Raw genomic sequence first — 144179 nt, 5'->3', positions numbered from 1 at the left:
AAATTCCAACGGTTTCTGAAAGCTGAGACGTAGCACTTTACAGGCAGGTTTACAGCCTCAAAATGTCCGCCTGGACTTTTTTTGCTTATTTTGACTGAGAGGTGCGAGTGAAATTAAGGGTTAATATTTCAACAACTGTGGAATGGGTTGCCGCAAAATTTTATTCATGACATTCCCATGTGCCTCAGTTGTACTTTGAGTTTAGTGCTGATTAGCATATGGTACTGTAGCATGCTAACACACTGAACTAAGGTGGTGAACATGGTATACCTGCCATGTTAGCATTAGCATTTAGCTCAAAGCACCTCTGTGCCTACGTACAGCCTCACAGAGCCGTTAGCATGGCCAAAAGATCTGGAAAGAATTTGATTTTGGTCATGCTTAACAAGTTGTGTTTAACTAACTCATAAAAGCCCTGAGCTAGTATTTTCTATACTTAATTATTCATGTTTGTACTCTGAAAGTGAAAATGTTGTTGCAGATTTAATTTACTCTACAATAATTCACATGAATACAGATCTTTTTCATTAAAATGTTTAACTATTGACGCAGTGACAGGGTGAATCAAGAGCTCATTTGAGGATGTAAACATGTCTGTATGGTGTTTTGCTTTTGATTTGAGTATTTGTGTGTTTCTATTTGGGCTATACCTTTGTTTACGTTGGATTTGAACGTTCGCCATGTGCCCATGTCTGCTTCCTTTAACACTGACAAGCAAAACAACTGTCCTATAGAGTTTAGAGAATCTGTGTTTTAAAAGAAAACAGTAGGAAAGAAAAGAAAGAATGTGAGCGCAGCTCCTAATGACGTCAGACACGTCCTCTCACAGTGCAAACACAAGCAACCTTATTAACATTAAAAAGACAGGATTTGCTCCATCCATGTAGCTCTAGTTTTAAGCGCACAAAGACTAAACTAGAGTAAGAATATTCTTGTTGTTTGCAGTTACATACTATTTAACACCTTTTGTGAAAGTACTGTAACACCTTTCAAGCTCCTGCAACTATTGACGCACTGGTGTTCACTGCGGTTTTTATCTGTGCACCTTGCCTTTTATTTTATTGTTACTAAAAATGATGTTCTTGCAGCAGAGGGGAGTGGAGAAAAAAAGACCCTGACTGCATGAAGGTAATTCATATGTATTATTCATCTCTGCCTCTTCCATTTATACTTACAGTTAGCTGCAGTTGTATACGATAAAAAAGCAAGTGTACACACTGAATGAGAGGCTGCTTGCTGCACTCTTATGTTGTTATTCAAAGTTTTCATTCCCATATTACCAGTGCTTGCACTGATAACAATGATGATTATGCTTTATGTTTTGCGGGTTTTATTTGACATTCAAAGGAATTAATAAGATTTCACAAGACAGATACATTATATTCCTTTCTATTAAAATGAGGACTCTGTGGTCATAATATTGGATGATTAAAAAGGTGAAAAGGAAATATTCTGCTGTAAGAAGAGAACACATCCATCAACAGGCAAATGTAAAGTGTTACATGACATGCATCTTCCTTGATGCTGTTCCTATGGTGGGTACCCTCTCTGCTTTGAGCACAATGTGGTGTAAATGAGTCATTATTGTAGTTATGAAACAGCAGCAGAACATGTCCACTTGTCCTCACAGATCTACAGAGAAAAAGGTTGAAATGTTGCTCCGTGGTCTCTAAGCCTGTCATGGAGGAAGTCATTTTTCTGCAGCACCATTGCTTTCAGATGTGGTCAAACGGCATGGTCTCCTGATGCAAAAAAAGAGCACACATTTTCTGAAAATGAAGTGTTTTGAGAGAAATGAGTTGTGGGGGGAGAGTCCCTTCGTGGAGACAAGTAATATAAACTCACAGAGAGAAAGCAGTGTGGGAGACAAGAACCAGTTTCATAAAGTTTGAAGTTTTCCATCAGCAAGGACCACCGAACACAGAGCTGACAAAGGACCAGTCAGATAGTATGTGCATATACAGCACACTGTAGTACTACACTGTAGCAAAGTATATTACTCATTAAAATTGCATTGTATCTAAACATCTGCTCAGCCTAAAATATTTCACTGAAATAATGTCATTAGACTGAAAGTAAAGTATTAATACTTGTTTTGTGTATTTGTAGCCTTATATATGCTCATGTTTAAACAGTTGGCTTTGTGAACAATATGATCAACAGAACAGCGGGTTTTTTCAAGCCTCAAAGAGCAGCCTCTTAAGTAATAATGAGAGTGAGAAATGCAGTGCATTTAAGTGAAAACCCTGATTAATTATGTATGATTAGAGGACTCTTAAAAGCTTTGAGGAGAGAAAAGAAAGAAACTACATAAACAGAACACGAAGGCCAGAATGGCTGGATGGATACCAGACGTGAAATTGTAAATGAACCTTAAGTATACAGGTGACTGCAGAATGATGAGAGATATTGCTTCTGCATGGCTGGACACTGGCTGACCGTTTGTGCACAGGTCATGTCACACTTTGTACTCAGGTACTGTCCATTGTTTGCAATTTTTAAATCACTTCTGTGTTTTATATTTGGAATTTACAGAATATAAAAGTCAGCTTTTGCTCCCCGTGCCGAATAAACATTTTAATAAATTATTTTTTAATTCAGATCTGTGATTATGATGCATGCAGAGAGTCTGCCAATGTCTTTCATTTCATTTAAATATATATTTTGTTTGACTTCTGTTGATATCCAACCGATATAAGTGGTGCAGTGTAAATACAAGAGAAGATAACACTGTTTAACCGGTATATTCTTGGAAGCAACATGCATGTTTTATCAAAGAATGAGTCACTGAGCAGAGGTCATTTGGAAATATCATTTCAGCTGGAAATACATTCAGACATGCAGGTCGTGCTATACGATCCAGATAACTTCCACAGATCTGTCTTGTTCCTCCTCTTTTATTCTTTCTTTCTTCTCCCCACTCTTCCTCCCTGTCAGTGGCATCATGCATGTTTTCACCTCTAAAGTGATTGTACCTGATTTATATGACAGGCCTTTAACCCTGCGTGTGCTTGTCCATCAGCATCAGACAGAAAACACCCAAGGGCATATGTGAGCAGGACCAAATCTGGCTCTCTGTCATTCAGTGGCTGTAACCTCCAACTAGAATGCACTCCAACAAATCACATTTATTCCTGCACTGTTAGGATGTGAGTCAATCACAAGGTGAGAAGTGCTGCAGGTTGTATACATTCAAAAATATACCCCTACCTTACAGCAGCAATCCTAGTGAATTGGTTATTTTTGACACAGTAGGTACATATCTATGGGTATATAAATCATGGCAATAGAAAGTACTCTGAGAGTACAATGATTGGCAGTTTGAACAAAGCCAAACCATTTGGATCCAACTCTTAGCCTTAGATAATCAGTAATCAAGCAGAAACATAAGCTCAAGATCAAAGAGTACACTTGCATGCCTGAAAACATGAATTTCTAAGATATTGTAATGAAGTCAGAGACTACACGGAAGGAAACAAAAGTGCACGTTGTCTCCACCTCCAGTCAGTAGATGGCAACAGAAGTGAATGCATTAATGTTGTAATGGCCCCACTTACTGGTCATAAATAGTAATACAGGCTAAAGTGGGCGGGGAAAGGAGCTTGTGAAGGGTCCTGGCTGCAGTTTTCCCACATTTACAGATGATGAATGTCAACAAATATCCCCAAGAGATCAAGGCCCACATCTATCAGGCATGTGGTTTACGGGAAACAAATACAGCTTCCAAATAATACTCAGTACTACTTTATAGATAAGGTCTATTTACTTCAAAATTACAATTTACCATCTCCTTATCAAAAATTACGCAGTGGCCACAGCATCATTATAAAACTCCACCACTCTTAACATCTGAGAGTTTAAGGATTAAAAGCTTTCTTAAACTATCTATCGTTAATAGTATTATTATGTTGGCCCTCTTCTCTGTTTCATATGATTATATATTGAATATCTTTTGGATTTAGACTGTTGGTCGCACAACAAGCAATTTGAAGGCACATTAGCCTCTGAAAAGACTATGATAGGCATTTTTAGTATTTTCAAAGATTTTACGAACGAAATGATTACTTGATTAATCAAAAAATAAATAAATAAATAATCTATATAGTTGTTAGCTGGAGCCCTAATATTAAGAGGAGCAGTGGAGGAAGTACTCAGACCTCTTTAGCAATAACAAAATCTAACAGCTACCATCATTTTGTGTGAGTAAAAGTACAAAAGTATATATACAGTAAATCTTCTATAATGGGTCCCTATGCAAATGATATTATTCTTCAGTTTTATATTTATTTTTATTTTTTTACTCTAAAGCCAGATATACACTTTGATTTATGTTACACTCGACAGCAACCCGTTTGTATGAAGACGATTATTTCTGTTGTTGTTAATATTTCGTTTAGTTTAGATGACGAGTAAACAGTTAACAGTATTCGTGTGCCGAAATATGAATATATTTTTGTTCTGCTGTCTCCGGAAATTGAGAATTTTTGTAGAGATTTCAAAATAGAAGTCATTTTACTGCGTGATCACGTGACTCCTCTGTTTACAGGCATCCGGAGAAACATGGAGGACACCGCTGGCAGTAATCCCCAATCTCTCGGATTTACAGAGAAATTAAAGTCTTGGCTCTCTTGGTCATGGACTTACGTGTGCTTCATTTGGTTCGGCATGGTGCTGATCATGATATACGTCCTATGGAGCCCGCTGAAACTGCAGGAAACTCTTACCTCAGGTGAATTCATGCAAATGCTAGCTAGCTATTGTTAGCCTTCGGGTTTAGCTGCAAGCGGGAGCTGTTGGTTTGACAGTTCGTTGTCTCACTGATTCAAGCACAAACAGAGGCGACTTTCTGGTTACATTCAAGTCGACTTTTTGAATATCTGCTGCCAGCTCCTTGTTATATTATTTTCTAACAGCAGCGTGAATTTCATGTTGTCAGACTTCAGTAGTTTATTGTTGTGATACCAAGTATGCTACTATGCTTTAGTGCATGTTTTTTTATTATTCCATGGACACAACAGAGGACACTAACTTATCACAGTTCTGGTTGCAGTGTGGCATTAAACTGACTGTCTCCTCTTTCTTCTTTCAGCCTCAGTGTTTCTGAATACACTGACCCCCAAATTCTATGTGGCTCTCACTGGAACCTCCTCCCTCATCTCTGGGCTCATCCTTGTGAGTTATCACCATAGTTATTTCTCGCACAGCAGAATACACATTAATAAGTCACCCTTTGTTGAATGGTTTTTGCTCTTAGGCCACTTGTTAGACACAATAACCTCGTCCTAAATTCTCAATTCATATTCAGGAATACATAGTTAGACACATGGGTGGAAGCCTAGTTTTAGAGGAGCATCTATTAAATGCAAGGCTGAAATGAAAAATATTTCTAGTACACCCAGAAACAGCAATACCAGCCCTTTGTCTAGTGCAGTGGTTGCTAAACTGGGGGCGTAAAGCCATTACAACAAACAAAAGTTGAATTAATTTAAACCTTTCGGGAGCAATAAACAACCAAGAGTGCTCTGGCAAGGCAATCTAGATTCATGTTAGCAAGACTTATGCAGACAGAGAAATTGCTTATAATGTGCAAGATGGACACATGTTTTACAGGGAAGAAAAGAAGAAAGATGGTACTCACCAAACAAAAACGTCAACCTATTTGACTCTGGTTATATCGACAGGGCCTTGTGTCTTATGTGTTTTTTTGTGCAATTTCTGCAGTTTAAATGTAAGTTACACCAATTTCTTGCAGCTTCTAAAGGTGGACATGACAGAAAAAGCTTGGGAAGCGCTGGTCTAGTGATGATAGTAATTGCAGATATAGCACAACTGAGTGATTCTTGTCTTATCATGTACTTTTTGTAAAGCATGATGTCACCATATGTGTTCTCACCACAGATATTTGAGTGGTGGTATTTTCGTAAATATGGGACCTCGTTCATTGAACAAGTGTCAGTGAGCCACTTGCGTCCTCTTCTGGGTGGCGTGGAGAGCAGCTCCACGACTGGTCTGTTCGCATCAGTTAATGGAGAGGCAGAGCCTAGGCCCAGTGTTTCAGGTAAATATGTACATAATACAATCTTTAACAGCAATCCTACTCATAACATTACTAGTACTAATAACAATATCTTCTCTTTGATAGAATGTAAGGTCTGGAGGAACCCTTTGAATCTGTTCAGAGGAGCAGAATACAACAGGTATGTGTGGGTTTTAGAGGTGTAATTCAGATTTAGCTGTGTAGAATGCATCCACTTAAAATGGATGGTTCATAATGTGAATTACTTATAAAGATGCATACCTTCTTAAGCATATTGTGTCTTTGGTGCAAGAAAGTTAATTCAATTTCATTTGATTCACTGTGGATCATAAAACTGTAGCAGTTAATATTTTACTCTGCACTACAGGTACACCTGGGTAACAGGGAAGGAACCCTTAACATACTATGATATGAACCTGTCTGCCCAAGACCATCAGACCTTCTTCACAGGAGACACTCCACAGTTAAGGCCAGAAGATGCTGGTGAGTTTTAATCATATACAAACAAAATCCCCTGTTTAGAAAAAAAAGCAGAAAACAGGGATGTGATATTTATTTGTTTTTACAAACACACAAGCAAAAGTCTGCTAGCATATTTCCTTGGACAATATTTCTCTGGTTCTTTGTAAATGTTCAGACGGAACTGCTTTTTGTTTTTTTGTTGTGGAGCTTTTGACTACAATTAAATATGTCAGGACTTTAAGGTCACATCTATAATAAGCTCGAGTTCATCATCTCATTACAGTGATGCAGAAAGCCTGGAGAGAGAGAAATCCTCAAGCCAGGATCAGAGCAGCTTACCAGGCCATAGAAATGAACCATGAGTGAGTCCTACTCTTTACACAGTTACACATCATCTCCTCAAATACTATATCTATAAACGTAAATCTGCTACTGTTGTGATGCTGTTAAAATGGGAGTATTCAAAGTAAGTTTCTTTGACTGTGCTTGCTTCAGTTAAGTATAAATACATTAATATAATCATATTATGGGCGCTTTCGTACTCAAATAATTGCCTTGATTATGTTTTGATGAGCATGCAAACACAACTGTTGTCTTGACAAAGGGAAATATATTGAGGATGAGCCGTTGAAAATCTGTCCCTTTGTGTGTGTGCATGTGTGCAGATGTGCTGCAGCCTACGTGCTCCTAGCGGAGGAAGAAGCCACAACCATCACAGAAGCTGAGCGCCTCTTCAAAAAAGCACTAAGTATCGGTAAGAATGGATTTGATTTGATTTATACATTAAGTACTCATCCATTGTAAACCCTGAGGCACAGTAGCAGGAAGATAGCTAATTAGTTAAGGAGTAACTACACCCACTTTTAATCCTGCTTTTGCGACATAACTCTGACACACCCTGTGCAGTGCAGCACTTCATAGTGCACTATTGTGCAAACTCCACATCACAGGTAAGTGTGGTTATAAATAGAACAGACCACATCTGTCTACACCCACCTCACAAGGGCAATATTCCATTGATGCATAAATGCTTTTCCTCTACGTAAGACCACAATATGTAGTGTGAAGTTGCTCTTTAGGTCAGAGGCCTAATTATAATTCTATCCATGTTATTCATGTTTCTATAGTCTGATAAGTGTTTTGTTTATTAAATGTCTCATATTGTCTGTTTGCCATCCACAGCTGGAAAAGATATCAACTTACTGGTGTACATTAAACGCAGACTGGCAATGTGTGCACGCAAACTGGGACGGATTAAAGAAGCAGTAAAAATGATGAGAGATGTGAGTTTCAAAAACTTGACTGTTTCAGAGTAGCGCCTCCATAGTGCTTACTGCGTTAGTGTTCGATTTGTTGAATTAGTAACTTAGGCAACATTTACTGTATTTAAAACAATGGAAGTACAGTAATACTAAGCTGATGTGTGATGTTTTATTTCTTTACAGTTAATGAAGGAGTTCCCACTGCTGGGAATGTTAAATATACACGAAAACCTCTTGGAAGCACTTCTAGAGCTTCAGGCATATGCTGATGTCCAAGCAGTCCTCGCCAAATATGATGGTAAGACTGAACCCAACAAAAAATGTCACTTTTCAGAAGTCATCATACTACATTTGGACAGATGTTAGCTCAGTGCCATTGAATCAGTATTTAAAATGTATAAATTGTGTTACATGACCCCAATTTCTTCTGCCATTGTAGACATCAGCTTGCCAAAATCAGCCACTATATGTTACACATCTGCACTGTTGAAAGCACGGGCTGTATCAGATAAGTATGTTTCCTTTTGGTTCATATTGTTTTAAATATCTTTTGAACCTTGCGTACCTTTCAACATCAGTATCTCTTAAAACTGAACCTGTTTAAATGGCTGCACTATCAACAGCATTTGATATTTGTGAGCAGTAACAGTGTGTCACACGATGTGTTTCGTCTCAGGTTCTCTCCAGAGGCCGCCTCAAGGCGAGGGCTAAGCACAGCAGAGATGAATGCTGTGGAGGCCATACACAGAGCTGTTGAGTTCAATCCACACGTGCCAAAGGTCAGTCATTAGACTAGTGTTACATAGACTCTGATGGTTGTTGTGGGCCACAAAAACCCATTGATCACTTCATGATGATGTGATGTTGTGCTATAAAATTGAATAACACTTGATGGTGAGTCAATCATCCTGAAAACCCTATTTTACATGTGGCATTAAAATGTTTGTCTGTATTAAATCTCCACATACATTATTAGCTAAATAATCTCCATTAGAGTGTCTCCTATCTGAAATTTACATTTTTTGAAATTACACCTCCCTTTTCATGTCCACACGTATATCACTCCCTCTGGTGATTATAGGTATTTTATAAAATTGACAGTTAAGGTTTCACATCTTTCTCCTGTTCCGCTATTGTCCACATTATTTTTGATTCAGGTCATTCTCTGGGCTGCATGCATTCTGCTTGAATTAATGAAGCACAGTACTCTTAATGGAGTTTATGCATTAAAGTACATTTTCATCCATGCACCTGCTATGCTGCAAGTAGTTTGGGAAGATTTTTTTAACCACATTATTTCTATATTTAGTCTGATCAGGTGTCACATGACTGCCATGCGTAAAGGTCACAAGCAGAACAAACAGGAAAAGCAGGCAGACAGGTGAACAACAAGTCAGACAATCAAATATGAGTTATGTCAACAGTAACAGGTGGTGCAACTGTACAAATAGAGCAGTCATTATTCCAGACATGGTATTCACTGGCTCACCTGCAGGTGTCAGTGGAGGTCTAAATACAGTTGCTCTTTATTTGTTTTTATCACACCTGCAGTGTCAGCTTTAGGGATAAACTTGGTTTGAATGCCTATTCTTCTCTATATATGTGATTTGTGATTATTGTATACATTTTTTACCAAGTCGTTACAACTAAATGGGACACTTTTGTATATTTGATGGGCGTAGTTGCCCTAATCATCAACTACTGTTACAAGATAATACATTATTTTTAAAATCATACATGATGTGTTTTTACAGGTAGTTTAGTTTGAATATCACATTTGGGTCCCAGGTAAAACTGTAAATTTATAACAGATTGGTCACAATTTTGCTTAATAGAGAGCAGCTATATACAGGTGAACCAGGGAGAACAGACTACAACTGGATATCTCTCTGGCCTTTCACATCAGTTCCCACAGGATTAGATGTCACACATGCACACACAAGAGTCATACACAACTAGTTGCAGCAGAGTTTTGTCTCAGTTTAGCCTTTGTAGTGTGGTGTTGTTTCATCTCATGGACTCCTTTTCTGAGAGAGAGAAAGAGAATCAGTGTGTTTGTGTGTGTGGTAGGTGGGGTGACAGCCAGCACTTTGATCCAGCCTTTGATTTTAAAGTGAGGGCCCTCATCTTCAATGTCTTTCCAACTGCTCCCTCCCCACTGTGCCCAGAGGCAGCCGTCCTGTGTCCTCTCATCACTTACCCTCATCCTGTTTCTTATCCTCTCATGTTCCCTGATCCCCTGTTTGAGCTAAACAGAGAGTCTGATGTTGGCCTCCACTGCCAACTTTATCAAAATGACTTCTGTGAGTTTAGGTGATGCTGAATGGTATTATGAAATTTGTAACACACCTTTCACTGAGGATTACTGGTAGGCTCATCTTTCAGTATTTGACTGGTATCTGTGGGGACGGAGGGGGCTTGTTGCTTTGTGTTGTCTGGCATGTCTGAATGATGAGTGCACCTGTGACTGTGGCCTTTTTAGACAGGGGCTGGCCTGTTGCCCCCTAAAGTAGGATCTGTAAAGGGCTTTTTCCCAAAAGTTCCCTAGAGCCTAATTCTGTACTCTTGTGTAGATATGACTGTAGTTTCTTAAGTAGTGTAGAAACTTGCACGTTTTTTACACTACTTTCTAAAGTGGCTTGTTTAAGACATGTATTTTACTTGTAGATGAGAAATTACAACTAGGCTAGATATTAATGAATAAACTGTATATCTGTAAGCCGGCGATGTGTCAAAGGGGACTCAGTAACAAAGCTTATGTGTGCTTGTGTTGCTATAGAGAAGCCATACCAGATACCAGTGTTGCACTGAACTGGAGCAAGAAGAGTGGAGCAGTTTTGGCAAATCTGAGTCTGTGTGGATTTTTGTTAATTTCTCAACCATCATTGTGAATATGTGTGTTTCTGTGTGAGTGTGAACAGGGCATTTTTTTAACATCAAGTAAAGCTTGAAAAAAAACAACAACAACCCAGTTGGACAAGTGGAGTAATGAAGGGACAAGGTTAGGTCAAGCATTAAGTGTGTGGGTGTGTTATCAAGCATGCCAAGGAGATTATGCATGAATATCATGCTAGGCTACATCACATGAGTTTATTCAAACTGTTCAAATAGCTCTACACACACTAAACCCACATCCACACACACAAGTGCACACCACCCTCCTCCTACATGACCCCTTTCCCTCACCAGCTCTCCATCTTGCTCCCTTTTACCTCCTCCCCTATGCTCCCTTTTATTTTCCTCTCCTCCTCATCTTCTTGTCTTTCTCTACTTATCCTCCTCCTCCTCCTCCTTCTCCACCCTTTTCTCCATTTGTCTGTCCATTCCAATCAACTTCTCTACCAGCCAGCGGTTAAGAAACTGACAGTTTGCCGGATGCTTGGATAGCTGATCAAGTGTTCCTGCTATCTGAATCTGCTGTGCATTTACGTTTAGTACCACTTTGGTCCATACATGTTCATTTCTCAAGCAGTCTGGGTGACCCGATCCCATCTACCTTGCTAGTTTACTCCACTTTGGAAGGCAGTTTCTCATCTCACCTCATTCTGGTTGACATGTTCTCATCTAGATCGCCTGTCAAGCCTCAGAAATGCGGACCTTTGCTTAGTTTACCTCAGAAATTGGCTTTTTGGTTTGTAAATTGAGACAGAGCAGCAGTCCTGGGTTTGTTCTGAATTAAGATGGATGAGGTTTGATTCAGACAAGGAAAGGGGGGTAGTTAGAATTCGCCTCATCCGCCCATATTGGAATAAATGCGTTTTCTGCCACTCTCCACTTCCTCAGTAGAGGTTGGAGTAGCTGCTAGCGGTGTTTACGGACTGTACGAAATTCTTAGTCTTTGTTTGTGTTTCTAACCCCAACACCTGTTTGTCTTTATGTTCTTTAACTGTACACATGCATGTTTGGTCTGACCCTTATAGAGCAACTACAAGGCTGATGTCATTGTTGCCTGTGTGTCCCATTGTGATACGCAAAGTGCTGCAGATTAGAATCAGAAGGCAGCTTATGAGTTATGCTCTGGGCTTATGACTGCCCAGGGATAAAAGGAGAACACATGAAACTCAATCCCTTCATCAAAGAGGCGACAGGGAGTGGAGAAGCAGACCAAAGAACTGGAGGTGGGGGGGGGTTAGGCCAGCACAGAGGACTGAGGTGTCACCAGGTCTAATGCTGTGGCATGCAAGGAAGGACAGCTGAGCAGCCAGCCTCTCTAAATGGTTAATCTAAAAACAAAGAAGACCCAGACCTACATGGGTGTCTTATTATCAGTAACAGACCAATATGGACGTAGAAATATGTGTTAAATTGTAAAATATTTACTGTTACCTGTAAAATGTCCAGGTTTAATCAAATTAACTTGGCTCACTTAAGTTTAAGGTTGCTCACCTTCCTCGTCATGTAGGCCCTTCATGCAAGTGTTGTATAAAATGAATGTATGTTATCAGTTTTGGAAGTTGTGTTGTGTGCTACAACAGAGAAATGGTAGGTTTCCTCCTGAGCTGGCTGGCTGCCTCAACACTGGTGCCGGGGGAGTGGAGGATGGTGAAAGGTTTGTGCCTAGAAGAAAGGAGACTGAAATGGTGAGGAAGATGAAGGCGGACAGTCAAATGTCTTGGCTGGAGCAGAGAGAGCTGATTTAAGTAAGTCAGACAGGATAAGTGAGAAGGGCAAACAAGCAGCCTCTGGTTGTCTCTAGCTGCCGATCCTTGTCATGACTACAGAGGATGTTAGGGTGGAAAGAGAGGCTAGAAGATGGGGCAGTCTACTGGAATGGTTGAGTGAAGAGGAGAAGGATGGGTGAAGTGGAGTGTTTACACCTGTTGGGTGCTTGCATGCTCGATTGAGCCTTTACCCATGAGGGTGAGCGGTTCAGGAGGTGGCGAGTGAGGAATGGACGACAGGCAAACTGTCTGCACAGACTATAATATTCAGAAATATTTTATGAATATGGCTATAGTACAGCAATGAGGTATAGAAAGAAGAGTGATAGTTTGAGCCTGTGATGATGAGGACAGTGTAGAGGATGGATGGACTCTCAGGAGCAATGGATGGTAAATTGGCTAATTGTCCTGACAAGCTAAAGTTGTTGACCATTATCCAATTGGCTTGAATGTGCACCAGGATGAGGCAGTGAAGAGAGAGGAAGTTGTAGGTGAGTAATTGCAGGTTGGCAGTGAAGTAGGTTTGTTCAGACAGTAGGGTGTGAAGTAGAGGAAGGGACAGTTAGAAACAAGAGCAAGAGCCTGAGACCACGCAAGCAGCTCTGTGAGGTTGTATGTAGGCACAGCATGCTAACATGCTCTAAATGACAATACTAATGTGCTGATGCTATATAATGTTTACCATGTTCACCATCTTGGTTTAGCTTGTTTAGCATGCTAACATTTGATAATTAACACAAAACACAGTAGTACAGCTGTTGATAGTTTTGCAGGTGTTTGGCTATAAAGTCTGTAGTTATTGGACAAAGTCTATAAGTACTGGACAAATTGAAAATTTGAGTTGATGATGGCGCTAGAGGAAAGGTCAAGTGATCATCAAAGTTATTACAATTTATCCTGAGGAGAGCATGAATGTGTGTACCAAATTTCATGGCAATCCGTTCAGTAATTGTTGAGAAATATAACTCAAAACCAAAAATGTCAACCTCATGGTGGTGCTGGAGGAAAAGTCAGTGGGATTCGTCTCCTGACACCATTCATTCAATTTCCTGGCAATCCATCAAATAGTTGTAGAGATATTTCAGTCTGGACCAAAGTGGTGGACGGACGGACGGACGGACTGACGAATAAGTGAGGCAGATAACCAGCTTGAGTCCTGGGACCCAGGCTCATGTCCTGCAAGCTAAAGGATCATGAATGAGGGTTGGAGAAAGACAGGGATGAGCCAGGTTGAAGAGCCTGGGCAGGCTGTGATCGTGAGGGTGAGAGTGGAGAAAGAGGGTAAGGCTGGGGGGAGACGGGTGAAGCAGTATGGTCCGGCTGGTTAGATGGATGGATGGCTGGCTGGCTGGCTGACTGAGCCTGTGACCATGGAAGGGATTAGACAGGATTAGCTGTGGGGTAACCTTCCCAAAGTGTCAGTCTGAGATCCAGAGCGCTGTGAAGCTGGCCGCCTGGGAATCCAGCCCAGGGGGCCCCTGCCCCGCACATGGGTTTTGTTTAACACAGACCGCAGCCACACTGGGCACCACAGACATGAAGTACATAGAGTGGCAGGCTCATCAAACTTAATATACACTCATTAGTGATTTATCTATAGACAGAGCTAAGCCTTAATTTGAAATATAAATCGCAGAAAGAAGTAGACAATATATGCATGTTGTTATTTCTAGATGCTTGTTCCCTGTTATTTCAGAAAGCATACCTGTTCTATAGGTTGTAACTCTGGGATGTGGGCTTTTGTCAGCACAGTGAACCAACTGACTTGCTGGGACAAACTTACACAGTAGGGAAAGAGAGGAGGGGTGAGCGGGGGATGTTATACATTCATGGAATGAATGTACTGTACTGTAACAATAACACACACTCAGAGAGCTTCGGGAAAGCTTTTCCCTCCCACCTTGAACAATTGCAAAATAAGGCTGTCAACAAATACCTCACATGAAGAAAATATGTTTTCAGTCTGCATGGAGTCGGCCGGAGGGAATTACACAATAGAATAGAACAAGTCAAGTGCTGACCGAGAAACGGGGAAGATGTGAATACAACCATTAAAGCTGCATGAATTGATTTTTGATCACAAGGGGGCAGATTTTTGAAACCAAACTTACATCAGTGGAATTTAGGCTAACAGTTGCACAAACAAAGCAACATCCCATCTGAGTTGCCTCTTTCTCACCAACTGTTGAACGTAACAATGTAAATATTCACAAGTATTTTAGTTGTTGTTGGGTTAGGTAAGTGCCTGAGAAAAACATTTGGATCTCCTTTGCTTACTAAATGTTTTACTTTTTGCAGCATTTTGCATTTATGCAATAAAAGACAAGGAACGTTACAATTACATGGTATCCATCTTAGCCACCCAAGGTGTTCAGATGTTTTCAGCAACTATTTTTTACATCTGCTCACCTCTATTTTGCCTGAAACGCAGCATACAATTGGCCTCAAGTGGCGTGAACACCTGTCTAAGATTGGCAAGAGCCACTGGGGCTCAACCATATACAACTAAACTGAACCAAATACAGCAGTATAAAGTGCACCTGTACTAGGTACGTGTGCTATTCTCAATCAAGTTCAGGAGCCGGAAAGTGTCAAGGTACTGTTGTGTATACTCAAAATATATATATTATATTTCTTCCTCTTCCTGTCTGTAGTACTTATTGGAGATGAAGAGCCTGATCCTGCCTCCAGAACACATCTTGAAGAGGGGAGACAGTGAGGCAGTGGCATATGCTTTCTTCCACCTGCAGCACTGGAAGAGGGCAGAGGGAGCCTTAAACCTACTACACTGCACCTGGGAGGGCAGTATGTAACACTATTACTTCTTCTATTGAATACCACTGCTCTGCATATGATGGTCTCTTTTTGTTTTATTGAATGTAAATGATTTGTTCTCATTCCCGTTGTGCTGGACTCACTAACTTAAAAGTGAAAGTGAACACACCTCACCCTTTGTATGTTCAGAAGTGGCAATTATACAGTACTTTAGCAGAGCCGTGCCATCACAGACCCAAAGGATCTTCCTTGTGTGCTGCTCTTCATTTTTAAATTGCTGTCATGGGTCATGTATGCACAGCACACCCACAAATTCTCTACTTGTGATTATACAGGGATGAGATCATCGCTCACACGAAGCACAGGAAGAATGTTATTGTTATATTTTATTAGGATGTTAGTATCTTGTCTGTCTGTATAATATTTTGCTACTTAAATGATTTACTACATATTGTGTTAGCTGTGTTAAACGGCGTCTTCAAGCCATAGTTTATAACACCAGTTATGTTGTTTTAAAACATTTTTTTCCATTGTACTGTTGACCCATACTTTGCGTGGTGTTCAGCCTAATTCAATTTCCTTTTTACGCCTTGGTCTGTCTTTACAGCCTTCCGGATAATTCCCTACCCTCTGGAGAAGGGTCACCTGTTTTACCCCTACCCAGGATGCACAGAAACAGCAGACAGGGAACTACTTCCCTGTAAGTACAATAGCCAAAGCCTACGTGCAGTCCATGAATGGACTAGTTGCTCCCAATTTGTGTAATTACTCATCGTCTCACTATTTGAACCCCATGTTTTTTCAAAATGCTTTATTTTTTTCTTGTTTTTCTGCACTGGTTATGCCATTTTCTAACTCTATTTTTTTTCTTTGCCCCAGCTTTCCATGAGGTATCTGTGTACCCAAAGAAAGAGCTTCCCTTCTTCATCCTCTTCACAGCAGGCCTTTGCTCCTTCACTGCCATGCTGGCCATGCTCACACATCAGTTCCCTGAGCTCATGGGTGTCTTTGCCAAAGCAGTAAGTACGACACATCTCAGAAGTTGCTGTTTTAAAATGCATGGATGTTGATTCAGATAGTCCACTTAGAAATTTAGCTCAGACTTGTATGTAAGTTGGCTGACCGGTTACATCTTAGGTTTATCTGTGATTGGGATTTTCTTCTTTGTGTTTTAAGTACATGTTGTTTGTAACCTGAACCTTTTAACCCCAATGGCAATTGCCTGACTTTCATCACTGTCAGTAACACTGGAGGCTCATGGGAGTCGTAGGCCTGTAAAGTCTGTGTTTCCCGCCAATACAAGCTGTAGTCCAACCTAAGCTATCAGTGACCACAGCTGAATAATGCAAGTTTATCAGCACGGCTTATAGCCGTAAAGATTTAGAAACTTTAAATGCGTGCATGACTTCCTTTTACTGTTTATTTATGATAAAAGTGTTGTGTTATCTGTTTTTAGCCAGTTTGGCAAACTCCTTACTTTGGCTAATCCTTTGTTTATGATCAGCCTGTTTATTAGGGCCTGCCTTTGCATAGACTCAGACTTGTAGCAAAAACAAGGCCACAGAGAACATCTAGTGCTCTTCCTTTTGTTATGGGAAAGATTGAGTGCAGATAGGATTTTTACAGCAGCCCTGGCAGGCCTGGTTTGTGTAATGTTCAGATGGAGTGCATGAAAACCATTGAGGGAGGAACACAGAGGTCCTCACTGCCTTCTGAGGAGAAACAGATTTCTCTGAATCTGCTGCTCTTGAACAGAAGATCCTAGCAAGGCGAGAGAGTGGTGGTGGTGGCCGTCGGCCTTTCCTTTATTTATGGATCCCAGACATATATAGCATAGTAGTTGAATATGTTTCATATATTAAATGGGATTAGAGGAGTACTTGATTTGCACCTGTCTGGCCAGGCTGATACGTCCACTTATGAGACTATTAAAGTGTCAAGTGTATCAAGCACACCTCAAGTAGTTTCAGAGAGAAACCATATTGTAATATTTTAGAGGACATTTCACCGTTAAATCACTAACATGTGCATTTTAAATGCTCTATTATACACATACCTAATATACTGTATATGCTAGATCTTAATCTTAGATCTAAGTGGATATATGCCCCGCTGGTAATCATAAAAACAAGTGGATGAGTTGCTCCTTCATGGTTATAAGTATGAGGAGTATTTGTCAGATTTGTTACAGTGTTTCAAAATATTTATTTCTCCTATTTTATAACTAACAGTTAAAATACATTTAGTTTACTTGATTTATAATCAGTGTTACAGCAATCTAATCTGTTGGATTGAGGTTTTTTTCCCCAATATAGCCCTGTTAGGCTATAGTTAGCCTAAAGTTAGCCTAAGTTAATGGTATGTGTAATGGCTGCATTGTAGTTACATTCACTTCCCTAGAGAGATCATGATAATGGTATTGGTGTGAATGCCACAGCATTGAGTTATCCCATTGGTTTATGTACTTGCACACCTGCTATTGTCATAGTTTTGCTATTTGCTTAGGGAGAATGTGTGTGATAAAGATACGCAAATAAGGTTAATTATTTGTGATGGTCATGTTATCGTATTACTACAGAAGCACATACAATATATTTTTCAGGATTATCCTGCAGGGGTCTTTGCACTTGTTGTTGATTCATACAGCATAGATCAGTTTTAAAGGATGATGATCATTCCGGTTTTGAAGTCTTGCTTGCCTTTTGCCGAATTTGTCTATGAATAAGTTGTGACAAAAGTAAAAAATTAGGTACAGTTTATTTCCTTTCCCTTCATTTATTTGTCACTATTTAGAGACCGAAATAGAAAGAATGAACATGATTGATGTGATGTATAAAAGTGTGTTGACATGTAAATCATGGATAATATAAAGTTTATCCCCAAATCGGATAAGTATATTCAACTGTCAGCACTGTTTCTACAAACATAATGTTTAAAATGATAATACTTGGATAATGTTGGTTTGGCTTTCTCTTCTCTGTACTGAGGGGAAGCTTGTGGATTACATGTATAAATATGTTCAGCTGTGGACTGCCCTGCTGCTACTCGAATGCATACTGTAAATCGCACTTCGCATCTAAACTGCATCCTGTCACCTGAAAAAAAAACCTTGCTCCTCGCCTACAAATGTTTCTTTTACATTTTGATTTTATCTCAGGCTGTGAGACAGAATATATAAGTTGTACATAAGGTTTTTGCTTAAACATTATCTGAGAATGGGTGGGAAGAGGTTTAACTGACATCCAACTGACATTCTGCTTTGTCTCCCTTCAGTTCTTCAGCACACTCTTTGCACCCTTGGGTTTCTTCGCAGACAAGATGGAAAGCTTCATGCCGTCCAGTTTTTGGCACCAGCTGACTCGAATCTGACCCCATCCCACACACACACACACACACACGACACACACAGAGACGCGCATATACACACCGATACCACTCTAAACCCTCAGACAAAAAGTGTTTGCTCTCCTGTCTTCAGCGTTACTGTCCACTTGCTGCATTGTTACTGATTATGTTGGCTGAGGTTGTATCAACACGGCAATACCACTTTTAAGATGCTCTCCCACACTGTTCCAGCAGCCAGAGTTTTTCCAAGACCACATTTAGTGAATAGCATTTTCACACTGTCATTCATTTGTCATTATGTTAGCACTGGACTATTCTAAGTTTTTAAGTATCCCACAAAGCCTGGATACAGATTTTTTTCAAAACATCAAATTAGGAATTTGTCAGAGGTTACTCCTCTGTTCCACCACAGTAGTAACTTCAATCATGAAAAAAGCTAAAACTGCATGTTTTTGATGCTCCTGTAACTACTGACTGGTCAGATGAGTTTATTTTAACCTCTGTGTTACTGACACCAGGAAATGTACATGAAGGATGTCACTTGTAGAATGTGTTTACCAATATGATCCCATTCCTCTCTTTTCCCTGCTCAATTATTTATGTGTATCAAAAAGATCCCTTTGGGTATTTAGGATGGGAACCTATGTGTCCTATATCAACCCTCAGTGCCCCGCAGGCATCCAGTTGGGCAGATTTAAAAGTCTGCAAGGCCTCCTAAAAACAGAGCTGTGATTTACAGCCTCGAAGTGCCTGCAGTGTATACAACGCCTCTGCAGTTCAACAGTTGTTACCATGGCATGACTCTCAGCACTATATCACTGGGGCAACCGCCGCCCCCGCAACATCGAGATGTAAATGGGATCATCACTGGTCACAGTTAGGCCTCTCGTGGCGTAACTCATTTCTGCTGATTGCACTACAGAATGTTATAAGTCAGGGCCAAACAAAAATGAAAGAGGCACGCATCGCAGTAGTCGCACTGAGAATCAACTGCCACAGGAAATGTGACTATAGCTGTAATACAGTAGTTCTAAATGCACTGTATTGGAGGTCTTCGATGACGTTAACCCTGACGTGTCCTCAAGTATTTGGAGATAGGGGGCAAAATTAACAGACATGCACAGACATATTGTACAAAGTAAGAATTATTTTACTTTGTATGCACAAAATCTTTTGCTCTGCCTTTGACTGTGTCTATTAGTTTTGCCAGAAATGGTTCGTGTAACTTTAGTTCTGTCATTTGTTTCCCTCTGTGAAAGATTGGCTTATCTTTGTTTTATCAAACTAAACAGGCTGAGATGCCAGTGACACTTTGTTGTAACGTATAATGGCTGATAATGTAATAACCTGTCAGAAACAAATGTGTGTGGTTGAAATTTGTAGTAAAGCCTGTAAATGTAATATATATTCCTATTATCCATGAAAACTGTAATGATTGAAGTTTGTTAATAGAACATTTTTATTACAGTAACAGGTTTATTACATTTTAAACCACTGAAGGCTGACATGTTTACTATACTTTGTCAAGTTATGTTACTTGATAGTTATTGCATTATTGGCAGCTACAACAATGTAGAGTTCATGCCCCAGGATGTAGTATAAGTGACATTATACTGACAACTCTTCACTCCACATGTATAAAAAAAGAAAAAAAAGAAAAAAAAGTGCCTTTTAGTACATCACAAGTAAACACACCCGTTTGGCATTTACTGCTCCAGCAATATTGATGTCAAGTTTAGTAGCAAGTCTGTTCCATTTTTATGAATTCAATTTGATGAATAGATGCCTTCAAAATTTGTATTTATTACAGAATGGTTGATTGCCCAGTGATTAGCATTACTAGATATAGCAGCCAAGTAACAATGGCAAACCCAAAAGTAGACGATGGCAAGGTGGTTATGGTGTAATGGCACATAAATGTATTTTATAACAGTATGTTGGAAATTTGGATTACATTTTGAATAACCCTGATCTACTTTAAACTACAGAGGTTCTGTTTCACGTTTCACTCTGGCCTGTAATATTTGTCTGTTTTAAATTTGTGACACTTGAAATGTCTGATTTTATAGTGTGCAGCCGAAATGTAAGAGTACATGCTGAAGACAGGAGAATGTGATCTACCCTTGGACGAGTTTGAAAGCAAAACTCAGAATAAATTACTTTCAGTGCAATCTCCTTTTGTGATGTTTTGTTTTGCTCCTCCGTTGTATTGTTTTAAAAATGCTGTGTTGGTATTTTCTAAATCCATGTGTAGATACTGAATACTTCAGTTTTAAGTACCTGTGTTCAAACTTGACAACAATTTCTACATGTACGGATAGTCAGGTGATCTCTAAAGCAAACTATTTTCAACATAAAGTGGGAGACATATTTAAACACTTTCCTTTTGTATAGTGGATGTCATTTCCCTTCATCCTGTAAAACCACTTCTGTATTGAAAGGGAGTTGGTATCTTGTTCAAGGACAAACGACTCACTGCCACCCTGCTGCTGCTCCTGGACTATATAAAGCCAAGAGCCATCATGCCCATCTTTATGATTACACCACTTCAGCACCATCAGCAGATGCTTTTATGTGGCCTGTACCCAGTTGAACCACTGGTGCCATAATCATACTCTATACACTCATGCTCAAGTGGCGAGCAGCGGTAATGAAAATCGCTGTGGAGGACTGTTGACGGGTGCTCAAGTGTTTGCTCTCAGTGCCAGAGCGCGGTTTCATGCTGCATGTTAAAACATGAATTGCTCATTGACCTCTGTAGCATCAAAGTCAGTGTAACTGAGCAAAAAAGAAAGAACACAGACCGTACAACAGTAAATAAGACTTCCCGTTTATCTCCTTGTGCTGTTTATGATAAGAGATGTTAGACACATTTACAACATTTATGGCCAAAGCCAGCAGGGCTAGTAAGACAAATGAAATACTAAAAAGATGATTTAGGGCATGTACTTGTGGGAAAGCCATACAGGTGGTAAAGGATGTCCTGCACAAACACTTAAAATCTCCAGTGAAAAGACGCAGTCCCACTAAATAAGAGGTTTTATGTGTTAATACCCTCCTGCCAGCCCAGTAAGCTCACCAGCACCATGAATTAATGAAGTCTTGTGGCCTGGGATCTTTGCCAAGTGTGTCCCAGAAGGTCGCATGCGGTGTGAAATAATAAAAATCTGCCTCTGGTATCAGAAGAACATACTGCTCACAAAGGTGTGTTATGTCTGTCCTTGGGTCTGTTTCAGTGTGTACCAATGGATGGTGATGACCACCCAGTGAGTTAATAATCAGCTAACAGGCAACATTAGACTACGAAGACTGGATCATTTAAACTGCTGCCCTTTTTTCTCTCTCCCACACATTAAATGTCCATCATGTCTGACACACTAAAAGTCAAAAAGCAGCTCATAAATCTCGAGCACTCAGTTGGGTTGGTGTGTCCAAGATGTTGACAAATTGTAATAATCAAAAGCCATCATCAGCGCACGGTGAGGTGACCCCATTTGTGAAGCCATCCCCCAGATGGAGAGAAGCTAGTTCAGGCAGAGAAGTCCTGTCATGTGACATATTCTACTGACCAGAACACAAATCTAACGCACCCTCTGTGATGGGGCGGGCTATATAAACTGTCAGTGCCCTGCCCAGTGATTAGCTCTATTAGCCTGCTGGTACACTGCTCCTTTGCTAACAACACTCACCACTGCTGCCAATGAAGCATTTCACACTTACCTGCTAACAGTCAAATCCTGAAATCACTCGGCGTTTCAAGCTGGAAGCTGTTTTCCTGTCAGGGTGTCATCTATGGGACCGTGGCAACCCTTACCAAAGATTTTGTACTTCACTAAGGCTGCTTCACCTCACCAAGGTAAGTGCTGTGCTGCCTGCGCTATCATGCATCTTTAGTGGTGTCTTGGCTCCGACTCTTTCTGTGCTTGATGCTTGGCAACATTGACAGTTTATGGTCCTGATTGCTTCCCTGCAGATTCCCTGTGTCTTTTTTGCAAATTTCTGCGTTTATGCTGCTTTCAGTTACCTTTGGGCCTATTTTTTGGTTGTTTGGCACACTCAATTATGAGGCTTGTATTCTGTAGTGGTGAAACATGAATACGTGCTTGAGTATTTAGAGTGCTGTGGGATTTTGTGGCATATTTCTCCCCCGGCTTCTTCTTGTTTTGGCACGTTTTTCTATTGTCTCCCTGCAAGGCCTATTGTAGAACATAATATTGTATATTGACTTTAGGAAGATAAACATAACTTTTTACTTGCAGGCAGCCTATTCACATTGTTTCTGTCTAGCTAATATAGGCTTCATGGTAAACTAAATATTATTATTATTATTATTATGGGTCATCACTTTTACATTTTCCCAACATACATCATAATCTGCAAAGCAATAGTAAACTATTTCAAGACAAAGCCATGTGTTGAGGTGACAGCTTGTTTTACTGTATTTCATATTCTTACAGCTCACCTGCTGAGCTCCTGTGCTGTGACTTCTGCTTCAGCTACACTCAACAAACTTTACGCTTTATCCATGTACTGATCGTTTTTTGTCGCTTACATTTCATAAGAGGACATTGTCTGCTCAAGCCGTTAATTATTTGTCAGTTTAACGTGCGTAGGTTCATAATTACCGGCTGCACAGCTGAAGTGTCTAGTTTATCTGCTGCTGCACACATTGGTGGATTTACTCATCTCAGTTGACAAACTGGTATATTACCTGTGGTGCCCAGCCATAAAGTAGCCACATGGCAGCTGGTGCTTGTGGCCTCTATGAAATAGATTTCTAATGTGGCTTTTAGGGGACGTTTTTATATCACCACTCCCCAGTCTCTGCTGTGCTGATCTTGGTGTGTGGTTGTGGGGAGTGAAGCAGTGTCCAGATGCCAAATATCAGTTCTGTACATACTCTGTATTCACATAATAAATCCGCTGAATGAATTGAAGAAAAATGCCTTCCAATGTGCATCAATGGCTGTGTTCCCTGCTGAAGTATCCTTGAGAAAGACACTGAATCCCAATATTCTCATTTATTCTATGTCACAATGCCTACAATGTAATGATGTTGGTTTATGCAGTAAAAAGATAATTTACATTGTATAATCTTTAGTTTGTGGGAGTCCTTTTCCTTTGCCAATACTATAGAAACATACTGCATGTGAGATTTATGGCTGGATTTTACTGTCTCGCTGTAACAAATGGGTATGATGTCACTTGGCAAGGGCAGTAAATATACTACACTATAGCAGCTATAGAAGCTCTTAATTACTGCTGATAGGGTCGTAAGAGCCATCTTCTCTTCCAAGGAAAACAGTACTGGGACGTTTTGCCAAAGATTTTCAACACTTTTCCTAAATAGTCTAGAGAGCAACAATTTCACAATGTATACATATCAACATATTTCCCATATTGCTGTACTTCATAGATATTCATCATATGATTAGGTGGAGTGCAGTGTTTTGGACTGGAGGACTGGTCAGACAAGTTCAAGGAGAAAATTAAACATGTTTAGTATGAAACTGACACACCACTGAATCGTTTTTGACTCATTACAATTTGTAAGCATGGATTACAACATTTTGCTCTCCCTGAATGTGAAACATCCATGTGGACCACGCTGTTAGTCTCTCTCTCTCCCCCTGGGCCAATTTTAGCTCTGACATGTTGTTAAATTGAGATGCCCGTTTGATATCACTATGATGGCAGAGAATGCCTGCGATGCCACTCCTGTTATTTTTACAGAGTTCAACTGGATCACACATTGTGGGGGACAAAGCGGCACGGATACTATGACAGATTTAAAGATCAGCAAAGTATTATTAATCTAGTCTCTGTGTGTACAGCTTAGCTAATTGCTCCGCTAAAGAAAATCCTCTGATTTTTAAGATTCTTTAAAGATAATGTTATATTTAAACATTGGAGTTTACTTCTATTTAAGCCCACCACCTTACAGTCCAGTTATGTTTCTGGAAAATATACTCTGGAATTCCCTGACATTGAACTGACTGAACTTTTAAACACCAAGACGCTTGGTTGCATTATCTTTATCCTCTCCCTGCCACAACTGAATCAGGGCTAAAACACAGGAGACCATATAAACTGGAAGAGAACGGAAGACCTCTAATAGGAGTGACAGAGGGTGGATCAACAAGGTTTAATATAGAGCCAGTAAGGTATTCTGGGACCTGCATTTCAAAGGTGCAAATACCTCCCTAGACAGTAATACAAACTAGGACACTGTTGCACCAAACGCTGACCGAGGAAAAGGTTGACTTGGACATAAAAATGTGGCATCAGCCTCATCTGAACAGTCAAAAAGTCTTGGTCTCAGTAATGGATAAAAATATTTTTTTTGTTGGCTGAAATGTAATTACAGTACAATTCAAATATTTTAATACTATGTCCGAGTTGTAGACCCAAATGAACTCATGTAACTACAACATTCACCTTCAACCAATTCAAATCCTTAGTACAGATCAGTGCAGGCCCAGTGGTTTCCAATGTGGATTTAGGCATAAAATGTTAAATTTCATAACTGACTGAAATCGTCAGCATTGTGCTTTATTACACTCAGTAGACCTGGGGAATTGAAATATGAATTTTTGAGGGCCAGAGCAGCGCAGGCCCAGGTCGGCCCCCACTGTGTGTGAACAGCTCTCACCTTTTCTAATCTGCAAGAAAAACACAGCCGACATGCTCTTCATTTACATTCAAAACAGGCTCTTTTGTTTGCAATTAACTTTTGACTTGTGAACGTTTGGCATGGCGTGTCATGTGGCCTTGTTCAAAGCACTTTACTTTGGCTCCCCACTTCATTACATGGACTTGAAAAATGCTGTTGACTCTCAGCATCCACAGCTTGTTGTCAGATTCATTTAGATCCATAAACCCCTCTGAGGGTTGTGTCTCCAATGGCCTAACATGATGTCTGGCTGCACTACCAGATGTTGAAAAGTCAAATTCAGGGTCCGCAGCCACTTCACAGCTCTTTCTGCAATGTCTTGGCCCGGTTTCATGAAATACTTCACTTCTCACAAAGAGCCAGTGAATATGTGCACAAAGGACTGAAAGCACAGTTGCATAAGATTGCATTGTAAAAGTGTTCTGTCACAATAAGATGACAGAAGAAACATGCTGTGCTGTGCTTTGCAATGAAGACCAAGCGATGACAATGACTGCAATTCCAACCTTGAGATACAACCCACCACTGAGAAGCATACATTGGAGACAGTGTGTCGGTGTGTATGATAATGACAAATAGCAACAAACCTCATTCAGATTTAAGCACTCATAAACAGAAACTTTGTGTTTTAATATCTTCCTGTATAATTAGGATTTTCAGCTTACAGTACATATCTTGCTGCTCAGTTTTAGTTAGGATCTATGAAACTATAGCAGCACATAAATGTGGTGACACTGTTTTTAAATGTACATTTCAAGGCCTTCTAGTTTGAGGGAAGTAGCGTTACGTTATCAGCAGCGTAAACTGTTGGTGACACACAGCTGTGGCAGTAATGAAGGTGAGGCTCAGGTTAAAAATTAGCTCCATGTACCACCATAAATTACAGACATCATGAACCATGACAACTTAACAGAATGTTTTTTCAGATCAGTAAAGTTTCAGTTCACAAACGGAGACTCTGCAACAACCACGGAAACATTTACCTGAGCTTAAAGCTCGAGGACAGTGATCCAAGGGGAAACACTGGGTCCAATACCATCTTGAAAAGAATTAAATGTGTCTCATCATCAGTAATCCATAGCTTTAAAAGCTAACTTGAACTTGGAACGGCATAAATGCAGAATGTAGGGAAGGGTTTTTTTTACAGCAGCTACTGTACATCTTATAAAGCATTGTAAGATTTTAAAAAGGCCTCTCCATAGCATTTAGGAGTTTACTGCCGTCAAACTAGAGGCATGAGGGGTGGAAGAAACAATTATGACCAGAGAAACTGGAAGTGACTAAATCTTGGCGAACAACAAAGGCTGCAGGCATGTTGTTTAAGGTACAGATGACATATGGGCAGGTTTGAATAATAAATCCATGAGTTTGAAGGCTTATCAGACACCAAATCACTGCACAGCAGTTTGTAATACTATGACACTGGATTTGACAACTTTGGAAAGTCATCACATCGAAAATAATTGTATCTTCCGTCATGACGAGCATCAGGTAAACAGAAGAATTTCAGCATTCACATTAAGTAATCTACATTGAATGTGCACTTGCATGTATTTGATTGGCCTGCACCGTGCCTTGCTAAAAAACTGCATTGTGTTGCAGCAAAACTTGAGCCAGATTCAACATTTTTACGGGACGCTTTTTAGCCTAATTGAAACGAATTAGGGGGCTGCGTTGTTGTTGTTGTTGTTGTTGTTGTTTTGCTGTTGTCTGTCTGAACACGGCCTAAGAACAATTGCTCGAAGCTGTCTGTGTATCACTGAAACAAAAAATGGAAACAAAGACAAAGAGCCAGAGGTAGAAATTATAAAGTTTTCCATAGGGCAACACAGCCAGAATGTGTTCGACCAGGTATGAAAAATGTAACCCTTTCAGACAACAGTCCATATGAAGCTTAATTTTTCCCGTTAGTGTGTCCTTTTTCTCCCGAGGACCTGTCAAAATTCAGCCCTGCAGCCAGTATGCTGCCACTTCAACTGAAAGTCCTTGTTTGTTCTCATGTTTGTGGTTCCTTTGGGTTCACAGTGTGATTGTCCTTATTCGAGTAGGAACTTTTTCATAAGCTCCCTCCAACTTTTTGTTTGTTCGTTAGAGTTGCACTAACTAGCAGCAACTGTCTTTTGTACTTGAAATGATTTGTTGCAGTACCATACAGTGATTTGATATCATTTTAAATGATACAACATCTCAAAAGATCTTTCCATCTTTTCTTTCTTTATGTCTCTCTTCAGGCTTAAAATTGTTATGATGATCAATTTGAGCTATGTCATGTGCTCACATGGTCTTTACATACTGTAAAACAAGCAGACATTACCTATATCTCTCCCTCAACCAAGGGTGCATTTACAACAGAATAATATAATATTCAGCCATTTTGTATCAAAGATTCAAAGTTTGTCATAAAAAAAGCAAATTGTTCTTAGAAACACTCATTAAAGCAGCACACGATCGGTAACTGGGCGTAACTTCCAGTTTAGCATCAAGGTCTGTGAAGTCTGTGTCAATGGATCAAAAGCCAGAGGTAATACAGTAAGGAGATCCCAATTATATATCCCATAATAAAATGCAGTCATTAGCGCGCAGGTTAATGAGTCAGTAGTGACTGTGATTGGTCAAGTCCCCTCGTTAGGTTATGTCCAGCCAATCAGGTCGCTTGTGGGGCTTGCAGGTGTGAACGTCCACCATGTCCTCGCAGTCTTTGCACTCCACAGCGCAGCACCACTTGAACTTGCACTCGCACTTGGTGACTCGTTTGACGCGCATGGTGTCATAGCCCCGCCCACAGCACATGACCTCACAGCCGTCTGTGCCTCTTGAGGACTTGTTGCACACTCTGCCGGCTGTGCCCAAGGAGCCTGTAAAGAAACGTGTATACATTTGTGTTACAGAGAAAATCATAATTTTCTTTTAGCATAACGAAATGTCACATTCGGTTCTGAGGATTCTCAACACAGCAATGTTGTTTTATATCCCCTGCCCTTTACCAGCACACCATAGATGATGACATTTCTGAAAAAATGCATCCTACTCTGAAAATGAATGTCATTCATAGTTATATTTTAAGACAAAAACAATGGAAAAGACCATTTTTAATCTAACCTTAACCACCAAAAAACAAATCTGAAACTAACGAAGCAAACATAAGTAAATATTTAATATATGATGAATAAATAAAGTCAGTGTTTAATTATGTTGCAAAAATTGTAATTCTGTGGGACAGCATACAAATTGCTTTCTCAAAACAGTACAATGGTGATTTTTCACAAACATATTGCCCTCATCTCATGTTGGATTTGGTGAGTAGAATAAATGTCTTTACTGATGGAAATCACATTGAAAAAGAGCATTTTGAAGCAACGCAACGAAAGTCTAAAAAATCTACAGGCTAGATCAGACGGTGACACGTATAGATCAAATTCAAATGGAACTATAATTGGCTTGATGGCTTTTAATTCCTGGTCATAGCTGGAAGTCCTGTTCACATACTCTGGCTCTTTGGCTGCTAAACATTCACCAGCAAGTTGGTAACTTTGTCTGTAGTCAGTAACTCTATAGTCTCTCTTTGTTCTTCAGTGGTTGGTTACTGGTTGTCCTCGTCACATAACAGCTCACCTTAATTCCATTTTGGAAACCCTCCAGTGATGACATCAACCACTAATGTTGGCATTTGCCCACCTCTGTGGATATTTTCATGCTGAAAACTGAAACAATTTTTCCAAAGCAAAATATCCCTTTTCCCACACTCTTCAGCAGAGTATTGGCTTCCAGACTCGCTGACAGAAGAGTCTCAGAGCCAAACACAAAGGTGTCCATGTACTCAGGTGTGAAATCTAGGCCTAAGATCAGATGCCACGTCTAATAACAGAGCATCCCTGAAGTAAAGAGAAAAGGATAAGAGGAGATATTCCCCTCAGGCTCTGGGGAGTGGAGCTTAATACTGACCAAAGGAAGGATTTGAAAAATAAGCCTGCATGTATCCTCAGGCTGTGAATTCCTATACAATGGAGATTAGTGGCAAGGAGGGTCATAAGCTTATTTTAAGATCACCTTTTAACAAGGAAAGACAGCCTTTCCTTTGAGTGAACACGCCTTCATTACCCCTCAGTTGTCAAGCTGCAACCAAGCTAACAGCAGGGCGGAGGGGGAGAGTCTGATAAGTTAGTACCATCATGTCCCCTGCACATGTGCACTATGCTATCTTACCTCACCTATTAACAGTGAGTTAGTGAACTCCTTCACGCTCTATTGAAGGGGCTGGATCGGAGCTTAACACAGCAAAGCAAACACTAGGAGTTAAAAGAGATGTTAAAGGTCAAATCACTGAACTTTAAGCTGTGAAGGAATGCACGCCTTCAGAGACAGATTTTGTAAAACTGACACGGGACCAACCACCTGTTTGACGTGTCTCAACTGTCTTTTAAATGAAAATTGGAAATTTGGTGTTTCAATATTCTTTTGTATTAAAAATCATTAGATTATTTAACACAAGCTCAGAAATGCTTCATTGAATCTCAGAATGTAGATTGATTTTCATATATAAAACGTGAACACTATGTTGTCCACATACTAAGGATGTTTGGAGTCTTTTTAATATTGGGTATCTGATGATACTGAGTCTGATCCGAACTTTTATTCACCTAAATATGTACCTGACTCTGAAATAAAGAGCTGTAGCCTAATAAATCTGACACAATGTATTTTTCACGAGCTTCTTTGATCCAAATGCTGAAAGTCCAGATTCATATTGTTCAAAACTATTACATTGGTAAGCCTGAATATTAATATGATATGAATGAAAGTTGGAGAATGTGACTAGACTAGATGAATCATGATTCAAAAGTGAAAAAGAGCACTGAGTTCAAAATGTGTTGAATGTCATCATGTGAAATTACAGCCACCTTTTCTCTACAGTCTTCATGTCCATTTGTTTATTCTGTGCATCTAACTCACTCTTTGCAAGGAGCTCCTATTTTTCCCCTTTTTTTTGAAAAGACATGATCTTACTTCTCAGTGACAAAACCTAATTCTTCATTCGTTCACTCACCTGCTGTGCGGTCCGTGTGACAGTAATCTGGTGAGTGCTCGACGTACACCAGCTCATTCTTGGTGCTTCCCTTGAAGTCCTTGTCAGCCACCATGAAGCCCGTCCCGTCCTGGTTCATGGTCACCTCGGTGGCTGTGTTGTACTTCTTGCGAAGGTAGTCTCCAGTTCGCCTGAAGTCAGACATCGCCAGCCAGCAGGTTCTCAGAGAACAGGAGCCGCTGACCCCGTGACACTTGCACTCCAGCTTCATAAAGCGCTTCACTGCCTAGAGCAGAGGTCAAAGGTGACAGGGTGTTAAGCCTATGATGGCATGGTGTAGGTGTGATCAGCCCTGCTGGTGGCTGAATATTCTTCACTCTGGATTTTACATCAAGTCATGCTCCTCCAGAGACTTTTAGAAACATCCCAGCCTGTCAGTGTTAAACCTAAAACTAAATCTACTGATTTTCATAATGTATGCTGTTAGATTTGATCCCACTTTGTTGCCTGCTGCCAGGAGTGATGCCTTTATAAAAACCCAGATGGATATTTTAATCATCTCAAACACTTGAGATGATTAAAGGGCTACATGGATAACATTTTCTGCCATATTATATTTGCGTTTATATTGTGATATTCATATTAATATATTTTGTGAAATAGTACATTTTTTGGAAATTCAATTGAGATTGGAGCCTAATAGTCGATTAATTGATTAGTCGAACCCATTTTTCAACCAAACAAGACTTTTAAATACATTTTTGAGAAATTCTAATCAACATTTTTCATTGTTTTCTGAGGTTCATTCATTTAAAAAAAAATAACATTTTCTGTTAAATTGAAATCAGTAAATAATTGACAGTCTATTGTGGTAAAATATGCTCTTGTCTCTCTTACAACAGGATGCCGGCTTACACGTCTAGAAGTCTGGTGCTAAAGCTCAAGCATTAACATCGAAGCTGCTGCTCACCATCCGACCACACCGGTTGTTGTGCAGGTTCATCAGCGCACGAGCGTCTTTCACCATCCTCTCTCTAGCATCTACGAAGGCCTTCGCAAATTTAATGCCGTAGTTGATGTTGTCGCTGCATCCACCCCAGTCGAAATTGCCCCTGTCGTCGCTAGCTCGCCCTCGCTTATGGCTGTCGCAGTTGCAGATCTTTAGCTCCCCCTGACTGCAGGCCCTGGTAATGGCGTAGACCACTCCTGCTGAGGAGATGGCATACACGAACGCTGCCTCTCGGCTGCCTGGGTGCACAAAAAAGAGAGGTGTTGTCACTGTTATTGTCAATACAAAATTGTTTTCACTGCTACTTTTATTTGATACATGACAGTGTTGTAAACATTGTTGGAAACCATGCCACAACTGGTTTAATTGCTTTCTTTGGTAAGTAAGATTCAAGCTGTGCTTTTAGTGCCCGAGTTCACTCTGTTACTGCTCAGTAAAGCAGCCTTTCTCCAGTATATTCCAGACAGAAATCAGTCCATTTATGGTGGATGGTCCAGACAGAGGTAGCAGCATGTCAGCTATAACATCACAGTCCAGCCGACTCTCCTTTCACCTTTTTAATTTGCACAGATGGCAGCTTTCTCAGTCACTGGGCTTTGTTTTCATTTCAGACAAGAGGAGATTTTGAGGGTTATTTGGTCTGGCTTTCCCACCCACCTCCCGTTCTCATTCCTGCGCACGCAATGAAGCAGAACACAGGCGATATGTCAGGGAGTAAAGCTTTGTCTGGCTGCCAGAAACATCTACCCAAATATTTACATCTCCTATTACTGTTTATACATCACCAGTCTGGTGATCTGCTACTTGTTTTCGGAGAACATCCACTTTCCCAATCTTCCCTCATTCCGGAGAAGGTAAAATAAAACACTTTCTCCTTCTGTTTGTGTTCTGGGACAAAGTTGATTTAATAAGACACCTATTAATTATCTGCTTATCTGGTAACAGCGGAGACATTTACGAGGATGATTAACTCGAGTGTCTCTGACATAAACAGCCACTGTCACGCACATACCAAGAACCACACAGATAGAAATCTCCGTCACACGTGCAGACTCACTTCGCAGCATCACCCTGCCAAACACAGTGTGGTCCCGGTCCAGCGTGCTGCAGTTCCAGCGGTGGTGTCTGAACTGGTGCTGGCACTCTTTGATCCACTCTTTGGCTCCCTCACCGATGGACTGCATCAGGTCCGGGTGCCGCTGGCACAGCTGCCGCTGCTTGTTCACCAGGCCGGGAATGTTGTCGCAGATCACCCGAGCACCCAGCGCTCCGATGTACCTGCAGACACAGATCCGACACAGTATTGATACGTTAAAGGTGCACTCCATTGATTTTAAACATGAAGTTTACTCATTATGAGGGACTGCAGCTTTGCCTGTCTAAAATTGTGCAGCATATTGTCTTCTGTGGCTCTGGAGGAGCTTTGCCAAGTCGGGCCAAGAAAATAACCCTTGATGATGTCATAATGATCTCATCAGGGTTATCTCCGCTTGGTCTTGGCGGCATTCATGCAGTGTTGGCAGAATGGAAACAATGGCAAAACCTCTTGTAATTCTGATTTGAGAGCATTCGTGGGAACTTCAAATTACAAGTCAGATGTCAACATGAACTCGGCTGCATGTAATAACGGTCTGAACAGTACGGCATGAACGCAACAAGGCTATGAACAGAAAGTCTGTCTCACAAACTTGGAGTTGAAACTAACAACTCTATAGGGTTGCATTGATCCAACATTTTTGGAGCTTGGTGCGTTCTAAAGACTAAAACTCAGGACATCTCGGCCTCTGGTGCTTCAATTTTCACTTTCATGTGTTAATCTGTCTGCGACAAGTCCTTCGGCTTTATGGAAGAGCAAAACTACACATCTCTTGGTGTCTCTATGGAGACTCTAGTTCCTGTCACATCACTACACATCACTGAAGTACCCTTTAAAGAAAAAGTTCAACATTTTGGGAAATATGCTTATTCTAAAACTCACTAACTAAAACTTTATAACTCATTGGTTTAATCCAAACAAAAACCGAAGTGTAAAGATGACAAATCGCCATTTTAATGTGCTGGACTTTATCTCGGTTGGGACCAGTTGCCCGGCAACCAATGGTCGGGTCGGGCCATAACCCCCTGTAAAACAGCAATTTGTCATTTTTACACTTTGATTTTTGTGCAGACTAAACAAACGAGAGTCGATGCATTATTGAGCTTTAGAAACGATTTTGATATTTTTGGACAGAGCCAGGCTAGCTGTTTTCCCCTGTTTCCAGTCTTTATGCTAAGCTAAGTTAGCTGCCTGCTGTTTCTGGCTTCATATTTAGTGTACAGACAAGAAAGTCAGATCAATCTTCTCATCTAACTCTCGGCAAGAAAGCGAATACGTGGATCTCCCAGAATGTCAAACTTTTCCTTTGAGAATAGATTATTGATTGCATTCCTAGTAACGTGCCTATTTTTCTTTGCATCCACACCCCTTGTCTACTTGAGACTCAGATATTCAGGATGTAGAAGAGATTATTAAATTCCTCACGTTCAGTGAAAAGCACCTCTTTCCCTGTGACAGGCCTTTGCCTCCTGCTCTATTCAGACATAATCCCCGACTTTGTAGCAACTCTTAAAAGGGCGGATCACATGCTGGTGGTATTGTGACACTGGGGGGCCTCTTATCAACAGGACATAAGGACAGTCATCTACAGTGCAAGTGACCGCTCAGGCCTTTCCCTCACTGCCTCACAGATCAACCTTATGCTGGCGCAGCCCCCCCCCCCCCCCTCTTTCTAAGCCTGCACGCTCCACTCTCCATCCGGATATCATTATAGTCCCTAATCGCAGCCACATTTGTGTCGCCTGGCCACCGAGACAGAAACGGACGTAACAGGCAGTTTCCACTCCCGTTATGGCTGTCCCTGTCCCGTTCTATCTGTGACTATCTGCTTGAGCAGTAAAGCAGAGCAGAAGCACTACTTGTGTTTATTGTGTGTTGCACATACTGGCTGTGCCAAAAGACCCCTGACTGTCTCCAAGAGGACACACACATGGAAAGAGAGAGGGAGCAAGACACATGGAGCTCATCAAAATTATCCAGTGGTTAAAAATAGGCCCTAACGATACAGACCAGGATTAAATAAATTTTAATCATCTGGACACAAAGCTTCCAAGCCTCTCTTGCTCTGTCTCTCTCTTTTTCTCTGGACTTTCTAAGCTATTTCATCAGTTTTTCCATAATGTATTTGCACAAAACGGCAAAAGGGATTACACGATTTTTGCTCTCTTGGGAAATTACCATTCATAACATAAATTACAAAAGGTGGATTTTTAATCTAAATCCATCTGTGAAACGGAGTCTAATTGTTGTGGGGTGCAGGGCCATAATTCAAACATAAAGGGAGAAAACATAGAATTAAAACTCCTTCACTCTGGTTAGTTAAATATAAAATACACATCAAATACAATTTCTGTCAACTATTTCAGGTGGGGGGGGGCTTACACCACTGCATATATTTCTTTCCCTCCTCTGAGAGTTTAAAACCTCAAGAGAAATCATCAAGGGGCATTTATTCATGCACCAGCGCCTGCACCTGCCACTTACTCTGGGCAAGATGGATGGATAGGGGAGATTCCCCCCAACGCCATTAATCTTCATAAACTCATGACACACACTGCATCTCACTTTGAATTGATGTTCAAAAAAATTAACATCAGCACAAAAATTCCCATGCAGAGGTGAACTAAGATGAAAGCATATGGGAGATTTTACTTTAAGTATGGACATAAACCAAGTTGATTTTTCAAGTTTTGCTGGGACTCAACAGAATGACTCGATCAAGGTGAAAGTTTTAGATCATGTTTGTCAAATAAGCAGAAGAAACTTATGTATAGATCCCTTTTTGCCTTTTTGACAAGAGACTGTTCCACCTTTTATACCTGACAGAGGAAAACAAAAGAGTAAACTTGAGTGTAAAATTTGCAACGGAACTTACTTTTCTACACTTGCATCTGTACCTTCACCTTCATTAGCTTTACAGATGTTTATCTAATTAACTAATACATCGTGATTGTAATTAAAACTAGATATCAGCAAATGCACCTCAAAGATTTCACTCACCACCAAGATGAATCCACTCTCGGTGTGAAAATGAGCAGGAGCAAAATAAAAATGAAGTATATTTTAGAGATTGGTTTGGAGTGATGTTGGCTTTTTGTCCCATGTCTGATCCCCATAGCCCTGCTGCTGTCTGGTGAGCTCCGAGACTTCATCAGACCAAACATGTTGCGTCCTTTTCATGTGTTGGCAAAAGCTGCACAATCAGGTGTGAAAGTCCTCGACGATTGTGTGCCGTCCATCACTGGGGAACTAAAAGAACTTCAAAAGGAGGGAAACTGTTTTTTAAACTCCATCAGAGAACTGCTGCTAGTTTAATACATACAGATTTTCATTGTACATCCATAATCTTCATTGGCGTCGGAGATTGTAATTAATCGGTCTCTTAATAGCCTTGTAGCCTATGAATTCATTCTCCTCCGCTGTTGCGCACTGAACTCGATGTCACTGAAGCTGCGGGAAGTTAAGTACAAAATCCAATGCTGAAGCGAAAGTGGTAAAAGTCTCTTAAATGAGATACGAGTCGAGTGGAAGAAGTATTTCCGAGGATGGGAGAGGCGTCGTGCGCACCTTTCCTGCTGTAGCCGGGAATGAAGATGCGCACCGCAACGCGCAGCCCTCCGCTGCGGTGCGTCAGCTGTCTGTGACCCCCTCCTCCCCCACCCCTTTGTCAGAAGATCGCAAATAGCAGTATGTAGACCAACAGACAGCAGGAAATGAGATGTATAAATGTATTTTGAATGAAAGTGATCCCTGCCTGTGATGTCTACTGCTTAAAAATCAACGCATCCAACTCTGTTCCGCTTCAGAACAGCCATTAACAATGGTACAACAACAATGATGTTCCTATAATATTCTAATAGTAACGATTCCAGCAGTTTGTACCTGCACTCAGCTGCCATGGTATTGTATATCTAGTAGCATTGTGCAATATTTCCCTGGGGACTTGTTATACCTTGACAGTCAGTTTAATATATAAGAAGGTAGTTCTCTAAAAGTAGAAACATTCTAGAGAAATTTGTCTAAAATTAAATAATTTTTGGTTAATTTCTGCACTAAAATGTCTTTTCATAGTAGAACATTTAAAATCATTGAGTTCAAAACCATTAAGGATTGTTATTACACATTTAATGTTTGGAAGATGTGCAACTGAACCAAAAAGCCTCCTGTGGCAACCGTGTTAAATAAATCATTTATTCACAAAGATGATTAAAAGTATTGATACGAAGGAAAACATTTGGCGCGATGTTACTCTTCGTTTCTTAATATTATTAGACCAAATCGTCAGTTTGTGTCATCAGTGTAGAGGAGAAAGTTTTGCTTGGGAACCTTCAGCTATGAGGGGTCAAGCTTTCATGCTTTGACACATCATTAAACAGGAACTTGGTGTCTCCATAGAGACAGGTAATCTTTCCCAGGGGGCATTTTAGACATTGTTTCATATGCCTGTTGTTCCACTGTGATTGGTCTCTTCCAGAATTAAACACATCAAAACATCTTTGCTGTTGCGTGGAGCCCTCTTAACTTGTGCTGTCTAAGATTTTAACTGGTTGGAGTTCAAGAAACCAATTGAAAGGCAGTTGTAAATATGCACAGACTTCAGGCCAAGCATTAAACTTGTTTCCTGAAAAGCTTTCATCAGGTAGCTGCAGTCAGTCAATTTTGTTTATATAGCCCAAAAGCACAAATCACGAATTTGCCTCAAAGGGGTTTACAATCAGTACAACATATGACAGCACCTGTCCTCAGACCCTCTGTTGTTTTGTTTTGGCAGTTCTGTCTTATCCAAACAGAGGAGAGCTTCATCCACCAGGACAGACAGACATCATGCAATAGATACCGTATGTCCAGAAAAGACAGAAATAATAATAGCGAAATCACACTATGAAGAAACTGAATTACAATATCAGTTAAATAAACTGCTAACATATAAAATACATATCTGGGGAAAAAGTCAAGCAACATCGAGGTTCCACCAAAACTGTCAGGACTTGAATCACAAGACCTCCTCTTGACCATGAAGACCTGGAAAGAGGACTACCCATACACACAAGACGCAAAACTCAAGAATACCATTCACACAGGGGGAGATGAGACGAGAAGTGAGGCTGAGTGTCAAAAAGCAAATATTTGACAACGCATACGTAATTTAAATTTCCTCCAGTTATAGCCGAGGGTGGGAAACGCTGGAGAAAATACTCTGACCTGGTAATTACTTTGACTTCGGTCACTTGTCACCGGTTAAGTAGACACTTTACATTTGCATGGTAGTTGACTTTTGGCTTATATGTGCTGTAATGCCTGCTTCTCCAAGTTTGGTATGGGGCCCGATACAGTCCTCTCCTGTTAGAAAATGATTAATAACTTCAAAAAAGTTGCCTTCCAACCATGCAACTCATGACGGGAGAGTAAATATCTTCCCGCCAGCTCTGAGCACTTGAACCTCTTCTGTAATGCCACCGGAGTGCATGTTTGCAGTTCAGCTCATATCAACAGTCCCGATCCAGAAACAGGTTTGCCTCATCGAGCCAATGTGGAAACATATGACCCACCTCAAGGACATTCCTGGCTCGTATCGCTGCGACTTCAGTGAGTCACTTTGGTGCTGCGTTCGTCTCGTAGGTAGAGAAAGACACTTACGCTATGTGCAATACAGTACGTGTGTATGAGAGTGTGAGGTCATTTGAATTCGTGCAAATGCAGGGGTGTTTGTCAGAGACCTCCATAAAGGTCAATAACAATGCAGCTGCCTGAAAATACCACAGCACAGACCGTGAATATAATAGTGTGTTTGTGAATGTAAACTTTTCCAATTTTCCGATTTTCCAATTTACAAAGGAAATTGTCATTTTTCATATTTCTTTCCCAAAACAACAAATAAATAAATGTCACTGGACACTCTCCCCTCTTATTCCATATCACACACACACAGACAGACTCTCACATAGCCCAGCTGTTCGTCCTTCACTTATGTCATATCTGGATTTGGAGCGACACCCGGATCCTTATTACATGTGACCCTGTCTTTCTTTACCCCAGGACAAGCTATGGATTTTACAGTGACAACTCTATAACAAATTGCTTTACAAGGGAGCAGGTGATGGTGGCGATAACACTCGTCATCCGGCCCTCCCTCTCCTTCTGCCTTCTTCTCTGAGCCAGCTCCAGCTGTGGTCTTTTAAGAGGCTCGGTGTGGGGGGGCCAGAGCTCCTATTCTAGGCCCATCTCATGGCCTGGGCTAATTTTGGACAGAGAAGAGGGGACGAGAGGGAGGAAAGAAAAAAGAGAGCAAGAGGATAAGAAAGAGATTGGAGCACTCCAAGCCGCAGCACAGATGACAGTGATTAGGACATTGTTGTGAGACCAGTGCAGTGACAGAAGCCGTCGCTGATACAGCCAGGAAAATGGAGGGCTAGACAGACAGCTTTCATACAACAGGTCTGAAAGGAGAAGGCCGTAAATTTAGGGTTTAACTCGTGACAGGTTACGTGCTCCCTCCTTGACCTCAGTTTTGTCATCTCATTCACACAACATGACACTGCAGCCATGAGACCACGTGTCTCATTGTATGTCTGCTTTTGTGCACCGCAGTCATAAAGTACAGCACTTACCAGGTCCGCCCAGGAGGGACATGTGGCTGCAGCAATCCTTTTCAAGTTCAAGTTCAAGTTCATTTATTTATATATGTAGTGCTTTATCACAAGCACGTCTCACACAGGCCTTACTGAGAAAAGATCCAACAAATCTACGTTAAGAATTTTCACTTCCACTCCAGGAGAAATGGATTTGCCAACTTTCTGATGTTGGGCACTTGAAAAGAAATGTAATCTACTGCTCTGAGATTTATTCTGAGGGGAAAAAAGTAAATTATTACCCCTCTCGCCATGTGGAATCCTAACAGAAAGAGAGCCAAGATCCAGTGTGGGTCATGACCCATAGCTTGAATAAAAGTTGTTTAAAAAGCATCATTTTTAATCCCAGTCATGTAGCCCAAAGCCTGAAGTCAGAGTTTGAATATTAAGTCAGCGTTTGAATATTAATGCATACAAAGACATTTCAGGTGAACTTAGATGTGTAAGACATCCAAATTTTGAAAGTGAGGCAAAAGAACTACTCAAACAAAGCCAAAGTAGATGGCAAAAAACAGGTTATGTGTACTGTGCAAGCTTTCATTGACATTTATTTTACTAAAAGCCAATGGTTTTAAAACAATCTCACAAGGCTTTACAACATAGACTATTATGTCTTCTGCTCAGTGTTGTGGTTTGACTCCCAGCAGAGGACGACAGTAGAGTACAGTAGAGCAGAGTGAGCCGCCATGCTGGCAGTGAGAGCAGCGAGGACGTGGCCCCTCGCAGCTCATCAACCTGAGCCTGTGTTTATGGAGGCTGAGAAAGATGGGGCTTTGCTGGAGGACCAGGCGTGCCTGTGCTGGATTTGGGATGCGGCCCTTCTGTCCTACACTGGAATGTTAATTAGGTGAGCTGAGCAGGGAAGAGGTGACCCGTCCCGTTAACCAGCCAACCCTTCTCTAACAACCAGGAGGGGGATTTAGTGTGACGGAAAGCCCAGTCAGCTCTGCATGTATCTGCTGGCCATGATGTCAGGCGGTGTGTGTGTGTGTGTGTGTGTGTGTGTGTGTGTGTGTGTGTGTGTGTGTGTGTGTGTGTGTGTGTGTGTGTGTGTGTGTGTGTGTGTGTGTGTGTGTGTGTGTGTGTGTGTGTGTGTGTGTGTGTGTGTGTGTGTGTGTGTGACTATATATATACTGTGACATTATAGATCACAGAGAAGATATTTGTCAAGCATCCTTCTGTATTTTCTGTGCACTTATGAAATTGCAAACTCATCACCACCACCCACTTTCTCTCATCAGTTGCATCACTTAAACAACACACCACTCCAGCACTGTTTACAGTTGAAGCAACGCAGGGCACAAAATAACAAACACTTCAGTCCACTTAAGGGTTTCATAACTTATCTGTGCAACCAAACGGGAGCAAAAGGTGAGATTCTTCTTCACATTCACACAAATACAGAAATATCCAGTGGGTATTAGAATAAAACCACCAATATAGTACTAACTCAATATCTTATGTGCATATATAGCATCTCCTCTGAAATTTACTTTACTTATTTTAAAAACTATTGTTACTATTTAAAAAGATGGTATTGCATGTTAACTCTGCATGAAACTAAATCCACAGTAGAGGATAATATAGTATATAAACATGGATTATTACTTACTTATTGCTGCATATCTACAGCTATCTTTTTATAGTGCCAACAGGTCAAGTACCCATCGATACAATCTATTGAATATTTCGAATGACAAAAAAAACCCCAGATTCATTTATTGTATATATGAAAGAAACTGTGATAGACGTCAAATCTCTGAGGAGTAATAATTCATGTATCTTTGTATTTCCCAGCCTGCAGATAGCTACTTAGTCTTGCTACTTATCAAATACTGACCTCTAGAGGACACTCTTTGGCAGTACAATACTAAAAACACTATCTAGCCGTACTGCAGAATACTGTTCCTTTCTTGGCCAAAACCTTTATCTATTGAATACATGATGTCAGATTTTACTACTTGTTATCAATCTTCTAATGCTTGGAATCTTTGTTGACTGGCTAGGTGTAAGTATGAAATACAATACAGATTCATTATTCACTTGTATTCCACTAAATTACAGCTGCAACAATTAGTTGATTAATCAATGGGTCAATCTACAGAAAATTAATCAGCAACAATCGGCAATTGATTGATAATTTTAATCATTTCTCAAGCAAAAAAGCCAAACTGATTTCCTGGTTTCAGCTTCTCAAATGTGAGTATTTGATTCTATATGAAAGTCAACTGAATATCTTTGGGCCAATAATAAGCTATATGAGAAATTATAGCATTTTTCACTATTTTCTGACATTTTATAGGCCAAATAATCTGCAAAATAAATTGATAATGAAAATAATGGTTAGTTGCAGCTCCACACTGTAAGCAGCTTTCCCTTACTAGATTAGTACTATTGTTGGCATTAATACCTACATCACTGCCTACTGGCAACATATAACTCCTATGAGAGTATAAATAAAGAGATGAATACATGACAATCTTTGGGATTAATTTATTAAACCTGTCACTTTCCAGCATATACAGCACTGTAAAGGATCTGACAAAAGTAACATGGCAACACGGCAGCTGTGTTGTGATATTAACCAAAGCCATAATAGACTATAAAATACTTCTGTGTTTTTATAATGGTGATTTATAAATGACAAAAGGCATTCATCAGAATCACTCATCTTAAACAAGATATTGTACAATGGTGGCTGCATATAATCTGAGCCTATAAGATTATCATAACTATGCAACATTAAAGTAATACATGAACAAAGCTCAGTACCACACTGATTAGATTATCTGTTGTGTAAAACTATCATACATTTATAACTAAGGAACATTTATAAAATGAACTATACATTTTTATAAAAACGACAGCTACGTGGAAGATTACAGTATTTGTTGTAATAACAAGAAACATACTTGAGACAAAGTATAGGGAAAAAATGACACCTCTTCACGTGATGAATTGATTTGTATTCTTTGGAAATATGACACCATAAAAAAGACTTAATAAACAGTAACAGTACGTTGTGCCCAACAAACAGCATTGGCACATTTGAAACTAAAACTATCGGTTGTAAATGTTCATTAGTACCAGCTCCTAATCACTACCTAAAATAATGCCTCAGCGCATATTTAAAACAAAATCTAATAAATATAATTATAACAGTGTTTGAAGGGACCTCTGTTCATAAAAGCATAGGATATAAATCCTGTCATGTACAAAACAATATCTGTGGATTAAACCATCATGTCACACGCAGAGCAGCAGCTGACTGATTTATTAACAAATCAAATAATCAGTTAATTAGAAGAAACCACCATGTCCAGTTCTTTGACTCCCTCCTGGCTCGAGGTGAGGCCACAGCTGCCTGAGAGGGGGCTGTCAGAGAAATGGCTGGCAGATCTTGGCACTGCGGCCGGGGAGGGAGGGGCCTGGGCCAGGCCGGGCTTCTTAGGGGGGATGGGTGGAGGGTTGCCCCTGTCAGCCCTGGGGATGGTAGGTGATCTGATCCCCTGTGGAAGTGCTCCTGCGGCCCTTCCGATGACCGGAGACAAGGGCGCCGCCAGGCTGCGGTAGTCTGTACCGAAGGGTGAATTGTTCTGAGCTGCGAGCTTCGGTGCGGCGCTCTGCTGGACGGTGGTGAAGCGAGACAGGACTTGAGTGACTGTGCTCCGGGCCATCTGCTTGACTGGGCTGGCTTCTAGCGAAGAGCTGCTGGTCACAGGCGAGACGTCCTTTGGCGAGAGGGGAGGCTGAGCGGCCTGGGACTGAGGCTCCGGGTCGATGGTACCCTGGAACTTATGACGAGCAGCGTGGAAGCGCTGGTTGATCCCGGCCTGGTAGGGAGACTGGTAGCCACCTGGGCTCGGGCTTCCTGGTGGGCGTTTGGCAAGGACAGGCGAGGCGCAGGGGGAGGAGGGTGGGAGAGCGGAGGGGGCAGCACTGCAGGAGGAGAAGGATGTCTGGGTCTGATGAATTGGAGAGCTTTCATTCCCATTCTGTAGGCAGATCTTCTCTGAGAGGGCGTTGTTTGGACCATGGTGCCCATTGGTCTCCACCGGACAGTGGTGACCGTTGACTTTTGGCTGCACAGGTTGCTGGTTTCTGTCTTCCTCAATGTCCTCGACCTTTATAGTGTCTACTGCTGTCTTTCCTGGAGGAACCTTTGTGGCCCACTCCTTTCCTCCTGCCTCCACTGGAGCTGTAACTACTTCCCTAACATCTCTCGTCATATTCGCCTCCTCCAGCTTCCTCCTCAGCTCTTCTACCTGATCACAAAATGGGGAGAAAAAAAGATTAGTTTGGAGCAGAAATTTGGCTGTACGATGCAAGCTGATTTTCTTCTCTTGCACTAAGATTAGATGAAATGACTTGAGGTAGTAATAGTATGCAAAATGTGCAATCTACTGCCACCTGCACGATGAATGCGTTCAAGTGTTCCCACCTGTTGTTGTAGCTGGCAACAGTGAGCTTCCTCCTTCTTCAAACGTGAGCGGAGCTGCTCTCGCTCCGTGTCAAACTCGGCCAGCTGCTCCTCCACCCTCGCCTCCATCCTCAGAGCTCTCCTACTCTCGTCCTCCAGCTCCTTTCTCAGGGCCTGACAAGCCTCCTTCTCCTGCGTGAGAAAGAGTCTGTTCACCCATTGTGCAAAACATATAACCAGGTCTAACATTTGTAAGAACACAAGGAAATAAATTGCCTAACTCGGATTGTGCTCTTACCTTGTCAAGTTTACGATTCAGCTCAGTCAGCCTATGACCCTCCTCCAGAGCTCTGGCACTCGCCCACTTGCACTCTTTGGCCAAAGCGCAAGAGAGCTGTTTGTGCTGAGCCCGTTCTTCTTCCAGCTGGTCAGTAATCCGCCGCTGTTCTTTTTCCAACCGCCGAACCTGGCTCCGCTCAAATTCCAGCTGCAAAGACCGAGAAGACCGGGCCGCACAATAACCAAGCTACTCAGAAGTAGTAAACAGTGTATTGATTTAGACAGTGGGGATGGTTACAGTTTACTTCAAAGCTTTTGACACCAGTTGTTTTAACCCAGATTTATCCAGTATATTTTGGACAAATATTTGCAGTGCACTCCATGTCACCATTCATTAGAGGGCACCTGTTGTTGTAAGCGCTCCCTCTCCTTCTCCAGGATGTAAGTGACATCATCTCCCTCCGCTGTGTCCTCGGCATGCCTCCTCTTCTCCTCCTCCAGATCTGCAATGACCTGAAGCAAACACAGCGGGGAGACAGAGAGTCAGGAATGAAAATAGCAGGCCAAGCCAAACTCATGCCAGATCATAAGGCCAATAACGGTTATTTTGGAGCCGTATGATTACTACATTGTAAGCAAAAATGCTGATGGCAGTTAAGCTAAACAACTACATGATGTGGCTCATCGAAATGAGTATCGTGTGCTGCTGCGCCTGCAGATAAAAGCACAGTCTTCTCTGTGTTGTTTGACAAAGCCTAAAATGATGTAGTGTTTTGTGTTTGTTTGTCTTCAACACAAAATGTTTGACTATATTTAAAACTGTTAGGTTTACCTTCTGCTTCATATCCTTCTCTGCAAAACACGTTTTTGCAGTCTCAAAGTTTCAAAATCTACTTCTAGTTACTGATGTGTTTTGTGCAAAACTCGTGATATAAAAATAAAATTACAGGAATTTTGTGATGACACAGATTGGGCATATTGTCCTTTCATATATATTTAAATCAGGACAATATCAGGACACAATGACGTGTTGTGTTTCATCACTGTCTGTAAATAATGTGTGTTCACACTCTAACTTCAAGCTCACATGAAACAAAAGAAAAACTGAAAACGTGACATCAGTGTGCAGGTATTTTATTTTTCTTTGTTCATGTCTGTAACCCTGCAACAGTTACCTCTTGGAAATAGTTCATGCTGAAAACAATGCTGTTTTTAATTTGTTATTCTGCTGTTCTTGAAAAAAAGCCTTTAAGAAACAAAAAGGTTTTAATGAAGAGGGATGATTTAATTATTCAAATTAGTTTTGTGTACCAAGATGTTGTTGCCAGCTGTTTTTATATATTGTATACTTTCAGAAAAAAAATCCCCATTGCACTTAACTGGTTGCCTTCTCCACTCATGTTGTTTTTATATATTTTCCACGATTGAGTCTAGCATTTATCTTTTATGTTTCCCAATTGATTTTTTTTTTTAATCCGCACAAGGAACCAGCTCATTTCTGCCTCTACTAATTAAGAACCACACATCCACACCCACCCTTCTGTGCCTGCTCTCCGCTGCAGCCAGCTGGGCCAACATCTTCTCCTGCATCCTCCTGCAGTGGCTCACCACCAGTTTGAGAACCACCAGAGGGTTGGAGGTGGAGCCCGGGTCCTTGTTCTGGCCCCCGACAGCCTCACTGTCCCTCTGCAAGGCCAGGAAGGGGTCGCTGAGGTTGTACCTGCCATAGCGCTCCTGGATAAACAGCTCTTTACGCTGGGCCTGTGGAGATGGGAAGAGAAGAGTGAGAGGAGGCACTGAGAGGGAGACAGATCGATTAACTGGTTACAGTATGTTTGTGGTCTGCAGGTTATGTGGTATAAATGTTAATGAGTGGAATGGCTTGGCTTATTTATGCTTTTGCACAAATGTTTTTGTAGTGTCTGAGTCTTCTTAGACAAATTTGACAAGCCAGAAAAGCGATCCGAGTCCAAGCTGTTATTGGATGCTGACTCCTGTATATACATTTTCAAAGGGATTTCTAGCCATGTTAGCAACATGGCTTTACGAATGACAATGTCTGTCGGTCGGTCCAACACTTTGGTCCAGACTGAATTATCTCAACAACTATTGAATGCATTGCCATGAAATTTGGTACAGACATTCAGATTCCCCAGAGGTTTAATCCAATTGACTTGATTATGTACGATTTGATTTTGAGTGAAATATCTCAACTATTGGATGGATTGCCATGAAATTTTGTAGACGCGTTCATGTCTGTTCATGTAATACCTTTGGTGATCTTCTGACTTTTCACCTAGCGCCATCATCAGGCAAAATTTTAATTTGTCTAACGCTTCGGTTTTTGACCAAATACCTGCAAAGGTAATGGCATTCCCATCAGCCTCAACTGTACTTTGTGTTTAGTGCCAAATAGCAAATGTTAGCATGCTAACATGCCAAACTAAGCTGATTAAACTGGTAAATATTACTACTTGCTGAACATGAGCATGTTAACATTGTCATTGTGAGCATGTTAGAAATTTATGAATTTAGCTCAAAGCACTTCTGTGTGAAGCCTCAGAGATGCAAACACAGCCCTTTTTTTCTCCACTTAGTCGACCTTCTACCTCGAATTGCAAACTAGGAATAGCACCAGCGTATACATGTTGGTCTTCAAAGTTTCTAGACAATGGATTGGTCACATCTAACCCTAGTTGCAATTAATTTAAGCAGTTTTTAACATTCAGTCAAAAAAAACCACATTTGATAGTTATAATCACTGGCAGTTATGATTTTAGTTAACACATGCTGCTGTAATTTCTCTCCCATTAAACAGGAAATCGAATACTGTGTTCCACACACCATGATCAATATCTCTAGTGGTAAATGAGCTGTAGATGAAAGAAGGGGAAGAGAGGGAGAGGAAATGCATAAAAATACAAGATAGAGAGAGCGTGCTAGCAGGAGGAAGGAGCAACAGATGGTGTGTGTCTGTCTATCTTTAGCAGGACAGCTGCTCTGGACTGGGCTATGGCCAAGACAGACCTGTTCTCTGTTTAAACTCATGACAAAGGAGGGATAATAGCAGCAAGACAGTTCAGGTTCAGCAGATGCCTTTGGGCCTGCCGTGAAAAGGGGCTGAAGTGAGAGAGAGAATGGGGGGGGGCTAGAGCAGAGCTGGCGATGTGTCTTAGTGAGGTTTCAACAAAAGAGGATCAAAAGATTAGAGAGAACAGTATCCTCTCTGGCAGGGTGAGGACAGAGCTCCTGATGACTGATACCAAGATTACTTGAGAAGTTTAAAGTGTAGTCAAGAGTGTGGATGGGCCTGCAGAGCAATATTCAGCCCATTCACTGTTCATGCAGGGCCTGTAAGTGCTGACTGTGTGTGTGTGGGGGTGTTATAGCTGAGCACACAGATATACCATGACCCCTCCCAAACTGCACTATATTAGAGTAGAACTACTGCTATTTTAACTGGGGATAGACCGATCCAACCTTTTGTCTTCCAGCACCGGTTTCAACACCTCAGCTCAGAGTATCAGCCAATACCGAGTACTGATCCAATACCAGTACTTTCTTTTTCCCAAATTTAAAATGGATATACGTTACTGCATGGGCAATTTAATGTAAGTTAACATTAGGAAGAAATTGGATGTAATGTGGATCAGCCACGTCATGGCTTATATGTGGTCTGTTTAATAAGGTGTGTATTGGATAGGGGCATCCCTATTATTATTATCAAGAGAAATTATTTGTGAATAATCTCCTAGGGCTGCATATAATTGATTTAAAAGCTGTAATCGAGGCATTCTGACATGACTGACAATTTCGTACAAAGATAAATTTGTGTTAAGCAACTAGAAGCAGCACTGAGAAAGAAGACAAAACACTTAAAAATACCAAAACCCATAATCGGAGAACAGAACAGGAGAGAACTGAACAGGCCTTATTAAAGCAAATTAATTGTTTTTCCCAGTTAGAGAAACACAGGGAGGGACGATGGATGTCTACAGACAGAGACAGTCCAAGCTGTGTTTCACAACAGATCATAGGCTTCGTGATTGTCATCTTCAACAATATTAGCTCATCTGGTACAGAGAGAGGAGGGCAAGGCTGCGAGGCTCTGCTGCTGTTATTTGATCCAGTCCACTGAGGACGGTGTGAAGGCGGATCAAACAGCATGGAGGAGTGAAACAGGAAAACACGGGGCGCCCAGGAGTATTCAAAAATGCCTCTCAAATGTGGGCGCGATCTAAAGCCCAATGACCACAAAGCACCTCAACAAAAGTCTTGTGTGCGATGTAGAAAATCTTATGAATGTGGCATTTAGTCCTTGTCCTGTTTATACAATACGAGTTTCACATCTAATTAAGTTGAAAAACATCACATCTGTCTGCCAAAGATCTTTTTTTGAATTCACACTTGTGATTTATATAAATACTAAAATAGAACACCATGAGCAAGATTTTATACTATCAAATTTTTTTAGGGTTGATTTTTTTCTAAGGTAGATATCTAGTTTTGAGGAGAAATCTTCAAAGAGAAATCTGTCTACAGACTTGGCCTGCAGCCCATCCCTGTTCCCGTCAATGACTGTCTGCTCTGATGTGTCACTTTACGGTCGGAGATGAAATAAGCTTGGATCAGGTTTTCCGTTCTTGACACCTACGTTGCTCCAGGATATATACTCAGTCTGACTTTTATAACTGCAGTTGTATGCAATACTAACAGAAAAAAAAGTAAGCCATTGCTTAAACAGGAGGAAAACATTCAGAAACGTGCAAAGAAAACACATACTTAATTTAGATTTTTTGCTTTAAGTTTCTCCAAGGAGATTTGTTCCCTTGTTATTTCCTATTTATTCGATCTGCACAATGTTCCATAACTTGATAATTGGCCTAAATTCTAATTTTTTTCCTCATTCACAGGACCCCTATTACAAAAGTTCACTCATAAACACAGACTGTTCTTTTCTCAGCTCCCTCCCCAGCCCTTCAGTGCACATACAGACGTGCACTTCCACAACACAAAGGGAGGCTGTTTTCCTCTGCATCAGTCCTCCACTGCTGTAGAGAGGGTGGAAGACGTGAAAAGAGGGATTACAGGAAACACATTTCTAACGTTACCTAATACTTAACACCCAAATCTACCAGAGCTTATACATTACATCATACTGTACATGTACAATACCAATAAACATTCAGAGCATGTCTGCTATGCATCACACTCTACCTCCATTATTCATGCTTTTGTCTGTTGGCTACAGTTCTTGGCAACCTGTGAGTTTGAGCTTGGGAAGCAGTCTTTGTGCCATTGCTGCACTGGTTCCAATCCAGCTTATCTTTTGCTGACACATGCCTGGACTCTTACAGTCATGCAATGTTGGCGACAAGATCTGTGTAATACTGAGGGAAGGTGAAATATGAACTTGTTACCCCGGAGTCCTATATTTTTCAGAGCTGCTTAGGCAGATTGCTAAATGCCCTGAAATGCTCATGCATGCACGTAATATTCTCTGCAAATGAAATGGATATCTGAAGAATACTGTCCATTATAGTCGCATGGATGAAACACGACGACTGCTACAGTAACTGACACTGAATCCAATCAGTTGATGCACCTCGAAGCTAGAAACAAGGCTATTTTTCTCTACTTCAGTGCTGCCCCACTACCAACGAACACACAAGGTAAACCTGTTTGAAGTATGTCCATTTGGAAGCTCTAGTCAACCACACCATGCAAACTTGACAGTTAATTAAAAGGCTCATTTCCATATTTGAGTCCCCTTTTAACTTAAAGTAAAGACTTATATTATTTTCCCAAAGCAAAGAGACTACTGGATCACAGCAGGGCTTTGTGAGCCAAACACGAGCGTTGCCAGAGACTAACTTCCTTTTGAAAGCCACAGCGTGAGCAGCTGCAGAAGTGAGTCACAAGGGGAAAAATGCAGCGGATAGTTAGAATGCCATTGATAGTTCTGCATAATTGAATATAGAGAACCATAGAAAAACCACATCATTAACCTCACATCCTGCACTTACACTCTATCCAGTAGAAAATCACTGATATGAAAGTTAGATTTCTGAAACACTGAGACTGGAGACTACACATGAAAACTTGCCAGTTCCCATACTTTTCTAACCAGATGAGCAAAGGCATGCAAAGCAAAGAAGTGAAAAGTGGTGTTATTACCATGGTGATTTGTGGTTGAGCTAAACATTTCTCACATGACACTCAGTGTAGCAGTGACACGTCAGTTAAGACCGAGATGAGCAACATGACTAAGTCTACTTCTCTTTTTACTGTCGGTCCATGTGCAGTCTTACAGCTGGAACAACACTCACTCAGTCAATGACCGCGCTAACATGCTGATGTTTAGCAGATTTAATGTTTACCATCTTAATGTTAATATGCAAACATTTGCTAATTACCACTAAACACAAAGTATATCTGAGGCATAAACCAAAGTATTGGACAGAATAAAATGTTAGTAGAATTCATCCTCTGGGGACCATGAACGTCTGTACAAAAGCAATCCATCCAAAAGTTGCTGAGATATTTCCGTCTGGACCAAACTGGTGGACCAACGGAAAAACACTGCCATCCATAGAGCCATGCTGATTTTAGTTAGATTTAGATTTTTTATTTTCATGTGAGGGCAAGACCCAAGATTCCACATCTCCAATTCCTTAACGGTGGAACAGCAGAAAGGTATGACGTAGTGTTTCACCTTTGGAAAGCCATGCATCCTTCAGAGAAGAGATCAGTGCTCACTTACTCCCTGCAATGAATTTCCCACAGGCCGGTGATTATACCCTTAATTAAAGCTGCGTAAGAGTTAACACTGCAGCATTGATCCAATCCCAGACCTGAATGGGTTAACAGTTTGTGCCATGAAAGAAGCACAGCCATATTCCCCTCAAGCTCCAGTTAAGGCCAATGTTTATTTGTTCACTCCTACTCTCGCTCACATTGAGTCATCAGGCACCCAGCGTGCTGTAACTCTTCTTGCCTTAGATGGCCAGATCCCAGGAGAGATGTAGGAATGTGGTCTAGACACAACACATGAACATTCAGCAGTAGGCCCTCTTAGACGGCTGCTCTCTAGTTTGCTGGCTGCCTCTCCAGTTTGTTCTTTCAATGGTGCATTTTACACCAGCAAAGTGAATAGCATGCCGAGAGCACAACAGCTGTAAAGCTCAAATATTAATGGTGAGAATAAAGTCCGCAGTGTTTGTATAAATGTTTCAGAAAGGTACGAGCATCTTTTGCAGAAATGCTGCGTCATGAAGTTGCTTCATCACTGCTTATCTCAGGTTTGTGGTTTATTAACAGCGTCACAGAGACACACTGTTACTGAAGTAAGTTTACGACTGTTTTAATAAATGACAAAACATCCTTAAAGCCATCCATCCATCCAAATAGTCACTGGAAGCTTGAGTATGTAGGTCTGCAGGACACAGCACAGCAGTGTGGGAAAATAGCCTGACAATCCTTTAATTAAAATGCAGCATTAATCCCGCCAAAGTAAGACATCCTAAGGTTGGAAGTAGCTGATCTGTGTCGGACTGTGTGTGTGTGTGTGTGTGTGTGTGTGCGCGTGTGTGTGAGTGAGAGTGTGCTCTACATTGTGGCTACTTCTAATTGAGTTTGTGTTCAAATTCACTGGGATGATACTCATTTAAACTTATGAAAAGGATGACTTATGAGACAAAGCCCCAAGAGATTTACTCCATTCTCCAGAGGCACAGACACTAGTTTGCTGCGAGCAAATTGGATAGATCCAGAGGACTATTAGCTTCATGGACACATGGCTTTGTCGCTTCCATACAGTGAACTTTTTTCACAGGAAATTAATGCTATCAACAGGGTTACTTAGACTAAATCTTAATTGTTTTAGCTGTTTTTTTTTCCTCCTTATTTTGTTGCCAGATCCTGATGTGCTGTGGTATGTTACAGGCATCCACCTATGTAGGTTTGTGCAGGCCCAACTCCTACTGGCTTTAAAAGTTGGTAGTTTTGTTTCTTCACAGAGAGCTGTGGCCGTGATAAGCTTCATGTCAGTTGCAAAGTTCTTACAGCACAAAATCAAAATGTCCACAGAAATGTCCCAAACCACCGCTGCAGCATAATGTTTGTCTGCTTTCCACAATTTTTATTTGTCACATACAGTTTGTTATGAGTGACCAATGTAAGAAGCTCTCTGTGCAAACTACAAAAAGAAGCACGCAGCAATGTGGCAATATGCTACAGCTGTGGTTTGCAAGGTTTCTTCTGACAGTCTGGATACTTTTTCCCTGTTGTGAAAACTTGTCACTATTAAATGGTATCTCAAAACAGCCACTTTTCAAACCAAGAGAGGGTGAGTGTTTTATATTGAAAAGAGTTTTTTTGCACTTTAAGTTATAATTATGTTACCAGCTCCACTGATAGGTACCTTCAGGGCATCGATGACCAGGTCCCGGGCCTCCAGCTCTCCCTCCAGGATGCTGAAAAGCATCAGCAACTCTGGCTTGGTCAAACTCTCCATATTCAGCTGGGACTGTGAGGGCAAAGGATGAAAGAGAAGAACTTGACTTAATTGAATTGGATTGACTGTTTTGATAATGATGCAAATGGACATGTGTGGTACTTGAAATTACTCTTAATCATAAAATGAAATACTTTAACCTGTACTTGATTTATTCTATCAGATCATTATTCAACTCCAAAAGAGGAAACACTGAGAAACTATAAACCAGGAAAACTGTTTTCCCACAATGATTTCTCAATTATTTCATTCCATCTTGAAACAAAGCCCCATGTTTTTCCAATTCCCACAAACCAGACATTCAGACAGACATCTTATCTATCTGATCTAGCCTACTGATTTATGAGCTTTATGTGGACATGTGGTTATTATCTTGGGAGTGTACAAAATATGTAGTAACATTTTTCCCTCAGTATGAGGAGAAACCAGACAGTTTACTTTGGGTGTAGTTCAGAGGTGCACTACATAACAAATCTATTAAAGTTTGCTTAAGCAAAATGTATATTGCGAATATTACGTAAAGATATACACCTATTGTTCTAAAAATAAATGAGTTAGCAGGCGTCCTAAACAACAGCAAAATGTACAACTTCAATAGTACAACTAACTAATATGACAACTAACAAACATGGCAACCATCCAAGTCGGCATGTTCATCATCAGACACGGATACAAGCTGTTCCATCATCTGTGTTAAATACTTGAAGCTGACTAACTGAACTTTTCAAGATCAGTGTTGAAGATAAAATCAAATCGCTTTGTTATGTTTTCCCACTGCGTGTTCCATTCATAATGGGTACTGTGACAGTTATTTTGTGTTGGAAATGTGATGTGGTCTCTTTGTAGTGTCTCTGCACTCTAATCTCACAGCTGTGTTGGTTGTGCTGACAAGCCCTGCGGTGTCCGCACCTCAAACATCCAACCGCACTCTGGCCAAGTGAACGTATGCGGGCCCTTCTTTGAAATGAGATCAAAGCTGTTGATGTTATTACACTAAGCATCCTTTTCAGAAGAGAGTCATCATGTGGGACACGTAGGATGGACGCTGCACTGGCTGACTACTTAATAACAGAAGTACACCCTCGCTTGAATCACAAAAATATTCTTTCTGAAATGTGGCTGAAAAATCTCCCTCACTGCTATTTACTAGACTGTGATCCACACCTGGACCAGCATTCATTCAACAGGCCCGGGCTTGGCTCTGAGCGCTCTGTGGTCACCACAACTTTTCCACATCGTGAAGTCATTCGCAGGGGGGTGAGCTGATCTCTTGGAGCACTGGTTGCATAATGAGAGACAGGAGCCACCGGCCTTTCATATCAGAGCTAGTTGCGACAATATTTCCCAGGCATCCTCAATAACATCAGCAACAGAGGAACCTGAAGACGACTGCTGTGACAGTGTGGCTAATTGAGAAAAATTGTGCGGCAAATGAGCGTATTTTGCAGCATTTAAATGTACTGTGACACGTATGTAGAGGAGTGTGCAGAAGTGAGAAGAAGACGAATGAGCCATGACCCTGGTGAACTGCGCCTACAGCCAAATCCCTACAGCAACGTCCTCTCACAAAGAAGGCACACAGTGTTTTTAGTTCTGCCTCCACCAGCACTCATGCTCTGCGGCTTAACCACAGGGGTAAAATGCTAATTAAACTACAGCATACACACCTCCCCTCGGTTTTGGTTTTACAGGCTTGCTTGCTAATTTCACAGGCCGCTGTAATCACTGTGAGAAGAGTGTGTGCTGTGTTATGAGAAATGTCTGACCCAGCGGGAGCCTACATGTGTCACCACGCTTGTTTAGATCCTCATTATTTTAATATTATTTCACCTAATACCTCCAAGTTAGAATCGGTGTATAAACACCGAGCGATGGCATGGGAAATACAAATATTCCCACACGTTCTCGTAGCTCCACTCCCGATGACGAAAGCCCTGTGTCCATAATCCTTTTTATCCGAGTTTGTTTTAAGCCTGGTTAGCCATGTGCCTCGTCTGCAACACTGTAAACTCATTAAAAACACATAGTAGCAAGCTTTTACTGCAAAAACATATGCCCTGCTCCAGTACAAAGGGGCCCTCGGTTTGTGAGTGGCTGCTTGTATAAGTGGAAAATTAACCTCCTTCACCCAAATCATATCTGAGTCCATAAAAAATCCCCTTTTCTTAGTCTTGAGGACAGTTTCTAAGTCAGCTGCTCATGCTGGATCACTGCAACAGTTACACTAACAATGTGCAATGAGCATGTCCGATTACATGCGAAACTTTTTCAGTGTATGAAACTTTTTCCACATCTTCCCTCACATCATCTTCCAGCTGGTTTTACTGGGAAGGGAGGTGGGGGGGAAATACAATGTCACAGACAGTGAAACCTCTTTGGCCCACAAACCTTATCATGAAATGAGGGTTAACTGAGGGGGAGTGCAGCCTGAGAGGTCTGCTGAATTTCCTTGTTGTGGTAATCAGGTTGGCTGACCAGAAGCAGCATGTCTGGATAGTAAATTGGATTTGGTGGCCAACCTATTTTTTGTGTAGGCCACTTACTCACTCACTCAGCGTGCTACCTACTGGCTTTGATGCATCCTAGTCTTAAAAACGTATTAAAAACATATACATTTAACTGGAGTTGACACAGGCGTTATTTAACAACAGTAGCTATAACACTATGATGAAGATGAAGCGGTCATCGCTTTTCTTCTTTGATGTTTGATAAGAATAGCCCATATCTTTAGTCATAATAAAAGTCATATGTATTTTTGCACGAACAAAACGCATCTTCGTGTCATTTGATCTTGAGAAGATGCAGTCCGAGCGGCTCGGCCTGTAGCCTTCACTACTTTGGCTACATCATTTTTTCTTTTCTTTTGGACCAAAAGTGTAAACACGGTAAAACACCGCAAATTATCGCCTCCTGCTTCACGCCGCCAACACGAACATGTTTTCTGTAGGTCTTCTTACCTTCATGTGTCCCTCTGAGGTCTTTGAAAACTCCAGCATGAACTTTTCTCCTGTCAGAAGATTTGTTTCACTTGATTTCTGTCCTCTGGTCCCGACGCAGCGGAACACTGGACGGCCAAGCGCCCTTCTAACTGACCGCGAAGCCAGCCAATGGACGAGGCAGAGCTCTGGGCGCTGACCAATGAGAGACGAGCTTCTGGGAAAAGGAGGCAGGGACAGTGACGTCCCACCTCTTGGATTTTGGTTGGATTTCTTTGTTTAGTATTTCTGGAGTTTCTGCCTCTTCTGAAAGAGTTTCGTATGGGACGTGAAGACTTTCAACAGCGGTTTAAATGACTTTACAGGTATTTTACTGGATAAAATGTTAAAACAGGACTTGTGGTTTGTTTGTGGTCCGACATTGTAATTTTATTGCACTTTTGTACAGTGTTGTACTGGCCTTGTCATCTCTTGTGATACTAATCCTGAATCTGTAGTGACTATTTGAAATGTTGATTCATTACTATGGTTTACAGTTGGACAGCCTATAGGATGCAGTGGTGAAAGAAGTACTCGCATCTTTACTGAAGTAAAAGGAGTAATACCACAATGGAAAAATAAAAGTTATGCATTCACAATGCACATAAGTACTGATAGTAAAATACACTAAAAGTATTATTTAACATAATAGTACTTTACTATTAATAATACTACCTGTATAATTTACTTTATTTATTTATTTATTTATTATTTCATAAAGTAGTATTTGAATATTATTGATGCATATACACGTTTACTGGTCAAGATGGAGTTAATTTTAACTACCTTATATACTGTTGAATCTAACAATGCATCCAATTTTAGAATTTGATCATGCATTGGGTGTCTTAATCTGAAAACTTACAACTACAGCTGTTGCAAGTATAATATTCGCCTCTGAAATAAAGTACAGTATCAAGTATCAAGCAAATTACCACAAAATTGTACGTAAGTATAGCACTTGAGTTAAGCTACTTATTTTCCTTCCACCCCTGATTTGATTCTGTTGTAAAACAACATACTTGTCCACATATGCACAAACAAACAAAAACAGATTCAATCCAATGAGTCATGACCATGTACAGACTGAAAAAAAAATCAAACAAACTATAAACAAGATGTTATGCATAAAATTGAGGCATGAAAGCATAAAGGTCCTTAGGTCCAAAGGTAATTTCATCTCACTGAAGCAATGAAAGATGCATTAAATGTTATAGATGTCACCATAAAAACCATCTGTTTATCATTTATATGAGTTATTCCAGCATTCATAATTATTCCAGCAAAAGCATCCCTTGCATTGATTCCTGGATTTGTGGGATTACAGTATTATTGACTGCCATCTGGTGGCATAGTCACTGTAAGAGCCAGACTGGCTGGTCTGCAGAGCTCTAAGACTTCTGTGTGTGTTTGTTGGAGGAGGCAGGAGAAATGTCAGTGGGGTTCACCAGGGAAATCAAAAGCTTTAGACTGTAGATGAGCTAATATGACAGCCAGCCTCAAACCCTACAAGCACTGAAAGCTTTCAGAAGAGGAACAGTTGGAGGTATTATGGTGTCTTTCTCTTATTTCAGAGACATACTTCCTGCAACTCCTGTATCTTATTAGCAGCACTCACGAACACCACAAACTCGACTGTGGAGGTCCAACTCTATGGGGGAGGGGGGATACAGCTGTGTTGTTGTTTTTGTTGTTGTTGTCAGCTGTGAGGCACAGAGCTCCAGATGCCATGTGAGAGAAATCAAATGAGGTATTCACTGTGCTGTAGACTTAAACATTTAAGGCTGAGCCATTCCTGTAATACATAATAGCTGCCAGTAGAGTGCAATGCTCACACAACTCAAGCCAAAGTTACTGTAACCAAGTCAAATCTGTTTTATTTATATAGCCCAATATCACAAATCACAATTTGCCTCAGGGGGCTTTACAATTTGTACAGCATACAACACCCTCAGACCCTCGATCCGAATGAGGAAAAACTCCTGAAAAAAAAATTTTACAGGAAAAAATTGGAAGAAACCTCAGAAACAGGAACAGAGGAGGGATCCCTCTCCCAGGACAGACAGACATGCAATATACATTGTTTGTACGGAATAGATTCACAACAGAAAATCACAGTATATACAATTATAATGACAGAATGTAGATTGTAAAACATGAGTGAAGAGGAACCACAGTGGTTTTATCGCCCAGTATACATGCAGGGAACAGTACAGAAAATACAGGCTTGTAGGGGGAGCATCATAGACCATCCAGCACTTTCACTGTTCTCCTGATGCATGATAAGTCACTTGTATGATATGATCATCAGCCAAATACTCAAACTCGGATATAAGATATACAGTCACACTCCAACCTTACTGCTGGAAGAGAGCAAAAACACACTTCGGTGCAGCAATTTGGCTTTAAGTTACAAGACATACCACCTTGTGTCAGCGCTAAATTGGCACAACATGCACAAACGAGCCTCCTATCAATGACTATGCACCATCTTTGTGCTATGTGGTAATTGTGTCCCTTTTTTTCCTCACTCTGCTATCTTGAGGGTGTACAGAGAGCAAAGTCAGACAATTGTCGCTCCTGATAGGCTGCTGGTAAGGGAGCCTCTTCAGCCCTAATAGAGAGTCTCTATTTCAGGCTCTTCAATTAAGCTGCTCTGTTGAGCCTGCTGACTGGCTGCTGTGGAAAATCTGTGTCCTCGGAGTCTTTGTCCTGTGTCCTCGTCTCCCTTGGCCAAACAATTTACAGTGTAAAGTTTTCCATTTACTTTGGTTTAGACCTGGAAAAAAAGTGGGTACAGAGGTCAGTGGCTTAAGATTGTACAATCTAGAAAGATTTTCTCATGATGCACAATAGATTAAACTACCCAGTGGTTTATAAGATATGGTAAATTAGCTCCACCTTGACCAACTACAACAGAAAAATGCCAGTTATTCAAATAATATAGTAATATATCACTCTTAGGGATATTTTTCTATATTATTTGTACTTTTACTTTTGATAAATCAAGTGTTGCTAATAATACATTCATACTTTTACTTAAGTGACATTTTCCATGCAGGACCTTCAGAAAATTGTAATATTGCTGTTTTTACTTAAGTAAATGATCTGTATACTTCCTCCACCACTGGATAAATCTCATCAATTTTCACTGTTCTGTGCATTTCTCATAAATCATTTCCATTGTTAATATTGATAACAGAAACAACTTAATGCTGAAAGCCTGCAGTCCTACGAATCCTGTTCAAAAGTAAGACCTACGAGTCAAGTTTTTGTCGCATCAGCACAACTTCTTTTTTGTTCTTTTGTACTTTTTCACTCCAATCTTCCCCCACACTCTTTCTTATCTCTACTGACATAAACGCTGACTGGGGTGTTTTTTGTCAAGTCCATAGCTGATTTTTTCCAAAGGTGTCCTGGCTTTCAATGAGTTTCTGAATCCAAATCTAAACAGAACATTGACATTTGGCTCAGCACAAAGGGAGCACAATGGAAAAAAAGCACACTTTGACTTTCAAAATAGCTGCTTGAATGATAAATAAATACTTCCTCTAAAGGTTATGGTATGCTCAGATGGAGTCTTCTTCAGCTGTGAAAGCTTCTCCAGGTTCTACCAAAAGAAAAGAGGAAGAAAATGTTTCAAAACTTCCCTTAAAACTGCAAAAGCCATATTTAACCCCCAACATCTGGGGCCCCAATCAAGCTTGAATGAGTATACTACAAAACTTCAATCTCTTACTTCTGCCATATCATTTCCTGCTTAAGTGAAAGTATTCTGGCATTCAAAATGCATATTTCATCTCCATTTCACACCTGGCGCTCCACCGTAGATGCCAGACATAATGTGGAGATGACACACCATAGTGGCACAGACACGATCAGAGGAGGGATGGAGAGAGGGAGCGGTAAATATAGCATCTGAGTCTTGGCAGGAGCCGTCGACAATCTAGGACCTAATCTGAGGCAGTTATCAGCATCTGTTGCCTGGCACCCAGTTCTGTGGGGGTTTTAGTTATTCATCTATTGCTCCATATCTGTCACTTTTTTTTTGCATCTGATTCCCCGTACAGAGGACGCATTCAAGAGAGTGGGAGGATGTAACCTCTCAATACCCCTCAGTGAGTCAGTCTGTCAGTAATATACACATGGCTACCGTGCTCAGCTCACCTGATTGCATGTGGAGCTGTGAAAGAGGTTAAGGTTGGGAAATTGATTTGTTTTGCCACTGGCCATGTTAAATGTAAATTGCCCAAGTGCCTGACCTTGAAGCAGTCCTGATTAATCATTTGCATATCTCCAGAGTGGTAATGTGTCTTCAAGCAGCAGACTGTGTCACTGTTACCGATGTATTTGTTTTCTAATCATGTGGCAGAAGCTGGATGTAGAATCTGATATCCAACGACTGTTTTGTTATTCATGTCTTCACTGTATACGCAGGCAAGTTGCTTACTTACAGTGCTTTGATATAAGGCATTGATTGGATCCTAAAAACTGTGCAAAACTAAACAAGTGTTCCCTTTTATCTCAGTTATCCAAGTGTGTGTCAACTTTAGTTACTAAAAGATGAACATGATCTCTGGAAGGATAAACTGAGAAAGACATAACCAATCTAATTTATGGTTGAGACAACAAGAAATCTCTGTGCTTAGACAAACTGTAGCCCGCTTTAGGCATGAGCTGACAAAAGTGGAGCCTACCACAAATCACCGGCTTACAAGAGTACAGAGACAAATGGAGGTTTGGCGTGTTCGATGTGATTTATCAGCACCCTGGGTGACATTTGAACCAGCTTTTTGACAAAGGTCTTTTCTCCCCAACTAGACCAACAAACCCCATCAATTTGGATGCCCACTGCAGTCTTTGTTATCAAGGCTTGTAAGTTATGAACCAAGAGTGTGTTGATCAGCATAGGGCTTGGAGATTTTTATGACCCTGTCTGAGCTGAATACACCTCAGCTCATTTTCCTGAAGGTGACTCGTACTCGAACTATACAGGGAGAAATGCATCGACTCAGTTTGGCGGCTTCGAGGCACCGTAGGGCCAACAAAGTTTGATTTAATATGCCATTACACTGAGAAATGGTTGTCATCTTAAACTCAAATACCTTGAAATGTGACCGATTGAGTCCTTTGTGATGTATACAAAGAAATGAAAAGGATCATTGCTTTCCTTCATGAAAAACAGCTGAGCTAAAACAAGTTCACAGGACTCAATACTTCACTTCAATACCTGACCCAATCTCCCTGACTCTAAGAAAGGGTCAGAACTTAATGACATTACAAGAAGAATATTTTCTTCTCTGCAGTTGGCAATATGACATGATCAATACCACACATGCAGACATAATAATAAAATCATCAAAGGCATAAACATAAAAGGGCAATGTGACAGTCTGAAGATATCATGTCTCTCCCCTGCTCCCAAATGATACTCCAAAGTACTATCTAAAAACCGCTATTTGAATAAATAATGGCACAATGCAGAACATGCATATCTCTGTTGGAAGAGGCGGCCTGTTTATCCAGGCAACCATCCAGGCTAAAAGCACCAGATAGCAAAATTATGAATGGTAATTTAATCACATAATGGCTCCCACACTCTCCAAAAGTCTAATTCCTTGTGTCTGCTCCTCTGTAACAAGTGTGCAGTGTGAATTTTAATGATGGGTATTAAGGACAATTGTTTTATTCCATTTTAGACAACTCTGTTCATGACTGATGGAAAATGATCTTCAACAGATTCAATATAATAACTCAAAGGAGAGCACATGGATATGCATGCCTGATATGAACACAGTTATAAAACTGAATTAGATTATCTACTTCATAAGAAATATCTAGGCTATAAGAACTCGAGAAAAAGGCCCTTTGTCATTTCTTCTCCTGCTTTACAATGCACTTGTAAGTATTTATCTGCAGAGCTAGTGTATTCAAAGAGACAGTGGATGAGACAGTTGATAAGAGTCAGTTAATAATATTTTACATAAAAAAGAGAGAGGTGACTTTTTAGAAAATATTACGGCTGGTGTTTAATGAGTACATTCAGTTTTTGCTGTTGATTTAAAAGAATTCAGTCCAGAAACTCATCATTTGGCATCTGCCCGCGCAGAAATATAAAATGAACTTTCATATTCAACCCTATCGCAAAGCAAGAAATATTGATATTGGACGATTCTGTGAAAGCCCGGAGTATACGTACAATCAAAATGATTTTTTTTACGTCCAGTACCAACATTTTTAAATTCTCGCTTTTTGCAATATTTGCAATATGGTGACTAAGGACTGTTAAGGTTAAGCAAAGGTCATGGTTACAGTTAATCAAAACGCAAATGTTAATTGCAGCTTTGTGCGTGAAGTGAGCTCCAGTCCCCTGCATAAAAGTCAGACGTGTTACATGCCCATCCACCACACCGACCTCCACACCCTTACTTTCAGCCTCCTTAGCCTGAGGGCACAATAACTGACCGTTTGCTATTGTGATTTCTAGCTGGCGACCATTGATTTTGTTGGTTGAAACTAACTAAGGTAATGAGCTGGTTGAAAATGCTGCTCCGGCTGACTTAAATGTTTAATGTTTTAAACAACTCATTTTAATAGTCCTAAATATGCATATGGTGGCTACATGCATGCTTTTGTGCTAAAAGACAGAGGCTAAAGCTACATGTCCCGGGCAAAAAGTCAAAGCAGCAATCCATGTAGAAGGGTTAGCTGGCTCTATACCGCAATACAAGAACAATGTTCTTGTATTGCGGTATAGAGCCAGCTGGTCCTAGTATTAGGAAAAGTATAATAAGGACAAATGACAAAAAGATCAAACTGTTCTCATATAATCCTGTTTGGCTGCTTAGCTTACAGTCTTGTTCGTATTTTCCAACTGAACTTTTTTGTCCAATGTTGGAAATGAAACCATAAATCCAATAATCCAATAAGAGATAGAGCTGTCACTATTCAGGGTAGGGTTTTACTGACTGGTCAATTCCTGCATTTGCACTGAATGTAAGGTGTGAACAATGTAATATGATTTAATACAGTTACTGTTATGATTTAATACAGTTACTGTAATTACCTGTGAAGTGTCAGTAAGTATTGATTTTGTCAAGCTGTTTCATTCAAGTTCTCTATGACGTAGGTAACAAGACAAACTCTAAAACCAAAATAACTTCTTTATTGTTAATCAGTCACTTTTTAAATATGTTCTATTTAATGTGAATGTTTATCACCCTTTTGAACATAAAATACATTCAGTAGTTCCTTTTCGCTTCCTCCCTCACCGATTTTGGCTGTAACTAATCAATAGTCAAAGGAAAGATTGCTTTTTGAGCAGGTGGAAGTATCCCACAGGACAAAGCATGGCAGGTTGTTATTCAGCTGGTGCGGTTCTGAAAGCCAGGCACTTTTCACTTTTATGTTGAAATGGTGGCACTATCGACTCTGAGACACAAACGGAGAGGGCTTTCAAAGCATCTCTCTGCACCCCCCTCTGTATCAAAGATCTGTTTGAGGGGGTTTTGCGGGTGGATTCCTGTAAGAAAACCAAAATCTGAGCAAATACTCCCAAGATATCAATGAATGATGTGAACCTTTTTTTTCAGTAACTGTTAAGAGGAAGATGAGCAGCAGGTAGAAATCACTGCTTGAGAGAAGACAATCATTTTGTGAGACAGAACGATGTCAGCATGTCCAGATGAAGTGAGTTTGTTTCTCTTGTATCAGTTTCATGACAAGATGTTTTGAGCCTGTCAAAGTCTGTGTGCTGAACGCAATCAAGCCGATCTGTAAAGACCCGAGTAAACACTGTTTGACTTTGCAGGTGAGTAAAGTAATTCTCTGTCTGATGTGAAGGCAGCGACTGCTCATATAGTGCAGTGTTTACCTCCAGCTTTGTCATTATCACTCGCCAGACAGATTGATTCAAAGGCCCAATCAGACCAGCTGAAGGAGCTTGTTTGTACTCCTCTTTGGCTTTGGGTATTCTCGGTGCAATGCCCTCCTTCAGTCTTGGAAATAGGCCACAGTTTCTCACTATGGCAAAGATCCTCAGAGTAAGGCCCATATTCTGTAATTTTCATCAGCAAAAAAAAGAGATCTGGAAACTCTGGGATGACAGACAAATTGTAGAGTGCAGCATTTGGAACAGCTACTTGAAGAGAAACTTGAAAAAAGAAGGGGGAAAGGGTTTTTTTATATAACAGATTTGAACTGAGTTTAAAAGAATTTAAGCATCATAGCAGAGGAGGGATAAGACAAGGATTTAAAAAAATCAATATTTAACAGAAATGCCAAATGGATGTAGGTATTTAGATAAGGTATTTCCCCCGTATCACACACATACCACGCCAGGGAGGAAATTGGACACCAAAAATGTCTGAATTCCGCTGCCCAAAAATTTTAAGTACTCAGTCATACTTCACTCTAATCTAATTGAGTTGGAAATTAAAGCCCCAGAATAAGGTTAGTGACAGAGCTTTTATAAATGAGGTATAATAATAGCCAAAGAGAATTGAATGTAATGATATCATCGAGTCAGTTTTAGGATTACCAAGTTCTATGGAAGGTAAAATACCCCGAGACAGAGTAATGTAAAGTGTGAATATTTTTGGGGGGGTGAGAAATGACAATCAAATGGATGCCGGTTGCACAATATAATGAAACTATGTGCATCCTTTAAAGAATAACTGCACATAAATGTCAGATCAGCAATCTTCTTCACCATTAATGCTGTGGGTCTTTGACAGTACTAAGTCTTTTAAAGATAGTCCTTGAATAAATTACTCCATTAATGACAGACATGTAACAACTACATGTTGAATAGAGGATTATGTCGGAAACCCACGCGGTCCTCATCAAAGTAGCAGATTTAAATTGCTTTTGTGTTTGACTTTTAAAGCCCATCAGGTTCAGAGCATGTATGTAGCTTTCAAGCTAAAATTAACTTTGTCCAAGAAAATATCATCTAAATGTCATCACAACATCACACCTCACTCCTCGATGTGTGTGTATGGCCACTGACCCGTGGCTGGTTGGCCACAGTGTTCCCAGCCTGGTACCTACTGCACCACTTTCTTTGATTTTTATGTTCTTTCATTTTTGAGTCTGTCCATCTCCCTCACACACACACACACACACACACACACACACAACTTTTATTTTGAACCCTCAGCATCCCAGACCTTCTCAAGTGAAGACTTTCTATTAAAAATCATGAAGTCCCCTGCTTAAGAAAGTCAATGTTTGTATGTTTCTGTGCATAATACCTCTCACATTATATCTAATATGTTTTTGTTTACACGTCAGCTGTAGTGGACCCCAAAATATAACATTAAGTTGGCAACTAACAATTATTTTCAGTATCAAGTAAAATTTGTTTTTTGATTAATTGGTTAATCATTTGGTCTATAAAATGTCCAAAAATAGTGTGAAAAAAGTCCATGGACACTTCCCATAGCTCAAGATAACAGTTATCCTTACTGTAAATTTCTAGTTTTGTCTTATCAACACTACAGACAACACTACAACACACTATAACATTTTGGGGGATGTAAAACAGCAGAGAAAATCGGCAATTCATCACACTGGAGAGGCTGGAACCAGAATCAGAGAGTGTTTGGCATCTTAGCTACACGCGGCGTGGCTAAGATGGACCACTTGGCTCACCATTTTGGTCCAGACTTAAATATCTCAACAACTATTAGATGGATTGCTATTAAATGTGGTTGTGATATACACGGTCCCCAGAGGATGAATCCTAATTACTTTACTGATCCCTTTACTTTTCATCCAGCGCCAACATCAACATTTAAATTTTTTCCAGAACTTTGGTTAATGACCTAATTAAAATGAATGACCCACTATCAGCCTCAGTTGCACTTTGTGTTTAGTACTGATTAGCAAATCTTAGCCAAAGCTAAATTAAGGTTGTAAACATGGCAAACATTATACCTGCTAAACATCAGCATTTTAGCATTATCACTGTGAGCATGTTAGCATGCTGATGTTAGCATTTAGCTCAAAGCACCAATGTGCATAAGTACAACCTCACAGAGCTGCTAGCGTGGCTGCTGAGTTGTTGCTTATTTAATGACTTAAACAATCAATCAATTATTAAAATAGTTGCAAATCAAATTTCTGTCATTTGACTAATCAGCTAATCAACACTTCAGCACTATATAATTTATTGAAATATTATTGTGGATTTCCTCAAAATTGTTCAGCCCGCCTCCCTCCCAGGACAATCTAGTGGCTTTCTTGCATCTGCTTAATGCTTTGATGTCTCTGAATAACTGTGTTGCAGATAATGATGCAAACCATTATACAGTAAGTAGGTCAAGGCAGGACCCAGTTGGGCTTTTACATCTTCCTGTTGTCACAATTCCACCTATCAGCACAGCATTGTGTGTGTGTGTGTGTGGGGGGGGGGGGGGTTGCAAGGGCACACATGCAACTGTAAATAATGTAAGTATAAAAACCCTTTTGGCTCCGACATCAGATCCTAATTTGAACCCATTGAGGCTGATGATTTTGTCAGCCAGGACTTCTATAATTGAAAATATTCATTACTGTATGTAATTTATTACTTTGTCATAAATCAGCCGTGGAGTCCTTGGACCATTCACTGCGCTCATTAGGGTTTTAATTAAAACACTGAACTATGATAACGTTGCTATATACAGTACATATAACATAAACAAACAACTTTAATGTGGATGTAAATGAGCCTTTCTGAGAGTGCAGTAACATTACTGCTTTAATATGTGATTGGTTAAATGCCCCATAACTTTAACACACCTGCATTTTCTGGATCCATTTGCTGTTGATAAATGAGTTTTGCCAACTCTGTCATAAAGCTTTTTATTCATGATTTCAGAGAGACTTATGGCGGTGTGTATATATGCTAATTCTTCATTCAACCAGCACCTGATTTGGATGTGTTTTTGTGTGTGCTGTTGGCTGTTATGAATTTCACATATAATTTTGTGTGGTGTTTATTTGCTCTGCTGCTGTGCTGCTTAAGAGGTTCCCAGAGTCAAAATAATTTCTCTCTAAGTGGTGGGCTTCCATGTGCAGCTGTTTTGCACAACAACCAGCCTGATGGTGTTGGTCAACGCCGCAGTCAATCCATCTTATGGCTCTTTGTACATTTCCTCTGCATCTCCACAACAGGCTGGATCAACAGGATTCAGGCACGTTACGATGTAGTGTGGTTTGTGTTTTGGGTAATGAAGCTCAGGGGTTGGATCTCTTTTGTAAATGAGTCACAAGATGACTGCTCAAACACAATCAATGCTGCTGGCTTTCATCTGCACTCATTTATCCACACCCACACTGCCTCTTTGCGTCTATAGTCAGACTGATGGTCTGGCTTACTTTTCTCTCTTTTAAGATACACACTTGTGATTTTTCGTACTCACAATGATTCAGACACCACCGTCTTTCTATTAACTTCTCCCCTTTATTTTCTTGCAGCCTCTCAGGCCCACTGCTTCTCCAGCTGTTCTTGCTCCGTAATTGTTCAGAGGACACCTGTGGCCTGTGTCCACCTCATTACCTTTACTTCCGCTTCGTGACCACCACGTCTCTGTCTCTCTAGATATTATCTGTCTATTTCTCTATCTCTCTATCTATCTATATGATTGTTGTATAATCATAGAATGCCATGCATCCCATTTTAACAAAGAGACATTCGTATTCATGCCCCATTGAATCTCCACTGTATCTATCTTGAGTTACAGTATTATAGCTTATGTTTTACTGATGGGTAATGGATAATGCAGACTGATTCATACCAGATAAAGAAGGACATCAAACCCTCTATATTTACAACATTCCTGCTCATGATAAATATTCAATAGGCTGCAGCTTGGCAGAAAGATTACAGGATACTAAACCATTTGCAATCATCATGGGTCACACACTGAGAGCTGTTTTTATATACAAGTTATGCAGTGTGAGATGATGCAGAGTAAATTATGAAACTATAGGATGTTTTTGGTTTTCATCTTGGCATGAAAGGGGATTTTCAATAATGTGAGAAGAGTTAGTTTAGTGGAGGAAAAATAGTGGTTCACTGTAATGTTAAAATTCACAACTACATTTAGGAAAGAAGATCTAAGGCTTTAAAAGAGTGCTCCACCGATTTAGCATTGTACTCCCATAACATTGTTGGAGTGTTTTTTGAAAAAAGGGATCAAAATCAATGCAGCACAACCAGAGAGTGCGTTTTTTATTCCATATAAAGTTGATATGACAAACATGTTAGCTAACATGGTACCTATTTCCACATCCAGCAGACACAGAACAACATTAGCATTTTGAGTCGTGTTTACCTGATGTAAGTCCATTATCCACTCTCCTTTAGCTCTGTTTTGGTGTCTACCAGCTCTCGCTGTGGGAAAAATCTGGCTCTTTAGCTGTAAAGTGCTCTACTATGTTCACTAGCTAGTCACTAACTTTATCTGTCTGCTTATAGGTGCTAAGCAGGTAGTGTACAGTGTTTTTTTAGAGCTCATTTTATAGCTGAAAACGACACTCATGAGAGTGAACCAGAATAGTGAAGCTGTGAGACGTACAACCAAAACAATTAGCTAAAAGATATTAAAATGTTCTGCAGAGGGAAAATTCTCTGTGGGTTCATCACAGGTGACATTTTTCTCTTTCTGAAAAATATGCAACTACTGAGTGTAAAGTCCAGTCTAATAGTCTAATAATAGATGTCAGTGTCTCATGGAAAATGGCAATTCACAGATACAGAAAAGGTATTTCAGCATCCAGCATAGATAAAGAGGTTTATATTCTGACTCTGAAGTTCATCTTGTAAAAGATCATTGTGAAATCAAGGTACTCTTTCATTGACATTTCTACACATAAACCATCTGTATATGCTTTTAAGTCTTTGCAGACCATGTATATTCCCCGTGGACTGAATGCCAGTGCAGAGAAAAAATGTTGCCATGAAGGATAAGAGGCTGAACATAACCCTGAATAACAGTTTCTGACATAATGATGATCAAACAAAAATTTGATCTTATTGCAGAGATCTAATCTAATTCAAATGCCTCAATCAAAATGAGAAACAGCTCACATAAATGGCAGCAGATGAAGGCTGTATCAGGTTCTGTACTCTCCTGGAGTTGGTCTGCGTGTAGGGGGCTATAATTCATCAAATATGGCTTTCATCCAATCAGAAAGCAGCGACCCCAGATGCAGGACAGCCAGATGAAAAACACCTTGAAATCTCAGCTGTTGCTTTAGATCTGGTCAACAGAAATGATACCCATTACTGTGTAAGATTTAAATACATGATAAACAGTGATTGATATACCTGTGTTTCTTCAAAGATTACATTTAGCATATTTGGATGATAGAACATAAACTGTTTTATTTTTATTATTTGGAGCTAAAGGATTCTCAACAATTATATTTAAAACTATCTGCACAAGAATATATTGTAAATGAGCACCAACCAACGTCTTGTTTTTCCTCACACACAGGAAATACAGTTTGAGATAAAGTTGGCAACTTACTGTAAAAAAGCCCTGATGGATTAGCAGGGATTTAAGAAAATATGCTCCAATGGACCAAACTGCATTACCTCAAAAGACATTGCATTTGAAAAATGGTTGACATAATTATTTGGTTTCCGAAGTTATTTGCATATCAGTTTCCCTCTCTGGAAAGCATTTTGTTCTGTCTCTTTACCTTTTTCGCATTTACTCTCTTAAGATAGCCTCCTTTTTTTAATATTTGAAAGCCTCTGCTGTCACCATCTCATGCAAAGTGCTGTGAAAAATTGCACCTAAGTGTTCTGCTCTAAAGTTCAACTGCCACCCGAGAGGTTTGAACATGTCACAAAAAGGATTAAGAGTGGGAAAAATGATGCACAGCACAGACAGGCATATATATATTGGCAATTGGCAGATTGAGGTGATATGTTTTTTAAAAAATCCCAAAATGAAAGAATGAATCAACTGAGGACAATGGTGGCAATGTCAAAAATTATTATTGGTCCAACTTACTTTTGTTTTAGCTGTATGTGCTAATATTTCTTTAAAATGTGTGTACGCAGGGATGTAACTAAAGACATCGGTATAGTGTGAATTTGTGTCTTCTGAGTTCTTCTTTAATGATGTGGTGTCAGAGTGGGTCCATGCATCAAGTGTGTTCAGTGCTTACAGAAAAAGAAGTGCTTCCACTACAGAGAAAATACACTGTTGTAAAGGAAAAAAGAGAAAAACGTACTTAAAAATACTTTTTTTCTTTGACTCCACAGTGCTATAAGACCAGAGATGAAACAAAAGCAACTCTCTTTTTGTGAGAAACCTTGCAACTTAAAAAATGTTCAAAGACTCAATTCATGAATATTTTACCCGACGTGCCAGAACTTCATCTGAACATCTGAATGTACTGGAGTCCATCAATAGCCTATCTGTCTTAACACCCAGGCCACACAGTGTCACTCTCTCTCTCTCTCTCTCTCACTGTGCCTCCCTCTCTCCTCTAATGGCCACACACAAGGCCATTCATTCAAAGACCCTCCTCATCCAGCCACAGTGTTTCCCTGAGGTGCAGGGAATATGTACAGACCATGCTGCCTGGGATTGAAGTGTGAGATAGGAGGGAGAGCCAGTGGGGCTCATTGCTTCTTCCTCTCTGATGACGAGACTCTATAGGGTTTCCTTTGACGCCCATTCTCCACTTTGCTCATAGTTTGATGATGAAGGCTTGTTTGAGAAAAATGGTGGTGGAGGGATTTTTTTTCGTGCTGGTTTAAGACTAGTATAAGAGACTTTGTGGCTAGATGTTCATACAAATAAAAGCATCTCTTACTAATTGTAATGCTGCAGTACAGCTCAAACTGTGGGACAAGCTGGCATAGATTTATTTTGTTGAGGAGGAGACCGCAACATTCCTCAAATCTATACATGGAACAAACAGAAATGCAACAATTCCGTCTTGTGTTATATATTGTTTTTCACCATTTTGGGTTTGATTCTTTTAATTACGTCATCCTTGGTGAGCCCTCTTCTTCTGCAGTGGTGTAATGGTACCCGACAGGAGAGCTGGCGCCACCTACTGCTTATCTTGATGAACCAACTCTTAAAAGTCATGACATACACTTAGAGACAATAAACTCAGTTTTGACCAACACACCACTGCTATCCATAAATGATGCCAGCAAAGACTCCATGTCCTCTTTGAACTCAGACCACTGTCTGTTGCCTCCCACCTCCTCTTGTTACTTCTTCACCATGCTGACAGTATCAGACAGACAGCCTCCAAAATCATTAGCGGCCCTACACCTAACCTCTAAGATCTCAACAACAGAGCCATCACACTCATAGCACTCACCATAGCGAATGACACTTATCACCCACTCAATCCACACTTCACATTATCTCCCTCTGGCCTCAGATACAGGACTTTTAAATGGAGGAGGGCCTGCTTTGGCAGAATACTATATATTGTATATATATATAATATATTATATATATGTATGTGTATATATATGTGTGTGTATATATAGTTTATATATGTGTTTGTGTATCACAATATGTCCACTTTTGTGTTCATGTTTTTCTTGTGAGACATGGACATGTGCAGATTGCGAAAATACATTTTCTTCCTGGGACAATAAAGACTATTTATTTATCAAGTCTTCTTAACCTTAAAACAATATTTTCTAAGTTAAAAAGTGGAGGTTGTCTTGTCTAATCATGGCCCTCTTATATTCTGTCCAATACGGTTTTCTAGCCTAGAAAATGGGGGGCATGGGGGGTTAACAGGGGCCCGGCAGCTCCTTTTAGCCTGCAGGAAGTTTAATCCGCTCATTTTAAAATCCTTCTGGAAAATGGGAATCATGTTGTAAGAGGGATAAGATGTTTTATCCTTCATTAAGTATTAGTTTACAAGTTTACAAGTTGGGACAGTAATTCTGCAGCCTTTTGTTCACTATATGTATTCAAGTGCTAAATAGTGAGCTTCCCATACTGTAGTATTTATCTCCTGTATCTCTGTCCCTGCCATTACCTTACAGTGGTATTTTCTGCTTTAGTAAGCAATACAGCACCTCGATGGTGAATGTAGCCAAAGTGGCAGGGTGAGTCTGTCACACATGACGGTAAAGTGAGGCAGAGGGAAGGAGGGCTGATGACACCGAGCTGGCACAGTGAGAGAGACGCACATTGTACTTTGCGCTGGAGAAAAGGAAGCGCGCTGCTCCTCTGCATCACATTTCACTTTCCAAACGCTGACGGGGAAACAAAGACAGCCAGGATGTAAATTCCAACCAGGGGACGTCCACAAATCCGGCTGCAGACCGTTTCTTTTCAGTCTCGCGGTCCCATAGACCGGTTCATTCTGCTCCATCAGCCGTGTTTTGGCGCTCTGCTCGGTGCAGGAGTCTGTCGACCGACCGACCGACAGAGAGAGAGAGAGAGAGAGAGAGAGAGAGAGAGAGAGAGGTGCCGCTCGCTGCTTCATCCCGCTGGATGGACCCGAGCTCTTCTTCTCTCTCTTGTATCTGAGGACTCGGTCTTTGCAGAAACTCTGATTCTGTTTGGAAGAGTTGGGATTTTGTCCCCTTCCGCCTCCACTTTCATCGGTGAGTGTGTTCATGTGTTTGTTAACTGATCAAATTCATCCAATTTCTGTCTGAGAATGTGTTGAGATGAGTTTCAAAATCAGCATATGCTGAACAAATGCATTTCGTGTTGAAGTTAGTTCACTACATGCATGGGGTAAAGTATTTTCAGTGTACAAAACAACCAGCTTTTGATTTTTTTTTCTTTTTTAAAGATATGTGTAAATTCACCTCAAATGACAAATGAACTAACCAGGTGATAGAGGTTATTTCTAAAACAATTTCAGGTCATTAATGTTTTTGAACACTGAAAAATGCTGTAATTTCCACGCAGATCAATCTGCAGCAGTTTCCTCCTTATTCCGATTCAACAGGTTTGTTTCAGTCAGCACTTCTCCCTGTCTGCCGATCAGTTAATGGTGCTGCTCAGGACAGACCGTAGTTGTGTCTTTACTAAAGGCGCTGGTGTTGTTAGTTTAACCGATTGGCTGCATTGTATTCACTGTACATCGAACTAATTATTCATATACAGCAAATGTGGGCTCAGGTCCAAAACAAGTCATTTGGTTCACAAATGCAATTCAAGAAATTGGTATCAAGTCATATACAGGCATCAGATATCAATAAATGAAGTATACATTTCATATAAACTTTACATTGAGGTCGTGTGTGAAGACCAGACCAGAACTGAACTGAGACTTCACCTTCACCCATGTGCTGCCTGTCTGGTTGCCGGGCACTTCTGCTTCATCTGTTTTTCCTCAAAATTGGATGACATTTTGGGCCGGTTCTGCTGGATTTGGACTGAAATCAGGGGAGAATGGAGGGAAAAACTCATTTGGAAATCAAAATGTCACGAGCTTCATCAGAATCACAATCAGCTTTATTGGCTGAGTATTTGTACACATACAAGGAATTTGGCAATAAAGAAAGATAGAAAAAAATACATAAAAAAACATAACTATTATATATGTACATAACTATTATATATGTACAAGTAGGTAAAAAGATAGGTGTATATATAAATATATATATATATATATGTATATAAAAAAAAGCAACAATGACCTACCACCTACAATGGCTTATATACAAGTCAAGTGTTTCTGTAAATTGTAATCAAATACATATAATGCAAATAAATAAATATTGAATGGCTATACTTGAAGTAGGTGGTTTTGTACAGTATATGCATGTGTGCATGTCTATATACAGCATGCTTAGATTTATATTTGAATATAAATTCATGTTCCTTCTTTGGTTGGTCATCTAGTGTGCTGCTGTTTTCAGCTTTATGTTTCCTCTTTTGTTGCCTTTTATCCCTCAGATGTCAGTTGATTTTGAGGAAAGTCGACTCTGAAGGTGAGGAGGACTCCTGAACAGACTCTGCTTCACGATGGCGACAGGAGTAGCAGCGTGGCTCCCTTTTGCCAGGGCAGCAGCCATTGGCTGGATGCCTGTTGCCAACTGCCCCATGCCCATTGCACCAAGAGACAACAGTAAGAGACAGGACGAGCTGATCATCCTCAATGTCAGCGGCCGTCGTTTTCAGACCTGGAGAACCACTCTGGACCGCTACCCTGACACCCTGCTGGGCAGCTCTGAGAAAGACTTCTTTTACAATGAGGAAAGCAAGGAGTACTTCTTTGACCGGGACCCTGACGCCTTCAGAAGCATCCTCAACTTCTACCGGACAGGAAAGCTCCACTACCCCCGCCACGAGTGCATCTCAGCCTACGATGAGGAGTTGACCTTCTTCGGCATCATCCCTGAGATCATCGGTGACTGCTGCTATGAAGAGTACAAGGACAGAAAGAGGGAGAATCTAGAGCGGCTGCAGGATGACCAGGAAGAGAACAAGGACCAGAAGCTGCCCAACATGAACTTCAGGGAGACCATGTGGCGGGCCTTTGAGAACCCCCACACCTCCACCATGGCCCTGGTCTTCTACTATGTCACTGGTTTCTTCATCGCCATCTCAGTCATCACTAATGTGGTGGAGACGGTGCCCTGTGGTTCCACCGCCAACCAGAAAGACATGCCGTGTGGTGAACGCTACACGGTGGCCTTCTTCTGCATGGACACCGCCTGCGTCATGATATTCACAGTGGAGTACCTGATGCGCCTGTTTGCCGCGCCCAGCCGCTACCGTTTCATGCGCTCTGTGATGAGCATCATCGATGTGGTGGCCATCTTGCCGTACTACATCGGCCTGGTGATGACCAACAACGAGGACGTGAGTGGCGCCTTCGTGACGCTGCGCGTGTTTCGAGTGTTTCGTATCTTCAAGTTCTCCCGTCACTCGCAGGGCCTGCGGATCCTGGGTTATACACTCAAGAGTTGTGCTTCAGAGCTGGGCTTCCTCCTTTTCTCGCTCACCATGGCCATCATCATCTTCGCCACGGTCATGTTCTACGCAGAGAAGGGCTCCAGCTCCAGCAAGTTCACCAGCATCCCAGCTTCCTTCTGGTACACTATTGTCACCATGACGACGCTGGGGTGAGTAATAGACATATGCACACCCACCTACACACATACACACACACACACACACACACACACACACAGGTAAATACATTCATACACACACACACACACACACACACAATACATTCATAGACATGTACACATTGTAAGCATCCTTTAGCTCATTCACTGTCCTATACTGTATTTGTTACAGAACTGAAACAATCGTTTATGATGTTACCAAATGCACTAGATACCTTTTTGTGGATTTAAAAAAACAATTATTAATTTTTGAAAACCCTTTTGAATTTCAAATTAGCATGAAGACAGCCTGCCCCCATACTCCCGTACGCTACAGCTTGTTTGATGCTGCCAGTGTGAGTAAGGGTGGGCAGTGCAGCATTTATCTACCAGCACAAACACTCGTGGCATTTTGTTTTCCTCTTAGAGCTCGCCAAATAAGGAGACAGTGGTTGAATGCATACAGCATATTTGAGTATTAAAAAGATGCCCAGATGCTACACAGGGTTTTTTCTGCTTTTGAAATAAAACATTTCCCTTTCAATTTTAGCCTTGTGAGTGAAGGATGCACAACATCAAGGCTGTAGCCTGACCCAAAACACAGAGCTTAAGTATTCTGATGAAAGTTATGCTGATGTTGGTTATAATTGATCAGCCTAACCATAACGATCCAATAAACTAACATATCTTTACAATTTTTTCCACCTCTGCACCCTTGTGACATTTAGATGACATGACTCCTTACTGTCTTTGGATGAACTGTGGTTCAGTTGGATTGTTTTACAGAGTTATTATTTCTGTATTTTTTTCTCCTAATTGGGGCCACACCAGAAGCACCATATTTATGGCAGAGGCGTTCAGTGTAGAAATGCCTTGTGAGGAATTAATTTAACTGCATTATAAAGTCAGATCTCTCTGTTGTGTGCCTGGAGGTAAGGTGTCCCATGAGATATCCACTGTCACCTTTATTATGATTCCACTCTGCTCTTAATCTTTCACACAATCTCGCTGCGATTCAGTGCCATGAATGGCAGGGTGAACTTGAAAATGCTCCCAAAGTTTGGCTGAGTGAACTACTTTTTGTTACAAAGGCACAGTGGAAGAATAGTTATGAGTTCCTAAAAATCTATTTTTCTTTCTGGCTCTCTTAAATGTAAATGCGAAAACTGCCTTTTGAAACAAAAAGGCATGACACAAAAATACATTTGGTGGTTTCACTAATTCAAATGAGTTATAAACGTGTATTTCCGAAGATAAATGAGTGTCAGCATGATCAGGCAGAAAAAGTATTAAAGGATAGGTTCACATTTTTTCAAAATGTTAATTATTATTATTAAAAAGCCTTATTGGTCAGTGTAATTCTTCTTCATGTCCATACTGGCTGTGAAAAGATCATGAACATGATTTCAATTTAAGTGATTGGGGACAAAATCCACAGTTCTAGTTTTATGTAAAAATGCATTCTTAAGTTCAGCTGAAGATGAGGCTTTAGCAGTCTGAGTTGTTATTATTAAAGTAAGTGGATATCTTCAAAAGTTGCAGTGTAGAGCTGTAACTAACAAATAATCTGTTTGGTTTTATGATTAATTGTTCGGTGTATAAAATATTAGAAAATATTTGAGAAATGCTCATCTGAAGTTGAAGTCTTCACGTTGCTTGTTTTGTTTGACCGAAAGTCCAAAACTTAAAGATATTCAGTTCACTTTATCAAACAGAGAAGAGCAGCATTTGAAAAACTGGAACCAGTGAATATTAGGGTTTTTTTTCTTGATGAATGACTTAAACAATTAAATCCATTATTGAAATAGTTGATTATATTTCTGTCATACAACTGAAATGACAGTCACTTTGGAAAATATCCACTTGCTGCTTACTCTGAAATTGTTGTAGGAGGGGATCTCTTCAGAGCCACCAGGGACAGTAGGAACAATTATAGCAACCAATAACTCCATGTACATATGGTCATGTTAGTATTATTAAGATTTTCATTAAATCAAGCCCTGTTTTTGATACTATTTTTTCCTCAATAGCCATTCAAAACATTCACATACTGTAATTACATCTCTATATAGTTAGTGGCAGGGTCTGCCATTCACAAACTGGATTTAAAGTCTGAAATCTTAAGGATTATGATTTTAAAATGGACTTAAGATATGAACCCATCCTTTAACTATTAATGAGTATCTACATTGCCAAAGAATATACATCTTTTAAGACACTTATTTACAGACATACCTCTCCAAACAGGACCACAGACTGAGAGCGTTGAGATCTGTTCATATTATGTCAAAAGTGCTCTATTTACTGCAGTGTTCATTATTGAGAGTGATCAGCTCAGAGGATAAAATATACTGGACAGAGAACGTGTGGCTGTCGTGCTGCATCTCATTTGACCCATAGCAAGACACCTAATGATGTGCTTTTTTTCAAGCTAAGTATGTTTAGTTTCCCTGTTGAGGAGTGGCATCTTTATCTGGCAGACCTGAAACTTTCTGTAATTTTTAAGGTGGCATTACAGTAGTTATTTCAGTCAATCATGAACTGTGAAAAACAGTAATTTATTCTTCAGGTTATGGTCAGTGTGTCAACATTTTGTCTTTTCACAAATAAAGAAATGGAAACCAAAGTCAAGCATGGCTCTCCAGACGTTGCTCTATCTAGCGCCTGTAAGGGCTGAAAAGGCTGCATGACCTTACCTGTGCTACAGTATTTGTGTAGATGTGTAGGTGTGTGTGTGTTTGGTCGTCTATTATATTGTAAGTATTATAAGAGGGTCTTTTGTACCAAACATAAAAAGGATAGAAATGCCAAGGGGAAAGCATTATGTAAATTGTGAACCCTGAACAATGAGTTTGAGTGTGCAGCCATTATGTCCAACACACAATAGGCAGCAGCACTGAGAGTCTATCTACAGCTCCGACAACAGAGATCCACATCGCTAACCAAGGACAGTCATTTGCAATCAGGAAAACTATCAACTGATGTATTTTCAAGGCTCAAGCAATCATTGTGTGAGTGTTCAACTCAACATGTTTTCTCTATAAAGCCACACAGGTGTACCTATAGGATTTATTTGAAATGGTTATGGCCAGCAGATATTGTTAGACATATTTTTTTTAACAGATCAAATATCTAAAATCTAAAAGAATGCATACTGTAAGTTCAGACTTTCTGTGAAAATGCTGATAAAAATGAGTAAGCACGATTTCTCAGTGCAGTAACTTGAGATATTTTAAATTGACACTCTTTAAAATAAGAAGTCAAATATTTTTTTATTATCTGATTCTAGGCTTTTTTTCTGTACTGTCCAACATGAATCTGAATATGATCTGCACAGTATTCAGCTGTTTGCAGCATCATGCGCTTTGATCAAAAGATCCAAAACATTTCCCCCCACAAACTTAGAATAAATATGTAAAAAAAAACAAAAACAACAAAAAAAACAGGTACAGTGCACTCTTTGTTCTGTACAACTCCAACCCACTCGAACAAAACAAAAGCAAGTAGGTGAAAATGAAATATGTTGATGCAGGTGCTAGTACTGCAGGTGCTAGTACAGTATGTTCCCCCCCAACCTCCTCCAGTTTCTTTAATGTGCAGTAAGAGAAGATAATCTGTGCATAATCACAACTGCAAGTGAACAGTCAGCAGCCTTTGGTGATGCTCAGTGTTCACCTGCTGAAGGGACATATGCTCAGGTGATGAGGTCACCAATAACCCATCTGTCAATGCACATAAAAAGCCCAGAGGGGGAAATATCTCAAAAAATACAGTACATTAAATGAGGAAAAAAATTACTTACTACTACTTTCTAGTTTCTTGAGCTCTAATTGAGCTTTTCTGCTTGTTTTCTCAAAGTGATCTCTTTTAATCAAGAGCTGCAGGTTGGGCTCCGTGTGTGCATGATTGCCTGTGTATCTGTGTGAGTGTGTGTGTGTGTGTGTGTGTGTGTAATGACTAATTAAAAGCTGCAAGCTTTCATTAGATGGTGTATTGATGTACACAAGATACTTGAAAATGTTTTTGGCTCGTCGAATACTGTAGTTTTTGTATTCATTTTCAGCAAATCCAAAGCATTTGGCAACAAACACACATACATTTACATGAACACCAATTTATTGTACAACACTTGTCATTTCTAACCTCAACCCCACCTGATACATCGCCAAACTTAATCATTACTCTAACCTTTACCTAACCCTACTTAAAGAGGTACTCCACTGATTTATGAGAGATGGATTTAACCCATAAGAACCCATGGTGACACCAGTCTAACACACACTTCAAAGGCCCCAGAATCTTCCTTATACAGCTTTGTGCTTGATCTCAACTCATTAAGTCCATAAGCGACATATACGTAACATCCTGGTGTGGTGGTCATGTCACGGTCATGTGACTGTGACAGGTCGGGACCTTTTCAAAATGGTGGTGTGACATGTAAACACAAGTGAAGGAAGCAACTAATTTCAAAAAGCCTGTATTTTGATACTAAAGGTAAGTTAAAACCCATTTAACGATTCTAATGCTTTAATAGTGTGTCCTGTATACAGTCAACCTGTTTTGACCATATTTCTTGAACAAATTAATATAAAACAATAAAACAAGTAAATTTACCATAAACGCCAAATGTAACGTATATGTACCATTGCAGATCTTTGACATTAAGGGGTAGTATAAAAAAACCCATCAGAAATGTCTTCAATGTGGTCCACTTGGTCTGTGGTGTATTCCCCATAATTTTCCTTTAAAGGGAAATGGGTCTGGGTTCTTATGGGTTAAGAAGAAAAGTCAAAATTCGTGCTGCAGAGGCCGGGATATATGGACTGGAGTCCCCAGGCTGAGTCGTGCTTCAAAAACACTCAATCCTACACTTCCCATAATTCAATTCAATAGCATTTTTTGTTAAACATTCCCTACCTGTCAAACTGAGGTAACTGGTGACATCACTGGAGTTACTTTCTTATTTACTTTGGAAAGTTCCCTCCATTGCCACAAAAGACATACAACTGTTTAAACAGGTTAAATAGTGCTTCCCATGATGAGTACATGTAAAATCAGTGCGCCGTTAAAGTTATAATCCTTAAGCTTTTTTCCTCTCTATATAGTAGTTTTATTGTTTGTGGCAGAGTCCCATTCCTGCGTGCTGGATTTAAATTGCCTTAACATGCACAAGGTATTCACAGGAGAAGATGCAACATGGCATGTAGATGATTTAAGTCACTGCTAATGCAAACCAAACATTTCCTCTGCTGCTGCTTCACATTAAAACCATTCAGCTGGCAAAACACAGAGTGGCTTCTATTGTGAAGCAGTCACAGGAAATGCATTGTATTTGCCAGAATCAGGTTTGAATGTAGCTGGGAGTAATGGACCAAGACGGAGCAGCCACAGTGAGCTGTTAGATGAAGAGTTACAGGCGACATGCTGCACACCTCCAACTCCTCAGCAAGGTAGTTATACAAGCCATCCCCATTGAATGGGTGTGTTGTCCATTATATTTGTGTCGCCTCTGGCAGAAACACACACATTCACAAACAAACAGATCCCCATTAATACCTCCTTAATAACAGACCCAAACGCAACTCACATTGTTCAACAACATGAAAAGTTCTGATGTTGACAGCCTATCAACATTTTGATCAGATGAATATATATTCTCAAAGAGCACATACACACACATTCATCTGCTGATTCATTCCCACACACACACACACACACACACACATACACACATACATAGTTATTGCCTTTGATCTTGTCTCGCCTTTATGACCTGCCTCTCTGCATCCTCTCTGTGTCTGCATGAGCCCAGACAACGCAGCGCAGCAGTTCTGGGTAATGGGCTGGAGCTGAGGGAGATGATGAGGGAGGGGGGGGGACTGACTGGCTGTATAATCAGCCACTTTCACTGTCCAGGAACAGGGGTGTTAAATCAACCTCAGGTGGCTGATAAAAGGATCTGGATTGAATCTCAGCGAGGTCCGCTCCCTGCGGCTGCCTGCCGGCGCTTGCCGCTGTTGGAACTGGCCGGATATGCAGTCATTGGCATCGGTGGGACAGGATCCAAAAGATTGATGAGGAAGGAGAAAGCCCTCTGTGCCCCTTTCTTTTTCTCTAACTTACCCCCCCCCCCTTCCTCCCCACATCCCTCCATGAGTCTCCCAGGGGAACAGCTATTTTGAGAACACAGGCTGTGTGTGTGAAAGGGAGTTATCTGTTTCAACTATAATCTGATACACGACACAGGCACAATGGATGAGAGCGGCCGTTTTTACCTGCATGACAGGTGCACTGGAAGCGAGGGTTCACTGGCACGCCACCGGCTCTCCCAAGTCTCCCACGCCTCTAAAAACATTATTAACCCAATAATGAGAGAAATATTAATGAGGTGTGCATTGGAATCTGACTCTGGTGTTATAATTAGAGTGATTCTCCCAGTTGTAGAGTCCTGGTCCTGGACGGAGGCTTGTTCTGTAGCAGAAAGTGAGAGAAAATGTTGTTATGCATGTAGGTCATGTTCCCATCTCTGCCTTAATCAGTGGCTATATATAATCTGCTTCTTTCTTCAGAGAGACTTTTAGCTCGCTCCCCACTGTGTTCTCTGCTCAACATCTCTATTAGACAATGTGGACTGGGCCTCAGGGCCAAAGGCAGGAAGAGAGAGGTCAGACGAGTCGTGCTTCGGGTTCAGAAGAACTCTGTGGAGCAGGGTTGGGAGAAGGAAGTGGCAGAGAATGGCCAGACTAAACTTACTTTCTTTGACTGTTGCTTCAGTTTTGTTACAGTGTCCATGTTCTTAAACCACGCTGTCATACATGTGCATATGCTGCAACTAATGATTATTTTCATTATCGATTAATCTAGTGCTGAATTTTTCATGAATCCATTAAACTCAAATTACACTTTCCATCTCTGTGTAGCCATGAGGGTCAGCATGATACTGTCCATGTCTGTTACGGCCACACACTGTATGTGTTAACATGTCTGTGTATGCAGACACCCAACAAGAGAGACCGCCCTAAGAAAGACAGCAACATCAGTCATATCAGCAAATGCCCAAAACCGAGATTTGTTTAGGTTCAAGAGACAAGCGGCCTCTGTAATTTTGATGCTTGTCCAGCGGGAGCAAAGTAGGAAGTAATGTGATGTTGTCATAGTAATTTGGAGTTTTGGAAGGGACTGACATATGATGTTGCTGATAGAGGTGTCATTCTCTGTGTCATTCTGGAGGGCAGTCATGTAATGTGGAGGACCTGTTGAACAGAACCCTGTTCGAGTCTGCATTTGGAGTAGTGTGGCCCTTTAATCATTTCATCAATGTTCAAAGATAGTGAAAAATGGCCAACACATTTTCCCAGAGTCTAAGATGACGTCATCCAATTGCTTGTTTTATTCAAATAACAGTCCAAAAGGTATTTAGTTTACAGCAATACAAAAAAAGCAGCAAAACTTTACATTTAACAATCTGGAAACAGCAAATGTTTGGCATTGGTCAAACCATTTCAGCACAACACATGTGCTTACAAGCATTCAAATATAAATCCACAGAGACAGTAAACACATTTGCACACATCTGCATTATTTTTCCATCAGCAACATTGCTGTTGTTTAGCTTGATCTTTTGGAAACTGGCATCTTTCAACAACTGATAAGCTGTGTTTGTCTGTTCTTTGTCTTGAAGTTTGTGTTCCTTGTGAATACTTTAGAACGTGTAAATAAGGTTAATTGTCTAACTTGACCACTTGATCTCCATGGCACTGTGAAACTACAATAAGCAAGTCTGGAGCAGTGAGTCTGGTGACAAGAAAGGACGCAATAATCTCAGGCCCGGTTTCGATGAAAGGTATTCTTAACTGCAGTCTCAGCTCGGCACCCGGCTCTGTGTGAAGGGATAAATTAACACTGGGTGGAACAAAGCTCATGTTGGGAGTTAATCAATAGTCTGTTTGAGTATTTTAGTTCTTACAGCATACATGTAATATTTAAAGTATCCTTTTCCTTTTTTGATCAAAATGTGGTATCTCATCACGTGAGAAAAATTTGATTAGTTTGTGGTTTCTTGCCTTTTGTTTTGCTTGATATATAAATAATTCTATATTTTCCTAGTGTTTGTGTGCTGGATGTATTTTGTTTACAGCAATGAAAACAATGGATAATTGGCAAGAGAAGTGAGGAGTTTGGATGGCCAATTAATTCTGGAATGACATACATTGTTTTGTTAATAATTCAGGATCTTTGCGCTGTGCTGAAGCAGAACTGGGATGTGTGGAGCTGCATAGTTTGTAAGTAGAAATGTTCTTTCACACAAATCATCAGAGGTTACATATTGTAGTGCTTTTCAATGGCTGCTTGCTTTCAGATAGAATTAATGGGCTTTTTTGCTGCCTTCCTGAACCCCTGGGGTCAAAACGAGTGCAGCTTGTAGGAAATTAGAAATATTCCTGCCTTTATCGGGCCAAGATGCTCTTGGAGCCAATTTCCCAACACAAGGCTCTTTAATAGAAACCTTTCTAATGATAGCTGTGGAATTTAATTTAGCTCAACACAGGTTCATTTAACACCTAAACTCGTTTAAAAAGAATTAAACTCGCAAAGGATAGGGGTGTCGGGAAAGCTTAACGACCTCTGTTCTTTCTCGCTATCTCTCTCTCTCACTCTGTCTCTCTCTCGTACTGGTGTGGACCATGTGCTCACACACACACACACACACACACACACACACAATACCGTTAACATACACACATCCACATTCATACGCTGACCTCTAGTTTGACGGCAGTAAATGGGAGAAATCAGCTGATAAGGCTGCAGCGATGTTTCTTCATTTACACTATATTTACAGTAACCAGCATCAGCACCGCCATCATTTTTATTTTGGGTCTAATCATCAAATCAGCTGCTTCTGCATGAACCATGATGAAGGCACTGGAGTAGCCGCCACACACTAGCTAGGATAGCGTCACATAAAAAAATCTCATAATACTTCCTTCCTCTTTTTATGGCAATAAAACACATTTACCCAGGCGTGTAGGGGAGGTGTTTACTCACAATTAAATACCGCTCACACATTTCATTAAAGGAATACAAATGAAGTCAAACCCCACAACATGTTGTGCAGCATTTTTTGTGGACAAAGTTCAAGTATCGATGCCTTAAGGCGCCATTATTCTCCGTCAGGACTGCTTGTCAGCTGGCCAGATAGCTTTGGAAACTCCCTCCCACCGCACTTTCCAGGGGGCGTCTGTCCGACCATTTCTGTAACTTTCTGTCACTATGAGTGCAGCTGGTTTATGTTTATTAGTGCAGCTTTAAAACTACTGTGAATAATTAAGTGAATGTCTCTGCAACTTCACTGGTGCACTAACTGATTTTCCAGTGGATCTTCTTCCTCACCCTCTAAAACAGTTGATGTTCCACACCATCAGCAAAATAACTAATTAAGTTTTAAATTAATTTAGTCAATTATTTTATGTTTAACTTCATCTGAAAACACTGGATAGGAACACTGAACAATCCTTTATCCATCTTCAGAGCGATCCAGCTTGAAAAGGCAGAACTGTCTTTTTCTGCTGTCACTGGACTCCAATTTTTCTTTCTTTCATCTCTTTTTCTCTGTGTAGCCCTAATTGTTTAGGACTCCCTTTGCCAGTAAGGTATAATGATTGCTTTTTGTACTTTTTATTACTTTTATAATTTAATACATTTTATTGAGTTTTACAACATGAATATCCAGCAACAAACAAAAAAGAAAGGAACAGACATTGATATAGAAAAGGCAACTATTTGGTTACAACAATCCGGTGGACATTAGTACATGGCAATAAATACATATGTACTGTACCTGACCATCAGATGTACCCACCAAAGCTGTCCCATTGTTCTTTAATCATATCGTTTTTGTCCCCAAGGATACCCAACCTTGGTGATCTGAGCACGTTCAAACCATTCACCCATATATGCCAGAACATTCCTCCCATTGGACCCATTTTTGGAAAGAATCCTCCCCCATGTTTCTTCATCAAGTGTACAACCCAGGTTTCCCCATATCATCTTAAGGTTTTTACATCCATTGTTATTTAACCAAGGACATAATCATACCCCTTTGATGCTTTATGAAACATTGTCAGTAGTTATAGGTCGTGCTGTATTGGGGTTTTTTCTTGATTGCAGAGAACTTTCCCGGATTGCTTTTCATACTTGACTTGCTATAAACTGAACACACTACAGACCGTACAGTATGTTCTCTTCACAAAGTCTGATCATAGCAGTAAACATGACAGCCTTCAGACGGCGGTACTTGTGCTTTGCTGTATGAAAAAAAAATCACTTAGTGGTCCCTTTTTAATTGAGATTATGTCATGTAAACAAAACTAGTGGCAAGAAGGCCGGCAGCCTCCACATTGTTTTGCAACTGGGTTGGATTTTGTTTCATGTCTGTCACATGTCAGTCTTCAGTCTGTAATCAAGAGCTGTTACCGACCCTCAAACACAGAGAGAGGGCTGCTAGTGTGTGTTTGGCAGGGGATGCCAACTTTTTTTGGACAGGAGGGGCTGACCGCCAACCGCCAACCCTATGATCCGTAGACGACCCCCTGAGCCATAGTCACCCCTGTTGCAATCGGTTAGCAGAGTGGAGCGTTGGCACTAAGACGAGTGTGTGTGTGTGTTTGTGATTGAATGTGACACACAAGGCCAACAAGGTGAGGAGAAATGAACGGAGGTGATGTGAAATGTAGGTTAAGGGAAAGTCGAGGACAACAAAAGTATAGAGGAAGAACAGAAATGATGTTGTGATGTCGGGAGGACATGGGAAGACATAGCGGAGAGAAGGTAAGAATGAAGAAAGGCAAGCGAGTAGTAGGAGGAAAAAGGAAGTGAGTGAACGTCAAATTAAAAAGACAAGCAAGGAAGCCAGCGAGGAAAAGAGAAGACATGATGCTATCTTGTACAGTTTCCGAACATGCTATCGCAAGATGTTTATATCGGAGCACAAAGGAGAACCTTGAATGACACGGCATGCTATGTACCCCGCATGAGTGTATTATTTTTAGATACTTGGCCCTTATCTCCCTACACAGCTGGCACGGGTTTGGCTCAGAGAAAGGTAAAGAAAATGTATACTTATAACCTACAATGTGCTGTGAAGGAGGATACAGAGGAGGAAGCTGTAGTGGAGCTGTTAGCGTTTCTGAGAGGACAGTCAAGGTTAATGGACCGTACAGTAAAAATAAAATGTGGTGCATAAAACATACAGCGAATCAAAGAAACTTTTGATTGTGCCGTTTTCCAAAGTGATATCAAATTACATGTAAGTGTATGTTTCACTGCCTGTGTGTGAGTGTGTCATCTCCCTTGGATAGGTGCATATGCCTATCGGACATTATAAATAATACCAGCATGTTTTATTTATGTTTTCCATTACGGTCTCAAATGCAGCTCTAGGATACAGTCTCATGCCTCCCCTTTTCAACTCAAGTTAAAATATCAATTTATATGCAGAGTCCAGAGTTCAGCAGATGTTAAAAAAATTTAACGTGTAAGTTTTCTTCTTCATTTATTTGAGTCAAGTGTTTGTTTTCCCTCCAATATCAAAACTGAAAGTGATACTGTGGCTGTGCTTCATTCAAACATTCATGAAGCAAGAGATGAGATCCATTAACCAAAATGAACTTTCTGATTGGACGGCAAAAGCAATCAACCTTCGTGAGTTTGATATAATAAAGGCACATGGTGCATTCATATTCAGGTTTATGTGTGTTACATTTATATTGTGTCATCATCAGGGAATTACATACAACAGGAAGGTCACTGTGATTGTTTAACTGACTTGAGCAGACATTTGTAGTGATAACAGTCATAGTAAGTTACCTGCACTTGTTTTTCATTCGGTTTGTGGTTTGATAAATGGAGAAGTTGTTCATCTTCGTACTATCCAAGTCCTTCTTTGATCAGAATCCTTTATTGATCCCTGGGGGGAAATTAGACAGGTTACAGGTGCTCCCATTCAAGAATAGAAAAGTAGCAGAGAGTTAGAAATGAGAAGTCTGTAAAAATATAAGATATTAAAAAAAATGCAAAAATGCACTTATTGGGACGTGCCTCACAACTGGAGAAAATCAAATACAACACATAATATATGTGGCGTTTGCTACAGAGAGCAGCATATCTCTCTCTCCTCCCCGGGCTTGTATAAAGAGAGTAATTTAAATATTTACAAAGGAAGTGATGTGATTTGTTTTTACAGCTGTTGCAAGAGTTTTCTGGAAGTTTGTAGTATAAAGAACAACTTCATCATGAGACAAATGCATTTTGGCTTGTGGCCTTTATCAGTGTTGAAGGAGTTTTGACCCTTTAAGACTATTTTCCTTCTCTATGCTTCTTGGAAGTAGGTGAAGTTGTGCCAGAAATCCCTACTGTGCAACAGTTTTATTAAAATAATCTGATCCGATATAAAGCTTGGTAATTTGCAAATGATAGCCAAAATGGCTGAATGGAAAGACTCAAATTTGATATCATAAGAAAAACTCAGTACCTGTAATGAGTATCTCAAATCAAGGTTTCTAAAGATAAATGATGGAGAGAAATATGTGACCATATAAACAACAAAGTAAATCTTACAGTTGTATGAGTGTTTGTTTGTGTCTGTGGACTGTAGTTACATTACCGCTGCTCTTCTATTAAACAGGACCACATTACAGCTTTTTATTCCATTGCAGCCTTCAACCTTTAAGAGGAGTGTGTGATTGCGGTTTTAAAAAATGTTCATTGATTTTTTTTTTTTTTCAACCAGTATTTCAACTTGAGTTGCAAAGAACCTTCACTTTATTTTATAGTACACTGATTACACTGACAACCAAAACACAGACAAAAACATTTTCTTTTTAAAAATGTAATCTTTTTCATTTCTGTGTTTTTCTGTAATGTCAGAAATGACAAAATACCATCTGCAATGCAAACCCTTTTAATTTTATTCATTTATTTTCTTTCATGATCAGTGGCTCATTTGCATTTTCTCTTCATTTTTCTAATACTAGAAGCCTCTTATGTGGTCTTCACTTTTGGTGAAAACCAGTTAAAACCAAGAAACCATATGTTGGTATGGCTTGGTAAATCAACCTCTGTTTTTACTGAAACATATTTCTTTTCTCTCTATTTCTGAAGCACTTTATAGCCAGAGTTTTAAAAGGTGCTGTATAAATAAAATACATTTACTCACTGCACTTGGCAACAGTGTCACCAGAACTCCACAGCAATAATAAAATTCAAAGCAAGGCTGACCAACCACAAGCATTTCACTCATCACCTTTCAAACAGACTCAAGGCCTCAATGAAAGGCTCCATTCAGGATTATTATCCTCCATCAAACACACATGCAGCTCCATTCTCGACCACGTCAACATGACACATCTCTCTTGAAGTGAATCAACAGCTCTGGATGCCAATTATGTTGACATCGCAAGGCTACGATGACCTCTCTGTGCCTTCGCAGAATAAGAAGCCTCTCCAAGGCTTGTTATCTTCACATGAGCACGGTTACTTTCTTCAGAACTGCTTTAGTGTTTTGAGTTCAGGTGCTGGTGGAGCCAAGTGCACAACCATTGTTACTGAATTGGCGAGAGAAGCCGTCTCTCTAGATGAATGTTTCTGTTTTTATTCCTTTTTACGTTTCATTCACCATAAAGATGTAGAAGGATGTAGTCTGCCAGATTAAAATGGCAAGAAACAGTATTCATCATACTCTTATCTCACTCCTGTTGGTTCACAGACTAATATTTACTTTTAGATATGACATCTAATATGTTTTTTGGGGGGTTTAGTTCTTTGCCTATTTTTCATGATAAATTTACCCCAGAGTTGAACTGCTAAAATGTATTTTCTATACAGTACAGAAGGTGAAAACCTTCACATATCACACAAACATTGCAGAATTTCACAAATATTCCTTTGAATAAAACTCATCCTTCTTTCTTGTAGTCACTTAAATGTTTGAGTCATGTTCAGTCAGTGTTTCTGCTCCCATAAAATACTGCAAAGTTGAAATGTTGAGAAGCTGCTGCTTCACAGAACGTATTCATTGTTATACAAAGGGATACATTTGTTAGGCTCTCATCCTTCAGTCTAGCAGTAAACACCCATACTGACCCTGACACTCAGCATCTGGAGGTTCTTTTACTGGATTTATATGTATCCTCATATCCAGTGATTTTTCCATAATCTTTATGGACTATATTTATAAGCAATGTCTTCATTTTAGCTGGACAGCCTGGTCAAAAAAATGTTAATTTATAGACACACCTGAAAGGAGTAATCACAGCTCCTGTCGTGCGCGTTATGGATGAAAACCGACACTGAGTGCAGCAGGTGACCACATGTTTATTTAGAAGACGATGGCTCACACAACATCATTATGCCAGAACTCAGAGATCATTGCATTGTTCATTATCCTCTGCACATGCTGTATGAATGTTGATTAGAGCAGCCATTAATCTCTCTCTAGGGTATTCAAGACATTGATTATATTCAAATCCAGGGTCAGTTACTTATCGACAAGGATGCTTATGACCAGGGCCTGTGAGGCAGAGTGAGATTATATCTAAACATACCATATTCAGACTAAGGAGCCAAATTGTTGTTCAGCCCCAATCATGCAACATAATCCATGTAAATGCATGTTTATATTGCAATTGATTAAGTTATTGGTACTTGCTTTCTTTTTTTTTCATCTTCTTTGCAGCTAATAAACATTTGACTGTCATGCCTTAAGTTGCTTGTTGTGTTTGTTAGTGTTACACTTGAGAGCGAACCCAGCATACTTTCTCACCTCCGCACAGCTGGCCAATCACGGTGTGAAGTGGGTGTGAATGTCAGTTTCAGAAAGTTAGTCAGTTAATTACTTGAGTTTGTTGTTGGCTCTTGTGATGTCTAGAGATATTATAAAAAACGAACAGAGCTTCTCAGGGGGGGATGAGAAGCGGTGGCCAAATGCTTCAATTCCTCTGGTGATCAAACTTTTGACAAGTATTGATTTCCATCTATTGAATTCAGCCTGGCAACTTTATTAAATCCATTTAGATAGTTTAAAATGTCAAGCTGAAAAGCTGCCAGAGAAAAACTGCAACCAGTGGCATATTAAATCTCCCACAGGCAGTCAGAGTCCTGCTCCTGCACGGACCACAGATGAAACCAAACTGCTCATCTTTACAGCAGCACCACGCGCCTCTGCTTTCAGCACTACGCGTCAGGAAAATGTGTTTTTCCTGCATTGTGAGCCACCATCATTCCTTGTCTGAATTCCCACACTGGGTTGAACTTGTTTATGAATGCCAAAACCTGTAAAAGTGTGAAAAAGGACAGAACTCAGAGAACTGAAATGGAGAACTCAGACAGCGAGTGTTTTCAGCAAATTCTGTGTATTTGAGCGACATTGTTACACAGTTCCATTGAACTGTCAGGCCTGTCAATAAGATTCAGTGGAAATCTAAAAATAATATCCCGTGACAGCTTTTCACTTCCACGTTCTCACGCGTTTCAGCTTTTCTGCTGTTTCTTCTGTTGCATTAAAACCACAGAAAACCACCAATACTCTAAACTTTATTCAGATTGCCTGTCAAAGAAACATTTTTGCATCTGTTTCCATAGGTTGGACTTTGTATTTTCCACCACCATTAATTTTGAAAAAAAAATGAGATGATCCACAGAAATTGAAATATTATATTTAATAATGTATAATCATTCAAATGTAATTGAGCGGTCGACAGGAGATGATGACAGACCCACTGGAGGAGTAAATTGGCCAAGTAAAGATCAACTTTGGATTTCCATTTTCAAGCAGTTCATAATAAATAGCAGATTGGGCCGCCAGATTGGTTCTCCTATGAGCAACAGAACAATCATGTGTCATGACTGTCCAGTACATTAATTTAAATATCAGAAGTCGACAATAAAAACGCAACAGGTTTTTCACACATCACATGACACTGGTGGACTTCTGTTTGGCTGCAGAGAGATGGATCGTGACAGAATGTCTGAAACGCTGCATGATGGCAGTCAATCATTACACAATAAAAGCATCAAGTTTTTATTTTGTATTTACTTTTTATACTTGATAGGTGCTTTATATTGCATTTTGTCTTGAAATTACTCAATATTGGAGCAGTGCCATAATCTTTTGTCTTTATTCAGCAGAAAAACAATCACAACAGTATTCCATTTAACGCAGTGTAAAGATACATATACGGTATATATATATATTATATATTTATAAAGAGAGACAGAATTCAATATCACAGCAATAGAGAAAAGTATTCTCCAAATGATTCAACCCAGAGACCAACAACCAATTATTAATATGTTAATTCTCCAATAATTAGTAATGTTGAACTCAGATTATACCATCTCACCAATATTTACATCTATATACACTGACTGACTGAGTTGTTTTGTTCAGAGACCAGAAAAAAAAGATTTAGATTCAGTGTTAAAGTTGAAAGAATGGCCAGACTAGAGAAATTATATTAAAAGACTTTAATAAAGCGCTGACCAGTTTCGACCTCACAGGGTCTTAAATATTATTGCATCATATAATGAAATACAGAGAAAACAGCTATCACAATGATATTGAAAGATCATACAAATCATATCAGTAACTGAAGTCGCATCAGTAGGTACAATTAAAACAGTTGTTTATAAAAAGGGTTCATAGTCTATCTCTCCATTCAAACCTGAAGATATTGAGGCATCACATTTAAAGATTCAATAGGTTTCCCATTGCAGCAGTTTCTTAGACGGCCCCCCTTCCTGATGGACTGTTGTTTTTTTGTTTTATTGATTCATTCATTACATGAGCAAGTATTATTTGTCCAGAACGTCCCATTTTGTTTTAACATTGTAGTGACATTTTTTGAGCAGTGCGTGCTGCTGTAGAATGTGTTATGCTGTTCTACTTCTGCTTGACTGAGCTGTTTTTGGTGCTGATGATGATGATGCCAGGTCAGTTGTTCATCTTCAGAGGTTGAAATTATAAAGCATTCTCTCGCTTTTATCATATCCCTCAGATAGCTAGTTTTTCTGTTGTCTGAAGTAGTTCTGTGTCTTCCTGTCTTCCTGTCTTCCTGTCCTGGAGTAACTTTAGGTTTCAACGTTGGCTCTTTCTTTTCCACCCTATGCTGATTTTCAGCAGTTTTCACCTCTAAAATCCCACAGTAAAAATAGACTTGACACTATTGAGGTCACAATAAAATGAAACTAGCTTCCTGCTACAGTAATTTCCTATCATTATATACACATATTGTGTTTAACTCATAATGTTCTTGTATTTTTAGATCGCTGATTTTTGAGTGAACCCACCTATCAACCTATTCCACAACTTGCATTGTATAACTGTATTCTCTCCACAGCTGTACACCTCTGTCTCATCTGAATACAGAAGTTCAGCATTTAAGTGGAATTTAGAGGAGACGATACAAGTCCCATATTAGCCTCAGGCTTTTGCTTTCAGGGCCATTAAACTTGTTATTGGTCTCATTATAGTATTGTGCATTCTTGATTTACTTGTTTGGACACCACTGTGGCTCTGAATTTTTCTAAGTGGCCCATAACAAGGCACGAATGTCAGTTGCACTTTGGGCTTAATGTAATGGCACTTCTTAGTGGCAAAGGGTCAAATAGAGAGCACAGAGTGCCCCGCTGCTTCTCATGACATTTTGTGTGTGCAAGCCCATTTTACTTAATTTTTTTTTTTTTTTTTTTTTTTTACAAATTACTGTTTGTCAATTCTTTATAAAACTCTCAGGAGATTGCATAGATTTGTTTTCCACATAGCTCTCACCTCGCATCTAACAGTGATTGCTACTATTGATTTTCTGTGTTTCCAGCCTCAAGAGAGCTCATCTCTGCTTGTTGTATCTGAACCTTTTATGTTTTAATAATAAAAACGGATGTTTACCGAGGAGTAAAAATAGTGGTCTCTGGCAGACGTCACTCAGTCATATGAAAGTATCAAATAAGTTTTGAGTTTTAGAAGTTAGATTTTTTTTTTGTTGTCCTTCACACTAAAGTTAAAATCTTTAAGATTTCAGTCATTTTTGCTCTTCAGTCAACAAGTAAGTCAAACTGAAAATATCTACTTTGCTAAGGAGACCATTGTCGTCATGGTTACAGTAATACACTGTAAGTCTGAAGTTTTGTTGACACATCCATCCCCCCTGACCTCCTTCCTATGTGGACTTTGTCTTTGTATAATGTCGTCACCTTCCTTCCTCCTTTGCTCAGGTCATAAATACTAGGGGGCTTTCTCACTTCTCACATAAACATGTTGTTTTGGGGCACCTGCTGGAACGACTGCCGTCGCTCTTCTTGGTCTCCCCTCAGTCCTTTCCTGTAGCCACTTCCCAATAAAAACCACCCTGTGGTTTGCGAGTTATTCACTATTAATTAGAAAGCACCAGAAGGAAGAAATGTTGTTGGTTTGCGTGAGCAGAAAGTTAATACATGCAACAATAACATAATTTTTTTTTTTTTTTTCTGAGAACATGATACATTTTGTGTTTGAGCTAATTCAGTGTAGCCATCTATATTTTTTGTGGTGCACTCATCATTTGTCTGCCTTCATTGAAACATCTATAGAATACAGAATAAATAAATGTCTCTTTTCCACAACATGCTTCCTTTGACATAGAAGAATTTTTCATCCAAAACTGACCTTTGCTTAATGTGTGAACATTAGTAAATTTGATAGAATATGTAATTAACTGCACTCATGACATCCTCCTCCGTTATTTGTACAAACTTCTCTTCAATGCATAAAGGAAATCTGTGCGCTTCATTGATGGCACACAACATGCGCCCCCGATGTTACGCCAACTGCGCCTCCAGCCTGGTGTGTCTGTTTGATAAAACACAAAAGGGGCAGAACACATCTAAAACAAGGCGCACAAGACTTAGTCAATCTGGCAAATAAGGTTAAACTACTCTCTCAGCTAGAGAGTATAGGATGCTTCACTCCTTTGAGACAGGATAATGATTTTGAGGTGCCATGATGATCTAATCAACCAGTAAACATTGCTCAGATAAGTCGTTATTCATAGGCTAATATTGTGATGTTGAAAATGGCCAATCCCTGAAGAAAACATATTTGCCCAGTTAACACAGCTTATGGTCCTATACAATAAAAACAGCTTCAAATGGTCACCAGTGAGTGGAGGTGGGTAGTAGCCATCACACACTCACTAATTTGTAATTTGTTTTTTAAACATGGATGGGCCAATTCATGTCATGTAGTCAATTAAACACACATGTTAAAACAGAACATTTGGGTGACACGCATCATTTAAAAGGTCCCACCTGTTGAAACAGTGACCTGTGAAGATTTCTTCTTCTGGTTACTAGAAATATCTCCTTCCTCCTTGTCCTATTCTCCTCAGCGGCTTTGCTCCTTCATCCTGGAAATCCTTGACATCCTTTTTATGAGGTTACATGAGAGCTTCACTCACCTCTATATTTAGCTGATGCTATAATGACGAATCTGTTGGGCTGACAGAATTAAATTACATAAACATAGCGTTTACAGCAGCACCATAATCTCCAGAGTGATTTCTCCAGCTGTAGGGACACAAAGCTCTTACTGATAAATAAGACCTCTCAGTGTTGAAAGTACATGACTCTGTAGAGTCTATTTAAAGGATAATATAGCTCTCACTGACTAGTTTGCCCTTTTCTCAACGTACCCCAACTTATGTGCATCCATTGTCCTCTCAGAAACATTAACTTTACTGCATTTGTTACTACATTTAAACCACTCTCCAGTCATTTTTGTGTCCTCACAAATAAAAAAGTCTTAAAAAAATGATAAATGATAATTTAACACACGCTTTATCCCAGTAAGGCACTGGCATGGCAGTGGTAGAACTAAGCACCAGTGAAGTTGTCTCGCTGTGCCAGACTCACTCACTGGTCCATGAGCTGAGTATTATTAGAAATCTTTCACCAGAGCTAAATGCTAACGCTAGCATGGCAGCATGCTCACAATGACAATGCTAACATGCTGATGTGTAATAGGTATAATGTGCACCATGTAGCATAGAATGGAAAATGGAAGTAAAGTACAAATATGTCAAAATTGTACTTAAGTACAGTACTTGAGTGAATGTACTTAGTTACATTCTAACACTGGCTGTCCATGTGCACGTCGTCACAAGAGGTAGGAATAGTAAAGGTGGCCACATGGATGAAGGTATTAACGGCTGCCAGCCCCTTCCTCTTAATCAAGCTGTCCCTGTAGGCTGCTGCTGGCTCTCTTTGGTCTTCTCATAATATCACTGAAACATTTCTCTTGTTAGCAAATGGCTCTCCTCGGACCACAGTAACACGGCAACCAAATGTGTAATTTCCTCCCAAGGTAATTTCATTCAAAGTGTTGTACATGCGGCAAAAAGACCTGCTACACAAGGACCTTACTTTCATCTTGGGAGAGTGCACTGCTTTTAAAGAGAGGAATGCTCACGTCTAATGCTCTGATAATGTGTTCCTCCTATTCGCACAACATTGCTATAAAGAGAGTTGCGAATGTGTATCTGTTGAATCATCAAATGAACGTTTGCCATTTTTTGAAGGTCTTCATCATCTTCAGTTGCAATCACAAACTGCACGGCACCTGATGGTGTTGTGTTTGTCAGAACTGCCACAATCACAAAGAAAAACTTCCCTTGAAACTGCCTTCAACTGCATTCTTTTACAGTCGTCTCTCACATGTTTCTATTCTGAAGTGGTGGTCAAGAATTTATCGCTGTGCAACTTGACTGTACAGTAAGTGCTCACACCTGCTGTGTTTGCAACCATTCTGTCCTGTCGTAAATGTCTCTGGAAATTCTTTCCACAACACTCACAAAACGCAAAGACAGAATCTGTATTGCTATTTCTGCGTACAGTATGTAAAGCATCATAAATACAAACACACTGAGATAATCCCTTCCATGTCTTTAAGTATAATATTAGACAACATAAATAGGATAACTGATCATTTGCGATGATTAATTCCCACACAGATATAAACTGTTTACTTCAATTTATCGCAATCAGTGTGCAAAATACACACACATCTTTCGTAGAATGCTCTGTTTTTTACAGTGCAAAGAGATTAGTTTGATTTGTTGGTATAATTTCAATTTTTAATTTAAAATGCTGATAATTTAGCTTTCTAAAGCCTTACAAGTAAATTGTAATAAGTAATAAATTGGTGTTTTTATAGTTCTGCAGCAGCAGAAATTGTGTCTGATTCTTTCATAGTCAGGTGGAAACAGTGAGAGAGAGAAATGGTTCAATAACGTCAGACTATGAAAACACTTTCCTGACACCAGAGAAGGATATTTCATCAAAGTAAAAGATGCAATATAACATTACTTTACAGTAGCTCTTCGTTTAGCACAACAAAACAAAAGAGCAGCTTGAACAGCTTTCCGTTTCTTTCAGTGGCCCCCTGTTTGTATTTTTCCTGACTTTAACAGCTTAAAGCAGGTTTTTACTAAAAATCTTCCTCCTCATGCATGATGAATACATGCTTTCAATTCCACATTTAAAAGCAGAAAACACATTATTTTACACTCTAGATGAACTGCCTTTGGACTAATTTACATCTGCAGTCTTAGTAAAAACCCTAAAATTGAAAAATTGCGTTGGCAAAACTTTGCACCCCTGACAGTAATTTGCGTCCGGCTTACTAAATATCTCATGGATGGCTATCAACACAAGAAAACAGCACAAAGAGGAGCCTTTTATGTATCCTCCTGGTGTAATTAATGGTGTAATGGTGTGCAGAGAAAAGAAGCCTCATTTTGCTGATCACTCTTGGTGAGGTACTGTCAAAATTATTGACTTTATACATTGACAGGATCAAACCAGAAATCACTAGTTTCTTAAATTGTTAGCCCTGAAGCTGACCGTATTCATTTAGTAAAATATAGACTTAACAAGTTTTGATGAATCACTTGCCGTCAGATTCACCAGATACTTATATTTATATATTGTTTTTGTTAAAAATAGATGAAGTGTGTTTGTTATGGTAACAGTGATACTGTATCCGAGCCAAAGCTCCCACAGCCACAAGGTTTTCCAGGACAAGCACCAAACAAGACAGCCTGTCTATTGTGTTGAGGACAGTAGAGGAACACATCGCTGACAGCTCAAGGGAATGAAGCATTGTGCTGCCGCTTCGTCTGAAGAGACAATGACAGAAGAGAAAAGGCCACAGGAGACAATTTAGACCGAGTCGGTTCGTCTCCATGGTGACTCCTCACTTTGAAGAGCTGCCCCGGCTCTTCCAGTCTGACTTGGAGCTAACAAGATATTTCTAATAAAGTCTAAACATAGACAACGCCTCACAACGATGAGGTGTTATTAGGATCACCATGAGTTATTGGAACTTTAAGTGCAATTGCCCAAGATTAACGGTTTTAAAAGCCTCACACACACCAAGGTGCACCCCCACAGCTTGTTTTATCTGAGTTGACTAAGAGCGTTGTGGGCACATGCAGGCTGTGCTCTGTTTGACATCTCCCTCATTTTTGTTAACTTAAACCTTTGTCACTCTAAATGGTTCATGAATTTTGGTATCTTCATTTAATTGACCATTTACTAATTCTTGCCTCCTTAGTTACTGTTGCTATGCCTGCCAAATTTACCAATCCAGCATTGCTCATATGCAGTTTACAACGGTAACAGTGGCAGATCTACTCTCAAAATTCGTGATAATTTTTGAAACAATAGGTTGTTGATATCAGACAAAAGTAGACAAAAGCAGGCTTCTCATTTTTAATCAATGACCATTGATCTTGCCAGCTGAAATGACACCTGCTGCTGGCAGACTTTACTAATTGTTAATTAACGTGTAATATGAGAATGATATTTCTATCTAACATAACGCTGTTTAGATGTTTGCTATAGAACTTGGATAGACAACACAAAGGTCAGATTTATTCTTTTTTAGTATTTTTAAACAATATGTTTCACTTTTACATGAGAAAATGATTTGAGGTAGTTAGCTTATGATATGCTAAGTTTTAGTGTCTGCGCTTCATCAATTGACCACGAAGTAGTTGGGTCCAGTGAATGAAAAAATTGCAGTCACTATGGATGGTAGCTTAGCTATTTAACAATGCCGGGTTTGTGCAGGATGTCAAGTGACGATTCTCTGACCAATCAGTGGTCTGCAATGTTTTAACTTCACCTTTTAGTATCGCCTCAGTTCAACCGAGGTTATTCCAAAAAAAGTAACTAAAGTAACGATCCACAACTTTTGCCAATGGAAAACCAAAAAAGAAGGTTCCAGTCGAGCTGTGCTGTACCATGCAGTGGAAATCAGGTAATTGAGAGAACTTTGTAGCATCCAGGCCACTTCAGTAGGGCCACATAAATTGTTTGTAGCAGAGTAACACTTTAAACTGTCAGATGCTGTATGTCCCTCATTGTGCTGTCTCATTTGGTACAGTAGAACCCACCTAAAGTATCTGGTGCTTAAATGGTCAAAACAAACCCTCTAGTGTTGTTGATCAGCCCTTTTCTCTGTGTTTCTAAATGCCCCTAATTCACACACTGCAACGTGTCAGCAACCAGAGATGAGAAACAGGGGGACTGTATTGTGTTAACAGTTGAGTGGTTGATGATGATGGCTCAGCCCTTTCATAAGTGAGCCACAAGATGACCACTCGAGCACAATGAATATTCCAGGCTTTCAAATGAACTCATTGAGCCTAACAACTCCAACTCTTCACACATCTTAGTCTTTCTTTCTGTCCGTCTCCCTCCCTTCCACTCCTTCCTCTCCCAATTCTACAATTAAACCCAATTTACTCTCTCAAATAATGCATCGTCTCTTAGGAAATGCATATAACACAATGAGTCAGTGGTGCAACAGACATACAAACCAAAGCATACAGGTGAAGAGATAAAGCAGCTGATATTCGATCTGACATTAAGCCTTTCATGAAACTACAGAGGAACAGTTTCAAACAACAAGCAAACAGCAGTGGTGTTAACTGTTTAAACTCCCAGGACTCGTTGCAGTATTTGTTTCCACACCAGACCTTTTAGTATGTGGTGCAGCGATCAGGCAGAGAGACAATATTCCCTTGGGCCTGAGTATATACTGTGTGTCATGAAATGCTAATGTGATTCTACTTCAGGGAAGAGTTCAACTTAATCCAGAGGAGAGAGAGGAGGACTTTAATGATAATGATTCTGTACGTCAACATCAGTGATGGATGTCTGCCCACATCTAAACAGGTGGCATCCTGCAGGCATAGCTATCACAACCTCATCAACAACATGTTCGCCTGCTGATATTCTGTTTGCATTTCAGGGTGTCTACAGTATGTCTTGAAAACTTCTATACTGTATATGTTCACACAAACCTCATCATAAATCAACAGTGCAGCCCTGAAAATAAGTTTGCAACCAAACAACGTAAACACTAATTAGAACCACAGTCAGGCATTAAGAGGCTCCTGCCACAAACGCTGAGATCCTAAAGAGCATCAGAGGTCGTAAACGCCAACAGAAACAAATTAATTCTGTGACCTTCAGGCAGTTCTGTTGTGTTGCATTCAAAGACTTCTGTAGCCCTATCAGGGCTTAGCTAAATTCTAATAAAATTATATAAAAACTTGATTTATACAGCATTTTTCAAAACAAAGTTACGAAGTGCCTTACATGGTTGAATCAGGATTAAAACATTTCAGGACTGAGGCAAATTAAATCATGCAATTAAAATAATACAGAAATAAAATGGAATAAACAATAAAAAGAAATACTAATTATATTACAGATAAGACATGTTGGCAGTGAAACAGTGTGCTAGAATTAATAAAAGGCTATTTTGAAAAGATACTTTTTGAGAAGTGATTTAAAATATGTCACTGATTCAGCAGGCCTCAGATCCTCGGGCAGGGAGTTCCAGAGATGAGGTGCCTTGACTGCAAAAGTGTGTGTGTGTGTGTGTGTGTGTGTGTGTGTGTGTGTGTGGTTTACTGCTGAATCGGTGTTTCATTTGATTTTAGAGTGAAAATACTTCATTTGATTAATTTGAGGTTTAAGTTAGGAATTAGTTAGGAGTTATTTTGAGCATAAAGTATACAGCAGTGTTCATAGCCTCAGGGTTCACATTTCTCCATAGTCATCAAGGTCCACACATAGGCAAACTTAACACCCGTTCAATTTTATTTCACAAAATAAAATAAAATGAACGGTGCAATTGGGGTTTAAAACCCTAATGAAATAAAACAAGAAATAAAGTGCAATCAGGGCTTAAAACTTAATGACAGTAAAAGCACTGCAACAGCAATTTGAACTAATTCAGTCTTATTCAGGCGTTTTCTTTTTAGCTCAACAAGTTAATAGGCCCAATAATAACAATAACAGGGCAAATACAACAGTTGATTTGCTAGAAAGGATAAAAGTTGATTTCAGGCCAGGCTGGATTGTATACTCCAGCTCTTACAGATGTTGTGGAGTTAGTTAGTCAGAGTGCAGCCAGGCTCCTCACTGCTTCTCCACTTATAATAGACGAAAGTGGACCACTGGTATATAAAGAATACACAACCAATGAAATTACCTGCAAAGCCATTAGAAGAGAGGGATATCCAACAGCAGTCAAACTGAGCAGTCCATAGCACTTGATTTTTATGATTTTTACAGTGTGTGGTGTAAGATGTTCGCTGATTTTATTGTAAGAGCTAAAAATACAGTTGGCCATGTGCCTGCTGTACTTTTAGTGTTCATGTGATAGCAGAACTTGGTGTGTTTTTACCGTTTTTTCCCTCTGCACAGACAGAGAATCGCATATATTTCAAAACTATCATCACATAAAGTGGGCCTTTGTGATAAGGGAAGACGTTGTTATCAAATGCTTGATATGCAGTTTAAAGATGTCTGTAGTAATGTTGAAAATCTAATGCTTTGAACAGAAAATTGAATATCAGTGGCTGGCTGAAGAATGTAGATAAGACTGTTGACAGGTAAAATAGCTGATCTACTTTATTACACATGTTGCAATGAACTGAAATAGAAAAGTCATTATAAACTAATAACAGCTTTCAGTAGATGTGTGGATTTGCAGATGAAATAATCAGCTTAGTAGTTTCCCCTTTGTTCTTTTTTTATGTTTAATTTGTTCAATTTGCAAAAAGCTGACTTTAAATAATTTGTTCACTATAACACAATACACATTGTGGCAAACTGCACAAATTGTTTTGCCTGCAATTTCAGAAACAATGTGATTTTTTTGTGTAAACACAGTTGCTATGATAATAATTGTGATACAAATTAAGCATTGTGTAGCAGATAGTTTGAGTGCTGCACTGATAGGCTTACTGTTAGCTATGCAATTGTTCCTCTGTGCTATTTCCAATAGTAAGAAAGGACATAATAACACAAAATGCCATATGTGCCCTAAATTTCAATATAGAATGACTGTGCAGTTGCAGCCAATCACAACCCATCTTGGATTCCATCAGAGAGAAAAGAGAGAAATACAATCTCAGGGGCCATATTTGGAATCAGCCATAAGCAGCTGCAAAACATATGACAACAAAAGACACAGAAATGGAGTTCATGGAGAACATAAAACTCAATGGAAACTGAAAGCCTCATTGGTATTAATTAAAGTGCTGCAGCCAAATAGGCCATCTGTTAATGTGTGGTTTAACTCTGTGGTGGTGGAGTGTACATGCGCTATCATGGCGTTAACACAAGGCTTCAGGTCCCCTGGGCTGCAGGCAGAGGCTGAGCCAGATGAGTGCCTGATCACACTGCTCAGTGGTCCTCCAGAGACCTCCATGAACACTGAGTTCAATGTGGTCTGAGTTTCAATGTGCAGCCGTCCGTGACTGCTTAGGCAGAGTGCCTCGACTCCAAACTGACTCCAAATTAGGTTTATAATCCTGTGTTTTCAGTCTTGTAGTTAGTATCACAGTACAGCTGCACATGCTTCAGACAATAAAGACAAACGTAACTGATCCTGTGAAATATTTGCACAAGGCTTCTGACTGAAAATGAAAAAAAAGAGATACTATAACAGTCTCAGATATGCTGTGTAATCTTAAACAGAATATACGGTATACTGCAGGCCAGTGGAAGTTGGGCCCAACTTTTTGAATAATAAATATTCCAGGCTGAACTCCAAAGATTAAAATCAGTGTTTCTGCCCCGTGTGTGAGCAGACAGTGAGCTCAGCTGCATAAGTCAAGTTCAAGTGAAAACTGGGCAATTACAATTAGAAGACAATGCAGTTGACCACGTTGGCTGGGGCCAAGCAGAATATTATGTATTTATTTAGCGCAAAAGAACAAATGTCAGGCTAGAAATGCAATAGATGTACATTAGGTATGAGCTGAAATCAAATATTGGAATTGACCAGTGAGGGCATACCTATCATTCAAAGCTTTCGGTCTCGAGAAGGTCTGAATAGGCACCATAGAATATGGTTGCTTGTAATAGTGTAGTGCTAATTAATTAAAGACCTGACCAACACTGGAGAATACAGTAACTCTGTGATGTAGCCGTGCCCGTTGGAATCAAGCCTTAATGATGGCCGTTGTCCAAAGTCCCTAAGACTTGACCCTCTCTACCCCTTATAGGTCAGTACAATAATAAATTTCTTTCATACAGAATTTATTGTCAGTTGCTTTTTAAAATGAGAAAGCTCATGTTTTTTTTCTCTTGGCCTTGTTTTCCATTATTTTGATTATCCTAACCCTATTAGGTTGTCTGTATTTGTTGAATGTAGCAGCATGTGGACCTTTTGCACACATACAGTATACACACTGTAAACACTGGAAAATAGAGATATTGGAGAAAGAACCGTGTCTGAAAGTTAATAATTTTGACCACCAAAGTCCACAGAGGCATGTCTTGTATTAAAAGAAAGAATGAATTGAATTCTGAGAAGAGATAGACAGGTGAAAAAAGTATTTCCCCTATGACTTCTACCTCCTCTGTACAGTGTGTCCTCAGATTCATTTCCTTGTGTGTGCAACAAAAAAATAAGTTATTAATTTCTCATCCTCTCTGCATCCACTAGAGCCTTGATCTCAGTGTGTCGCGTTGCTGCATTTTTCACCTGCCCAATGGAGAGAGAGGTGCAGCTAAAGTGGCTGGATGTAATTTGTGGAATCTGCAGTGCTTCTGCTCGCTCTGTTTGATTGCGGTAAACAAACGTCTCTCTCAGTCACTGACAGCCCCCAGACAGCAAAACAAAGGTGATTTGTAAATTACAAGGCCTTGTTCTAGGTGAATAGCACACAGTAACTGTGAGTGGTGGCAAAGGTTGAGTTATTTGATTTTGGTGGTAGCCGCCTGCCTCTCAATAGAGCATGAGAGAACAAACTTTTAAGTTCAAGTGCTTCTATTGGATGTGATTGCCTGTGTTACAACAATGCTATGCCCTTTGTATTGTGTCACTACCACAGGCTGAAAGGGTCTCTCTGTTTTTGTGTATTGGTAGAAAAACAATTATCCACTTATGAAAGCTTTCATCCAATGGGAACATTTACTGATTGTTCAACCTAAACGGACAATTGGGTTACAGGTAATAGTTGCATTTTTTGCAATGTTAGTGCCGCCGCTCAGTCGGCCCAACTGACTGAAATATCTCAACAACTATTGGATAGATTACCATGAACTTTTGTATCCAGATAAGGAATCCCACTGACTTTGATGATCCCCTGAGTTTCCCTTTAGCACCACCATGAGGTTGAAATGTTAGATTTTTAGTGGAATATTTTGACAACTAATGGATGGATTGTAAAGGTATCGATGATGCCGACAGAATTCATCTAAATGACTTTGTGAACCCCTGACTTTTCCTCGAGGAAATTCCTCCACAAATATCAGATTGATTGAAATTGGGTAAATATATTCATGTTGCCATTAGGATTAGTTGTAATAACTTTGGTGATCCCTCCACATTTCATTTAGTGCCATCATTTGGTCAAAATTTCAATTCGCAAAACTAAGGACATTCCCATCAGCCTCAGCTGTACTTTGTGTTTAATGCTAATTAGCTACTTTTAGCATACTAACAGATGTGTAGACATGGTAAACATTATACCTGCTAGTTGTCAGCGTGTTAACGTTTTATTATGACCATTTTGACATGCTGACATTAACATTTAGCTCAAATCACCACTGGGTTTCAGAGCAGTCTCACAGAGCTGCTAGCGTGGCTGTATATGTAGACATATAGTTTTGTTTAACCTGCCATTGCAGTCAAAATGCAAAGTACATTGTGACTAAGATTGACCTCTTGCTTTCATTGACTGCACTAGAAAATGTTTTAGGGATAGAGGCTTTGGTGAAAATGCAGAGGAATAGGGAGCTGGTCTCCTCGTGCTTTTCTGCTGACTGCTAAAGGTTGAGGTCAGTTTGAAAGGGCACGAGGTGAGGCCTCAAAGCCTGAGTGGGACTCGGGGGTAAGTTGGGCTGTAGACTCTCCTGCTGAGGACCACAGTGGGTGGAGAGCTCTGAAAAGCATGAACATGTTTTGTTCTTTCTAACCAACCCCAGCATCTATGAGATGAAAGCAGGGGGATGATGGAAGAGACGTGGCGTGAGGGGGAGTATGGAGCTTCAGAAGAATCGATAACAGTATGTTTCTGACTGTTGTGCTGAAATGTGTGTGATTTTTTTGTTTCCTTTTGTTTTATTTTTGGCAGTCGGGCAGGGCCCTGCATACACACGTGCAACTTTTTCCCTTTTCCTGTTATACATTAAAATGCGTAGACGTTCCACGTATCTTTTTCCTGGCAGTCATATCATATTGCTTGTCATTTCTATCACATCATCTCCTCATGCCTCCAGCTATTGTGGAACCGATTTTATCAAATCCAATCTTATTCTCACTTTGTCTTTTAGCCCCGTCTCTTCATAAAGCATCACCTGCTTGCCTTCCAGTTCCCAACTTGTCAGAGAGTTAGGATTGATCTCAAGAAACGAGAACGGACATCTTGTTCCCTGTCACACTTCAAAACAGGAGCCTGGCGGGATGCCACCTGGAAGTGTTTTTTTATGTCTCCTCTCAAGTACCTCAGAACAATAGAGCTAGCCTGCAGGCTGTCTTCAAGAAGTTCATCCTATCCATAGTTGAATGACCTATAGCTCTTAACTATAGAACGTGAGGGTTTTCACTCTCAACCCAGACCATTGCTCTGTGAGTACAGAATGCTGTGAATGAAAGTTACTGTAGTTGAATAAATGCAGTTGTTTAACATCATGATCCATGCAGAAATGAGGATGGTGCAGACGTTTTCGCAGCAACGCTGAAAGAAAAATCAACCTACTGTACCACATGTGTAGACCTGGTTTTTAAGGCCCTGAAAACCAACTTTTTTCTATCAGCTTCTTTATATAACCCTTTCATGCATGAATTATGACAGCCTCAGTCAGGATTTTGACGAAGTGTTTTTATTTCTCTTTAGGCATGAAAAAAAAATTTTTACTTAATTTTTTTCAAATGTTCATTTCACACAAAGTTCTTCACATGCATGGACAGCATGCGTTTGAGTTTTCAACTGAAGAAATATGTATTTAACACACCAATGAATAAAATGGAAATTTTAACAATTGTATTACTCCTTAGTTGTTACTTGATGTTACCAAATTTTATTTACCTGCAAGGGTCTCCTACTATAGAAGGATTGGCAAGGTATTCCTGAGCTGCTCAGCGTTTCTGGCCTTCCGTTGGCCATCTTGGTTTTGAGACATTTGTGTTGCGCTTACAATGGCTGGCCAGTGGGTGGCAGTGTATGGGATGACGCACTAGCGTCCACTGTGGTGGTTGATGTGCAACTACACCATTAAAACCCATGCATATACAAGAAAACAGCTTTTGAATAGCTGTCCACTGTAGTGACCACTATGCGTGAAAGGGATAAGGGAAAGAATCCTACATGAACACACTATTATCTGCCAGAGTTAGAACCATACTGATCATTTCACATGAGAGATGTGTGTATCTGTGTTTTGTCAGAGCTCTTTTCTCTTGTTTGAATTGGATGGGGCTTTGTTGGAAAAAGGTGAGGTTGGATATTTTCATGGACAAATCAGCATTTAACATTGGAGCTGCAAAGTGATTTATTTCCAGAAGTAAAGTCCCATTCATTTTCTGCATAGACAATGTGAGGTGACTGACAAGGCTTGGATGGACATGAAACTAATTTTGGTTAGAAAACGTCCAATCACAGAGTTTAAAATTCTGTTACATGTGCTGCTAACAGCAGTTATATGAATGAATGAATGAATGAATGAATAATACAAGCAGCAGCATAAATTAATTCAGTTTAAGATTCAGGGTCAATTTTAGAGGAATTCAGCAACTCCTCTGACTGGCTTCTTCTCCATAGTAATAGCTGCCAAGGCTCATTGGTATTGTAGTATTCAGAGCCATCCGCCATACCAAACTGAAAAAACATGATTTCTTAGAAACATAGCTGAAATAATTAAAACTGCTGACCAAAAGTTTAACCTTGTGGATTGTTACAATATCCAGGAGTGTGTTTCTCTGATGAGATTTTCTCTGATGAGAACATTTAGGCTATTGTTGAAAGAAACATTTGAAAAGGGAATAGAGGATCACAACACTATATAAGAATCAAAAATCCAAATCTGATGAGAGTTGTTTGCTTATATTTCCAGAGAGACGGCATTTTATTTTCTTAACTTCATTAACTTTAACTTTGATTGGTAGTTCTTTGGTCTGTATTTATTATCGTAATACTCATTAAGATTTGACACCAAAGTTTCAGGTGCTTTAATTATAGTTCAGAATTATTTAAATTTAAAGAAAATACTAATATTATTATGGTTCAGAAAAACAGCCATCATTCACAGTAAGACACACCACATAAACAACAAACATAATCATGCTTTAGAACAAACAAGTCTTAGTAGTGACTAATTGAAGTACATTAGCACAGTGGAAGTGTAAATGAACATGTATTTCAATTCATAGCAACCCCAGTAGAAGCAGGTTTTGTCCATCCTCATGCCCTTCATCGTTTATGGATCTCACTCCTATTTTTACCCTTCATCCTGTTTTTATCCACCTCTCCCTGCCCGCATTCCTCCAGGTGTCCAGACCTTAACAGCAGCCTGCAAGCACATCATGATGTGTGACCTCTACATGATGACATTATTGGACGTAATCAGTGTGAGGCTGTGCAAGCATGACAGACGTGTGCACACACTCACACAGTATATCTTCTGCAGGGCTTTAAAGTTACTGAATAGGGAGATAGGTGTAACTTATTTAACAGCCGTAACAGTGTGTTGTACTGTATGATAGAGCTAATTTATCATGTTTAGAGGCATCTCCTGACATGCTCCGTAATGCTGTTTGTCATAATAAGTAAATATATTATGGTATGTCACAGTAAGTGGTTTATCTCAGCTGGGGAATTGTGATGTGGTCTGTTTTGGTCCATTGTGGATTGTCAGTTGTTAAAGTCCAGTGCAATGATGAATTTATGTATTTGTTGTTGTGCTTTATCCGAATGGAATTTGAGATGAAAAGATTCAATTTAGCTCTCTTTTCAAAAGGAAGAGGCAGAGGATGATCCGATCTTATCAACTTGACTAAGATTCACGGTCTGATTTTGATGATGAAGTTCACTCAGACATGATTCAACAATGGCTACATGGACTGTATTGCATAGAGGTACCCAAAAGTAATTTGCCACCCTTGTCGCTGGTGAAATTTCTCAAGCTCATAAGATAAACACACTGTTAGTGTGTTGGTACAAGTGTTTAGCACGTTGGGAGTAAAAGCATATTAGCAAATTATAAACCAATCATAAATCTAGATAGATACATAGATAGATACATGAAGTAAAACCAGAGAGGCAGGAAGCCATCTTTATTCTACACATGTACAGGATCAAATCTAAATCTTCTTTCCTTGTTGGGTAGCTCACATTTCCATGCTATTACATACTACTCACACTTCTGCTTGTACTTGGAGGAACTCATAGGGAGAAAGTGATTGGGAGATGAAGAGAGTGAAATGAAATACAAGGTGAGAGACAAAGTCAAGGGATATGGTGAAAATCGCAGGACTACCAGACTGTATTTGTATTTTGTGTTCATTCATTCACAATAGAGTTGAAAGACGCACACATCACGTATAGCTGAGCAAAAAAGGGAATCAACCAGTATGTAAATAACACAGTGTTTTCCACTGGCGCTGAATCCCTGCATTATCACCCTCATGGAAAATGTCAAATATAATTTATTCTGCGACTGCCAGGTAGCTTGGGGAAGCTTTGCTTCCTAATATTTAAAACCTATCGCAGCTGAGCAGATGTTTGCCCAGGGAAACGGCAGAGTAAATATTGGTTGTTTAAAGGCCTAGTACATGAAGAGACAAGCACAAACAGATGGTAATAGTCTTGGAATTACCTAAATGTACGGCTAAAACTGACATCATAACAAAATCCTTGTCTGGGGTGCAGTTGTTCTGCCTCACATTTAGCTTGCTAATGCCTTTGTTACTAATTTGAAATGTCTGCCGCTATCATTGCCAACTGACCTCATCTGACAGTGAAGGTTCAGCTGAGTTCTTTCATCTGTGCTATTCAAGTACAACATGCACTGTAATCCAGATTTACAAGAGACTGACTTGCTCTGACAAACCAATTGTGTAATGTATAAATGTATTTTGGCCTTATCATATCTGACTCTTCCAAAAAAACAAAATGTTAGTAATTGACAAAGATTTTAATCTATCATTGAAGTATTATACTGCTCCAATAGCCTTAATGGAAATCATTCACGCTGATTTCTTAGTGTTAAGTTACAGTTATTGAATTTCAGATGGTCTAATCTGATACATTTAACTGTTTCATTACGTTAGTCATCTGAGAATATGCTCATGCTTCTGGGAATCCAGCCTTTATGACTGACTGTCCACATTGTTATTTGCAAGTTATCATATCAAATTTCAGGCATGGGACATAATTAATCTACACTTTCCGCATTGATTGCTGTGGCTAGGAAGTAGGCTTTTGTGCATACTTACCCTAGTGATGTGTTTTCTCACTACTGAACAGAAACCGAATGATTCAGACTAAGAAGAATGGAGAAGAATGGACATTTACCATTAATACACATATATCTAGTTTAGTTATAGAACTCCTTCGTTGCACACATTGACATCAGAAACAAAGGAGTGAGGTTGAGCAATATGGGTGAAATCAATATCACAATATTATACGATATGCCAAACATATGCAAAATTACATAAAGGGTATTCAAACGCATGCATTATGCATTACATGCAACCAAACGCCACATATTTGCCAAACACACACTTCAGTAGCTAGTTTTGATAGTTAGTTGTTAGTTTTGTTTAATTACAGCTTGTTTTCAGCATTCAGTTGGACAATTAAAAACTGTAAAATGGTAATATAATATAGTAAGTAGGGTGGACAAAATATTAGAAACACAGTACAACATACAATTCAGCAGCACCACATATACAGTACACACCATATATATATATATATACACATACAAATGTATGCAGACTATAAATATAATGTGGATAAAATATAGGTTGTGAAACTGAAGAGGCATCGATACATTTTTTTCTTTATTCATACCTTATGAGAAAAGAAAAAATCCTGTATTATTATATATATGTGTATAAGTATCATATGTGTGTCAGAGAAGCAATACCTTTATTTCGTAGTTTACTGGTGCTGAATTTGCAACCACTTTTCGTCGTGTTCAAAAAAACTGATGCAAGGAGGTGAGGACGCCCTGTGTTGTTGTTTTGTTTTGTTTTTTCAATTTGGTATGAATTCAATCAGCCGGGGGGCACGGTTTACTGAACCAACAAGGGAAAACAAAGATGCCTTAATTAGGAACATCAGATGAGAGAAAGTCATTGCTGTTGTGAATGAGCTTTATGGAGGCCTGTGGGCGGAGTATACGTCTTTATTAAGCCACAGTGATGAAAAAAATATTTTGTTCCACACTCATCAGACAAGATTGTGTTAATATTCAGGCTAATTATATACATGCATTTCCCAAGTATCCCGCTGTCATTAAACAATAAAAGATACCGATATCTGAGTATCTTTGATCCACTTCTATGTTTCTGATATTACATTCTTTGTGACTCGTTCGGTGGAAAATTAATTGGCAGTCCTTTTTTGTGCCGTTTGAAGTGAATTCGTTTTCTAATATTAAATGAAAAAGCATTGAAATACTGCATATCTTGGAAAGTATGCTCAAGGTTTACTTTATGATGAAATTTCAAGCAACATCTTTTTTAATGCATTTTGACCCATGTGGAAGAAACTCACTTAGTGATATTTTGCAATCATGCCTGATAAAATGATACTTCCTTTTCTTCCCCTTTCTCACTGCATTAGTGAATCCAAAGGCCTTTTTTTTCTTTTCTTTTTCTTTTTATACAAATCTTTCAAGCTAGTTTGTTGCCTTTTAGTTGTATTCAATTCCAGTGGAACGGTGTATAGATAATAATTTCAACAAGTGGGAACAATTCTCTTTTTTTTGTGAAGCCACTATTGTTTGTGCTGTTCAAGCATGATGCTCTCGTTTCTTTGAGTATACGTAGTTCTATTCTCTCATTAGTTTTGTCCCTCATGAAAAAAAAACAACTAATCATTTAAATAGATTCTATCTTTGTCTCTAGATTTTAATTAAGATGTCTTTAAAGGACCTCTTCTCTGTTTTGTTGAAATTTATTTTGGGTGGTTAGTAAAGTGAAATAGAGGCGTCTTAAACAATCCTGTTTATAAGTCTTGGGCTGTTAGCACTTATGTCTTATCTGGATTCATGGTTTTATAAGCTTTTCTCTTAAATGTTAATTTGTTCAAGTGTTTCATTGCTGTCTAATGACACCTTTTCTAAGGCTTAACCTACGCTTGGTCACTCTTAACATTCTTAACAGTTGTCTCTCAACACAAGATGATTGGTCATACCTCACCCCACATTTATAACATAGAGACCAACAGTAGAGAGGCAGAGCAGTGATGAAACAGAGTGATCACACGGTTCCCTCTGTGCTGCTGGACAACATCATTTGTCTGTGCTTGTTTGCTTAAGTTAACACACAAAAACAACTTGGTTAGGTTCAGAGAAAGGTGATGGTTTGGGTTCAAATAAGTACTTTGTTAAGGTTAGAGAAACATTGTGATTTGGGTTGAAATGTCATGACTTTGTTGCCATGGTGACAATAATAAACACGCATTTAAGGTTCAGGAACAATTGTTGTCGAACAACAGTCTCCTGTGTTAAAGTCAGAATTTGTGTTGTCCCATCCATCCACCCTACATGAACTTTGTCCCTCTAATACAGAGTCACCTGACTTCCTCCTTTGCTCCCGACACTATTGCTACGGCCACTAGAGCTCTTTGTCACCTGAACATAAACGTGTCGTTTGTGGCACTTGCTGAAACAATGGATGTTGTGGTTCTTTTTGGAAGGACAGTCTCTTTGTTGCATGTCTTCCTCCCCTATATCTCTCTTTCCACATTTCCTGTCTGTATCTCTTCTATCATTGTCAAATAAAGGCAAAATGGTCTTTGTTTTTAAGATACCCAAAAAGCAGGATACAAGAGATTTATAAGCAATGCCTTCTTTCACTTGTTGGAAGTAACTTAAAGCCATAAAGGCTGACAAAGTTAGTGTCAAAAATAGTTTCTATTTAAGGGTATTGTCCTTAAGAGAGAATGGTTGTATTTTAATTTTAATAAGTGACTGTGATATATGTGAGATATTCCGCTACAAATGGAAAAAAAACAAACACATAATACACGTGTTGGAGGTGTTTGACGTATCATCCATCCACATGTGTACTGTCAAGATGTTTCACCCCACTGTGAATGATCCGTGTGCTTCAGGATACATTTGAGGCCGATTACGCTCTACCTGCTGCGTCACAAATACCACATTTGTATCCGTCTCTTCATGCGGACTCCTGAAGTGGGATGCCACTCCTCTCGAGTGATACAACAGTAGCTCCTTGGGTCTCCTGAGCCTTTCTGGCAGCCTACTTTCTCCTGTAACCTATTTAGGAGGCTTTTTAAAAAGATCCCAAAGAAAGCATTTTCATTTCTGTTCCCATCTCACGCTCTCTAATGGAGTCAGATGGAGAGACAGCTGATTGGAGGGATACACCGTAAGTTAAGATAAGACACGTGGGAAGGTCGTTAGTGGAGGTATGTGATTGGACAGTAGAAATGTAAATGCAAATCAAAGTGGCTCTCTACTAGGAATCTTGTCAGCCAACTAGAGGTCAAATGAGATGTGAGGTAAATAGTGTTTGTCATATTATGTCTCACTATGTATTAAGTGAGAAAGCATTGTGCAGACGCTGCCTCATTTTGCTAACAGTGAGCAATGATAGTTGCACAAATTTGCACCTCTGCACCAAGCCTTCATCAAACTCTTCTTGCTCACTAAACCAGATGTATCATCTTCTGTAAAGCCACTTTCTATCACTAAATCTTGGCTGATTAAAACCCACAATGCTGCAAAAGGGAAACTTCCAACTTCCAAACTGCCAACAGATTGTTTTGCTCCTTTATTGCCTGTCAATGGACAAAGAATATTATAGCTGTTATTTTTTAGTCCTCTGTTTAGATTTGTTGGAACGGCCCTTTAGCGTCCTTGGTTGTGTTTAGAATCTTGTATTTTGAAGATGAAATGTACTTGAGCAGCTGTTTGGTGAGACTTGTCCAGAAGGGTGGCTATAATCCAGTAAACCACTCAGCACACTTCTTACTTGCTAGTGATCAGCTGCGTCTGGTTGACCATCTGTGGTGGATAACAGGTCCCTGCTCTCTGACACACATCATCTAACTTTTTTTACCTTTTTCTGCCAATACTTCTCTACCCTCTGAGTCGTCTGTGTTGTGTTTATCTTGTATTAATGCAACTACAGTGTCTGTCTGGCAGTATTCTGGTAGTGGTACAAAAATAGTATCTTGAAAGAGAAGCTTGATAATTGAAATGCCCTAACAGAGCTTTACTATGAGACCCAAAGACAGTAGATAATAGGATGTTCTTTTGAAGAGTATCACTGCAGTCTGTCTGACAGAATCGAAGAAGGTTGTCATTTTAAATTTAATAAATGGCTCACAAAAGAGTGAAGTGAATGAACCCACATCCCTCTTTTGAGAGGTACTACTGAATGGCCTTCAGCAAGGCACACAACTGTTCTCGAGGAGCTAATCATGTCCAGCAGTACAGGAGCAGCTTCCCTCCAAACATCCCTACTCTTATATACCCAAATAAATAAAACAGATAAATTGGGACACACTTGCTACTCTCCACCATAACAAAGAAACATCTGTTACCATGGAAACCAATAGACGCCTCAGTTGTTCTTATGCATGTTTTTAGCCACACTAGGGATGGAAATGTCAGTCGGTCCGGCACTTTGGTAAAGACTGAAATCTCTCAACAACTGTTGGATGGATTACCATGAAATTTGCTACAGATATCAATGATACTCACAGAATGAATCCTAACGACTTTGGTGATCCCCGGACTTTTTGTCTAGCGTCACCATAACGTTGACTTTTTTTGTTTTTAGTGAAATCTTCCAGCAACTATTGCCATGTCATTTGGAACAGACATTAATTTCCCCCTCTGGATGAATAGCAATAATGTTTGTGAAACTTTTCATTTGTCCAATATTTTGGTTCATTTGGATCAGCCTCAGCTGTACTTTGATACTAATTAGCAAATGTTAGTATGCTAATACGCTAAACTAAGATGGTGAACATAGTAAACATTATACCTGCTGAACATGAGCATGCTAGCTATGTCACTGGGGGCATGTTAGCCTGCTGTTAGCATTTAACCTGCAAGTGCAACTAGCATGGCTGTAAACTCTGTCGTTAATTGGATTTAACTGATGCATACATTGTCAACAAATCAATTAAGTTTGGCTATCAACAAAGTGATGGTTTCTTTTTATTTTCATAGCTCATTCCGGGATTGTAAGCTCACCATGGAAAGTCAGTGTAAGGAAAGTGTAGCAAATGTGTAGGGTTCAGGCAAATGCCCTGTGCAAACACTGTGAACAGAGTTGACTGAGCCTGTGACAGGACTGAATATTGTTTTGCAAATTTGTTCAGTAGAAATGTTTCAATTGCTAATGCAAAATACTTCCATATCAAAGTAATTTTCAGGACAGTGGGTTCGCATCCAGCTGTCCTTTGATATTATGTCAATTCAATCTGGTTCCTGCACAGTCAGTGCAGAGTTTGTTATTGCTCTGGTGATACAGCTCAATCACAGAATTACCAGATTGGTCCATTAGCGAGGGAATAACAGGACAGCACTTGCTGCTTATTAATTGCCACATTTTCATTGCTTTGCCCCTGATACGACAAAGGAGGCAAGTTCCCCAGATCCATCGCTAATTGTGAGGCGTTCCATCACACCATGGTAGAGAAAAGTACCATAGATCAAGAGCTCCTTCCACTGACTACACCCCTGGTGACAGAGATTAAGGCCAGGAGGAAGAGAAGCAGAGCTCAAGCAGAGATGAGAAACTAATTGGTTGTGGGTTAAATCATTGGCTGCAGTCATGGCTCCTCTTGTCCAACATTACACTCACCAGATGTCACATATTCGCGTGTTGGAAAGTTCACAGTGAACGTCAATTAGAAGGTAGAGTCCATAATAACTTATAACACAGCAGTGCGAATATTTCCTGACTGTAGGGACATTTAAAGGTGGACAGGTCACCTGTGTATGTAAAATAATGATCATTAAAATGTATTTTTTTAGTTTTATGATGTATTTATTGATGATTAATATATGTTAGACCATATGATAGGGCACAAAGATGTTTACACTGAAGCCACCTTTTAGCCTTTACCAATAATACTCAGGGTTTCACAGATATTCATGCTTAATGCTTAAATCCTTAGCTGCTGAGCCACATAAGCTGGGTAATTCTTATGAGGTGGACGCTGCAGTGTGTCTTTGAGTGGAATGACATTGTACAAAGGAGACCTCTAACAATGGGTCTGATTCATCAAGCAAGGTGAAGACGTTTTTGTACAGAAAGGATTTGAAGTAAAATAAAACTCAAATACATCCTTTCCTGATGAAAAACACTTACTGAGTCTTTGCAAACATTTGGTCAGGTTTTACTCAGTATTTCATCACTTTGAAACACTCTAAACACACAAAAATGTTAATTATTCAGCCCGGATAAGTCCATCTGCCATTCACTGCAGTCATATAGTTCAACATTGTGAATCCTCAGTTCACATCAGGAAGAATGCGGTTTACAACAAGGCCTATTGAATGATGCTGTATTATATAGCTGTGTTTATAATTGACTCTGGCAATACTCTTGTTATGGTATGCATCCATTGAAATGCAAGGTTTAAGAGGCTTAATGTTTCATTGTAGTCTTTTTATCACAATAAAAAAAGTCAATAGCAATCCCGTTGCCTTGCTCAGTACTGATACACAATTGTTCCTGAATGTTCTGCTGGCCCAGCACTTGTCTGAGCTGCAAATGCTGCTGCATCTCTGCAGGAGAGTGAAACACAAAAGACAAATATGAATTTCCTGTCACATCCTCAGGACACTATGCTTCATTACTTCAGATGATTGTGTAGCTGAAATTGTCAATGAAACCTGTCTTACAGCATATAGAGAAAGTTCATGAAGAAGCCCGGGCAGCCTTGACAAACAAAAGGAAAGAACAGAGAGCAATGATTAAGAGTAATAATCCATGAGGGGAAATGGAAATACACGCAGCATTATACTGGTTTTAAGTTGTAGGACTGACTTTGTGATCATTTGATTAACAAACACTGACTCTTGTGAAAAAACATTTTTGTATTCTTATCCATGATCTCGTTTGCTCGTTCGAGTCGGATTCATCAAACATTGACAATAACTGCACACATTTGCTTTTTACTCAAATATATTTATTTGACAGATGTAATTACGAGTTACATTGCAGATTGAGATTTCAGTTAAAATATATGATAAGCTTCCTCAATTTTGCTAATATAGTTTTCTCCGTATCACAGACCATTAAATGGCACAGTTTAACATTAACATAAGCCGTGGTCAATCTTTATGCTAACATACCTGTAACTGCAAATCTTGTTATGTTAAAGTCAGACAGTTTGTTTGAAATCTACAGACCAGTAGAGAAAAAACCTAATAGAAAAGAAATGAGTCACCCAGAGGAGGACAGTGGCTGAACTGGGCAGCATTAGTACACTGTAGCTGTATGAATAATAAGCAGGGAGTTGAAAAGGACAAATCACGCTTAGGAAACCTTCCCCGGGTAAATAAGGGTTAAGAAAAATAGCCTTTATTCACTGTTTCTATTTTCTGCTATTGTGCAGCTTGGCCAACAATGAACCTCGGTTGAACCTTTTTATTCATGCTGTTAAATAAACTCACTATTGTTTTGGTCATTTTCTAACATGCCCTCTGTGGCAGGTTAGTTTGCCCTTGATGTTAACTCTCCTCGTTGAGATAGAACAGCCTCTAATTTAAACAGGAGCTCACGAACTGTAAGTCCTGATGGATGGTGCTTTCTCTCCAGTGGCAGCAGGTCATGCGAAGTAATATCCCGCATCCCTCACATGCCTTTGTGTGTAATAACAGACATCAGGTTGTTTATTTTCCTTCTGTTTAATCCCATCCCACCCATCGTTCTTTCTTCCCTCTCGTTTCCTTTGTTATCACCCCCTCTCCTGCTTCCCTTCCGTAGAAAACAGAAAGTGAAGATGTGTGTGTGTGTAAATATCAGTATAGCAGGTTGTGTACCCTTGCAGTCCCCATGGAAAGATGGTCAGGTCAGCCATTGCTCATGTTCACTTTTTTGAGAAGAGCAGATTGGTTTCTGTGTTGGCTCTGCGCTGACAAGAGGAAAAGAGAGGGTCATAAATGTGTCCTGAAGTGTGAAAGACAGCAACAAACAAGACCACAGTGGTGCAGCAGGGAGGGGTTATACCTGCGGACGCTGCCTCACCTGCAGGGAAAGGGAAGTGTAGGAAGTGATGTTTAATTTTACTTTCAATGGAACGTTAAAATTTAGCATGTGATTTACTCTTTGCTGAAAAAGAAAATGTACGAGAAGTTTGGATTTAAAATGCACAGTTCTTGTACCATCTTAACAGTATTGTAGCAAATATAAGTGTGTGTGTTCCTATTGATTTTAACCAACTTTATAATATAACTGTAGCTTATGGTATTGTAGGATATTTGGGTCATTAGCACTGTACTCAAATTAATTGCTGAGATCCGGTAATATCGAGTTCAGTTTTACCCTCAAATTAAGTGGTTTAAATAATCTGTCTGAACTGTCTGACTCTGCTTGTGTGTCTTGTCCCGTTGAACTTCGTTGTAACAATGTTTCAGTGTTTCCAGTCCCTTGTTATCATAACAGATAGAAAAACTACAAAAATGGGCCCATGTTGTTATATACTGACATTGTATCTCTGTAATGACAACTCTGCCCACCAACTGTATTTGAAGAAAACGTTACGGAGTAAAAGCTAAAATAAATGAGACACAATCGATACTAACAATATTTTTGTTTATTTCCTTCTTTTGAGTTTTGATTATTTACGTATATTTAAACTGGTCACAAATGTCTACTCATGGCTTCTTTGTTTGAGTGATTGTTCTGGCAAAGTGGATTGACATTCTCCAAACTCTGCACTTGTATCTACAATGAGATTCTCCAACACTGATTCTAGCAGCATACTATTAGAGCCTCTCATCTCCTATTAGCCTGCACTGTCACACAACAAATGTGCGTGTCTGTCACAAAAAGCAATCAGTATTCGTCAGCTTACCACATATTCAGGAGATTTATATGAATGTGTTATAGTTAATCCTTTAAAGACATGAAAGGATCAAACATAGTTTAGCAAATGGATATTTTCAATACTTAAACTTTTCATGTGCACGTCATTCATGTACATTTGTGATTGTGTCCTTATCTATGATGTTTGTTACTTTAATGAATAAATGACCAATTAAATTAGCTTTTTCAGATCAATTTAACCTCATTATAGCAAATATATCTTTGTCCAAATGTCCTTTTGTTGTACTGGTGTTGTGAGAACTAAAGCTGGCTCTCTTCATTCAGCAAAAGCCGCCTGAAAAACAATCCATGAATTGGTTGAATCCTTGGTGACTTAAAGCAATAAATCCATTATTGTGTTTGTGTGCTTCAAATCAGTTACAGCAGATGGACACCAGAGGCATTTGACTAGTTAGAAAGTGTAATGACGTTCTTGTTGAAGAGTAATGAACTCTGAAGTTGGTACAAAGTGAACATGAACTTAAAGTTTTTGCCCTTCACATTCTTCCTTTAAAGTCTTGCCTTGTACTGCAGCCAGTGGCATAGTGAGAATTATTATTTGGGGGGGTCTGAGAGAAGTTGAGTTCATGATTGGATTTTAAAAACTGGAAGCTTACACTCCTCAGTCTTATTTAACTTTTCCTCTCTTTTCAAAATGCTGAGCTGTCTGCTTTCTCCACTGCTTCATGTGTTATCTGTTGATGTTATCCAGCTGTTTCTTTTGTATTTGGATTCATCCAAATAAAAAACACTTTAGAGCTATTAGTTAGAGTTGAACAAGCCCCGCTGTCATTCACAACAACAATTCCTGTTGTTCTGATTGGTTGTCGTACAGTTCAAGTACCAGTTGGTAGAGCACATTAAAACATGTTTACACCAAGTTAAGTAATGTTTAAACTGTGTTATGTCCAACAAAGACGGTGGTATTCACTGCATGGACGGTGCCAAACAACACTAATGTGGTTTGACAGTCTAATATGTTGTACTGCTGTAAATTTATGCATAAGAATAAAATAAAAAAAATTCAGAGGGGGTTTAAACCTGAAATCCATCCTCATGGAAACGACAATGACTGTGGCCAGGGGAAGAAACATCACCGATAATCATTTATGAAAATGAACCATAATATAAATATAGTAAAACACTGTACAATATGTAGATATTTTAACTTAATGGAGACATGTTGATCCTTGGTATTCTGAAAGCTTCCTATGTAATTGGAGTTCATATCCAAAATTGTCTCAAGAGCTGTTAATGCAAAATCCTACCAGCTCTTGAGACATTTTGTACATTTTCTGTGTGTGTGTGTGTGTGTGTGTGTGTGTGTGTGTGTGTGTGTGTGTGTGTTGATTGATGACTTACATGTCCAGTACCTCTGGTCATTTATGGGTTTTCTGAGCATTTTCCTCTACTCTCATACAGACAGGTGATCAGTCTTCAAGAAATAAATGAAAATGACAAATTACAGTGTAAGCTCTTAACACCTGTCAAAGCAAGAGTAACACAGGCCCTGTATGATTAAAAAAAAAACTAGTTTTGTCCTTTAGCTGCTCTTGTGATAACAGTTTTTAATGTTCTTCATCACAGCTGTAACAAAGTCTGAGTTGGTTTGACTCTGCTGCTTTCAATTCTGCCTCCCATAAGCAGAAATCATTCAGCCAGATTGATTGCTTTGGTTACCTAGTGCCTTTTTGATGCAGCATGTCCAATCCAATTTGGTTTTATTTGTTACCCATCACAGATCTATCAGGAGCACGCTGTTACGTCCACATGTTGTGGAAGCAACAGCAGAGCTTCTTTTAATGAAGAGCAAAACAAGCAAGAGATTGGAAAGGATAAAACACATGACTGAATAAATTCCCTCCCAATTGATTTTTCTACCCCCTTAGGTCTCCGTTTTAAACGGTGGCTGATGGAAAAAGCAAAGTAATGAATGCCTGTGGAAGACCATTTAGGGGAGAAATAGCCCTATTGCTGCATTTCATACCTTGTTGCATCGTTTAACTAGTCTTTCAGGCTTTTCCTGAACAATTCATTGTTTACTCAATTTACTGTATAATGGCCTGTTTCTCATGGTAGCACATATCAGTGTATTGATTTTGAGGTTAACTGCTGTAGTCCTGTCATCAAGGCAAACCATATAATCACCATATTTGTTTATCTGGGAGACAAGCACCTTCCTGACCCGCAGTGTTTTGCATTATTTATACACAAATATTAATATTTCTGACTCCGACTGCCAGTGACTTATTGGCTCCCTAATTAATCATAATCATTTGAATGAGAGGAAATGTATTTCTAACTCTTGACATTTCGTACTGCAGCTGTCCACTGCTGGGTGAAACTGATGCAAATCTATACACCCGTTTATGCAAAATACAGCCATAGGTTTAGCTGAAATGCCTCACAAATCACTATAGAATGCTACAAATAAATAAAAGACATCTGTGTTGTAAGTGACCTGGATTGGCACAAATTGCAACATTAAAATCAAAAAGAGACACATCAGTCATTAGTTGTTATTAAACCCGTTATCACTCAGCTCCCTAAAGGGATGATTATGTACGAAACAAATGGATCATTCAATACAGATATTACATGTTCACATTCATGTTACTTTTCATAGAAACAGAAGTCTGTGAAACTTCCACGGTGCTAGCATGCAGAACAGATTAATGTTTTTGTTTTGTGCATGGCACTTACCTGTTTCTGTTTCATCTTTGTTTTATTTTAATGCTCTTCTTATTTAGTTGTATTTGCATACTTACTTTTTGTCCCACTCTTGTAATTATTTGCATTTATTTGATGTGATTAATTGATTAATTTCACTCTTATAGACATTTTTTTCCCTCTAATTCTTTGGTACTTTATTTATGTTAATTTAGTTTAACAGTATTTACAGTTTATGAAGCAGTTTCTACTGTAGACGTGTTGACAAATGGTATAATAAATAGTATATAAAAACGTTTGCATTGTTATTGTTATTAGGAGGAGAAGTAGTAGAAGTAGTAAGTGGGCTGCATTGGTGGGGGCATGTTGCTTCAGGTACTGAAGTAAATACGATCCAGATCTGTGAGTTTGAAGGCTTATCAGATGGCAAAGCGCTACACAGGGGTTTATAATGACGGATGATGTTGAGTCTGAAATTGGTCCGAATACAAACTCAAGAGGTATTTTGGTCCGTGAGGATATGTACTGTAACGCATGGTGTGAAGGTTCAGGCAAATCTTTGAAAGAGCTGTGAAAACACCTTCTGCTCTGTGTTAGAGGACCTTTTAATTACAAGGTACATTTACATTTTATAAATAGAGAAAGTGGTCGGTCACAGCGGGCGATCAGCACTGTGAGTGAGGGGACAGTTCCAGAATAAAAAAGAGGTTGACCCTTTTTTTTGTGCCCACATAAAAGCAATCATAACTAAGTATTCATCATTCAAGCGTCCATCTCCTTTAACCACGACACCCTGTTGTGCACCAACTCACTGCAAAGAGCAAAGTTTTGAATATTCCACCTTATTGCAGTAATGATGTTTGACACATCACGGTGGGTGTAAAGTGTCAAACATTATTACAACAAAGCAGCGAGAGACACGGCCAGGAGAATCTCTCATCGGCTGAAGACAGTAGCCGTGTTACCATAAACTTATTTTTAAGCGCATTTTGAAGTATCGCATTAGAAAAGCTGTATGGAAACTGCAAATTTCGATAAAACTTCTTCAATTGCGCAAAAACGTTTTTATGTGCGCTTGAGGTGGTTTTTGCCTTTGTTGAAAAAGCGATGATGTGCTAAATGGGATCTGCAAAGTGTGCAAAAGTAAAAATTTGCTTGACAGTTGAATGGAAACATGACCAGTGAGCAGAGCGAACTGTGAAATCATTTGTCTGATTGTCTGGCAGGCAGGAGCAACAACATGCCCCGGTGGTCAAATTTCCATCACTTGTTAATAAGCCTTCATATTTCTGACTCTCTGCCTTCTGTGCTTGCAGTACATACCAGCCTGCCTGCCATGAGTTTTCAAATAACATGAGGAAAAGTTTTACTCAGAGAAAAAGTCTGAGATTGAGTTTGGTGTATGAAGAGATCATAATTGCCAGTTTGCCAACAGTCAAACATGGAAATAAAGGAGCAGCATTGTTTTTGCACTGCAGGGTAGAGCCAGTTAGCCATAGTATAACATACAGTACAGTACAGTATAATTTAAGATCAGTTATCTCAGTTATCATTTCAAGTATCTGAAATCCAAAGTTGACAGACCTACCGAACCTACGAAGGTTAAGCTATGATTGGACAATCGCTACTCGGGAGAGGGGTTTAGCGAAAGGTCAATTGAGAGCTGTACAATTATTTCACAATACACCAACTTGTGGATTTAAGGGTATTTTTTGCTGGACTTTGACCATATTATTTCACTGGGATGAGTTAACGCGAGTCAATCCTTTGTCATAAATCAGAACAGCGTGTCGGATGGCAGTCTGTTCAACTCATTTGTGTCCTTAATTGTGGTCTGCATCATCTGTGCTCGTCTCTACTTTGTAAGGAAAAAAAAGAAGAGAAAAAGTAATTTTCAAAGAGGATTTGAACAACATCACGTCTTTCCCTCTTGCACGTATTTGTTCAGGCAGAGCAGAAGGCTGGGTTTGTGATAATCCCCCAGCTCTTCAGTTTGTGGGTAGTAAGCAGGAGGTAAGTCTAGCGATTATAGTGCTTTTCAGCATGGAGTGTGGGAGCTTTGGGCCAAAAAAAAACAACACTCAGAAATGTGGAAAGCCAGCACCCACCCATGTCTGGGCAGAGAGCGGCCCTCAAGTGGCGCAGTGGTCAACAGTACATGGGGCTTACCTGTCAAGAGTCTCATTGTGTCGAGAACGCAGTGGAGAGGAAACTCCGAGAGGCCAAAGAGGCCAAATAGCCAGAGAGGAAGCGAACAAAAAGGGTCTTTGGACAACACAAGTGTTTTAAGGAAAATTTGAGGATCAAAATCAAAACCCTAGTTCTTTTAAGTGGCTCTTAAAGAAATCACTCAGTCGAGGACCTACAAGAACAGTCCCTCATGTACAATATTCACTCCTTTTTGTTGACGTCCCCATTTTCTAATTACTCTGTTTTTCTCTCAAAATGGTACTTATCGTGCACCAGCAAACATTGCTTCACATCACACTACTTAAACTTGATGTCAGCAGCCTCTCCAGGAGACAATTTCAGTGTATTTTCCCACCCGCTTACATGCTCGCCCAAGAAGTCTGTGTTTTTAAATCAATTTGTTCCGCTACACGCCATCATGGCCCACAGCTTTGGCCATCGAGTCGACCTTGGCTTCTTGCTGGCCCTGGATCCCACTGGCATGGCTTTGTTATGCCCAGTCTGAGCTGCGTAGATAGCAGTGGTCCTATCTCTCTGCCTCTGTCCACCTGTTACAGCAGCCGTTCACCTGTATAATCGAATTATCAGAAGCCTGAAGGAAGCAGCAGCAGAGAACAACAGGAATTAAAATGGGGAACAAAGAAAAGGAAAGCAGCAAAGACAAATCACCCCTTTATTCACTCATTCACTATCACCTATATAATAAAAAATATGTAAAAAAGTATTTCATATTAACAATGGATCAAATTGCCATTTGTATGTGAGAGGGGGCGGTCATAGTGACGAACTTACTGAGAATCATCATTTGATTGCAATTAGGAGTTGTTCCCCTCAGCTCAGCTCATTTCAGCATCTTTCAACTCATTGTTTTGGTTTTACGGCCAGCAACTTTTATTATTTTATTTTGGTTCACTGTAACTGCCCTTAAAAGTAGGCCCCTGTTTTCAAATTCAAACAATTGTTTTCGGCCACAGCCAGAGTCAGATCAGGGAATTACTTCTAAGACCTCTGTAGTTGTATATGGTCTTGTACAGCAAGTAATTATGTTTCCATTAAAATTGTATAATGGTATGTTTTAAGTGAATTTCTGACATTTTGACTGCCTATTAAAGAAACTCATCTTTCATCAAGGTCATAAAAAGGATGTTACAAGATTACATAACTAACTTAATTAATCGTTAGCTTTGAATGTACATGATGACAATTCATTTGTCTATTCTGATACATGTGGTGTTTTTTCATCAGCCACTATTTGAGATGGTGGGCCCCCACTGTTACCGCCACTGATTTTATTCTTTATTGTTGGACCTTTCTAATGAATAGCAGGCAGCATAAAATGAATTCTTCATCTACAGTAGCAGAAGCGGGCCCCACAATGTCAAGGTGCATTCAAAAACTCTCTGCTCTCTTTTTTTAACCTCATTCAAAGTGCAAATACTTTTTTTGTAATATTTTTTGCATTTGACATTTCAACTCACGAGTTTTCATGCACAAATTGAAAATAGGTATAAAAACAGTTAGATGGAAACATACCTAGGGTATCCTAAGCCATGTATCTACCAACATGATGTATCTATATTAACACTAACCTAACCTCTTCTCATCTGTCTCCTTTCTAGGTATGGAGACATGGTGCCAAAGACGATTGCCGGGAAGATCTTCGGCTCCATCTGCTCCCTGAGCGGTGTGCTGGTGATCGCTTTGCCCGTCCCCGTTATCGTCTCCAACTTCAGTCGCATCTACCACCAGAACCAGAGAGCAGACAAACGCCGTGCTCAGAAGGTAAAAGTCAGTGTCTTTAGCCATCCCATCTGCTCCAGCAGGGAGGTTCGAGGGTTAAATAAGGGTGTTTGTGTTGGAGCGTGTGCACATACATCAATAATACCTGACCATTAGGAGTGCATGCTCTTGATTTTCAAAGGGCCTGTGGTACACAGGATTATCAGATGTTATTAAGTTAATGAGAATGAATGGGAAGTGTTGAGTAAAAACGAGGGTGGGTGGATACTAATGGTTTTGCCTGAAAAACATTTTGAAGGTCTTTTTTCAGATCATTAAAATAATGACAGCGGGATAAAAGATCTTGATGACAGATTAGTTTCTTTTTTTATGAAAAGGACAGAGGAAAGATTTTACAAACTTAATAAAAAAAGGTGATGGTGCCATTTAGACCCACATTATTCATCGTCTTTCCACACATGCACACACACACTCCCTATCTCTTTCTCACACACACACATACACAGACACTTAAAATCCAAGTACCAAATGTTAGTTATCCACTCACTACAATCACCCAGTGGGCTTGACCTTTCTACGGGTTTAGATAAGAGTGCTATTAAGTTAGGGAGCAGCTGCTGATAGCTAATTGAGGAGGGAAATGTCTGGTTTGACTCCATAGTGATAAAAGGATCATAGGTGGCTGGTTTTCTCATTAATATATTGCTTTGAATCAGCAGAAGTAAAATGGAGTTTTCTTTTCCGTTTCAAACAAAATGGAGTGAACTTTACACCTTCATGTGGTCCAGTTTGCCTCTCGTCAAGCTAAATTATGAGGAAAATCCATTTTACCAGTAAGCAGTGTGACATATATATATACATATATATATATATACATATATATATATATATATATATATATATATATATATATATATATATGTAGATATATATGTGCATGTGATGGATGGAAACTGATGGATAATGCATTGAAGTTTCCCGCTATTGAAGTAGAGTTATTATTGTTTGAATTATTTCAGTTGAAGTGAATATGTTGTAACCTTCATAGCAAATAAGATTTCTATATAAATTGTTCCATGGCACTTTTAAAAGTTGTTTTTAGTTATCTCTTCATTGACTATTGAATATTGTTTTGAGATCAGTATGTTTATGTGGGCATGAATTAAGTGTTGCCTAGCAACAGCTACTGAGGGAGCAGGGGAGACGGACAGTGCTGAGGCAGACAGAGAGAGAGAGAGAGCAAAATTAGTTGAAGAACAGAAATGCAGACTGGGTGCTTTTTTAAAGGGTAAAGATTTATTGATATTTTAGGTTTTATTTTACATGTATTGATAGTAATAGTTTACTTTAGAGACAGTCAGTCTGCATAGTTAAAATAGTTCCTTTTGTGTTTGAAGGCACTTAATGTAAGTCACTTTGGACAAAAGATGATGTTAGTTAATGTAAAAAAAAAAAAATAATGCTTATTTTGTGTCCATGTTTTTCCATCTTTTTTAACACAGACTTGTATCAGTTTTAGAGTATTTCAAAAGTAAAGTAATGAGTAGTGTAATTACTTTAATTACACTTTATTTAAACAGCTAAATAGGCTAAACCCATTACAATATAAAGGAAGCCAAAAGAAAGTGTTAGCAACCTGGCAGCATAATTTCTAATGTAGCAAACTGCACCAATTGCAGTTCAAGCTGGTCGCGTGAATCTGTGTGAATAAGATCTCAGGAAGCTGTTGATTTACAAAGTCAGACAAAATCATTTAAATATGCTAAGGACATTATTTGCTGATTGGTGTCACAGATGTTCTAACATTCAAATATAGGACAAGACAAAATGTTTTAATGAGTTTAACTAATTCAGAACAAAAAAAAACAGCAACAAATTTCTGAGGATTTCTCCTGAAGGAGTTTTTTTTTACTTTCCTCATTCTTATCAATGGTTGTAAAATGTTTTAGACCACAGCGGGACAATAAAACTCTCCAGTAAAACTCTAATACTAATGAAGTTCTTTCAGAGTCAGCGTCTCCTCGGGCTTATCCATCCCATTAAATTTGTGAAAGGGGAAACTCTGGGATACATAACAATTTTAAATGGGAAATTAATTCATAAAAGCATTATTGAGCTGTTAAATGAAATTAAAAAGAAATTACTTTTTATTGTGGGGTTTTTGCTGCAGTCATGGGGGGACTGGAAATGGAAGACACTGACCCACCAATATCAACATTTTTAAGACCAACACTGTTATATTAGACAATAATCCCTAGTATTGTTCTTTGAATCAGTCATGTACATAGATGGGGCGGTGACATTTAGCATTTACATTTAGCAGTCATTCTGGAGCTTTCTATGTTATCATGTGACATTCACCAGCAGACGGGGTTTGCCCTGTTGTCATGGAATTGTAGATGTTCGTTAAACTGTGTTTTCTGAACACTTAAAGGACTTTTCATTCATAGTTTAAACCTGCATTAACTGATTTCTTTTTTTTGGCCACCAGGGGGCAGCGGAAACAAACAAATTATCCCGTTTTAAGTTGATGTGAGGAATTTGTTAGCAAACCGTTGCTTATTTACACATCCAGCTGTAATGATGCAACATTATCATTCGTTTAGAGTCGTGTTTCTTGACACCTGATAAATGTAACAACAATATTCACTCACCTTGTATGTCTGTTTTTGGTCCCCACCAACTCCTAAGAGAAATGTCTGACTCTGAATATCTTTAATGCTCCACTGTGTTCATCAGCCAGTTTACTTGCTAACTTTGTCAGTCTGTAGTTTGGTGCTGGGCAGGTAGTGTACAGTAGATTTTTAGTTTACTTTTTTTATTTTCTGAAAACAGATGCCTGTTTATACTGAAAACAACACTGCTGAGAGCAGTGAGAGTGAATCAAAACAGTAACATAAAATCAAAACAATGAGCTGAAAGACGCTATAAAGCTCAGGGGAAGTGCAGTCTGGTGATAACTCTCTGTAGGTTTGTCCCTTTGAGCAACCTCTTCCATATACAAGCAGTCACCTGATCCATTGTTAGTATAAAAATATCGATAAAAGACAATTTTAAATGCTGAAATTCAAAGTTCATTCTTGACCTTAGAAACAGCAGGTAGAGCCGCAGCTTTTAAGCCAACACAGTGGAGCAGTTCTTAAAGAGATAAAAAAAAAACAATAAAAACTATATCTATAATCTATAATCTAATCTACTTTACTTTAATCTATAATTAAAAGCTACAGAACAGTTACTGAAATAGACAGAACTCTAGTCACCCCAAAGGAAATACAAAATACCTAAGCAATTAAATCTACAGAAAGGTGCATCTTTGTCACAATATGACAGTATAATTATGTACAGCTCTAAATTCTGTGTTATCTTCTTGCACAGTACAAATGATTTGCCAACCCAGGAAAGTACAGCACATCTTGTAGGTGCTTTGCTGGACTGTCTGTGTCATTTTCTGTTCTCACCTTGTATTTCTCTGGTAATTGCCCACAACTATAAAACGGTACCAAGCCACCAAGACATACTGTGCACCCGTGAGCTATTTTTATTCACCAGAAATACCCTCTTCCATTTTTTCCCCATTAAAAGAGTTTTTTTTGGGGGGGGGAGGGGACAGAGGCTGTTGTAAAGCCCCCTGAGGCAAATTGGGCTATTTAAATAAAATTGCCCTGACTTGACTTGAAGTACCCTACTATAGCCATATGTGCTGGAGAGGGAAACATGGAGATCTGTTTTATGTTAACCCTGTTCATCCGTTCTCCCTCCTTCTATTGCTTCATCTCTCCTGGCCTTCCCTTCCTCTCTCGGTCTCATTCGTCTTCATTCTTCTCTAACAACAGGCTGCTCCAGGCTCCCATTACAATTATGTAGTCATCTGGGGGTTTGACTTGACAAAAAGGTCCTCTCATGTACCCATTGTAGCTTCGCAGTCAGAAAATAGAAAGTAGAGAATCTAAATTGGATTAAATGATAGTGGTTCCCTACTAACTACTGTAGTGTGTGTGTGTGTGTGTGTGTGTGTGGGCTCAGTGTAGAGTACGGGGTCTCCTCTTCACGTTCAGTCACCCACAGGGGGTCATAGCTAGCCAGAGAAACAACCCCTGATACAAATGTGCCTAATTCCCTGATAGGTCAAAAAGAAGACAGACTTCCCCGGAAGACGACAGGTTTCTTTTTTTTTATTCCTGCACAGCTCAGAGCTGCAGCATAGTCGCCATCACAGTGTCGGTGAGTGTCAAAGCAGTAAATGGACTGAGGTCATACCGGTAATGGGACAGCAAAGTCAAGTGGAGCCACACTGAGAGATGGCAAGTTGTTGAGAAGACGGGGGGGAAAAGGAGACCCAGACCGGAGACGTGAGGGCAAAACAGGACGACAGGAGTAAGAGAGGAAAGAGAGGAAGAGGTCGGACAAGAGAGGAGAGAGACGAAGAACACACAAAGGAGGCGGTGAGAGAAAGCAGAGGGAGAAAGTCTGAAGGAGAGAGGCTGATTGGGGTAAACGGAAGAAAAAAAGAAAGAGGAAAAGGTCTCTATATGCAGTAGTTTCAAGGCTCACTTAGTGAACATTTCGTGCCTTTTTCCCCATACTGCTGCAGTCTGATGACTGTCAGGCTTTGGGAGGTAATTTGGAGCACATAGGCTGGATTTGTTCAGTCAAGACCACAGATGAAAAGAAAAAAAATAGCAAAATCACAAAAATCCATCATATCTGGGATTTGGACAGAGTGCTGAGGAGGCCCATCAGGACTGTCTTTGAACAGACTCTAATTTTAGTGTAATTTACCTCAGAGAAGTTCTCCAGCCATGAAGTACTTCAATTCAATTCAATTCAAAAGGCTTTATTGGCATAAAAGTTTCAAAAACAATGTTGCCAAAGCGTCAAACTACACTTTATCCAAATATTTGGTCAGCACACAGTAATATGAACATTAACACACAACTTCCTCATCACCCTCAAGTGTTGTTCAAAAACTTTTAAAAACACATCAGTGAGACACAGAGTTGCACTTGCATTCAAAAAGTTGCATAATGTCTTTTGGCACTTTCTAAAGTCATCAGGGTTGGGCAGCGAGACAAAGTTATAACAGAAAGCCTGCGTTACAAACAGGAGGCATGGGGTTTGAAAGAAGAGCAAAATTACCAGGCAGGGAACTTTGGTTGCATTATGGGAAATGTGTGATCCAGCATCTTTGGAGCTTAACACATACTAGGGGCTAAAAGTAGGGATATATGCCTTTAAAAAATGTACCTCTTCAGTAGGAATGAATGGGCTTGTGGCTTAGAGCCACAGAAAGGGGAGACAACTCATAAGGTATTGAGAGGGACAAACTAAAACATTGTTGCTTTTGATTTTTTTTATACGGTTTTTGACAAAAGGGAAAATTAAAGATTAAACATAAGCATTATCCTTTAAATGTAAGACTTGGACTTGGTATTGGTCTTGTGAATTAAATCTTGTGTCTCAAAAGCTGCTCACATCTCCGACCTTTTAAAGAAATTCAGAATTTCATCAGTTCAGATTAAAAGGCTCCTCAGACAACCATTTGGGCTCAATGGACCATCAGAGAAGACTAAAATACTCATCGTCGCATCAGTGCAACTAATTGCAATGCTCTTGCACTTACAGTAGGATCAGAGTTAGTTATCCTTTCATATTTTTTTGCTTTCCTTGTGTCAAGTAGAGCTTTTGATCAAAATGAAAAGCAGCCAGCACACGACAGCGCTTTCTCTTTCAAATTCAGTCACTCTTTAACTGAAGCTACGTAGAAAGAAAGAAAGAAAGAAAGAAAGATCCCCCCCCATTCTTACTCCACATTTCACACACTGCGCACGTACATACACAGTCATTATTATTACATCTCAGTCTCCAGCATTCCTCACACCTTCATGCTTCGGAAGCATCCAAACTAATTCCATTACTTTTGATTCACGTCTGGGAAGCAGATATTGCTCTGCCCGTCTCCTGTTTCTGAAATGCTTTTATCGAGAAGAGAGAGAGCAGCAGGACAAGGTTAAAGAAAATCTCACCTTACGTGTCCAGAAGCACTTGAGGCACCGGTATATCGTATAGAGTCGTCCCAATATCCTCTTCATTTTAAGAAATTCCAGATACGATTGCTCTCTCATTTCCTGTCTGTCTCTCTCTGTCTCTCTCGCTCTCCTCAGTTATCACATCCATCTTTTCGAGGAGTTTGGAGGGCTTATCACATTTATCTTTTTGCTACAGCTCATTGTAGACAGAGGGGAGGATGTAAGTGTAAAAAGTTAAAGGCTGATTTTTCACATGGAGAGCAGAGGAGAGAGAGGGGTTGACGTGCAGCATAGGTCCTGGGCCACTGCAGTAAGGACTCAGCCCTGTGGTACGCACTCTACCATGTCAGCTGCAGGGGCACCCCTTCACTCATCCTTTTAATGTCAAAAGTGGAATAAACATTCTTCATTGTTTATCTGGATCCTTTCATCCTTCTTTGACGATTAATCAATTGGTTGTTTAAAATTGTTGTGTAAAATGCCGTACAATTGTGAAAAATGTCCATCACAAGTTTTGAAATTCCAAGGTCTTCAAACGTCTTGTTTTGTGCGACCAACTGTCCAAAACCCCAAATATTTTCTGTTTCCTAAAACACAAGACAAAGAAAGGCAGAATGTCCTCACTTTGTAAAAGCTAGAACTAGAAAATGTTATTAAATAATGTGTATTTTTACTAAAAAAAAAATTGATAATCATGTTGATAGACTAACTGATTAATGGTCAAGCTGTTTCAGCTGTTAGTCCTCATATTCTTGTGTACCTTTGGTCTGGGGCTGTTTTTCATGGCTTGGGATAGGCATCTTAGTTATAAATAACCCCCAAGGCAACAGTTTGGGGAAGGCCCTTTTCTGTTTCAACATGACAATGCTCTTGCTCACAAACAAGGTCCATAAATAATTGTTTTTCTCAGTTTGGTGTGGAATAACTTGCCTGGTCTGCACAGAGCCATGACCTCAACCCTATCCAACACCTTTTGGGATGAACTGGATTGGAGTTGCGAGCCAGGCCTTATCCCCCAACATCACTGCTGCTCCTCTCAAAAGGGTGGAGGCTGTTATGGCAGCATATTAATGCCCATAGTTTTGGAATGAGAGGTTGAATAATCACATATGGGTGTAATGTTTGGGTGTCCACATACCTTTGGTCATTTAGTGTATTTTATGTTGGTGGGTAGCATAATGCAGACAGAATAAGTTCTACAGAGTTGTGTTCTCATACATACTGTCTCTATGCAGTACAGTAGTAGCTGTGAAGATTACTACAGAGCTTGGGTGGCAGACTCTTACCATTAAACAAAGTATTAGTCATCTTCTGTGACCTCCGCCCACCCTGTCTGATGCTGTGACCTCTTCTTCTTCCCACGCCCAGAAAGCCAGACTGGCCAGGATAAGAATATCCAAGTCTGGCAGCGCCAACGCCTTCCTCCAGAGCAAGCACAACGGACTGCTCAACGACCTGCTGGAGCTGACGGTGAGAAAGACCTCTGACCCCCCTGAACACTGAACACACAGAACCGCCAACAGCAAAAAGTGGGCGCGATGATTACTGGGAAGTCATGTCAAATGTGTTCATTAAAAATGACGTGAAATGTCAGCAGATTGTAATTCGTTATGAGAGGTTAATCATATTGTTCCTTGTCAAACACCCTTCTGCTAATTATTTCAGTTCACTGCAACTCAATAGTTTGGAAGCAGCAACTTCACGTCCGCAGTACACACACACACACACACACACACACACACACACACACAATGACAAACAATTACTGCCATCGTTAACCAAAGGACGATTTAGAAGTCATTTAGAGGCTGTAAAAGAGCAGCAGAAGTTGGAGTCATTACATTTTCGTTGTTATACAGGGCAAGGGTGATGACAATAATCCTCCATGCAGGCGTTATCAGTGTAATCACACAAAATACTTTTCTTAGTCGCCTTTTAGTACTGGACTTGATTTAATCCATGTTTATAAAGCTGGCAAAGTCAGACAACAGAGGTTGTTTTTACTGTTCTTGCTTGTTGTGTCGGTCTTGGTGATCATTAGATGGTTAGTGCATTAAAAGAAAACTTCAAAACTGCTCCAGTGAACAATGAGACAGCGGAGGACTTAAATCCCACACCCACCCAGACTCCTGTTCCTGCAAAGGGACAAAATGTTTCTGTCTTTCCTCCTTGATATGATTTCAGACAACTGTTGTTATGCTCTTGTCTTTCATCGTCACCATACCTTAAATCTAGATTTTTGTGGCTTCAGCTGCTAAATGCTCCATTTCATCACCAGCTGGCCGCTAACTTGTGCCGTAAGCTTATGCGTATTTGAGATTGATACCACTCTCATGTTTGTGTGCTAAGTATAGAACCAAAGCGAGGTAATTAGCGTAGTTTAGCATACAGACTGGAGACACAGCTAGCATGGCTTTCTTCAAAGTTCAAAAATATGCCCACCAGCACCTGTCACTAGCTCACTAATAAAATGTACACAAACACAAGTTGTCATTTTCATATTTCTGTTTCTGTATGGATTAAACAAATTAGATACAGTGTGCTAATTAGTAGAACTTAGAGACTAACTTGAGGGTATTTTTGAACACTGGACATAGCCAGGCTAGCTCTTTCCCCTTGCGTTCATTTTTTATGCTAAGCTAAGATAATTACCCCCTTCCTCTAGCTCGTTGCTTTACTTAACACTGACATGAGGTGTCGATCTTCTCCTCTAACTCGCAACAAGAAAGCAAATGTCCTTCTCTTTATGTCCAGTTGGAGACATCAGCAACTTTTTTACTTTTTAAAGCAAGCATCCACCACCGTGTTCTCCTCCACTTTTTACTCTTCCCTTTTTTTACTTGTCACCACCGTGGAAAAATGTGTTTGGTAATGCATGAGCAAATTGCCTATATCCTTCCCATCCAGTCCATCACTCTTGCTTTCAGTGACACAGTCCCCATCCTTGCAGATGGTTACTAAAATCCATTTGGATCTAATCGAGTCCAGTGTGAAAGCTCATGGGTGTCTGGAAGTGGTTAGAATTATCATATAAATGCCATCTGTGAGTGCTGAGCGACCCCCATCCCTCTGCGTGTGTGTGATGAAGCTGCCAGAGTCCTGGCGTATCAAATTATGGTGGTGTCACTGCTGTCAGTCAGTCAGTAGTCCTGCGTGAGTCTGGGGTGGGAGATATATGACAAAATGACTGGTTCTCTCACAACCTACAGTTGGATTAGAAGTTCTGGTCTTTTTCAGTTTCACGTTCCCGCGGTAATACTTGGAAAATGGCAGTCGACAAATTGCCACAAAAATGGTAACAAATGTAGATGAGATCAACACAGCTACAACACAGATAAAAATCCTGTATCACGGTTTATGTCTTACTATATCGACATGTCAATGTACAATTTCTGGAAAATCAATTGAGAAACTGTGGACAGAAAAATAGCCAGATGGGATTGTCTGTGTTTGACAGCTAATTAAATGATGAAATGACAAATAAAAGTTATTCATCACATCAGAAATCATGTACAAATCCAGTATGACCATAAGGCAGCTCTGCTCATTGATTTGCAGCATTGCCGCACTACCCTACATAGTATGACACGGCACAAATGTATATCATCTCACGGTATATATCATCGTTTCACCCACCCCTAATAGATTGTTTTAAGTTGACTTGCAGAAATAACAGCTCCAGAATTGGATGAATCAATGAAATGGCAGTTCAGTCAGATTATCTTGTAACTGTAGCATGTTTCCATAACATTCAGTGATACATGTCCTGAGAAAATAGAAATATGTTGTTTCTTATTATGGGTAATGCTGCAAATCAATGAAGAGGACTGATTACTGGCAATATGGGATTTTACAGTGCACATTTACTTAACAACATCTATCTGATGAATAACACTGATCCAGGACCGTATACTTCATATGAAAGTCCTGCATGAATATCTCCTGGAAGTCGCACATTTCAGTCACAGATCCGCTCATAAAATGTGTTTTTAGAAAGGATGTTGAAAGTACAAACTCACCGGATGGAGAGGGGGGGGGCAGGTGTCAGGCAGCTATAAAACAAGAAACATGATTTCTCACAACAAAGAAAGATCTCCTTTATTTTAGTCGATACAAGGCATGTAAAATCAAAGATGATGGATCTATGACTGTAATGTCCAAGCTCTGGGAGATGCAGCTAATACAGCCCTGGATACAGGTACCTTGATTTGTCAGGTATTTAATTCACTGGGTGAGCCAAAAAAAGACTTCCCCATCTCGTAATTTTGTGTATAATATTGACTTGAAGTTTCAGAAGTGTGTCTATGTCACAGTTTCTATCTATTATGCGGTATAAAATGACATTACATTACATTCAAATTAGATTCATATCATATTTTTAAGATGTTAAGGTAAGAAAAACATTTTCAGTGAGTTTAACCTATCAGGGTCACATTTCAGACAGACTGTATCAAATCAGCTTCTTTGTGTCCTTGAAAATAACTTTGAACCTTGACGCAGGTCTCAATCTATAGATAGGGCCTCTACCAGAGGGCAAATCCACACATTGAGGCATCAGAAGGCGTTGTGTTCTCGTGCCCACATCTCTGTATTGTTCATGTGTCTGGAATCTGAATGAGAGTCCTTGGGCTGGATCGCCACCCACCCAAATCCTTTGAGTAACAATGAGCGCTGTGGGGAGAGAATTAATTTGTTTTCAGTTTTCATGTTTTTGGCAATTGTGATTACTTTGAGACTAAGCTATATTGGAGCCTGAGCTTTGAAACCAAGTCCCGTTTGGAGAAATACCAAAAAAAATGGTTCCATAAGTTTCTGTTTCTGTTTTTCTTAACTCTTCTGTTTTTCCTGTTTCTGAAGCTTCGTACATCAATAACTGTTCAGCTGCCTGGAGCATCACATAACGCCCAGTGGTACCTTCTTAGATAAGTAAGGGAGCTGGCAACAACACTGTTTGAGAATTTATATTTTATTAGTTCAATAAACTGGGGAGTTATTTTGCAGCCTGCTAACACAAGGAACCAAACCAAAGAAAATAACAGTATTAATGGCACAAAAGATGCACAATAGAGAAAATTAATTATAAACAAATCACTTGCCAAGGCAGACCCAAGGCTGAGGGATCAATTCACACCAAGCAGAAATGTGGTCCATTATATAACTAAATGGCTAGTAAGTGATTTGAAAGCAAACAGCAGGAGTCGTTGGCTACCTGCTCGTAATGGGAACGAGAGTGAAATCATCACGCATGAACAAAGATAGTTCAGTTTAAAATGGGCGACACGAAGCAGAACGAAAGCATCACCGACTTTTCATTACTGATGACAAAGTTCATATCAGAGAGTCGTTTCAGCACCAGGCTCTCTAATGAGTGACGAGGATATACCAACAGTGTACTTTGTCAACATTCATCAATTTTGTGTGTGTGTGTGTGTGTGTGTGTGTGTGTGTGTGTGTGTGTGCGTGCGTGCATGCGTGCATGTGTGTGTGTGTGTGTGTGTGTGTGTGTGTGTGTGTGTGTGTGTGTGCGTGTGGCTTACTAAGGATACAGAAGAGGATGAGCAGAAGCTGACTAAGTCCCTCTCTCTGTTAGAGAGCCAACACCACCATCTACTGCAATGTCTGGAGAAAACCACTGTGGGTACACCTGAACACTTCTCTGTCTTTGATTCAGACACTTTTAGCTTCAAGAATCCAGCTTGAAAAGATGTGTATTGCTCTGAGGTATTTTAGATGCATTAGTATGACATTTAAACCTCTATATACTTTTCTGAGCTGGCCAAGCTTATTTTACACACCTGTATGCCATTGTTAGTCGTAACACAAACGGTGTGGGTGTGTAGTTAAACTTGTAGGGAGTTTTATTGCTGTCAAAGATGTCTATCGCTGTGCCAGTACTGTTTTCACTCTCATCGATTCTGTGCTTCAACATCAGTCGGAAGCAAGAAACAAAGACTTGTGCATGTAGTAAATCCCGAGCCTGCACACAGTGATTTGACACAGAGCTCCTGATTCACGAAAAGTTTTGGTGTCAAAAACCGTCGATGTGCATAAAACAGTAACATTGGATCCACTCTCCAGTCAACACATAATAAATGGGCCATGTGTGTGAGTTTGTGAATGACAGTTTTACTATTATAATATTTTACTATATTATAATTAGTATTAATTATCTTTCTTTGGCATATTTATTTATAAAATTAGTAATGATTTATCACTCAAGGCATCACGTCCCATGAGTCTGTCTTTTATTTACCCCACATTCTGTTTTCCCCTCTCTGCAGCAATCCCTGCCTGTATATTTGAACCACCGTCCTGTTTCTTCTCTCCAGGCTCATGAGTTTGTGGACGAACAGATGTACGAGCAGAATTGTTTAGAAACAGCGCTACAGACCTACGCATCACGTAGCCCTTCTATATCTAGCCACGACAGCTCTGCGGGTACCTGCTGTGGCCGCAGGGTAAAAAGAAACACTCCTTTGCCCAACACCAGCCTGCCCTCCACACACCAGGGCCCCCTGCAGGAGCTCAGTGCCATCCACATACAGTGTGGTGACCCTCCATCACACACGGCCAGGTAAAACTAAAGGACAGCAGAAACACACTGCTGCATCAGAGGCATCCAGGCTGTCAGCTGAATGAGAGCTGTGTGAGAGGAAAGTAGTTTATAATTTAGCTGCCCACAATATTTCAATTTAAAGGGTCAGTTCAACCAAATTATAGGCAATAGCCAAAGGCATATTTTCTCACTTGATCCGAGTGGTGTACAACAGCAGTGGAGGAAGGTCCTTTACTTTAGTGAAAGTACTAATACCACAAAGTCCTGCAATTGAAAATATTACTCAATTAAAAGTATGTAAGCATAAGTATTAAAAGTAAAAGTACTCAATACATCATTAGATTATTATTGTGAGTTTATTCAATGGACGTCAGAGGATGGGCAATGTCTGCTTGTCTACCCTCCTTTGAATGAGGAAAAGATTTATGAAATTAAAACAAGACACATTGAGCCCTGTATAAAAAACGTGTCAGCATACCTCTTGTGACTCCAGGTCGTCTGTGCATTTAGAGAAAATCATATTTTCTCTGACAAATGACAGTGAGGTCTGTGGATTATCCAGAGTAAGCAGGACATGGTTTCTTGAAAGATAATTTGCTGATTTTAAATGCTTTGAGCACCAAACAAACAAAATTACATTCACTTCCTTTTGTTGGAGGCAGCTGACTGAAATCTCAGACATCTGAAAACCTCAGCCGATAAAACTGAAACTATGTGCAAAGCTGGATACAACTAGAGGTAGAGAAAAGACAAATGTCTTTAGTAATTGGGACAAACTGACCCTTTAAACAGGTAAAATGTGTGTAATATCCAAAACAGTCACTAGAGGGGACTGTAGGAACATACAATAAACAATATAGTCTGTTTATATTTTGACATAGTCTCCCTCAATTTGCAAATGAATCAAATGTATTAGCTAATAATATGTTGCCTGAACATAAATAATAATGATTCACTTATTAAAATGTTAACTAATAACAAACAAACTTTCACTTGATTTATAACAAACAGTAATAGATTAGAAAATGACGTGCAAAGTGATCATACCAATGGATGTCTGGGTTACTTCATATGCAGCAATAGAGGAAATGTCCAGGATATTTATTTAAGGGGCCCTGCAAGGTTTGTTATTATTTGTTAATGGCTCAAATTTGATGTGTTCTTGTGTATAACCCTTTCACGCATAGTGGTCACTACAGTGGACAGCTATTCAAAAGCTGTTTTCTTGTATATGCATGGGTTTTAATGGTGTAGTTGCACATCAACCACCACAGTGGACGCTAGTGCGTCATCCCATACACTGCCACCCACTGGCCAGCCATTGTAAGCGCAACACAAATGTCTCAAAACCAAGATGGCCAACGGAAGGCCAGAAACGCTGAGCAGCTCAGGAATACCTTGCCAATCCTTCTATAGTAGGAGACCCTTGCAGGTAAATAAAATTTGGTAACATCAAGTAACAACTAAGGAGTAATACAATTGTTAAAATTTCCATTTTATTCATTGGTGTGTTAAATACATATTTCTTCAGTTGAAAACTCAAACGCATGCTGTCCACCCGAGTGGACATGTGAAGAACTTTGTGTGAAATGAACATTTGAAAAAAATTAAGTTAAAAATTTTTTTTCATGCCTAAAGAGAAATAAAAACACTTCGTCAAAATCCTGACTGAGGCTGTCATAATTCATGCATGAAAGGGTTAATGTACTTCTTACATCTTGTAAACAGCGTTGTTTCAAACATTAATGCATGTGAATTGTTTGAACATGTTTTTTTTTACAGGATTTACAACTAAAATGCTGTGTTCACTGATTCTGCACATAGTCCGGGTAGATTTACATTATACAGTTGTATAAGGTCTCTCTATATATCCAATATTTTTCTTTTCTCTAGTCGTTCGAACCTCAACCTGAAAACCGATAACAGCGGCAGGATCAACTGCAAAGGCGGCCGGATCACCACAGCGATCATCAGCCTCCCAACACCCCCCGCTTTGACCCCTGATGGCGACGGCCTCCACGGGCCCCCGCAGAGGAGGCCGCCCCCTCCCCCGAGTCACCCTGCAACTCCAAGCATCCAGACCACAACAAGCTCAGCCGGCACCAACATCGTCAAAGTGTCTGCTCTGTGACTGTCTGGCTGACGGATGTAATTCAGCTCAGCAGGAGAAAAGAAAGGAGGAAGAAGAAGAAGAAGAGAAGGCGAAGCAGGTTACACTACCTTTATGGACGCACCGTGTCCAGTCTCACAGGGTCAACAGGAAGAGCGCTGTTCTCCAGAGGAGTCACAAGTTGGTGTTTTAGAGAAGACAGATGATGCGGAGACTTTACTGAGGTAGAGGATTGTAGATATGTGAACTGAGAATCACGCACTCGTCATGTCGTGTACGCACTGTAGATACGGACAGAATCGCTGCATTTCCAATAGTTTCTAACAGCAGTACAGCACAGCAGTGTTTTCCAGCCTGTGGAAAAGATTGAAAGACATTGTGCACATTAGCATATCCGTACATCAGCAGATGCTGTCCACAAATTCACAGTAAATTTAAAGTGAATTCACAGTGAAATAGTGAAAAGCATATTTTGTTGACTTTTAAATGTGTTTGAAGAAAGATGAAGAAAAGTGTTGACTGTGTTTACTTAAATCTGATTGGTCTTGTTTGTGTTATGTGTTGTATGTCTTAAGTATTTTGAGGAAAAAACAATTGAAAACTGTTTTCTTTACAGCATCATTTGAAAAGTCATGGCACTCAATGCTGCTAATATCGTATCGCTGAAATGTGAGTTTGATCTGTCTGAGACTGAAGAGTGTTCTTGTTTTTTGTTGTTGTATCTATTCATCATGTCGAAGACTCAAACCAAACTGTGCTTTTTAGTTGCTTCATTTTAAATTTCTGACTAGAGATTAACCTGACGCTGTCTTCATGACGGTGTAGGTCTTCATACTGAGGTGAGACAAAGCAGTGATTCGTCAAAACCCTCGAGCGGACCTCTCTGTGGCACTCAGGCTCATTTTGTTCCTACTGAAGACAATAATTTTAAAAAGGCATCACAAAAATGTTTCATGTTTAAAAAAGGCTCAGTAATTTCCACAAACACCTGGGCACTGCAGTTTCTAGCAAACGTCACTCAAACAGGAGTAAATAGTGTATTTGTTTGGGACTATTTTCAGCTGTGAATGAATACATATTTAGAGTGCAAGTGGCAGCAGCAGGACAGTGTACATGGGGAAATAAACTACAGTGCCCATGTTCACTGTAATGACAGAACATGTCATGTAGAACAACTGTGTGGCTCGTTGCTGTGTTTTTAATGGAGCTCTATGGCTCACAGGAATACGGTGCATCAGGCTACACAGGAAATACTTGTTAGTGGGATCGATTCATTGTTGATTTTGGTCTTTTCATGGGATTTGTTGACCATAAGAAAAATCTCCAGCCTTGTCCTTTATAATAATGAAATGCATACTGTATTTTTCCTCTATGAGTAAAATGATCCTGTTTATATAAATGTGATTGGTGCTTTTTGTGGAATAATTCAAGGCTGCAACTGTTATGCTGCCTCCACTCGCCAAGTTTCGTAGGCTGAAAAGGAAAAATGATAATGTGTGCATTCATCGCGAGCATGAGTGGACATTTTAGCACCACAACCATCTAGAACATTACAACAATTGGGCCATTTCATGTTCAATACAGCTTTTTTTTTTTTAACCCTGACTACATTGTGTTCATGAGGTGGCACTGAAAATATGTTTTCCCTTTGAAATAATTATGACAGTTTCAGACAGTCAAACACAAATTTTAAATGTATTTTAAAACTTTACATTATTAAAGAATGTTAAAAGTGTACACAAGCAAGTAAATGAGAAAACATAGGAATACGCTAGTTTGAATATTCTCAAGTCAAGGTCCTCTAACTAGTTTTCATACATTCGTATCATGTCATCTGTTATCAGCTGATTGGAGTTTGCTCTGTTGTCATGGAGACAGATCTGTTGACGTGCATAAAATTCACTTAAATTTTAAGTCAATATGGACAAGAAGTCTTAAAAGTGCTGTGGATGAAATCATAACAGCTACAGAGCTCGCATGTCAACAGATCCATCTCCATGACAACTGAGCAGGCCTCATCCGCTGATGAAGACCATGTGATATAGTTGAGAGCTTCAGCAACAGGCATTAAGTGGACCTTGAATGTCAAGCTATTTCCAAGGTCGATAAAGAACTTTGAATCCTAAGAACAGGATATTCATAAGCAGCTGCATAGTGAAAATCTTGACTGAATAATCTCAAAGACGGTCACAAGATGGCAGCAAAGACGCATTCTGACACTGAACAAGTTTAAAAAGAATAAAAAATGATTGGTCTGGTTTACGGCCTTACTCCTGCATTAATATTACACTGTTGCTCATTTGAAGTTGATAGACGCCTGGTGTTTGGAATAGTGTGTGACTACTTGCCAAGTGTGTTATTGGTTGTTTGTATGAAAAAAAAACAATGTGTTTATTTGTCTTTTGGTTTGTTTGTTTTGCTAAAGTGGAAACTTCATGGTTTAATTTCATGTGTTTTTCGATCAAGAAGTACCAAGTGACATTTTTTTGCTGTATCTGTATACTTTGTGTTGCATTTCTGTATTTTGTCATGTTCTTTATGCTGCTATATAAAAAAAGACAAACCCTTTAGATACTTTTTCTTCTCACTGTTAACGCTGAAAATAACGAGCGTCCGCTCAGTCGTGGTGTTCATAACTTGGATCTTGGTTACCACTGATACAGTATCTTCACATTAGGGCTTTCTGCAGTATCATAGATCGCCATCATGCTTCAACAACAGAAAGCACTTCTCTCACACCAGTGTGACTCCTGTATGATAGTTACTTGTTGTCATTATATGATGGACTTACTTCAAAAGGCATTGTGGGGGTCACTTTTTTAAAAGTCTTGGCATTGCTGTTTGCGTTGTTTCTTATCTTTTTATCCTTTTGAACTGAGCTTTTCTGTCTGTTTGCTGTGTTTACAGTATTCTGTCAGTTTATTTGTTAGAACAACTATGAAGTGTCAGATGAAAATTAAATTCTGCCACAACAATCGAGTGTCGTCCTTTTTCTCGCTCCCGTCACCAACGTGGAAATAATTTACCTTATTTACCTTCAGTTATTTTCTGTTTCAGTCATTCAGTTCTTTTAATTATTCAACACAGTACAAAACTGAGTTTTAGCATCAAGCTACGGGTTCAAATTAGCTGTTGAGCTAACCACATTTACATCGATGTTGTTTATTGTCAATGTTGATTAATGTGTACTATCTGTCCCCTATAAATAAACAAGCCAACAAAAGTCAGTGGGGTGTAAAAGCAGCTTTAAAATATGCACATGAAATTCAACGCACATTTAGAAGAGAAAAGTATCCATGCCATTTCTTTTAAAAATCCAAATTATTCTCACTATCTTTCTCACTTGACTGTCAAGTTTTTAATACTTGCAGAAATTATAACTTTTGGAGAAGATAGGGTTACAACACTGAGTAAAAACTTAAGCATGGCTTCATGTATGCTTCTTATAGAAATTCAAGCAAAAAAAAAAAAACATTTCAGGATGATGAACGATCTAATTAATCAAACATTTAGTTCAATAGGAGAGTTATTACAGTGATTACATCCAACACCATGTGTCTAAAGAACTGCAATAGGCTGGAAAGGTCAAGAAAACAATTGCTACTTGTATTACCTTTTACTGTTGTACATTACATTTCTCCCTTCTGTTCCAGAAAACAAAGTTTATGTATAGACACAACTTCATAATGATCTGTTTCTTTTGTAATATTGGAAATAAAATTTTGAGATATATCACTCAATTCAACAGATGTAAAGTGTACTCATCATCTGTCTACACTGATACAAAAGGTTAATATAGTGATATAAGGTAACTTCACTCAGACTGAACACCTTGTGAATCATATTTCATTATTATCTTCATATGAAACAAAATTCAAACTGTAGCCACACAACCATCAACAAACATCGAGCAAAAGCAACATCTAAATGCTGTAAAATAGTATGATGCACAAAGTCTAAATGCTGTAAAATAATATGATGCACAAAGACTAAATGCTGTAAAATAATATGATGCACAAAGTCTAAAGGAAGTTATGTTTCTGACACACTGCTTAAACGCCGCTTTCATGTGTTTAACCAGGTGTTTCCCTGTCAGCTCCCTCTCGGCCACATAAGTGACTCTGACGATCAGCTTATTACCCGTCATTAGTGGCTGTCTGGCTGATGCCTTCAGAAGGACTGGATGACTCAAACAGACTATGACTAACTCAGTTTGGAGATTGAAAAAAACCCACACATCCAACTGATACACAAACCAGCTTCATTACTGGAAAAATAATTCAAGCAGAACGTCAAATAAAATTGATCGTTTTGAATTTGCTCAAAGGTAGATGCTATTTCAGTATCATGCAGTACTCCTGGAAATGATGATATACTGTTTGTTCTACATCGCTGAACGTCTATAACCTGCATCAGCTGCTAAAACTGTCTCTCTGTCACAACATATGAAAATATATTTCACACAAAGCCATCATAAATATTCCCCATGCTAACCAAACTGCTGCCACACTGTGTCACAATGCATTGGAAAAGCAACTTTTTAATGCCTTGATTTGAGAATCTACCAGCTACTTAGAACACTAATTACTGCAGTCCTGTGGTGACACATCCGCACCTTTAGATGGCAGTGTACTAACATCTTTGGTAAACAAAGACTATTAAGTTGCCTAAAAGGGGACATGCTGCAAAACAAAAGGTAAATAATCATAATCAATAAACATTGGGCATTACACATTGCATTAGACCCACATGTGTCATTTATATTAAGTGCAGTACAGAACATGTAATCACTGTTAAGCTTGTAGCAACTGGTGATGTTATTTACTATATTAATGGTGTCATTACTGGGTCCATAACACCTAACTGATCACGGTTTGTCCTTTGTAGTTGTAGGTAAAATAGTGTGAACTGAGAAAACAACTGTAATAAAGCAGAAGAAGAAAAGGGAAAGAAAGTCAAAAGGAAATTTGAAAAGTGTGTTCTTAATATATTTCCTCCAACATTTAGATGATGCAAGTGAATCATATCTAGTGTGGTAATAAAATCTTCAAAGCATATTTTTCCCAATACAAACGAACAGCATCACAATTTCCATTTCTTTCCCTTTCTTTCTTGCCTTCCTTCTTCCCTCTCTGTAATCATTTCTAGATTATGTAAGATCTTCTAAAATTGCAATAAAAGGCATGGATTGTTGGTTATTAATACGTTTGTACGATTAATCGGTCACCAAAATGTTGCCAATTAACTTTCTGCTGTTCAACTAATTGATTAATCAACTCTAGTAATTAATATTAAACAACTGTGAATCTCAAAAGTTTGACTGATTCTCATTCTTCCTGTCACCACATCTTTTTATCAGTCTCCTTGTGTGAAGTAACAGCTGCTGGTTTATGTAACAGGATGATATAAAGACGTTACCCGACAGTTGAGGACACTGATGTGGTTTTATTACATATTTAACAGTTTAGGAATGACAGTTATTGCATCATCAGAGTGCCTGTTTCTTTTAAATCCAAAACATGAAAGCATGTCATCTCCTTCAATTACTCTCTACTTACTACAGAACAGAGAAATGACATAACACAAAGAGATAACTACTCTCTCGCATGTACAGTAAGACCATGAATAGACCTGATGCATAATTTAGATTAACTTTAAACCTCTCAGTCCACACTGATTGACTTGTGCTGGTGAATTCACATATTACGTTGTGATAACTCCGTTTGTGAAATGTCCCTAAATATCCTCACAAAAGCAATTTGCGAGCTCTGCCCGCACGCAAATCGCAA

At 39.7% G+C, this 144179-nt stretch overlaps 4 protein-coding genes across 4 annotated transcripts; 2 read left to right on the top strand and 2 right to left on the bottom strand.

The window, feature by feature from the left end:
• The first annotated feature begins 4560 nt into the window (after nucleotides 1-4560).
• st7l (suppression of tumorigenicity 7 like) lies at nucleotides 4561-18782 on the top strand. The gene is made up of 15 exons (XM_070902088.1): nucleotides 4561-4729; nucleotides 5090-5172; nucleotides 5899-6058; nucleotides 6143-6197; nucleotides 6405-6520; nucleotides 6783-6861; nucleotides 7165-7253; nucleotides 7682-7782; nucleotides 7945-8059; nucleotides 8201-8273; nucleotides 8438-8540; nucleotides 15077-15227; nucleotides 15805-15897; nucleotides 16077-16216; nucleotides 18471-18782. Exons 1-15 carry the CDS (start codon nucleotides 4561-4563, stop codon nucleotides 18564-18566), a joined length of 1623 nt encoding a protein of 540 aa, XP_070758189.1. The 3' UTR covers nucleotides 18567-18782.
• A 9058-nt stretch (nucleotides 18783-27840) lies between these two features.
• On the bottom strand, nucleotides 27841-35507 carry LOC139282606 (protein Wnt-2b-A-like). The gene is made up of 5 exons (XM_070902398.1): nucleotides 35344-35507; nucleotides 32305-32525; nucleotides 31209-31486; nucleotides 30260-30524; nucleotides 27841-28070 (listed from the first exon to the last, which is right to left on the bottom strand). Exons 1-5 carry the CDS (start codon nucleotides 35505-35507, stop codon nucleotides 27841-27843), a joined length of 1158 nt encoding a protein of 385 aa, XP_070758499.1.
• Nucleotides 35508-41450: 5943 nt separating this feature from the next.
• Nucleotides 41451-55232, bottom strand: cttnbp2nla (CTTNBP2 N-terminal like a). Its single transcript, XM_070902613.1, has 7 exons — nucleotides 55144-55232; nucleotides 52094-52198; nucleotides 45208-45432; nucleotides 44077-44184; nucleotides 43691-43879; nucleotides 43414-43584; nucleotides 41451-43237 (listed from the first exon to the last, which is right to left on the bottom strand). The coding sequence occupies exons 1-7, from the start codon at nucleotides 55180-55182 to the stop codon at nucleotides 42269-42271; spliced, it is 1806 nt and encodes a 601-aa protein (XP_070758714.1). The 5' UTR covers nucleotides 55183-55232; the 3' UTR covers nucleotides 41451-42268.
• Nucleotides 55233-73133: 17901 nt separating this feature from the next.
• On the top strand, nucleotides 73134-138411 carry LOC139282784 (A-type voltage-gated potassium channel KCND3-like). Its single transcript, XM_070902665.1, has 6 exons — nucleotides 73134-74236; nucleotides 123578-123740; nucleotides 131093-131194; nucleotides 135266-135358; nucleotides 136054-136298; nucleotides 138174-138411. Exons 1-6 carry the CDS (start codon nucleotides 73134-73136, stop codon nucleotides 138409-138411), a joined length of 1944 nt encoding a protein of 647 aa, XP_070758766.1.
• The last annotated feature ends 5768 nt before the right edge of the window (nucleotides 138412-144179 follow it).

Source organism: Enoplosus armatus, chromosome 3, assembly GCF_043641665.1.
Source record: "Enoplosus armatus isolate fEnoArm2 chromosome 3, fEnoArm2.hap1, whole genome shotgun sequence".
NCBI lineage: Eukaryota > Metazoa > Chordata > Actinopteri > Centrarchiformes > Enoplosidae > Enoplosus > Enoplosus armatus.
The sequence above is the reverse complement of the archived record's forward strand: the minus strand, read 5'-3'. Positions and strand labels throughout refer to the sequence as shown.

Coding starts and splice junctions, on each gene's coding strand:
- st7l (XM_070902088.1), top strand. CDS start 4,561: ATGGAGGACACCGCTGGCAGTAATCCCCAATCTCTCGGATTTACAGAG. Junction 8,060..8,200: donor AGTCCTCGCCAAATATGATG/GTAAGACTGAAC, acceptor CTGCCATTGTAG/ACATCAGCTTGCCAAAATCA. Junction 15,898..16,076: donor AGACAGGGAACTACTTCCCT/GTAAGTACAATA, acceptor TCTTTGCCCCAG/CTTTCCATGAGGTATCTGTG.
- LOC139282606 (XM_070902398.1), bottom strand. CDS start 35,507: ATGTTTGGTCTGATGAAGTCTCGGAGCTCACCAGACAGCAGCAGGGCT. Junction 32,526..35,343: donor AGAGTGGATTCATCTTGGTG/GTGAGTGAAATC, acceptor CTGTGTCTGCAG/GTACATCGGAGCGCTGGGTG. Junction 28,071..30,259: donor TCACACGGACCGCACAGCAG/GTGAGTGAACGA, acceptor GTTTCTTTACAG/GCTCCTTGGGCACAGCCGGC.
- cttnbp2nla (XM_070902613.1), bottom strand. CDS start 55,182: ATGCTGGAGTTTTCAAAGACCTCAGAGGGACACATGAAG. Junction 52,199..55,143: donor CCTCAGAGGGACACATGAAG/GTAAGAAGACCT, acceptor TTGCCCTCACAG/TCCCAGCTGAATATGGAGAG. Junction 43,585..43,690: donor TGAATCGTAAACTTGACAAG/GTAAGAGCACAA, acceptor TTTCTCACGCAG/GAGAAGGAGGCTTGTCAGGC.
- LOC139282784 (XM_070902665.1), top strand. CDS start 73,134: ATGGCGACAGGAGTAGCAGCGTGGCTCCCTTTTGCCAGGGCAGCAGCC. Junction 123,741..131,092: donor ACAAACGCCGTGCTCAGAAG/GTAAAAGTCAGT, acceptor TCCCACGCCCAG/AAAGCCAGACTGGCCAGGAT. Junction 135,359..136,053: donor AATGTCTGGAGAAAACCACT/GTGGGTACACCT, acceptor TCTTCTCTCCAG/GCTCATGAGTTTGTGGACGA.